The sequence below is a fragment of the Hoplias malabaricus genome, chromosome 7 (assembly GCF_029633855.1).
Source record: "Hoplias malabaricus isolate fHopMal1 chromosome 7, fHopMal1.hap1, whole genome shotgun sequence".
In the NCBI taxonomy this organism is placed as follows: domain Eukaryota; kingdom Metazoa; phylum Chordata; class Actinopteri; order Characiformes; family Erythrinidae; genus Hoplias; species Hoplias malabaricus.
Genome location: NC_089806.1, coordinates 914,980 through 1,039,196, shown reverse-complemented (window position 1 = coordinate 1,039,196; position 124,217 = coordinate 914,980). Strand labels below are relative to the sequence as shown.

The 124,217-nt window shown below is 42.6% G+C and overlaps 2 protein-coding genes and 2 long non-coding RNA genes across 7 annotated transcripts in view; 1 reads left to right on the top strand and 3 right to left on the bottom strand.

The window, feature by feature from the left end:
• Window positions 1-7,033: 7,033 nt before the first annotated feature.
• On the bottom strand, window positions 7,034-47,014 carry LOC136701586 (NACHT, LRR and PYD domains-containing protein 12-like). 4 transcript variants are annotated; one of them, XM_066676193.1, is made up of 13 exons: window positions 46,869-47,014; window positions 46,605-46,786; window positions 39,675-39,760; window positions 36,723-36,863; window positions 34,047-35,972; window positions 22,847-23,020; window positions 22,500-22,673; window positions 18,410-18,583; window positions 18,062-18,235; window positions 16,461-16,634; window positions 11,011-11,057; window positions 8,055-8,688; window positions 7,034-7,826 (listed from the first exon to the last, which is right to left on the bottom strand). In XM_066676193.1, exons 3-12 carry the CDS (start codon window positions 39,719-39,721, stop codon window positions 8,147-8,149), a joined length of 3,573 nt encoding a protein of 1,190 aa, XP_066532290.1. In that variant the 5' UTR covers window positions 39,722-39,760; window positions 46,605-46,786; window positions 46,869-47,014; the 3' UTR covers window positions 7,034-7,826; window positions 8,055-8,146. The 4 variants fall into 4 exon arrangements, with proteins under 4 accessions (XP_066532290.1, XP_066532291.1, XP_066532289.1 ...); XM_066676194.1 differs by lacking the exon at window positions 46,869-47,014 and having other exon boundaries at window positions 46,392-46,853; XM_066676192.1 differs by lacking the exon at window positions 46,869-47,014 and having other exon boundaries at window positions 46,605-46,853.
• A 19,445-nt stretch (window positions 47,015-66,459) lies between these two features.
• On the bottom strand, window positions 66,460-91,524 carry LOC136701584 (NACHT, LRR and PYD domains-containing protein 12-like). The gene is made up of 10 exons (XM_066676191.1): window positions 91,432-91,524; window positions 88,873-88,958; window positions 87,956-88,393; window positions 83,140-85,041; window positions 77,828-78,001; window positions 77,480-77,653; window positions 73,100-73,273; window positions 71,606-71,779; window positions 68,062-68,108; window positions 66,460-67,785 (listed from the first exon to the last, which is right to left on the bottom strand). Exons 2-10 carry the CDS (start codon window positions 88,917-88,919, stop codon window positions 67,241-67,243), a joined length of 3,675 nt encoding a protein of 1,224 aa, XP_066532288.1. The 5' UTR covers window positions 88,920-88,958; window positions 91,432-91,524; the 3' UTR covers window positions 66,460-67,240.
• A 13,473-nt stretch (window positions 91,525-104,997) lies between these two features.
• Window positions 104,998-124,217, bottom strand: part of LOC136701670 (uncharacterized) — a 19,694-nt gene continuing 474 nt past the window's right edge. Inside the window, exons 1-4 of the long non-coding RNA XR_010803837.1 lie at window positions 123,737-124,217; window positions 122,123-122,299; window positions 120,840-120,957; window positions 104,998-105,823 (exon numbers count right to left, since the gene is read on the bottom strand). The exon at window positions 123,737-124,217 is cut by the window's right edge and continues 474 nt beyond it. This is a non-coding gene — a long non-coding RNA (uncharacterized lncRNA). The remainder of the gene's footprint in view (window positions 105,824-120,839; window positions 120,958-122,122; window positions 122,300-123,736) is intronic.
• LOC136701668 (uncharacterized) lies at window positions 116,206-120,444 on the top strand. The gene is made up of 3 exons (XR_010803835.1): window positions 116,206-117,291; window positions 118,095-118,441; window positions 119,705-120,444. It is a non-coding gene; the product is annotated as an uncharacterized lncRNA (long non-coding RNA).

Sequence of the window (124,217 nt, the reverse complement as noted above, 5' to 3'; positions counted from 1 at the left end):
AGCGTCAGCGTGGGCGTGGGAAGCCGAGGTCGTCTCCCCCTCTACCGCAGCCAGTCTTCACCTCTACTAACCGGTTTGAGGTGCTCAGCTCCTGGCCCTCACCTGCACCGAGAACTAAACAGGGCGGTATTCTTATCATCGGCGACTCTATAGTCAGACATTTAAGAGTCTCCGGCACAAAGAGTAACGCTACTGTGTCCTGTCTTCCAGGTGCTCGTGTCCTGGATGTTGCCAGGCGACTTCCCTCGGCGCTGCGGCAGCGTGAGGATCTCGGCACCGTCGTTCTCCACGTGGGGACGAACGACACTTCCGCCCGCCGCAGCGAGGTCCTGAAGGAGCACTACCGTTCGCTTCTGGATACCGCTCGGAAGAAGACGGAGGCCAGGATCGTCGTCTCCGGCCCCTACCCACCTACAGACGAGGATGTGAGGCGTACAGCAGGCTCTTCGCACTCCACTCCTGGCTCCGGGTTTGGTGTGGCACTGTTGGCGTGGACTACGTCGACCACTGGGAGTGTTTTCGGGAACGTCCTGCCCTCTACCGCCGGGATGGGCTTCACCCTAGTCGTCTAGGTTCTGCAGTTCTCTCTGGGAACATCGAGGATGTTCTTCGCCAGGCTTGACTAACCCCACCCACCAGCACAAACCAGGCAAGTAGATTACACAGCGCACAGGTAAGTGATTTTAAGGATACACTTACAGATAATGGCCATTTGTTCGCCCATAGTAAGGGTATATCTACAAAGCTTGCTTTAAGAAATATAAAAATTTGTTACAGTATCAAGACTGTGTCTGTCCCCCGAATCAAACTTAAACCCAGAAAATATCAAACAGCGTGCCCCAATAACCTAATCACTATTAAACCATCAGAAACAGAGGGTAGTATCATCCCCACAGACCTAAAGTTTGGCCTACTCAATATAAGAGCACTTAACTCTAAAGCAGTCATTATACATGAAATAATAATGGATCAGAAACTTGATGTTTTATGCCTTAGTGAAACTTGGGTCAGAAATGATGAATATTTATCACTAAATCAAGCCACTCCTACAGGCTATAAATATGTACACAGCCCCAGACTGACAGGCAAAGGGGGTGGATTATGTATAATTTACAAAAATAATTTAATTATTAACCAAAAACATGGTTACAGCTGTACTTCCTTCAAAATTATGTACATTAACATAATTAACCCCGCCACAAATAAGAACACTATCTCCTTATTAAACATTTATAGACCACCAGGGCCCTATTCAGAATTTATAAAAGAATTTGGTGAACTAGCTGCTAATTTAGCAGTGTCCTGTGATAAGTTAATAATTGTAGGAGACTTTAACATTCATTTTGAGAAAAGTGATGATCCCCTAAAAAAGGCGTTCACATCAATTATAGATTCTGTTGGGTTCACACAAAATGTATCAGGTCCTACTCATAATTGTAATCACACACTAGACTTGGTTTTGACCCTGGGCACGAACATAAAAAACCTAAATATTCTCCCTCAGTCTTCCACGGTCTCAGACCACTACCTAATTTCATATGAACTGAGTTTATATATTAAAAAATGTACATGCCCACATTATTATCTAAAGCGCTCACTAACCCCATCTACAGCCCCTAAATTTACTGAAAACATCACTGATTTATTGACCTCAGTCAGTAGTCCAGCAGACCCACTGGAGCTGGACAGACTAACGGACAACTTAGATAACACTTTTCGATCAACTTTAGATAGTGTAGCACCGCTTAAGCGTAAAATGCTACAACAGAAAAAACTCGCTCCCTGGTATAATGAAGAAACGCTCACCCTAAAACAAACCGTAAGGAAATTAGAGCGGAAATGGCGGTCGACTAAACTGGAAGTATTTCACTGTGCCTGGAAAGACAGCCTTATCCAATATAGAAGGGCACTCGTCAATGCACGTTCAGCACATCTGTCCTCACTGATTGAAAATAATAAACACAATCCTAGAGCACTCTTTAATGTAATCTCTAAACTTACAAACAATCGGGCAGCTACTGATCCACAGATCCCAGCCATTCACACCAGCAATGCTTTTATGGACTTTTTTAACAATAAGATTGAAAATATTAGACAAACAATAAATACCATATTACTAAATCCAGCCTGTCTGTCATCTGGTGTGGATGATATAGAACAAAACATAGAAGAAAGATTAGAGGACTTTAACCCACTACCACAGCTAGAACTGGAGAAAATCATCTACTCGTCAAATTGTACGACCTGCACACTTGATGCAATACCAACAAAACTATTTAAAGAAGTATTACCAGTCATAATCAATCCCATCTTAACAATCATAAATTCGTCCCTTAGACTAGGTCACATACCCAAAGCATTTAAACTAGCAGTTATTAAGCCCCTGATCAAAAAACCGAATCTTGATCCTAGTGTACTATCCAATTACAGACCCATCTCTAACCTTCCCTTCATATCTAAGATCTTAGAAAAAGTTGTGGCCCAACAACTTAGGTCATACTTGCATAAGAATAACATATATGAAAAATTTCAATCTGGATTTAGGCCACACCATAGCACCGAAACAGCTTTAGTTAAGATAACAAACGACCTTCTTCTCGCCTCTGATCGAGGCTGTGTATCCATGCTAGTTCTACTAGACCTCAGTGCAGCTTTCAATACAATTGATCATACTATTCTGCTAGAAAGATTAAAAAACATGGTTGGAATAACAGGAACGGCCCTATCATGGTTTAAGTCTTACCTCACAGATCGCTATCAGTTTGTAAACGTAAATAATGTTTCTTCTACTCATACAAAAATGAGATTTGGAGTTCCCCAAGTCTCCATTTTAGACCTTTACTATTCATATTATACATGCTGCCACTGGGCAGAGTTATTAGCAGGCATGGCATTACCTTCCACAGTTATGCAGATGACACACAGTTATACATATCAGCCAAACCAGATGACAAACCAACATTAAAGAAAATGGAGGACTGTGTTAAAGAATTGAAGCATTGGATGTCATACAATTTCCTTCTGCTAAACAGCGACAAAACCGAGGTTCTCCTTCTAGGTCCAAAACCTGCTATAAATAAGGTATCAGACTTAATACATAATTCTGACTTCCCTGTTCTCCCGAGGTCATCAGCTAAAAATCTGGGTGTTATAATTGATTCAGATCTATCATTTGATCAGCATACAGGTAACATTACAAGAATAGCTTTCCTACATCTTCGGAACCTCGCTAAGTTAAGAAATTCCTTATCCCTCCCAGATGCGGAAAAATTAGTTCACGCTTTTATTACATCAAGATTAGATTATTGCAATGCACTTTTATCAGGATGCTCCAGCAGAAACTTGAGTAAACTCCAGTTAATTCAAAATGCTGCAGCCAGGGTCCTCACTAAAACTAGAAAATTTTATCATATCAGTCCAGTCTTATCGGCCCTTCACTGGCATCCAGTTAAATTCCGTATTGATTACAAAATTCTTTTACTCACGTATAAATCCTTACATGGTCTCGCCCCTGAATACTTGCAAGACCTCATCACACACTATGAACCACCAAGATTACTCAGATCTCAGGGCGCCGGCCTCTTACTAGTACCCAGAATTTATAAGACGTCAGCGGGGGGGAAAGCCTTCTCCTACAGAGCCCCTCAGCTCTGGAACAATCTTCCAGCTAGTGTTCGGGACGCAGACACAGTCACTATGTTTAAGTCTAGGCTCAAAACACACTTGTTCAGTTTAGCCTTTGGCAACTAACCTCTGTCTAGTTTAAGGTTGTCATTTCAGGAACTCATGGACATGGAGAATCAGGGTAAACCTGGATGATGTGCTCACAATTTCTCTTGCTTGGAATGAAAGGATGTCTTTGCCTGAGCTCCTTCTGGTTTCCCTACTCCCAGTCTGTTACAGTCAGATCCGTCACCACACTAAAGAAAATATTCACATGCTCTTATTCTCTGCTGCACTCAACTAAACTAACTGCTTCCCTTTTACTGTTTTACTGTTTTCTGAGAGAATGGTGGCCCACTGATGGAAGATTGTTTGCTGGATTCTCCTGCAGACCAGACCAGACCAGCTGCTCACCTTATTATTATTATTATTATGTAGCATAATGACACTTCATTGGTGATCATTTAAAATTCAATCTATAGTTTGATCAGAGGAGGATGGGTCCCCTTTGTGAGTCTTGGTTCCTCCCAAGGTTTCTTCCTCCAGCCTCGAAGGAGTTTTTCCTTGCCACTGTCGCCTTCGGCTTGCTTGCATTGGGCTTTGATTTAAATGTTCTGTTTTGAAACTGTGAAGCTGCTTTGTGACAACGTCAGTTGTAAAAAGCGCTATACAAATAAATTTGATTTGATTTGATTTGATTTAGTCTCAACATTAATGTGTGAGCAGCCACAACAAACACAACCCTCCCATCTCCCCAGTCACCCCCCACTTCTGTCTGCATGACGCTGCTTATGAAGAGAAAGTCCCGCCTCCAGTCCTCAATCAGCGTTTCCCATTGGTGGAGCAGGAGAAAACATCACACGCAGGGAACACTTCCATTGGTGGAGACCACTCCCACCTGCAGCAGGAGAGATTAGAGGAATAAAAAAGAAAAGAAAAGAAGGAGAAACAGACGTGTGTCTGTCACCAAACACAGAACAACAACAGATTCCACCTTAGACTCCTTCGACATCCAGAGTTACCAGTGAGGTCCCTACTTTACTAATCCCACAGTTCTATTCATCCCCTCCTCACTCTTTACTACCACTACCATGTTGTACTCATTAACATCTCCACACAGCAATAAACACACCACTGGAATGTGTCGTCTCTTCACATTTTCCACCACAGATCTGAGTAAATCCTGCTGTAATAGCTCTCACTCTTCAGTCCCTTTTTAACAGCATCTCTTTTCTAAAGCACACAGATTATTCACACCATACGCTCCACTCCTTCTTCCATCTGGAGTCATTTTAAATGGTAGTTAATGACAGATTCTCCCCAGTGATGGTTGTAGACTGTTCCCAGCCCCACTACAGGTCTCCTCAGTGTCAGGAGAGATATGAACCTGAAAGACTGGGAGAATAATGTCCTTCCTCTGAGCTCCATGAAGACTCTGCATCAGGAATGACGGGCATCAACAGGACAGTGGCCTAGGAGCACAGGAGGGTTCAGCACCTGGGAACTGTAGGTGTAGGAACACCACACACACACACACACACACACACACACAGAGCCCAGTTCTCTTTGTATATAGACACAGTTTGATCCAGCGATACACAGCGCTCTAGAAATCCCTAATATTGTCTTATTACTGTGTGTGATAATATCTGTGTGTGTTTCTGGACTGGTCTGTAACGTAATGATTTCTATAATGTAATGGACCTTGTGTCTGAGCTCATTAGAGCTGCACTTTATGATCATTTTAATAACTATTAGTCTGCTCATGTGTTTTATATCAATTACAAAAGACTGATTATTCTACAGAGCGCTGGAGTCCTGCAGTGTGTTCAGTTGGATTGGGATTATTGTTGAAACTGAAACTGAGGCACAAACAGCGCCACCTAGAGTATTTTTCAGCAGCTGCCACTGGTTCAGATGAAGGTGAAAGTAATAGAAATCTTTCTGTAAATACAGTTTCTACCAAACACCGTCTGGAATAAGAAAAATAATCCTAAATCCATGTGTAGAAGGATGTTGTAGATATTCTCTCTGACGCTGTAGAAGCTGCTCACTCTGAGAGTCTTCTGCTTGAATGTAGAGTCTGATCTCACTGGGATCAGCTTTGGGAGATGGGAACACACACATCTGGCTGTAGAGCCTCTGTGAATCAAACTGAGGGTCCACACCACCATGCACAAGGTCCACTGAGATCATTCTGAACACACTCCTGTGTACAGCGCTAACACACAGCAACACACACGTTCCAATCTGTTGATGACACACACACTTTTCCAGAATAAATAAAGAAGAGAGAACATAGTCCAAATATAAAATGTACACAGGGGGAACTCAGCTTGTGAATGGAAATAAACAAATGAACAAATAAAATATATCCATTTCTGTTCTTCAGTTTATTATTGAACAAATACATTAAAATGTCAGATTTAAGGAGAAGAGAGTCTCAGATCACTCCATGTTCCCTACATAGTGCACTACATTTAATACACACACTACACATTTAAATTATATTATGAACAGTTTGTGTGGAGGTGCTTCCAGTTCATGACCCACAACATTCACTATGAAGGGAAGAGGGAGTGGTTTGAGACGGAGCCTCAGTAAACACTCCACTGTAACTGACATGTTCACACTAACAACTAATGAATCCAGTGGCAGCACAATAAAAAACAGAGAATCTAAAGGTCCGGTAAATCTTACAACTCTGAGAAAAACAAACAACAGATAATTACATCACAACAAACAAACATTATTTAAACAGCCATTGCCCTGAAGAGTGTGTTTGGTGTTAGTCAAAGTAAAGAAGTTACTGAAGATCACTGTAAAGACATTAGTAAGTAGTGGTAATAGAAAATGTTCTGCTCTGTGTCTAATGTTACACATCTCTTCTAGATTTTTATACATTCCCTCAACTCTGTCCTCCTGAGCACACACACCAACAGCATTCTAATCCAGTGACACACACACACACACACACACACCAACAACAGCATTCTAATCCAGTGAAGAGGATCTGTCCCTGAACCTGCCGACACACACACACACACACACACACACACACACACACACACACCAACAACAGCATTCTAATCCAGTGAAGACGATATGTCCCTGAACCTGCCGACACACACACACACCAACAACAGCATTCTAAACCAGTGAAGAGGATCTGTCCCTGAACCTGCCGACACACACACACACACACACACACACACCAACAACAGCATTCTAATCCAGTGAAGAGGATCTGTCCCTGGACCTGCCGACACACACACACACACACACACCAACAACAGCATTCTAATCCAGTGAAGAGGATCTGTCCCTGAACCTGCCGACACACACACACACACACACACACACACACACACACACACCAACAACAGCATTCTAATCCAGTGAAGAGGATCTGTCCCTGAACCTGCCGACACACACACACACACACACACACACACACACACACACACACACACACACCAACAACAGCATTCTAATCCAGTGAAGAGGATCTGTCCCTGGACCTGCCGACACACACACACACACACACACACACACACCAGTCAAAGTCTTCCTCTCTGTGAGCCGGAGCCGCACTGAGGCGACCCTCTCTTACTGGAACAAACTCCAGCCGTACAGCCACCAGCCGGGGACTTGTGAGTATCCCCCACCCGCCCGGCGCCTCTCACACTAAAACAACAACACTTTATTCTTATTTACATTTCTATAAATGGACATACACAAGTACATATGAACACACAGAAACATTCTCCGTCCGTCTGTTAGTGTTTAATAGTGAGTGTTACTGAGTGAACACAGCAGACGAAGCTAAAATCACACCTCATTCTTCAGTAAAGTATTCAGTACAAATCCAACTGATCTGTTGTTGTTATAATGTTATATTCTAGAGGAAATGTTTAAAAATGAAGAAGATGTTAAAGATGCATAGTGTGTACAGAATTACAGCTGTGGCTCCACTGCTGAACACTTGATGATGAACTGCTCTTTAAAGTCTGTCTCTAATGAGACTCAGTTACACACTCCTTCAGTTCAGAACACTGCTTTATAAACCAGGAACGTTCTGGATTACTGCACAGGTCTGAGACGGACTGGAGATATATCTAATACCAGACCTGCTCTGTGTGTGTGTGTGTGTGATATCAGACCTGCTCTGTGTGTGTGTGTGTGTGTGTGTGTGTGTGATATCAGACCTGCTCTGTGTGTGTGTGTGTGTGTGTGATATCAGACCTGCTCTGTGTGTGTGTGTGTGTCTAATATCAGACCTGCTCTGTGTGTGTGTGTGTGTCTAATATCAGACCTGCTCTGTGTGTGTGTGTGTGTGTGTGTCTAATATCAGACCTGCTCTGTGTGTGTGTGTGTGTCTAATATCAGACCTGCTCTGTGTGTGTGTGTGTGTGTGTGTCTAATATCAGACCTGCTCTCTGTGTGTGTGTAGAAGAGAGAGGGTAAGAGAGAGTTTGTGTGTCTATTCTCTCTCACACAGACGCACTGAGGAGCCATAACCCCAGACCCCAAACCCAGCGTAGAGGGGTTCAGTGAATGTGGAGGTGAGTGTGTGTAAGTGTGTAAGTGTGTGTGTGTGAGGTGAGATGGTGTAGAAGGACAGAGTGCCGGACCCCCAGTCCAGATACACTCCGACTCTGTTAGAGAGAGAGGGGGGGTGTATCTCAGTTTCCTGATTGTTGTGACTGACCAAGTAACTGTTCTCAGAGAAGATCAGACTCCAGGAGAATTTATTGAATCCAAACAGACTCTCAGCTCCTCCTCCTTTCCTCCTGATTCCTCTGTACGACACAGAGATATAAACACATCCCCTGCTCTTCTCCACCTCCCAGTAACAGCGTCCAGTTAAACTCTCCACACTCAGAACCTGAGGATGATGATCAAATCTCTCCGGATGATCTGGATACGACTGAGTCTCCTCCACACGCTCCACCTTCCTGTTTCCCTCAGACAGAGAGAGAGCAGTGTGTGCTGTGTTTGGATCCAGAGTCAGATCACAGTAATCTGTAAACACACACACACCATACACACCCACATCATACACACCCCAAAAATAGTTAAGTTTTTTTTTTTGTGTGTGTTGGTGTATTATGTGTGTGTGTGTGTATGTTGTGCATGTAGTCTGTGTATAGTGTGTGAGTGTGTAGTGTGTGTTAGTGTATATTGTGTGTGTGTGTGTTAGTGTATATTGTGTTTATGTGTGTTAGTGTATAGTGTGTTTATGTGTGTTAGTGTATATTGTGTGTGTGTGTGTTAGTGTATATTGTGTTTATGTGTGTTAGTGTATATTGTGTGTGTGTGTGTTAGTGTATATTGTGTTTATGTGTGTTAGTGTATAGTGTGTTTATGTGTGTTAGTGTATATTGTGTGTGTGTGTGTTAGTGTATATTGTGTGTGTGTGTGTTAGTGTATATTGTGTTTATGTGTGTTAGTGTATAGTGTGTTTATGTGTGTTAGTGTATATTGTGTGTGTGTGTGTTAGTGTATATTGTGTTTATGTGTGTTAGTGTATATTGTGTGTGTGTGTGTTAGTGTATATTGTGTTTATGTGTGTTAGTGTATAGTGTGTTTATGTGTGTTAGTGTATATTGTGTGTGTGTGTGTTAGTGTATATTGTGTTTATGTGTGTTAGTGTATATTGTGTGTGTGTGTGTTAGTGTATATTGTGTTTATGTGTGTTAGTGTATATTGTGTGTGTGTGTTAGTGTATATTGTGTGTGTTAGTGTATATTGTGTGTGTGTGTGTTAGTGTATATTGTGTTTATGTGTGTTAGTGTATATTGTGTGTGTGTGTGTTAGTGTATATTGTGTGTGTGTGTTAGTGTATATTGTGTTTGTGTGTTAGTGTATATTGTGTGTGTGTGTGTGTTAGTGTATATTGTGTTTATGTGTGTTAGTGTATATTGTGTGTGTGTGTTAGTGTATATTGTGTGTGTTAGTGTATATTGTGTGTGTGTGTGTTAGTGTATATTGTGTTTATGTGTGTTAGTGTATATTGTGTGTGTGTGTGTTAGTGTATATTGTGTGTGTGTGTTAGTGTATATTGTGTTTGTGTGTTAGTGTATATTGTGTGTGTGTGTGTGTTAGTGTATATTGTGTTTATGTGTGTTAGTGTATATTGTGTGTGTGTGTGTGTTAGTGTATATTGTGTTTATGTGTGTTAGTGTATATTGTGTTTATGTGTGTTAGTGTATATTGTGTGTGTGTTAGTGTATATTGTGTTTATGTGTGTTAGTGTATAGTGTGTTTATGTGTGTTAGTGTATATTGTGTGTGTGTGTGTGTGTGTTTTAGTGTATATTGTGTTTATGTGTGTTAGTGTATATTGTGTGTGTGCGTTAGTGTATATTGTGTGTGTGTGTGTTAGTGTATAGTGTGATGGGAAAATGCAGATTAACACTAATGAGTAATGGTTAATAATAACTAATGACATAATATATTCAGGGAGTAGTGGTTTTAATTAATATTGATTAATTCTTACTAAATTATGTAGGCCTTAGTGCTTGAAGGGACTTATTGCATTGTGTGGTTACTGTGACCTGTGGGAGGAAGGCGCTGAGAAGATTAGATGGAGGACAGTCAACAACTGAAGGACATCTCTCACCATTTTTCCTGGCAGCTATAAAGTTGGAGATAATGAGGCACCAATAAGAGAATGTTTGGGTTGATGGACCGAGACATGATGATGGTGTACGTGACTGGGGTTCTATATATGACTTGGGTTTGTTCAATAAACTCAAGAGATAAGAGAAAATAATTGACTGCGTGTCTTATTACTCTCTTCTCCCCAAAGAATTCTTTGAGCATTGATCTTCCTTCCTGGTGATATTAAAAAGAGTGAGATTAATTTTAGATTTGCCATAACATATAGTGTGTGTGTATGTTCGTGTTAGTGTGTGTGTTAGTGTATAGTGTGTGTGTTAGTGTACAGTGTGTGTGTGTGTGTGTGTGTTAGTGTATAGTGTGTGTGTGTTAGTGTACAGTGTGTAGTGTATAGTGTGTGTTAGTGTACAGTGTGTGTGTGTGTGTGTGTGTTAGTATAGTGTGTGTGTGTTAGTGTATTGTGTGTGTGTTAGTGTACAGTGTGTGTGTGTTAGTGTACAGTGTGTAGTGTATAGTGTGTGTGTGTGTGTGTTAGTGTACAGTGTGTAGTGTGTGTGTGTTAGTGTATAGTGTGTGTGTGTTAGTGTACAGTGTGTAGTGTGTGTTAGTGTACAGTGTGTATAGTGTGTGTTAGTGTATTGTGTGTGTGTATGTGTGAATACAGTATGTGTGTGTTAGTGTACAGTGTGTGTGTGTGAGCGTACAGTGTGTGTGTGTATCTTACATTTCTTCAGTCCTGGTCTCATTCTTCTGATTCCTCCGTGTTGGACTCTAAAGATCAAACACACACATTTATAAACTCATTAAACTCCACATCAACCTGAAAGTAGGGCTGTGACCATAAGAGAATTCCCCCAACACCGGGGTCATGTGATGCCCCCTGCGGGGTTCAGCTCCTCCCCCTCATCACCTCACAGTGACCCTTGTTTTTTAATTCCCTTGAATTTTTATTTAAAAACAAAAATCACAAAGTATTTCCAATGTTCTACCAGTCCGGCTCTGTAACTGTAACTGTGTAAATATAACTCCACAGAGTGGGGCAGAGGTGAGTTTACCACTGGATCATCTTTCCCTCTTGTTAATCTCACTGTTTGATCAGTTAGGAACTCAGGACCCTCTTAAAATTGATCAAGTGTAGTTCAGCTGCTCCACAGTCCGTGGTCACAATCGACTGATTTAGAGCTCTGCATTCCCTCAGGACTCACGGGTCCCATCACAATATCTTACAGAGCAGGACTAAATAACAGTGTCCTGTGTGGGAGTGGGTGTTTGACCAGTCCAGTGACTGTGGGACAACATTAACATGTAGAAAAATCCCTCAAATTAATAAACTGTCTAAAGAGATAATCACACAATAATCACCATTCACAATCAACACAAGAGAAAAGAGCTAATGATCAATAAGAAAGGAATTAACTAAACATATGTGAAGATACCAATAATGTGTGTGTGTGTGCTCACTTGCCCCCACCTCCATGAAACATTTACAATGCAGTGCAATGTCTGATATTTTGCCCCGTTACAGGTGCAGGGTGGTGGATCAAAGTGCAGGGCAGAATGAGATTTTTACTTATTTATTTTAGTTGATCAGAACAGAACCGGTGTTTAGTGACTCATGTTGTGATTATGAAACTGGTGAAGAATGTGTCATATAGGATTTAAACCATAACCCTGTACTCAGCAGAGAGAGTGGAAAAGTTTCCTGAAAAAAGGTGAGAGAAAAAAGGCATATAAAAATAAAGGTAATTCAAAACATCCACAAATCAAAATCAACTGGACACAGCTCAGCCCTTTTCTCCTTTCTTTAATTTCTGTTTCACTTTAAGGTTTTTCTTATTTTTGCTTTTCTTTTTTTTTTTTTGTCTTTTTACTTCTGCTTTATTTATTTATTTATTTTTTTGAAAGCTGAATGCCCAACTTTACCAGTCACCCCTCCACAAAGCTGTGACAAAGAGTGAAGCTTCAGGCTGTTTTTTTAGAGTGACACACAGCTGTAGCTGGTTGGCACTGATCACTACCAAAAGTTCTCATCTGTCCACAAGAGGTCTTCCCAGAAGGATTACTGCTTACTAATGTACACTAATGTACAAACTGCAGTCTAGGTTTTTATATCTCTGTGTCAGCAGTGGGGTCCTCCTGGGTCTCCTGCTCTAGTGTTTCATTTGATACGCCCTGAGCCTGTAGGACAGCTTGAATTTTTTTGGAACTTGATTGGGGCTGCTTATCCACTATCTTGGACTTTCCCACACTGCAAAGTTTCATCAGTTTTTCTCTTCCGTCCATGTACAGGAGACTAGCTACAGTGCCATGGGTGATTAACATCTTGATTAAGTTGCGCACCGCGGACAAAGGAACATCAGGATCTCTGGAGATGGATTGGTAACCTTGAGATTGTTTATATTTTTCCACATTTTTGGTTCTCAGTTCCTCAGACAGTTCTCTTCTCCTCTTTATGTTCTCCATGATTAGTGTGGCACACACAGACACACACTGCACAGAGTGAATCACCTTCTCTCCTTTTTACCTGGTTTCAGGTGTGATGTTTATATTGCCCCACACTTGTTACCTGCCACAGGTTTAAACCAGCATCACATGATTGAAACGCAGTTTACCTGCAGTTTTGAAAAGGTGAAAATTTGTCCATTTTAATTAGAGTTCTGTCTGAAATTATATAAATTTTGGTGTTGTTCTTGTGTTGTTCCAATAAAGACAAAGAAAATATAGATGTGTAATTGCAATCAATTCTAATGTAATTGCCAATATTTTCAGCCATGACTGTAGGCCCAGCCTGTAGTTATTTTATTTGATTAATTGTATTCATCAATTTATTTACAGTACATTTTATTGCATTTACTTTTTGATTTCTTTATTCAATGTATTTGAATTATTAAAAATGTAAAACATACAAGTTTAATTTTGTGTTGTGATTAGTAGTATTTTAGTAGACATATTAGTAGTATTTAGCAGAAATATTAGTAGTAGTAGTTCAGTAATATTAGCAGTATTTTAGTAATAATACTAGTAGCAGTAGGTCAATAATAATATTAGTAGAATTTTTGTAGAAATATTAGTATTAGTAGTTCAGTAATAATATTAGTAGTATTTTAAGAGAAATAAAATTAATAAAAAATTTAACACAAAAGGAAATTTACAATATGTACACATCTATAATAATAAATACAGATATACTGTATACTGTAAGAGTATTGCACATTTGAGTTGTTACACTCATAATTAAAAAATTTGTTCTATTGTTATTACTGTACATGTGAAAGGTGTCGTGCTTTAAGTGTGGAGTTATAAAGTCTGGTAGCCACTGGTAGGAATGACCTCCTGTGGCGCTCTGTAGTGCATTTTGGCTGAATGAGTCTTGCACTGAACGTGCTCCTGTGTCTCATTACCATGTGATAAAGAGGGTGGGAGCCATTATCCATAATAGCCTGCAGTTTAGACAGCATCCTCCTCTCAGACACTGCCATCAGCGAGTCCAGCTCTACACCCACAACCTCACTGGCTCTACGGATCAATTTATTAAGTCTGTTGGCATCTGCCACCCTCAACCCGCTGCCCCAACATGCAACAGCATATAGGATGGCACTGGCCACAACTGACTCATAAAAAATCCTCAGCATAGTTCTGCAGATGTTGAAGGACCTCAGACGCCTCAGAAAATAGAGACGACTTTGGCCCTTCTTGTAAAGGGCGTCAGTGTTTTTAGCCCAGTCCAGTTTATTGTCAATGTGTACGCCCAGATATTTATAGTCCTCCACAATGTCCACACTGACCCCCCTGATGGACACAGGGGTCACCGGCGTTTTGTCCCTCCTCAGGTCCACCACCAGCTCCTTTGTCTTTGTCACGTTGAGCTGCAGATGGTTCAGCTCACACCACGCAACAAAGTCGTTCACCGTCTCCCTGTACTCATCCTCATCACCCCTGCTGATACATCCAACAAGTGCAGAGTCATCAGAAAACTTCTGGAGGTGGCAAGTCTCTGTGCAGTAGTTGAAATCAGTGGTGTAGAGGGTGAAGAGGAAGGGAGAGAGGACAGTTCCCTGCGGGGCTCCAGTATTGCTGACCACTCTGTCTGACACACAGTGCTGCAGACGTACATACTGTGGTCTGCCAGTCAGGTAGTCAACAATCCAGGACACAAGGGGGGCATCTACCTGCATCGCGTTCATCTTGTCACACAGAAGAGCAGGCTGAATGGTGTTAAACGCACTGGAGAAGTCAAAAAACATGACACTCACAGTGCCGCCTGGCTTATCCAGGTGAGCATACGCTCGGTTCAGCAGGTAGATGATGGCATCCTCAACCCCCAGACGAGGCTGGTAGGCAAACTGGAGGGGGTCTAGAAGTGGCTGGACTATGGGCCGGAGGTGATCCAGGACAAGTCTCTCCATGGTCTTCATGATGTGGGACGACAGTGCCACCGGCCTGTAGTCCTTGATGTCACTGGGCTGCGGAGTCTTTGGCACAGGAACAATGCAGGACATCACCGGGACCCTGTGGAGACTCAGGCTCATGTTGAAGACATGTTGCAGGACTCCACAAAGTTGGGTGGCACAGGCTTTAAGCACCCTGGGGGGAACACCATCAGGGCCTGCAGCCTTGTTTGTGTGGAGTCTCTGTAGCTGTCTTCTCACCTGGTCAGCTGTGAGATTCACTGTAGAGGTCCCTGGTGGGGGAGGAGAGGAGGTGTGACGTGGACTATCACAGGAGGGGGGGAGGCCATCAGGAAGGGGAGGGAGGGGGAGTGGAGTGGGCTGTTGAGGCCCTACAGCAGAGGATTCAGGGCTCACAGTGTCAAATCTGTTAAAAAACAAATTTAACTCGTTGGCCCTGTCCACACTGCCCTCTACTCCCCTGTTGTTGCTGGACCTTAAGCCAGAGATGTTCCTCATACCACTCCAGACCTCCCTCATGTTGTTCTGCTGGAGTTTCCACTCCAGCTTCCTCCTGTATCTTTCCTTAGCCTCCCTGATGGTTCTCTTCAGTTCCCTCTGAATCGTTCAATATTATTAGTAGTAGTTCAGTAATAATATTAGTAGTATTTTAGTAGAAATATTAGTTGTAGTAGTTCAGTAATAATATCAGTAGTATTTTAGTAGAAATATTAGTAGTAGTAGTTCAGTAATAATATTAGTAGTATTTAGTAGAAATATTAGTAGTTGTAGTTCAGTAATAATATTAGTAGTATTTTAGTAGAAATATTAGTAGTAGTAGTTCAGTAATAATGTTAGTAGTATTTAGTAGAAATATTAGTAGTAGTAGTTCAGTAATAATATTAATAGTAGCCTTGAACCCAAAATAAAATAAAGTTCTTTGAAGAACCTAAGAGTTTAAAATGGTTCCCTGAAGAACCTAAAAATGTTTCAGATCATGTTAAATAAACCAGATCTTCTAAGAACCCTGTAAAATATCTTAGGTTCCTCAGAGAACCACCTTTTTCAAAAAGGTTCCTTAAGGCTCCTCAAGGGGATCCGCTGTTGTGGCAAGATGAGGAACCCCAAAAGGTGCCTCAAGTATCCTTTAGATTTTAGAGTGTAGAAGCCCCAAGAGCCGGTCGTGTTTACAATGTATTCCTATAAGGGCCATTGAAAGAGGTTCCAACCCCACAGTGTGTGTGTGTGTGTATGTGTGTAACTCACTCTAGTTTCTCTAGTGCACAGTGTAGATCCTGCAGTAGATCAGAAAGCATTGTGTGTGTGTGTGTGTGTGTGTGACTCACTGTAGTTTCTCTAGTGCACAGTGTAGATCCTGCAGTACATCAGAGAGCAGTGTGTGTGTGTGTGTGTGTGTAACTCACTGTACTTTCTCTAGTGCACAGTGTGCATCCTGCAGTAGATCAGAGAGCAGTGTGTGTGTGTGTGTGTAACTCACTGTACTTTCTCTAGTGCACAGTGTGGATCCTGCAGTAGATCAGAGAGCAGTGTGTGTGTGTGTGTAACTCACTGTACTTTCCCTAGTGCAGTGTGGATCATCCTGCAGTAGATCAGAGAGCAGTGTGTGTGTGTGTGTGTGAGATAGAGAGAGAGAGAGAGAGAGAGAAAGAGCACTGTGTGGATTTTCTCTAGTGCACTGTGTGGATCCTGCAGTAGATCAGAGAGCAGGGTGTGTGTGTGTGTGTGTGTGTGAGAGAGAGAGAGAGTTTGTGTGTGTGTGACTCACTGTAGTTTCTCCAGTGCACAGTGTGGATCCTGCAGTAGATCAGAGAGCAGCTTCGCTCCGGACTCTCCTGGGTGATTGTAGCTCAGATCCAGTTCTCTCAGGTGGGAGGGGTTTGATTTCAGAGCTAAAGCCATAGAAGAACAACCTTCATCTGTAATCATACACCCAGATAATCTGCAGAAAGGAGGGCAAGAGTGGAAAAGGTTCATTTAACACAGAGAAAAATACAGCAGCTCTATTGTAAAAACAGTAGTCAGTTTATAACCAACATATAAAGCTGTTAACAAATTAATAAATAAAACATTAGCATAAGCCCCTGGTCGGCCTGAACTGATACCTCTGCAAGAGAAAAACACAGTTAAGAAGGTCTCACACAATGTCCAAAAGCAAGTGAACATATGCAAAAAATCACATTTCGAGTGCATTAGCACATTAATTTGTGTATCTGGAGTTCAGGTGAAATATAACCATGCAGTTTGTTGTGGTCTGTCTAAGAATATAATGAGTTTTTTTTCTTATTTGGTGCTGCTTCTTACTTAGATAACAGGCAGAGAACTGTCCCACCCCCTCATCTGAGTCTGTCCAATCACAGCACTGGACCCGTGTTTAAGTGAGAGCGCAAAGACGGTGTTAAACCCAGCAAAACAGACAAAACGAGTGTGGAGAAATAAGAGCACTGAGTAAAAATGGAGAAAAAAGAATTGAGAGGAAAGAGAACTGAGTAAAACGGCTAAAAACCAGAGCTTCTGCTCCTCGCTCCTCACTGCTGTGAGCTCAGGGTCAGGGTGAACAGCGAGCGGCTCATTATCATATAAAGGAACAGGTGCTGAAAGCGGGCGTTCTGAACAGGGCTGTTTACACAGGGGGAGAACACTGCTGTGGGGCTCATGGGGTTTGGCCAAAGCAGGTCACAGACATTTCATTAAGAACCAGAACTGTATGGAAAAAGGAAAGAATACTCCCCCATTTAAAGAAACGAGACAGAGGTGTGTAGATTTGTCCTATTTCTGTCTTATTCAGAATTTGTTCTCTTAAATTCACCTGCAGCTGACTAAAAGGCAGGCCACACAATCAGAAAAACCCTCCACGGTTAACAGCATTTTTACTAGTAAATTCTTTAAAATACATATTTGAAACCTGATGACCAATAAAAACACATTTCTAATCTTAAAATCTAAATGTATTGTTTTATAGCACATGCACTTTTGTGTTTATTGATGTTGTTTTTTATTGTGGCTGTGTAATTACACCAATGAATATTAGAACAAATGTTTTACCATAAAATCTATAATAAAAAGAAGCACATTAAACAACTGGAGAGAGACAGCAAGTTAATAATTATAAAATTAATAATAAATTACAGTAATTTACTCTCTGAAGTACAGCCTCTATTCCTAAATATAAAGAAGTTATAATTATTTTGTTACACTGAAAGTAATTATACTTACAATCAAAATAATAATAATTACTGGATTAAGAGACTATATTCATTGTTGCAGAGAATAAAATGTTTTATATCCAGTCCACTAAAACATTTTAAACATAAACCATGTTTAGAGGATTAACCAAAAGAATTTGTGCCATTTCAGAATGTGTTTTACCTGAGAGTCTCCAGTTTACAGAGTGAACCCTTCAGTCCATCAGAGAGCAGCTCCACTCCTGAATCCTGCAGGTCACTGTTACTGAGGTCCAGCTCTTTCAGGGAGGAGTTTACTGACTGTAGAACTGATCCCAGGGTTTCACAGGAGTCCTTGGTGAGATTACACACAGCAAGTCTGTAAAAACAGAGTAAACACAGCACATAGTGTGATGATGTGTAGTGATGATACTGTCCATATGCTTCTTTTTTCATTTAGAATAAGTTCACTGGATTGATATATTGTTTGTAACTTGAGTTAAAGTTTCTAATCTACTTGTTTATTCAGGATTGACTCTACAGAAAGTTTTACCGGAGAGTCTCCAGTTTACAGAGTGGACTCTTCAGTCCAGCAGAGAGCAGCTCCACTCCTGAATCCTGCAGGTCATTGTGACTGAGGTCCAGCTCTTTCAGGGAGGATTTTACTGACTGTAGAGCTGATCCCAGAGTTTCACAGGAGTCCTTGGTGAGATTACTCACAGCAAGTCTGTAAAAACAGAGTAAATACAGCACATAGTGTGATGATGTTTAGTGATGATACTGCCCATATGTTTCTTTTTTCATTTATAATAAGTTCACTGGACTGATATATTGTTTGTAACTTGAGTTAAAGTCTCTAATCTACTTGTCCTATGTCCTGCGTCAGTTCTGGGTGAGAGTATTGCTAGGATCAGCCTGTGACTGCTGCTTCTCCCCGCCTGTGTAACTTCAGTATTGTTCCATGTGACTATTTTTGTTAACACAATTGTACGACTGTGGTCACCGCTGTTGCTCTGCAGTGCTGCCGATGGACTTTGGCACTCATAATCCTTGCTGCGCTGCTGTGCTGCTAGCCGAGTGTGGCTATTGTACCCATTGCTGCTCTGCTGTGCAAGCCGGCCCAGTGTGGCCATTTGCCGTTGCTTCTCTGCTGTGCACGCCGGACCGGTGTGGCCTCTGTCTCTGCTGTGCTGCTAGCTGATTGTGGTTATCATCTCCAGAGCTGCTTTGCTGTGCATGCCACTGTTTTCCACTTTGCTAATCCTCTTTCTTCTTTAATAATGAAGTTGTTAATTGCTCTGGTTATTGTTTGTACCGGTCCTTCCTAAGATTCAGTTCTGCCCACAGCTCCTATTACATCCACATTACATGATGTACAGCGCTGCTGAACTGAAGAAATGCAATAATATTTTTTATTGCCTTCCTAAACCCACTGCTACAACTGCCAGTAAAGCTGGCATACTGTCTCAACGCCGCTATGTTCACCGGGTTTCCAAACAACTACGCAACAGAACTTTCAGTTTTTCTGGTGGAACAAATATATGCTCATTCTGGACTACATCTCGTCCAGCTGTACATTCTGTATAACGTACCCCTATTCTTTCTAACTTGTGCTCTCTTACCCCCTCTCCTCCTCTGACTTCTTTTGCATTGTTGAATGTTCGGTCTCTTTTTAACAAATCATCTGTACTCCTGGAATTTCCACCCATCCATCCATTATCTGTAACCGCTTATCCAATTTAGGGTCGCGGGGGGTCCAGAGCCTACCTGGAATCATCGGGCGCAAGGCGGGAATACACCCTGGAGGGGACGCCAGTCCTTCACAGGGCAACACAGACACACACACACATTCACTCACACACTCACACCTACGGACACTTTCGAGTCACCAATCCACCTGCAACGTGTGTTTTTGGACTGTGGGAGGAAACCGGAGCACCCGGAGGAAACCCACGCGGACACGGGGAGAACACACCAACTCCTCACAGACAGTCACCGGGAGCGGGAATCGAACCCACAACCTCCAGGCCCCTGGAGCTGTGTGACTGCGACACTACCTGCTGCGCTTCTAACTGAAACCTTGCAACAAACAGGTGATTTTTATGCCCTTAATCAGCCAACCCCTAATTTCAAGTTTATATGCAGACCTCGCCCTTCTGAGCACGGAGGTGGTGTGGCTGTAATTTTCAATAACAAGTTCAGTGCCTGGCTCTATAACCACAGTCCTACTTTATCATCCACCAAAACCTAATGCAATATTCCTCTCTGAATTATCTGAACGTCTCACACTTGTGTGTTCATTTTCACCTCACTTGCTGCTAGTTTGTGACATTAAAATTCATATAAATAATCTAGACCTTAATCTTACTAATGATTTTCTCTCACTTCTTGAATGTTTTCAATTCATACGACATATACATTTTCACCCACATGACAAAGGTCATACTCTTGACCTTGTCTGTTCATCTTCCTTATCTGTTTTGAATCTTTGTCCTCATCAATTTCCACTATCTGATCACAGGCTTATTCTGTTCACAGTGCCGATGGCTGTCCCTCGTTGTTCCAATCAAAGACGTAACAACATACTGTAGATCCTCTTATTCTTAACCATTCTATTGCCAGTACTTTTCCTATTGATTCTGCCTCCCCTTCACCTGAGGAACATGCCACACTTAATAGACTAGCCCCTGTGAAATCTAGAATGAAGACTTTTATTTCTTCTTCTCCCTGGAACTAATGAATTACACACTATGAAGCAGACTGGGAGAGACTCTGAAGGAAGTCAAAACTTTCGGTTCATGCTGAGGCCTATAAGCAGCATCTAGCTGCCTACAGAGATGCCTTACATGCTGCCAGATCATCCTATCTGTCCAGCCTTATTAACAATGCTAATACAAATACTCTGCATCTCTTTTCAACAGTCACCAAACTATTTAAACCTCCTGACAGTGCTATAGCTGCTTCTCCGGCTCTTTGTGATTCATTTCTTTGAATCTAAAGTTTTGAAAATGAACAGTGAGCTTGTGTCTTCCGCTGCTAATGACTCTTCACTTTCCACCTCAACCTTCCATTCTCCAGGTGTTAACACATCCTCCTTTTCTCTTTCTGCTTTTCATACTGCTGACTCCTTTTTCACTGCTAACATTTTAATGAAATCTAAAGCTACAACTTGTTCACTAGATCCTCTCCCTTCATCTTTAACTAAAGCCTGTCACTCTGCCCTGGTCCCACATCTCACAACTCTTATTAATCAATCACTGCTTACTGGTCTGGTTCCATCTATCTACAAAATCGCTGCAGTCACTCCTCTACTTAAAAAACCTGGCTTGGATTCTCTGGTTCTAGTTAACTTCTGTCCCATCTCTAACCTTCCTTTTCTGGCCAAAGTCCTCGAATGTACTGTTGCTAGTCAACTTCAAAACTATCTTGAAACTAACAATCTCTTCAAACCATTCCAGTCCGAATTTCGTTCCTTCCACAGCACTGAAACTGCCTTAACAAAAATATTGAATGATCTTCTTTTAGCTGTAGATTCTGGCTGTCTCTGTATCCTATTACTATTAGATCTGAGTGCAGCTTTTGACACAGTAAGTCACTCCATTCTTCTATCCAGACTGCGGGAGCTGGGCATTGATTGTTCCACCCTGGATTGGGTCACATCTTATCTAACTGACAGAAAACAGTTCATTACTCTTTCTGGTCACATTTCTTACACCTCTCCTGTTACTCAGGGGGTACCTCAAGGATCAGTCCTTGGGCCCCTTCTTTTCATCGTATGCATGCTTCCACTTGGACATATCTTGCGTTATTTTAATCTTTCACTGTTATGTGGATGACATCCCGATTTATTTTAGTACTAAATCCATTAATAACCCACCTCTTGACCAGTTAGAAACATGTCTATCAGAAATCAGGAAATGGATGAATCACAACTTTCTCATGTTAAATAGTGACAAGACTGAACTCTTGCTAATCGGTTCCAAATCAATTCTCAAAAAAGTAGGTTCCCTTTCTCTCTATTGATAATTCAAGTGTATCTCCTTCTTCCCCGGTTCGTAATCTGGGTGTCATCCTCAACTCAACTCTTTCACTTGGTGCCCACATCAGTTCTATAATCAAAGCGTTACATTTTCATCTGCGTAATATCGCCAAAATCAGGCCATCTCTTTCACAATCTGCTGCTGAAATCCTTATTCATGCCTTCATCTCGACCCGTTTACTTACAAAGCTCTAAATAACCTTGCTCCTTCACATCTGTCTGCTCTTCTCCATCCCTACAAACCCATCCCTCTCAGGTCTCCCTTAGCCGAGCTGCTCCCTCCTTCCAGCCTCAGCCAGTGATCTGCTCCGCGACTCTGTAACTCTCTTCCCCCTTCAGTCCAACATTTTCCAACTCTCTCTATATTCAAATCAAACCTCAAAAAATATCTTTTATCCCTTAATAATACTCCTCAAACTTAATCTGTTCATGCTTGTTCTGTTTGTTAATGTTTTGTATTCTGTATTTGACCTGTTTTGTTTGTCTTTGAATGTGTTCTATGTATTAACTATTGTAAGTGTCTTTGAGTTCTTGAAAAGCGATATATAAATATAATGTATTATTATTGTTATTCATTCAGGATTGACTCCACAGAAAGTTTTACCTGAGAGTCTCCAGTTTACAGAGTGGACTCTTCAGTCCAGCAGAGAGCATCTCCACTCCTAAATCCTGCAGGTCATTGTTACTGAGGTCCAGCTCTTTCAGGGAGGAGTTTACTGACTGTAGAGCTGATCCCAGTGTTTCACAGGAGTCCTTGGTGAGATTACACAAAGCAAGTCTGTAAAAACAGGGTAAATACAGCATGTGGTGTGATGATGTGGAGTGATGATACTGTCTATATGCTTCTTTTTCATTTAGAATAAGTTCACTGGATTGATATATTGTTTGTAACTTGAGTTAAAGTCTCTAATCTACTTGTTCATTCAGGACTGACTTTACAGAAAGTTTTACTTGAGAGTCTCCAGTTTACAGAGTGGACTCTTCAGTCCAGCAGAGAGCATCTCCACTCCCGAATCCTGCAGGTCATTGTAACTGAGGTCCAGCTCTTTCAGGGAGGAGTTTACTGACTGTAGAGCTGATCCCAGAGTATCACAGGAGTCCTTGGTGAGTTTACACCCAGTGAGTCTGAAAAGAAATAATAGTCACTGAATATTGATGATTTAACACATTCTCAGTTTTCCTCTTGCACTAATGAATTAGTTATCACTGAAGAGGCATTGAAATTATGATACGATTTATTATATTTGTGTAATGAGTCACATAACATTAATTATCTCTGTCACTGAGTGTGGGCAAGAAATACCAGACTAAACTAGAGGGTGAAAGATCAAGAACTTTCATGAATTTTGTGAATTACATATTGCTAGCAACATTAGCTTTTTGCAGTCTAATAGCTATTATTTTAAATTTATAGAACAATCTATCCAATATCCACCTTAAAAATCAGCTATTAGAAAGGTGAAATTTAAAACATTCCACTTTAAAAAATGGCTATTTAAGTTAGACTTCCACCTTAAATAAATGACCACATCAAAAAACCCTTAAAAAAACTAAAAAAATCCCTTTAAAGACCGCCAGTACATTTTGATTGCCACCTTTAACAAAATCCACTTTAAGAAACCCACAGTTTTATTAAGACATCCACCTTAAAAACAACATTAAAGTAAAAAAAAAACACCTTAAAGATGATCTTTAAAATCTTAGATACTGCCTGTATATTTCTTAGTCCCTCACACCCCCCCCCCCTCCCCCTCACTTTCACTCTCTTTCTGCTCATGCTTTTACACAAAAAATAATTTTATAAGAGTCCTTCATAATTAAAACAAGGGCAGAGATTCTCTAACTGTACATTTCTCTGTAAACTCTGCTGGCAAACACTATTTCTGATGAAGACCTGTTTTATTGTCCTGATTTTTGCTGAATTGCACATTATCATGTGATACATTTAACCTTTTATTTAACGCCTTATTCATGTGTAATGGATTACTTACTACTTTACTACATTATTTTGTAATAATTTATCACTGTAGAACATACAGAGAAATGTGTCTTCACTATTTAACCCACCTGTGGCAGTGAATTTTTCACAAAGGACCAATAATTACACACCTAGTGAGTACATGAGAGACTAATATTCCTCAGTATGGTTTTCATCGCTCAAACATAAACCATGCAGTGTATAATTTTAGTATTTCATAAAACAAACAGTAGTTTCTACCAAAAAACGATAGTCGATGCCCAAAAGAACACAGACACCGCATGATCCTCTGTTTAGACTTGAATTAATATAAAATAAATAACTCAGAACCTTTTCTATTGAAGTTCTACATATAACTCCACACCTGTAGATATCAGATGATGTCTCTACACTCATATAAAGTGTAATAAAAAAAAACTTAAAAACTGTGAGTGTCTACATTTTGTGGCATACAGGAGTCAATTAGAGCACATTTAAACTCTCTTAGGGTCAAAATACACATATTTTTCTACTTTAAACGATTTGATTTTCATTATTCCAGGTGTTTAAAAAGTAGTAATCATTCAAATTTGGCAGTGTAATTTCAACTTTGACCAAATGAAACATTAATAACACTTACTTTACTGTGTAAAAGGTCATTGTCTGTCCATACGTATAGGCTTCACTGTGTAAAAGCTATAACCAGCTATAACTTTGTTTTCCCCTTCATCATGTGAATAAAACCCCTCAGTTTCTGAAGCTCCGTTCTCCTCGTCACTGTTTTTCAAATGCGCTGCACCAACTTCAGCTATTTCTCCGACGTCGACTGAATAAAACATGGAGGGTAACTGAAGGGATGGGTAAGTCCTTAGTTATTTCTTGATCGTCCATTGGTCAGTTTCAAACAAAAACACTGATGGAGGCATGAATTCACCACTTATAAGAGAGATGCAGATGACGGACAAGTGAATCCACCATTTAGACATGGCCAGAGGCAGAGGAGGCGTGTCTCAAGCTTTTTCATAGCTTGGGATGCAAGTCCCGTAGAGTCTCGCGATCAGATGCAATCGAAAGAGCAGTTTCTACAGATTCAGAAAGTGTTTGAAGTGTGCTGTGTTATTGCTAAGATATTAATAGAAACATCATGTTTGTTCATGAGTGTTCTTCATCCCCAGAGAGTTAAACAATGTCTACCGTGCCTGTGTTTGTATAATTGTTATAGCCACATCTCTCTCTCTGGTGTTTGTCTCTGTCTCTTTCTCTCTGGTCTCTCTCTCTCTGGTGTCTGTCTCTCTCTCTCTCGCTCTCTGGTGTTTGTCTCTGTCTCTTTCTCTTGGATGTCTGTCTCTCTTTTTCGCCCCTGTCTCACTCTCCTTAATGTATTCAGTTTGTAGTAAAAGTCAGTAGATTCTGACCTATGCCCCATGTCTTTATCAAACTAAAAATAACAAAGATATTATAATAAATGCATCTCCTGCCTCATTCTAATTTACATAAATCACAAAGCCTGTGTTCAACTACATTGATTGTTATTTCAGCTGAACCAACAATGTTTAACTGCATCACAACACACACTAGTGCACTAGGGGCTGTGAACACCCACACACACACACACTAGTGCACTAGGGGCTATGAACACACACACACTAGTGCACTAGGGGCTGTGATCACACACACACACACACACACACACACTAGTGCACTGGGGGCTGTGAGCACACACACACACACACACACACACACACTAGTGAACTAGGGACTGTGAACACACACACACACACTAGTGAACCAGGGGCTGTGAACACACACACACAAACACACTAGTGTACCAGGGGCTGTGAACACACAAACACACACTGGAGCACTAGGGACTGTGAACTCACACACACACACACTGGAGCACTAGGGACTGTGAACTCACACACACACACACACACAAGTGCACTAGGGCTTGTGAACACACACACACACACTAGTGCACTACGCAGCTTAGAAGGGGGAATGGTGAGTAAACCAGCTGAGGAAGATCTGAGAATTCGATTACATGTGTATGGTTGAAGAAGGTCCGATAAGTAAGAGGGAGCTAGGTTATTGAGAGCTTTGTAGGTGAGAAGAGGATTTTGAACTGAATACGATATTTAACAGGAAGCTAGTGGAGGTTGTGGAGAACTGAGGTGATGTGGTGGTGGGACGGGGTGTGGGTGAGGAGACGGGCAGCAGAGATCTGGACCACTGGGAGTTTTACGTAGTAGTGAGGAGCTAATGCCAGAAAGAAGAGAGTTACAATAGTCAAGAGGCTGGAGATGAATGCATGGTTGAGGCGTTCAGAAGCAGACTGGGAAAGAGAAGGATGGATTTTAGCAATGTTGCGAAGGTGGAAGAATGAAGTTTTTATGATGGAACTAACATGGGAACTAACATGAGTGAAAAGTCAAGGGTGACACCAAGATTTCGGACCACAGTGGAGGAGGACAGGGTGACATCATCAACTGAGAGTGTGAGGGAGCCAGTTTTATTGAGGGTAGATTTGGAGCCAATGAGGATTAGGTCAGTTTTATTACTATTCAGCATCAGTGAATTTTGTGTCATCCAGTGCCTGATTTTTGAGAGACATAGTTCAGATTTGGAGAGTGGTGGGTCATTGAAGGAATTGGTCTGGAGGTAAATCTGTGTGTCATCAGCACACAGTGAAACAGTGAAAATCAAGATTGAAATGATGTATAATATGGCCGAGGGGAAGTATATAGACAATAAATAGTAATGGGCCAAGGACAGAGCCTTGTGGGACCCCTTGTGAGATGGATAAAATGGTTGAACTCTGTCCTGAATGCGTGACAAATTGTTTTCGATCTGTTAGGTAAGATATAAACCAGTCAAGGGCAGGACCAGTGACACCCAGCTCACGCAGTCTTGAAACGAGGATGGCATGATTCACTGTGTCAAAGGCAGAACTTAAGTCAAGGAGGACCAGAATACTTAGAGCTCCCATGTCTGCAGCCACCAGCAGATCATTGATAACTTTGACCAAGGCAGTTTGGGTACTATGGTGAGGGCGAAAACCAGACTGAAATGAGTCGAGTAGGTTATTGGATTCTAGGTTTGTTGTCAGCTGTGGAAGATTTGCAATCGGACGGAAATTATTTAGATTTGCTGGGTCAAGACCAGGTTTTTTAAGGATAGGTGTAACTGCAGCTAATTTGTAAACTAAGGGGAGATGGCCAGAAAACAGTGACTGGTTAATAATAGAGGTTAGATGAGGGACCAAAGCAGTCATGCAGGCTTTCGTTAGTGAGGTAGGGAGGGGATCAAGAGAGAATGTGGTACTTTTAGAATGGTTAATGATATCACTGGTAAGAGAAGGAGTAACCGGGCTGAAATCAGAAAAACAGGGCGTGGATATAGAACAGACTGAGGGCTGTGGAGACAGTGAGGGAGGAAAGGTGGATTTAGATGAGGTGATCGTAAGAGAGTTATTAATGATGGAAATTTTATCTTCAAAGAAGTGTAAGAAGGAGTTACAGAGTTCAGAGGAGGGTGTCATGTTGCTGCCAGGGGCTTTGAAATGTTTAGAGATTGTTGTAAAGAGATTACGGGGGTTAGCATTAGGCCCATTAATAAGACCTGAGAGATACCTGGACTTGGCGGTGTGTAAGGAATCTCTGTATTTGCACATGTGTTGCAGATGAGCATCAGCATGCACCGTTAATTTGTTTTTTTTGTACAGTCTTTCAAGCTGATGTCCGGCTTGTTTCACAGTGCGCAGCTCAGTGGTGAACCAGGGAGCAGAAGTGGTGAAAGAGACCAATTTGATTTTCACAGGAGCAGATGCACTGAGGGACGCGGAAAGAGCAGAGTTAAGCATTGTGGCATGTACCTCAGGAGAGGATGGAGCAGTGAGAACAGGAAAGCTCATATTGATGGACTGAGCGAAGGAACAGGGATCAACAGATTTAATATTACGGAAAGAGATAAGTCTTTTAACAGATTAGTGAGCTACATTCATAGGGACAGAGAATAGAAGGAGCTTATGGTCAGAGAGTGGGAACAGGAGAGGATGAAGGTTGTGAACCAGGACAGAAGAAGAACAGACTCGGTCAAGTGTGTGACCTTTGTCATGAGTAGGAAAATCTACATGTTGAGTGAAGGAAAAGCAGTCAATGAGAGCTAAAAAATCAGTCACAAACTTGTTGTCAGGAGTGTTAACATGTATATTGAAGTCACCTAGTAACAACAGTCGAGAAGAAGTTCAGAGTAAAAGGATGAATTCAATTTGGGGGGCGATAGATGAAGAGTGCAGTAATAGAGCCAGGTGTTTTGACTGCAAGATACTCAAAAGATGATGGTGATGAGAAAACAAGTTCAGTAATTCTGAGATTGTTTTTAAAGATCACTGCCAGACCGCCCCCACACCCTGAGGAACGTGGTTTTTGCACATAATTAAAGTTGGGTGGGGTTGCTTGGTTGAGAGAATAGTAATCACCTGGTTGTTGCCATGTTTCTGTTAGGAAAAGGAGATCAAGTGAATTGTCCAATATTAATTCTTGCAACAGATAAGATTTGTTAGTGAGTGAGCGAATATTAAGGAGGGCAAATGAGTAACTAGGGAGAACGGGGGTAAGAGGGCATAAATTAGACAGATTAGAAAAACGTTTTGTAGAATGAGAAGGTGAGCGAGACAGAGTCCAGAAAGAGCAAATGTTACTACCATTGGAATAGTGTACAGATTTGTTGTGATTTAGCCTTGAGCCACGATGAAGATAGCGGCGCCGGTTGAGTATACCAGCTCTGCAGGCAGCAACAACAGAATGTTTGGAAAGACAGTGAGAATACCTATATTTACGTAGTTCATCAGCCGTATAACTAACAAACAGTGAGTTGAACGGGGGTCTGGGTTCATGTGGGGGCAATCAAGGACAGGAAAAAGTGGAATAGCAAGCAATAGAGTCATAGCAGACAGCAGGTGCATTGTCAGTGGGTTGGAACAAAGTAATTGCATAGCCGCAGTACTAGCAGACACTGTAGGTGGGAACCGCAGATTTGGGGCAGGGCAGCAACGAAGCTAACCGGGACAGTAGCCGGGATCAGAAAAATTGGAGCAGGACAACAGTGAAGCCGGAACAGCAGCCGGGATCCGTGAAGTTGGAGCAGGACAGCGGCGAGGCCAACTGGAACAGAAGCAGAGATCCGCGAAGTTGGAGCAGGACAGCGGCGAGGCCAACTGGAACAGAAGCAGAGATCCGCGAAGTTGGAGCAGGACAGCAGCAAAGCTAACCAGCCGGAATCCACAGAGCTAGGGCAGGACAGCCTCGGTGCAAACCGGCCTGAATCCGCAGGGTTGGGGAAGACAGTCGGATAACCGCGAAGATTACAACCGGGAATCCACAAAGTCAGCACGAACGGGGATCAAACAAAACAAAACATACAGGGAGAAGTGGCAGTCAACAGAGCGACGCCAGCGTCTAGGGGCTGTGAACACACACACAAATACACACTAGTGCACTAGGGGCTGTGAACACACACACACACACACTAGTGCACTAGGGGCTGTGAACACACAAACACACACAGTAGTGCACTAGGGGCTGTAAACACACACACACACACACACACACACTAGTGCACTAGGAGCTGTGAACACACACACACACTAGTGCACTAGGGGCTGTGAACTCCCAGAGCGGGAAGCAGTTGCGTGTTCAGTGCCTTGCTCAATGGCCCCTCAGCCATGGATTGAGGAGGAGGAGGAGGTCAGTGCTGTTCCTTCACTCCCACTGCCCCCAGTTTTCCTGCTGCTCATGGAAATAGAACCAATGACCTTTTAGCCCTAAGCCCTCTGCTCTGTCACAGCTAACTTTGTTTTATTCCACTTTACACATGTTCAGTTTAATTTCTCAGTGAAAAGGGGACCTCATTCTGAAAGGGTTTTGATTTTCTGCTGAATTTCATCTGACATTTTCACACAGCAATCACTCAGTCTTCTGTTCTCCTGCTGTGAAACAGACCTCCAATAAGGTGAGTAATCTGGTACAGAGCGGCTGTGAGTGCAGACAACAGCAGAACACCACAGGACTGTCAACACGTCTGAATTTAACAGTTATAATAAATGATCAATAACAGCGTGATTAACTAGAGCTGTCTGACAGCTCCACTACAACTCGGCTCCTCCATGTAATGGAGAGGAACTGCAGACAGAAGAACCCGAGTAAGTGCATGCTTGTGCATTCTGTATTTATTTACCAACTTAACTGATCTTGTGGACTTCCTGTGTTGTGGCTCCAGTCACCTGACTGTAAGTCTCAACTAAAACCCATTCTAAAGGTGTTAAGTACCACTACTGATTCAATTAGGGAAACAATCAGCTCGAGGGAGTTTCAGCTGTGACCACTCCCTCAGGCCTTTTGTTCTCTACCAAACTGTCAGTGGACGGTCTCAGCTGAGACAATCAATCACCAACACAGAACAGCTGTGTGAGATCTCCATTACAAAAAGAATGATCCCTCTGAAGTGTCAGCCTTTGTGTTCAGCCTTTCTGGTGTGAAGACATTCTGGGGTAAAGACATAAGGTGTCTCCCAATCGTGTCCCCCAAGTGAGGCCACCAAACAAAGCCTAATTTTCTCTTTCCACAATGTGTCTCTATCCCATCTCTGCTCTCTCTGGAACTCGCAGGCGCTTTTACTTCCATAGATGGAAACAAAATCTCGATAACCTTCGCTTTCTATATCACACATCCACACCCATAACCAATTCCTTCTCAATAGGTCTATGGAACTGTCAGTTTCCGCCTATGCAAACCATCTTTCGCTAGACATCCTAGCCCTCACTGAGATTTGGATCAAACCGAAAAACAGCGCTACCCCCACTGCTCTCTCCATCAACTACAGATTCTCCCATCCCCCACGGCCTGGTAAACATGGTGGTGGTACGGGGCTGTTGATTTCCAACACATGGAAATATACCCAGTTCGACTCATCAGGCTCATACAGCTCCTTCGAATTCCATGACATCCTGATGACTGCACCTGTAAAAATGTATGTGGTCATTGTATATCGTCTCCCAGGGCAACTGGGTGATTTCCTAGAAGAACTAGACAACCTGCTTTCATCCATCCCTGAACATGACTGTCCCATGCTCATTCTTGGTGACATGAACATCCACCTAGACACTCCGGCCGCTGCTGATTTCTTCTCTCTGACCCACTCCTTTGAGCTACAGCAGGTATGCACCCCTTCAACTCACAAAGCAGGTAATGCACTTGATCTCATTCTCACCAAACACTGCTTAATTAAATCTTAATTAATTAAAAAGTTACTCCTCTTCATCTCTCTGACCATTACTTTATTCAGCTCAATGCTTGTCTCCCTCAGCAACCCACGGTGTCCACTCCCTCTGTCCCCTTCCGGTGTAATATCCGCAAACCTATCTCCCACCCACTTCTCTGCCCTTGTGACTTCTGCTCTCCCACCCCCCAGCACCTTCTCATCTCTTGAGGTCAATGACGCCACAGAGTCACTCTGCACAACACTGAGCTCCTGCTTGGATCGCCTGTGCCCTCTGACTACCAGATCCGCAAGACCCATGCAGCCCCACCTGTGGCTTACTGACTCCCTTCGATCAATGCGAACTAACCTCCGAGCTGCTGAGAGGAGATGGCGAAAAACAAAAGACCCATCACACCTGACACAACTGCAATCTCTGCTCTCAGCCTTCTCACCTCTGCAAAATAGAAATTCTACCAAGACAAAATCAACAACGCTACTGGCACCCGGAAGCTATTTTCAACCTTCAGGTCTCTACTGAACCCTCCACCTCCACCCCCTGCAACCAACCTCACTGCTGATGCATTTGCTGACTTCTTCACCAGCAAAGTTGCTGCAATTAGCAACCGGTTTTCTGACCCTTCTACACAGCCTCCAGCTCCCCCTTTGAATCCTACTAAACCTACTGCTTCCTTCCCTTCTTTCACTCCTCTCACAGAAGACGAGGTATCAAATATTCTTAGAGGCGGCCGTCCTACATCCTGTCCACTGGATCCCATTCCTTCCACCCTACTGCAAACCATAGCTCTGTCCATTGTGTCCACATCCACTCATGTAATCAATTCTTCACTAACCTCAGGAATATTTTCAAACACCTTCAAGCAATCTTGTTCCTTCTATAGTAGAGAACTACTGACCAGTCTCTCTCCTCCCCTTCCTGTCTAAAATTATTGAAGGAGCTGTCTTTAAGCAGGCAACAAAATTCCTCTCCCAACATAACCTTCTTGACTCTAACCAATCCGGCTTCAAGAGCGGCCACTCGACATAAACTGCACTTCTGTCAGTAATGGAAGCTCTTAAAGATGCCAAAGCAACAGGTCAGTCCCCAGTTCTCATCCTGCTCGACCTATCAGCAGCATTTGATACGGTCAACCATCACATCTTACTAAACAAACTTACTGACATGGGCTTCAAGAACAATGCACTCTCCTGGTTTGAGTCTTATCTCACTGGACAATCCTTCAATGTTTCATGGCTTGGACAAACATCAGCGCGACACCACCTCACCACAGGTGTGTCCCAAGGCTCAGTGCTGGGTCCCCTCCTCTTTGACTTGTACACCACCTCTCTAAGCCAAATCATACATTCACACGGCTTCTCCTATCACTGCTATGCAGATGACACACAGCTCTATTTATGCTTTCCTCCAGGAGACACTTCAGTGGCAACTCAAATCTCTGCATGTCTCTCTGACATATCTACATGGATGAAGGAACATCACCTCCAATTGAATTTATCCAAAACTGCTGGTCCTCCCAGCCAAACAAGCTATTCTCCACAACATCAGCATCAACCTAGAGTCCCTATCAGTGGCTCCCACCAAGGTTGTAAGAAACCTGGGTGTCATGGTTGATGTCCAGCTGACCTTCGCAGATCACGTTACTGCTGTAGCTCGATTGTGCCGCTTCTCCCTATTCAACATAAGGAAGATTAGGCCATACCTAACTCAACATGCAACACAGCTCCTTGTTCAGACGTTAGTAATCTCCCGTCTTGACTTTTGCAACGCCCTTCTGACAGGTCTTCCGGTCTGTGCTAGAGATGATCCAGAATGCTGCAGCACGCCTGCTTTTCAACCAACCAAAAAGAGCACATGTCACACCCCTATTAGTTGAGCTACATCGGCTACCCTTAGCTGCTCGCATCAAATTTAAATCACTAATGATGGCCTTCAGAGTATTCACTGGTTCTGCTCTCATTTTCCTCAATAGACTCTTAAAACCATACGTTAGTGCCTGCCCTCTGCGTTCCTCAAAGGAGCGCCAACTAACACGGCCAACCCCCCGTACAGGTCAGTCGAGGCTATTCTCATCTCTGGTACCACGCTGGTGGAACGAGCTTCCAAGCACTGTCAGAGCAACAGAAACCCTCTCCGCATTCAAGAAATCCTTGAAAACCCAGCTCTTCCGAGAGTATCTCTTGCACTGAAAGTCTTTCTTTAATGCACTTATTTCTTACTGGCATATTGCACTCAATGTAAGGTATTTTGCATAAATTGTGCTGTAGTTTGAATGTTAGATCCTCTTTTGTAAGTTGCTTTGGATAAAAGCGTCTGCCAAATGCATAAATATAAATATAAAATATAAATATAAATGTAATGAACAGAAAGGTCTGGGAGAAGGGGGCGAGGCCTGCAGATGGTCTCAGACCAGCCAAGGCTGTCAATCACTTCATTCCTAAGTGTAGCCCCGCCTTCTTCTGATTCAGCAGAATAAACTTTTAAAACATCATTTCTGGAGGAAAATAAATGTTCCAGTCTCAGCTCAGGGACTCACTGCTGGAACTAGACTCTGGGGATAGACATTCAGTTTAGAGAAAAATGACACTGAAAATGGGCTGCTTTTCCACAGAAAACATACAGAGGAAGGAGGAGCTACACGTCATACTGCCTCCAGCCAGTAGAGGCACTAGACCTGTACTGACTTCACTTTTCAGAGACACTGTGCTGTCCATGTTTTCTACAGTCATTGACATAAACACACAACATAACACCCCCAAACACACACATTAACACCAAACACAACCTCAGAACAACAAGTGGGGGAGCTGCAGTGCATGCTGGGAGTGCCCACAATGAGTCTTAGCCCCGCCCAGTCTCTGGCCACACCCACAATATGAATATAAACATAACAGACCTGATGTAGCTGTAATACTCACCGTGCTTTTCTGCAGACAGTCACAGCTGGGATCAGTCTCCTATAACCCTCCTCTGATGTTCTGTATTTACTCAGGTCCAGTTCCTCCAGCTCCTCCTCTGAGGTCAGGAGAATATAGGCTACAGCTGAACACTGTCCAGGAGAGAGCTTCACTACTGAGGGTTTCTCTGAGTTTAGATACTCTTCAATCTCTCTGGAGAGGGACTGGTCCTTCATCTCAGACAGACACAGGAACAGGTTTATGGAGCGCTCTGTGGAGATGGGTATATCTTCTTTGATTAACTCCTTGATGTACTCTGTGGTTCTCTCTGGTCTCCTGTGTGTGTGGGTGAGTAGACCATGTAGGAGACTCTGATTAGACTCCAGGGAGAGTCCCAGGAGGAACCGGAGGAACAGATCCAGGTGTCCATTCTGACTCTCTACAGCTTCATTCACTACTCCCCACAGAAGATCATCCAGAGAAACCTCCTCAGACTCCTCTCTATGTCGTGGTATAAAACACTGCAGTGGCTCCATGATGTTGTTCTCATAGCAGTGAAACACAAAGACAGCAGCCAGGAACTCCTGAAAACTCAGATGAACAAAACAGTAGACCTTCCTCTGGTGGATCACACACTCCTCCCTAAAGATCTCAGTGAAGATCCCAGAATACACTGAGGCCTCAGTGACATCAATGCTGCTCTCTCTCAGGTCCTCCTCATAGAACATCACATTGCCCTTCAGCAGCTGTGTGAAAGCCAGTTCAGCCAGATTCAGAACCTCAGTTTTGTTGGACTCCAGAAGTTTCTTTGGGTCTCTCTCGTGTTTCTCCTCATACTTCTCCTTCTTCATGTTTGTCTGAGTGCGCAGGAAGTGTGAGCACATTTCAGTCAGAGTTTTAGGGATCTCTGTGTGACTCTGTGTGATGATTCTCTGAAGAACAGTGGCTGAGATCCAGCAGATGACCGGAATGTGGCACATGATGTGGAGGCTCCTCACTGTCTTAATGTGGGAGATGATCTTCTGGGCTTGGTCTTGGTCCCTGATTCTCTTCCTGAAGTACTCCTCCTTCTGGGGGTCGGTGAATCCCTGAATTTCTGTCACACGGTGGATGAACCGAGGAGGGATCTGATTGGCTGCTGCTGGTCGGGAGGTGATCCAGATTAGAGCAGAGGGAAGCAGATCTCCTCTGATGAGGTTTGTCATTAACACACTCACTGATGATGTCATGGTGATGCCAGACACTTTCTCACACTGTTTAAAGTCCAGTGGAACTCTGCTTTCATCCAGACCATCAAATATAAACACAGCTCTGAGCTGGTCATATATCTCTGGGTCCAGATCTCTGAGCTCAGGATGGAAGGCACACAGAAGTCCATGAAGACTGTACTGATCATCTTTAATCAAGTTCAGCTCCCGGAACGGAAGCACAAACATGAGATCTACCTCCTGATTGGCTGCTCCTTCAGCCCAGTCCAGAATGAACTTCTGCACAGAGACAGTTTTTCCAATTCCAGCGATGCCTTTAGTCAGAACTCTTCTGATCTCCTGCTCTTCTGCTCCTTTATCCTCTTTTCTGTCTCTGAGTCTGAGATCTTCAGCTTTCACCCCTCCATCACGACTTTGTAGAGGTTTAAAGATGTCTGAGCAGTGGATTGGAGCGCCCTGCTGGTGTCTCCTGGGTGTTTTCTTCATCGGTAAAACCTCATGTTCTTCATTCACTCCTTCTCTCTCTCCCTCGATGATGTAGAGCTGAGTGTAAACACTGTTCAGGAGGGTTTTATTCTCTGGGGTTCTGATTCCCTCAAATAAGTTCTCGTACCTGTTCTTCAGGATGGTTCTGTGTGTGTGTAAAACCTCCTCCACTGCTGGGTAAGAACCCTGCTGCAGATCTCCAGGTCCCTCCTCCAGAGTGAGAGTCTGTAGAGCTTTTACTGAGAAGTGTTTCCTGGTGAAGATCAAACACAGAAACACCATCAGACAATGACCACAGGACGTTTTATAACAGTGAACCTGAGCTTAATAACAAAACACATAAATGTATTATATTGTCAGACAGCCACGATGGAAATCACTGTCTTGAAAACACATTGTGTCCCAAACAGTGAAGCGTATGGTATTTTTGCTCCTGGGCTCCCTCTACAGCTGCAGAGTGTAGTACACTTTTACAGCACTGTACTGAAATCATGGGGGAGGGGGAGTGAAGGGGTGGATCCCAGCTCTCGTACAGAAGTTACATAGTGCAGTTTCTGCTGTGCTGAACCTGGAGAAGCAAAAACAGATTCTCTATTCTCCCTATTACCTCTCTGTAGAGCATCACAATGACTTTGAAGCTGTAAATTTAAGATAATCCTTCTGTTTATATTCTACCTCGCCTGTGGTCCCTTCTTTTTATTCTCAGTCCATCCTGGTGTTTTTCTGAGCAGGGACCCAACACAACTGTGGTCACTATCTAGGGACAATTTCCTCCTCCCTCTATAAAGACTGCTGACCTGTTTCACACAGTCTTAGACATGTGGATCCTCTTCTACAGATCAGTGGTAAATTGTGCTGGACATTCTGGAGTGTGACACTGTGCTGTGATCTAAACTCATGGAGGAGGAGGAAGAGAACTGAAGAACAGGAGCTGAGCTGTGACTTATTTTAACATTTTAACTGTTATTACTCATCAATTTAAAACTCAAGAATCAAAACTCACAGTCTGGACCCTTCACTCTTCACAGACACACAGTTGGGTTCTCCTCCTTCTTTACTGAGTCCAGGAGGATCACCAATGGACCGGTCACTCTTCATAGACACACAGCTGGGTTCTGGAAAGTTTGATCTGTGTTTCTTTGATCTGAAAAAAAACCACACGCACACACAAACATAAACACATTTCTACTACAGATCATTTGTTTTAATAATCACTTAATTCTGGGATAAGTTTCTAATATGTGAAGAAATCTGAAAACAAAAACAAGGCTTGTGGAAAAACTGATACTGTTCCATTGATGGACACTTATGATTATAGAATCATAAGTTACTCACATTTTCACAGTAATGAATGTCCATTACTTAGTGTAACACATTCATTAAAATATTATTAATATTAATTATTAATACAATGAGGTAAATGATCCCACTGTGTATTATAATGAGAAAAGTTCCAATCTATTAGCTACGTTAGCATATTCCTCATAGGATCTTATGTAAACATTAGAGTCTCTCTGCTCTTCAGTCTGAATCTGAGTGAATTATTCACACACAGATCATACACAAGCTTCAGTCAACCTCTTATTTCACTGCTGTGTTGTTGTAGTGTGTAAGAGATGACAGACACAAGCCCCGTATTCCTCCGTCTCAGTCCTTTCCCCCTGTTTAGATGTAAATAATCAGACCCCGCTGTCTCTGCGCTCTGAGAGTGAACAGATTCTTACAGGATAATGTTTTATAATGACTCTCTGTCTAAAGTGTTCCTCTGGTTTGGGTTAAAGTTTAATAAAGTAGTTCTTGTCTGAAAGTGTGAGTGATCAGTGAGTGGTGTGAGTGAAGCTGAGGCTGAATCCCAAACACCTCCCTTCACCCTCCATAGGGCACAGTGTCAGTCATAAAATAAGGGTTCTGCATCACAAACTAAAAAAATATTTAGACAGCTATAAAATGTACTTTTCCCCAGTGAATAAGCATCTAACTACAGTCAGTAAAATTAGTTTTTTGTCAGTGATGTGCACTATGTAGGGAGTATGGTGCTATTTGACTGACACAGAGGAACAGAGCTCTGTTTACAAACGTGACGAGGATAAATGGGTCAGAGATCCACACTTATATCTCCCTCATTTTAATGTTTAAATGAAAACTATAAGCATTGACAGAAAATATAAAACATTTTAAATATCAGTTTTTATCTGAGTCGTGTGTTTGAATAATGAGGAGTTCCCCAGTGCAGTGGCTTCTCTACACTGTGACGTCAGCTGCAGCCCAGGGACATCAGCTAATTCATGTTAGAGAATGACTTCTACCAGGGGCTAGGTTCAGGTGAGAGAATGAGGTCATTGCCCACAGCTGAGTGAGCAGATGTGTTTATTTATTGTTTATCCCTCATGTTTAATTTTTAATACAATTTCTTTCATAAACCACCTCTAGGCTCAGAATTAAAGGAAGTTTTTCTCAGACTTGTTTTGTCCACTCCATCCTTCCTTCTGTATGACACTGACTGTTCAAATCTGAATTCAAATGTATGGTGTTTTTTTTTAAACTGTTTGTTTGTTTAAAAAAGGCTGGACTCTCGTCTGAGTTAGGGATCAAGTGGAGCTCCAGTTAATTCACCAAAGTCCCGAACAACACCTGCACTGTGCAGGGCCTACACCCTGGTCTTTCCTCTGCCAGCCGTGTTCTGTGAGTTAAACACTGAGGAAAAACTGTCCTTTCCAATTCCTCTTTCTTGTGATTCAGCCAATGTACACCAGGCTGTAATCCCAATGAACACATTCTTATTCAGTCCAATAATTCCCGGATTAATAAAGTCATGTTGGGAGTGGGATGTTATCCCTATTAACCTACAATACATTTTCTACCCTACTATAACACACTGGAAGTGCTGCCATATGGCGGCACGGTGGCTTAGTGGTGAGCACGTTCGCCTCCCAGTGCTGGGATCTTGGGTTCAAGTCCCATCTGGGTGGAGTTTCCATGTTCTCCCCGTGTCCGTGTGGGTTTCCTCTGGGGGCTCCGGTTTCCTCCCACAGTCCAAAAACATGGAGGGTAGGTGAATTGGCTTTTCTAATAACTGTCCTGGTGTGTGTGTGAGTGAATGAGTGTATGTGTGAATGAATGTCTGTATGTGTGAGTGAATGTGTGTGAGCCCAGATATGGATTGGCGCTCTATCCTGGGTTAAACCCTAGAGACCGATGCAGTCCTCCATGTGGACGGTCATTCCTGGTCGAGAGTACGCTGTGTGCGTTTGGCTGCCGCTTCTCACCAGTGTATCTGTGGATTGAGTGTTCTGAGCAGTGTGGATTGTAAAGCGTCCTTGGGTGTCTAGAAAGGTGCTATATAAGTGTAAAGATACATACATATGTTCAGCAGTAGTTACTAATATGAGTAACTTTCCATATGATCTTTAAAACATGTGGCAAATGTGATCCAGTATTTCAGTATATTCTCATAATTAAACAATACTGGAATATTGGATCCCATTAGAAACAAAGTATGACATCCCACTTCCAACATGTAGTGATTATTAAAATATACTGGAACTACTGCCACCGCGACCCTGAATTGGATAAGCGGTTACAGATAATGAATGAATGAATGAATGAATGGAACTACTGCCAAATACAGGAAGAGTCTGTGTCTCTAATGTGGGGGTTATTTAGGGGACATACATTTAGCAGAAAAATATCAAAAATATAAAAGAATATAAACAACCAGTAACACATTTATTAATGGTCAAGGAATATTTTATAATCTTTTAAGTATTAGAAATGTTTTTTGTAATTGCTACATCAAATGTTGTTTAATGACAGGAAATCATTTTCAGTTCTGCTTTAAATTAATCATAAACATCATTGTATAAGTATTAACAATAACCTGAAATGAACTGAACTGTGAATGAGGTGAAGACCAAAGAGCCTCACTCCTAATAATCTCTGATTTAAAGTTACTCACTGTGGGTCAGAGGCTCCTCCTCCAGCGCTGGAGTCCTGAATCTCCATCGTAGAGTATTTACTGTTCACACACAGCAGGACCCCTCCCTGTGTTCAGAACAGGACATTACACACTCACATTTAATAACGAATCCACTAAATCCCACACATGTACCACAGAGGACCTAGCCCTAGCCCACACCAACCTCTGCACATGCACCACCAAGAGTATCTGACACGATGTGGGGTGTAGGGGAGTGTCAACGTGGTCAGAAATATAAAATGGAACGGAGGTAATTGCAGGAGACTTTTAATTAACACAACAAGGAAACTAAACAGAGAGGATCGAGAACTAGAGAAAGGGAATAAACACAAGGGCTAGAACGCTAAGCACAAAACACAAGGGCTAAACGCAGAGGCTAAACACCTGGGACAGATAACGAGGGGGCAGGAACACATAGGAGGCACAAGAGGGAGGAGCAAAGGTGGAGTGCTTATACACACACATGACAACCAGAGGAAACAATGAGACAGAAAGCAGGAACACACTAGACAGGGCTATACATGACAGAAGCCCCTTCCTAAATGCGCAACTCCTGGGGCACATAGACCCAGGAACTGGTGAAGGAGAGGAGCCTGGAAAACAAGACAAATGAGACAGGAAAGAAGCTCAGACAAGGGACTGAAAAAGTGACTGGACTAGAGACAGGACTAGACTAGGTAGGGAAACAGGAAATGGGACATTTACAGGGACCGGGACAGAGACAAGGGCAGACATAGGCACAGGGACATGAACAGAAACAGGGATAAAAGCAAACATAGGGTAGTTCCCAGGACTGGCATAAGTCTGTTGTAATGTCTTGGCCACAGTCATAGGAACAGAAGCGGCAGAAGCTACAGTCATGGGAGCGGTGGATGTCGCCGCCATCATGGGAACAGGAGCGGCAGGTTTCGCCACCTTCACGGGAACAGGAGCGGCGAGTTTTGCCGTCATCTCAGGAACAAGAGCGTCCTTGATCGCCGCATTCGCAGGAACAGGAGCGGCGGGGGAACCCACCTTCGCATAAACAGAAGTGGCGGGAGACGCCGCCTTCGCAGGAACAAGAGCGGCTGGATTCGCCGCCATCACAGGGACAGGAGCGGCTGGGTTTGCCGACATCACAGGGACAGGAGCGGCTGGGTTCACCGCCTTTGCAGAAACAGGAGCAGCGAGGGAACAGTGGACCCTGCGGAGACACCCTTGGAAGCAGGGGGCCTTGAATCCTCTGGATCAGCCAGGGGCTCTGGATAATCTGGCTTAGTACCTGGGAGCTCTTCATCAAACAGATTCACTAAGATAGTTAGTTTAAAAATGTCTGAGTTCTCCATTGCTGCTGGCTCTGAACTCAGGCAATGTTTGTTTTATGGACCCAACCAGTTCAGCTAATTTTGCCCTTAGAGATCGGGCATATGCCTGCATTACAATATCCAAAGTACCTGAACTCATGGCTGGCTTTCAAGGAGTGGGACTGGAGACAGGGACGGGACTGGAAGCTGGAACGGGACTGGAGACAGGGGCAGGACTCTTGGACTTCTTTTTGTTTTTTTTTCTGAACTCTAGAACAGTCCACTAGAGAGTCCCTGTACTGATCCCCAGCAGTTGTCAGTTCCATCAGTCGCCCAGACAATCCAAATCTTCGGCTACCTCTTTGATTTGGTGGGTCATTCTGTCACGATGTGGGGTGTAGGGGAGTGTCAGGGTGGTCAGAAATATAAAAGGGAACGGAGGTAATTGCAGGAGACTTTTAATTAACACAACCTTGACCTAAGTGCAGCCTTCGATACAATAGACCACAATATTCTCATAGAAAGGTTAGAAAACATGGTTGGAATCACAGGGACAGCCCTATTATGGTTCAAATCTTACTTAACGGAACGTTATCAATTTGTAAAAGTAAACAATCTAAATTCAAATTATTCTAAAGTAAGATTTGGAATTCCACAAGGCTCTATTTTAGGACCATTATTATTTACATTATACATGTTACCGCTAGGCACAGTTATAAGAAACCATGACATTAACTTTCACTGTTACGCAGACGACACACAATTGTATATTTCAGCCAAAGCCCGATGACAAACACAGATTAAAGAAAATAGAGGACTGTGTAAAAGACGTGAAAGGCTGGATGTTGCGTAACTTCCTCCTTCTAAACAGCAACAAAACAGAGGTCCTGCTTTTGGGTCCAAAAGTGGCAAGAAATAAATTATCAGATTTAATTTTAAATCTAGCTGACTTTCCAGTTAAACCTGGTTCAGCAGCAAAAAATCTTGGTGTCATAATTGACCCGGATTTATCATTTGATCAACACATAGGTAGTATCACTAGGACAGCTTTTTTACATCTTCGCAATATTGCTAAGATTAGAAATGCCTTATCCCTTCAGGACGCAGAAACATTAGTACATGCCTTTATTACTTCAAGGCTTGACTACTGTAACGCACTACTGTCAGGATGCACCAGCAGCAATTTAAGAAAACTTCAACTAAAATGCTGCAGCTAGGGTCCTCACTAAAACTTGAAAATTTGAACATATCAGCCCAGTTTTATCATCACTCCATTGGCTGCCTGTTAAATTCCGCATTGACTACAAAATTTTGTTATTAACATATAAAGCTCTACATGGGCTTGCTCCTGAATATCTTCAAGATACAATTTCCTATTATGAGCCTCCACGTTTACTCAGATCACAGAATACTGGATTTTTAATTGTTCCCAGAATTCAGGGAACAATGAGGGCTTGCTCACTTGAGGGTTTTACATTTATCTTTACATTTCATGTCAAATCTTGTCTTACTGGAATTCTGTGAAGCTGCTTTGTGACAACATCAGTTGTGAAAAGCGCTATATAAATAAATTTGATTTGATTTGATTCAGAAGGCCTCAGCTGGGGGAAGAGCCTTTTCTTATAAAGCCCCCCAACTCTGGAATGATCTTCCAGAAAATGTTCGGGACTCAGACACAGTCGCAATCTTCAAATCTAGGCTAAAAACACATCTGTTTAGTTTATCTTTTGGTAGCTAATGCTCCCCCATAGATAAAGGCGGCAGATCCGGGGGGTCCATGGACACAGGGAATTATAGTAAACTGAGACGCTGGTGCTGTCGTCCCGCCGCTTCTCGCGATCACTCAGGTCCCACCTGTCTGTCTGGACACTGATGGATGACTGTCGAGATCCTCCTCCACGCTTCAGACCAGCTGCCCACGCTCCAGCAACCACCAAGTGCATGAAGCTGTCCCTACACTGAAGTTCACATGGACTACTAACTATCATCACCAGTAGATTGACCAGAGGAGGATGGGTCACCCCTTGTGAGCCTTGGTTCCTCCCAAGGTTTCTTCCTCAGCTGGGGGAGTTTTTCCTTGCCACTGTCGCCCCTGGCTTGCTCACTTGAGGGTTTTACATTTGTTTTTACATTTCATGTCAAATCTTTGTCTTACTGGAATTCTGTGAAGCTGCTTTGTGACAACATCAGTTGTGAAAAGCGCTATATAAATAAAATTGATTTGATTTGATTTGATTTGATTTGACAACAAGGGAACTAAACAGAGAGACTCGGGAACTAGAGAAAGGGACTAAACACAAGAGCTAAACACAAGGGCTAAACACAGAGGCTAAACACAAAACACAAGGGCTAAACACAGAGGCTAAACACTAAACACAAGGGCTAAACAAGATGGCTAAATAGAGCAGAACACAAAAGAGGATAAACACAAAACACTGGGGCTAAACACTAAACAATAAGAGATCTAAAGGGGCAAGACACTAAACCGTAAGATGAACATTAAACAAGGCTAAACAAGAAGGCTAAACAGTGCAGAACACAGAGAAAATAAACATAGCAAGAATCTTAAGCAAGGACATGAATTACAAACACACATACAACCACAATAACCCACAAACAGGAAACACTGACGTGGACTTTAATAAGAAAACACAAACAAGAAACACCTGGGACAGATAACAAGGGAGCAGCAACACAAAGGAGGCACAAAAGTGAGGAGCAAAAGTGGAGACAAGGAAGACAGAAACAAAACAAAGAGCCATGTGCTTATACACACACATGACAACCAGAGGAAACAATGAGACAGACAGCAGGAACACACTAGACAGGGCTATACATAACAGTGTCCACTAAATCCCACTAAACAGAGTATCCACTAAATCCCACTACAGAGAGTATCCACTAAATCCCACTCCAGAGAGTATCCACTAAATCCCACTACGTTTGCTACTAGATTCGAATGGGGAGCTGGAGGCACTGAACACTGTCTCTCTGTAAATCCCTGCTCTGCTCTGTCTTTCTGTAAATGGTGTGTATTTATTTCTCTTCCTGATGTTGTAAACCAACACTGAGTTTATGAAATGCACCGTGTAAGTGTTATATACTGAAAATAACAATAAAACCTCACAGTATGTTGTTTAACTTAGAGCTGGGAGACATGGACCAAAAATAATATCTCAATATTTTTTTAGCTGACTGGCGATATACGATATATATCTCAATATTTTTCTTCTCATGAGATAATAACAAAAAGGTACTTCTGAGTCAAAGCTACATGTCGTAAATGTCACACAGGAACTTTTATTAACATTCAGCTGTAGATGTCCACGAGACATTGCTCAAAAATAAACTATTGGCACATATTAAATAATACTGCTCCTTAAATAAAATAACAAAAGACTCATAGCTGTGCTATTAAACTGTAAACAGAAAACAAACAGAGCAAAAATAGCAAACAGTTGATTCGTTTTTTTTAAAATAGTTTCCTTTGAAGCAGACTTCACCAAAGTGCTTCCTCCTGTGTGTGCTCCTGTGTGTCTAGTACTTTGTGCAAATAACAAAACATGTAAACAGACTGAATGAAATAAAAAAAAAAAAAATCAGCACGGCTGGGCGAAATGGACAAAAAACATATCTCAATATATTTTAGTTGAATGGTGATATATGTGGTGAAATAATATTTTATGAACATTTTATAAACAGAACATTCAGTTTTTAGTGTTGGCTTCACCTCATCTCTCAATATTCAAATGTCAATGTTTAAATATGTTTAAGACAAAGGTTTTCACTGGGTGTCCCCGTAATTTCACTTTCCCACATTATTGTACATTCAACAGAATTCAGTTGTAAAGCAAAATAAAACAAGATTATTATTTATCAAAATAACGAGTGAAGTACATGTGAAATGACTTTATTACTTTACAGACCTACAGCGTCTGTAGTAGAGTGCTTTTAAGAACAGTGTAAAGGCTTCGGCTGTGTGCTCCCAGTGTGGACTTCTGGGAAATAGCAGAGAGTCTGCAGAGACACACTTCAATCTCTCAATCTTCAATAAAGAGGATAGTGATGCTCAAATATGTCTCACAGGTGCGACTTTACCATGTGTCTGTCGTCAAGACAAGTGTTTTACTCTCGAGAGCCGGTTGGAAAGGGTCTGTCGGAATTAAATGTAAATGTTAGGCAGCGCTTCTCGTGCAAAGAAATTGTGGCTGGACCATTGTTATCATGGGTCAGGAGTTTAATCAGTCTTTTGGAGCCCTTTACTGTTGAGACAGGGATCATACCCTTTACTCTGTAGTAAACTACCGCTTTAGTACCATGCCATTTCGTACTTTTCTGTTCCTAAGGCACAGCGTTAGTTAACGAAGCTTGTAGTGCCATCTGAACTGGTTTAAGGAACTGTAGAGTTTAACAGCTTCATACAGAAGTGCGTGCTGCTGTTGTAAGTGGTGAGAGGCTGGGAGTATTTCCACATTTGGATACTACCTCCTTACCTCCCTTCAGCATTCACTGCAGATACACCGTCTCTGCTCCTCATCTGACCGTCAAATCTGAACCATTTACATATAACTGAACCACTGTTCTTTTTCACACTCTATGTTACTCAGCTCCAGTGTGTGTGTGTGTGTGTGTGTGTGTGTGTGTGTGTGAGAGAGAGAGAGAGAGAGAGAAAGAGAGAGAGAGAGAGAGGTGGAGGGCGAGGCTGTGAGCAGGGCACAGAATGGTCCTGTACAAGATTTAGACTTTTAAAAACTTAAAATATCGATATAAGCGATGTAGCCTCACTCCATATCCTGCTCTGTCCTATCCCGGCATATTTTAATATATCGATACGTCGCCCAGCCCTTGTTTAACCCTTAACAGAGTAATCTGTAAAGTACAGACTCTGCCTGATGTCTGTTCTGTGACAGACTTTCACTGCTCTTTCAGATAAAGCTCTTATTCAGCAGCAGCCTCCTTTTGGAAGAAGTGTTAAGACCGTGGCTGCAGTAAAAAGTAACAGACAGACAGCTCTGGCTGGTGATTGGCTTCAGAAAAAAGATTGACAAAAAAACCCACTACAGTCTGGTATCTGATTGGCTGCAGTCAAATATATTTATCATATACCCCGCCCACTGGCCCCGCCCACCTTCCTCACCTCAGTCCGACCGACGTCAGAGCTCCCCGTATATAACCCCCCTCTGACTCCACGGTGAAGACCCTCAGTGAGAGATTTTTAGTTTTATTCTGCTCTAAATCATTAAACACAGTGGAGGAGGGTTCACTGCTGGAGCCTCAAACTCTTCTTCTCTTCACACACCCTCCGCTGTTTATAACTGTCCCCCCGCCATTTTGTCTCCGTTCAGCGGGAGACCCTCAGCGTCATGTTCTTTATTTAATCTACACTCTACACTTCACTCAGGAGTAAACTCACCGTGTGGAGGAACAGCAGTGTTTTAGTGTTGTTTCTCCTTCAGATACGTTTCTTCTCTCCACACACTTCCGCTATTTCTCCCTCCGCTTTATAACGGTCCTCCGCCATTTCCCCCTGATCTGAGTTCCACTGAACTCCTGGAGACTCTCAGAGTCCTGTTCTGTCTCTAATAACCCCTCCACTCTTCTACACTTCACTCAGGAATAAACTCACCGTGTGGAGGAACAGCGCTGTTTGGGTGAAACCTCTCTGTTCGTCTCCTACAGCTCCGTCTCTTTATTCCTCCTCTCCGCTCCGTCTCTCTGTTTACTTTCACTGTTTCACTTTTGCCCCTCCAGGGTGTATTCCCGCCTTGCGCCCAATGATTCCAGGTGGGCTCTGGACCCCCCGCGACCCTAAATTGGATAAGCGGTTACAGATAATGGATAGATGGATGTTTCACTTTTGATTCAGGAAGTAGACTCAGGAGTGACGCACTCTAATTTCTCCCACAGACAGAGGGCGCTGTAGTGCAGTTCTCTCTTCTGCTTCTTGAGGCTGAGTAACTGGGTTTAATCTCTACATCAGCAGGAGCAGGGAGGGCAGTGATCCAGCGAGGGCTCACAGAGTGTGGAGGTATGGAGGACCACAGCTGACAGAAGGAAAGATAAATACACTTTAAAAGTAAAGAATGAATGAGTGAATCAACAAATAATATCACATGAAGATATGTGAAGGTGTGAGATCTTTCAGCGTCACTGCCCCCAGACACTGGAACTGTCCTCCTCCTGTTCTCCCCAACTGTCCAACCCTGTCTCACTTCAGATCTCTGCTCAAAACTTTCTTTTCTTCTCTGTGTCTGTAGAATTCTCTATTTATTTTCTCTCCTCTCTCTCCCCTGTGATTGTAAAGTGTCCTTGGATTTGTAAAAGGCAAATAATTACAATTATTATTAGTAGTAGTAGTACTATTATTATATATAAATAAATTAACACATAAATACAAATATTTTGTCATGAAAAAGTGCATCATTAATGAAATGTCTCACATTTCTACATTTTATTTATTCATTTATTTTCACATTTCTACATTGTTTAAAGGAACAGTCTGTTGGATATGTACTGTACTTAGTCATAAAATGTCCAAGGGTGTGTGATCATAGCTTAAGGAAACAGAAGTTGAAGCACTGGCATCCCCAAGAGCAGTGCTGGAGCAGTATATTTTCTTTGAGAAGTGTCCAGTCTGGAGTGGAGCTCTACTGTAATTTCAGCCTGAGATCCTCTGTCCAATCACAGTACAGTCCGAACCCACTGTATCACAGCCATGAAATGACTATGTGAACAGAGTTAATGTTATATTTTACTGGACCCCAAAAGCCCCACTGCCCTTCTACAACTCTCCACGACCAGAGACGGAGTAAAATGAGAGGAAATATTGGCCTTGAGTCTGAAAAGTGGAGGCTGTTTACAAGCAGCAACACAACACTACAGACCAGAGACAGAGCTAATTTCCTCCTGAACAAGTAACAGCTAAACATTTCTGAAAATATATAGAAGTACAGACGCCTGTGTGTAGATTAAAAGAAGTAAAGGCCATAGTGTGTGTGTTTTATATAAAGTGAGGAATAACGACGTTTGAAAACCGGACTGTGTTTTGTGTGTTTTATATAAAGCAGCTGGAGTTTGTGCTAGGCTAATAACAAAGCTAACTCAGCCTGCTCTCCCGTCTATCCTGTTTTCAAATGTCTGCTCCCTGGAGAATAAACTAGACTGCATTTGACTTCAGAGAACTACACGAAGAGAATCTAGAGACTGCTGTGTCCTTGTTTTTACAGAGACGTGTCTGAGTGACAGAGTTCCAGATGCCACCATTCTGCTAGACGGACTAGACTCATTTTGTGCAGACAGGAACTTAGCCCTGTGCTGTAAGACTAATGGCGGAGGACTGTGTGTTTACATCAAAACAGAATGGTGCAAGAACTCTGTACTACTCTCTAGTTATTGCTCACCTCCAGTGGAGTTTATGATCATCTGATGCAGACCTTTTTATTTACCAGAGGAAATCACCACAGAACTGATCATCAGTGTTTACCTTCCACCAGCCGCTAATGCTAAAGATACGCTCTGTGAACTGTACAGTGCTATCAGTGGACTACAGAACACACCCTGATGACTGTTTATTGTTAATGGAGATTTCAACCATGTGAATCTCATGTCAGTTCTCCCTAAATTCCACCATCATGTGAACTTTGTTACGAGAGGGGAGAATACGCTGGACCTTTTTTACATGAACATTCCCAGCACATACCGAGCTGAGCCATGCCTCCACCTCGGATACTCAGATCACATCTCTGTTATGCTAATCCCTTTGTTGTAATGTGAAGTTTGTTGTTCTGTGTAGCACTTTGGACGTTGTTTTGTTTCACTGTGTACTGTGCACCACTTTATATGGTTGAAATGACAATAAAAAACATTGAACTTGTACATACCACTGTTTGTATTTTTTAAGGAAATAAGGCATATTTGTGTGTGTTTCTCCAAGGTCTGTGAGTTTTAAACAACTTAAGGAGTAAGAATTGTGTTTGAAAAGCCTTGTATATTCACCTATTTAAGGTGGAACGGAGAAATCAATCTTGGTAGTACACAGTAAATATAAGTGTTTCACTGGTAGGTAGATGTTTTAGTGACATGGTGTGAGCTTCACATAGCTGTTTAATATGGAAATGAGTATTCAGTAAGAATCTGGAGAACAAGGCAAATAAGACTCTTAAACTGACCCATTTAAGGTGGAACAAAATGCTTGAATACGACAATTGTGAATAAGAAGCAAAGATCTGCCCTAAAATGACAATTAGTGTTAAAGGGATAATATCACCACCCTCGTGAGAGGCCAGCCTAAATTTTAATGTGGTTTAAACAGTACATTCTTGTAAATGCAGGGAGCATGGTGGCTCTTTGTATCTTTGCCCTCCACTTAAGTAGGTCAATGTTTTGTGACATCACATACACAATACACAATACACAATGTTTGTGTGTTTTAAATGGATAAAGTGGAAAAACAGTTGCTTCAAAAATGTTCAAAATCTATAGCATTAGCTTTGGCTCTTAAGGTGGAACTGAGAATTCAAGAAGCTGGCGGATAACGCCGTTAGGACTCAGAAACAGACACATGTAAGATGAAGCGAAATGTTTGACGAAAACTGGATAAGATCTGCCTCCTAAACCACATTTATGGTGGAAGGGAAACTCAATATGTAACACCAGCCTTGTCTAGTCTAATTTTTTAATGTGGATCTGAACAGAAAAGACTTGTAAATTCAGAGAAATGACGGCTGGATGTTCACTTTTTTGTGTAGATAGATGTTTTAGTGAAATGATGAACACTTTTTTGTGTAAATTTGCTGATTATGACACACTCTTCTTAGCTACGGCCCAAGTTCTTAAACTTGTCTCTTGTACATTGAGTTTTCCTCAAACTGACTAAGAAGCGACTATCTTTTAAAGTGGAGCAGTGTGTGTGAGTAAGAAGCGACTATCTTTTAAGGTGGAGCAGTGTGTGTGAGTAAGAAGCGACTCTTTTAAGGTGGAGCGGTGTGTGTGAGTAAGAAGCGACTATCTTTTAAGGTGGAGCGGTGTGTGTAAGTAAGAAGCGACTGTATCTTTTAAGGTGGAGCGGTGTGTGTGAGTAAGAAGCGACTGTCTTAAGGTGGAGCGGTGTGTGTAAGTAAGAAGCGACTGTATCTTTTAAGGTGGAGGGGTGTGTGTGAGTAAGAAGCGACTGTATCTTTTAATGTGGAGCGGTGTGTGTGAGTAAGAAGCGACTGTATCTTTTAATGTGGAGCGGTGTGTGTGAGTAAGAAGCGACTATCTTTTAAGGTGGAGCAGTGTGTGTGAGTAAGAAGCGACTACCTTTTAAGGTGGAGCAGTGTGTGTGAGTAAGAAGCGACTACCTTTTAAGGTGGAGCAGTGTGTGTGAGTAAAAAGCGACTACCTTTTAAGGTGGAGCGGTGTGTGTGAGTAAGAAGCGACTGTATCTTTTAAGGTGGAGGGGTGTGTGTGAGTAAGAAGCGACTGTATCTTTTAAGGTGGAGGGGTGTGTGTGAGTAAGAAGCGACTATCTTTTAAGGTGGAGCGGTGTGTGTGAGTAAGAAGCGACTATCTTTTAAGGTGGAGCAGTGTGTGAGTAAGATGCTACTACCTTTTAAGGTGGAGCGGTGTGTGAGTAAGAAGCGACTATCTTTTAATGTGGAGCGGTGTGTGTGAGTAAGAAGCGACTATCTTTTAAGGTGGAGGGGTGTGTGTGAGTAAGAAGCGACTATCTTTTAATGTGGAGCGGTGTGTGTGAGTAAGAAGTGACTGTATCTCTTAAGGTGGAGCAGTGTGTGAGTAAGAAGCGACTATCTTTTAAGGTGGAGCAGTGTGTGTGAGTAAGAAGCGACTACCTTTTAAGGTGGAGCGGTGTGTGTGAGTAAGTAGCGACTCTTAAGGTGGAGGGGTGTGTGTGAGTAAGAAGCGACTGTATCTTTTAAGGTGGAGGGGTGTGTGTGAGTAAGAAGCAACTATCTTTTAAGGTGGAGCGGTGTGTGTGAGTAAGTAGCGACTCTTTTAAGGTGGAGGGGTGTGTGTGAGTAAGAATCGACTATCTTTTAAGGTGGAGCGGTGTGTGTAAGCAAGAAGCGACTGTATCTTTTAAGGTGGAGGGGTGTGTGTGAGTAAGAAGCGACTGTATCTTTTAAGGTGGAGCGGTGTGTGTGAGTAAGAAGCGACTGTCTTTTAAGGTGGAGCGGTGTGTGTGAGTAAGAAGCGACTGTATCTTTTAAGGTGGAGGGGTGTGTGTGAGTAAGAAGCGACTACCTTTTAATGTGGAGCGGTGTGTGTGAGTAAGAAGCGACTGTATCTTTTAAGGTGGAGCGGTGTGTGTGAGTAAGAAGCGACTGTATCTTTTAAGGTGGAGCGGTGTGTGTGAGTAAGAAGCGACTATCTTTTAAGGTGGAGCGGTGTGTGAGTAAGAAGAGACTATCTTTTAATGTGGAGCGGTGTGTGTAAGTAAGAAGCGACTGTCTTTTAAGGTGGAGCGGTGTGTGTGAGTAAGCGACTATCTTTTAAGGTGGAGTGGTGTGTGAGTAAGAAGAGACTATCTTTTAATGTGGAGCAGTGTGTGTAAGTAAGAAGCGACTGTCTTTTAAGGTGGAGGGGTGTGTGTGAGTAAGAAGCGACTGTATCTTTTAAGGTGGAGGGGTGTGTGTGAGTAAGAAGCGACTGTATCTTTTAAGGTGGAGGGGTGTGTGTGAGTAAGAAGCGACTGTATCTTTTAAGGTGGAGCGTTGTGTGTGAGTAAGAAGCGACTATCTTTTAATGTGGAGCGGTGTGTGTGAGTAAGAAGCGACTGTCTTTTAAGGTGGAGCGGTGTGTGTGAGTAAGAAGCGACTATCTTTTAAGGTGGAGCGGTGTGTGTGAGTAAGTAGCGACTCTTTTAAGGTGGAGGGGTGTGTGTGAGTAAGAATCGACTATCTTTTAAGGTGAAGCGGTGTGTGTAAGTAAGAAGCGACTGTATCTTTTAAGGTGGAGGGGTGTGTGTGAGTAAGAAGCAACTGTATCTTTTAAGGTGGAGCGGTGTGTGTGAGTAAGAAGCGACTATCTTTTAAGGTGGAGCGGTGTGTGTGAGTAAGAAGCGACTGTATCTTTTAAGGTGGAGGGGTGTGTGTGAGTAAGAAGCAACTGTATCTTTTAAGGTGGAGCGGTGTGTGTGAGTAAGAAGCGACTGTATGTTTTAAGGTGGAGGGGTGTGTGTGAGTAAGAAGAGACTGTATCTTTTAATGTGGAGCGGTGTGTGTAAGTAAGAAGCGACTGTCTTTTAAGGTGGAGCGGTGTGTGTGAGTAAGAAGCGACTATCTTTTAAGGTGGAGCGGTGTGTGTGAGTAAGAAGCAACTGTATCTTTTAAGGTGGAGCGGTGTGTGTGAGTAAGAAGCAACTGTATCTTTTAAGGTGGAGCGGTGTGTGTGAGTAAGAAGCAACTGTATCTTTTAAGGTGGAGGGGTGTGTGTGAGTAAGAAGCGACTATCTTTTAATGTGGAGCGGTGTGTGTGAGTAAGAAGTGACTGTATCTCTTAAGGTGGAGCAGTGTGTGAGTAAGAAGCGACTATCTTTTAAGGTGGAGCAGTGTGTGTGAGTAAGAAGCGACTACCTTTTAAGGTGGAGCAGTGTGTGTGAGTAAGAAGCGACTACCTTTTAAGGTGGAGCAGTGTGTGTGAGTAAGAAGCGACTGTATCTTTTAAGGTGGAGGGGTGTGTGTGAGTAAGAAGCGACTATCTTTTAAGGTGGAGCGGTGTGTGTGAGTAAGTAGCGACTCTTAAGGTGGAGGGGTGTGTGTGAGTAAGAAGCGACTGTATCTTTTAAGGTGGAGGGGTGTGTGTGAGTAAGAATCGACTATCTTTTAAGGTGGAGCGGTGTGTGTAAGTAAGAAGCGACTGTATCTTTTAAGGTGGAGGGGTGTGTGTGAGTAAGAAGCGACTGTATCTTTTAAGGTGGAGCGGTGTGTGTGAGTAAGAAGCGACTGTCTTTTAAGGTGGAGCGGTGTGTGTGAGTAAGAAGCGACTGTATCTTTTAAGGTGGAGGGGTGTGTGTGAGTAAGAAGCGACTACCTTTTAATGTGGAGCGGTGTGTGTGAGTAAGAAGCGACTGTATCTTTTAAGGTGGAGCGGTGTGTGTGAGTAAGAAGTGACTGTATCTTTTAAGGTGGAGCGGTGTGTGTGAGTAAGAAGCGACTGTATCTTTTAAGGTGGAGCGGTGTGTGTGAGTAAGAAGCGACTATCTTTTAAGGTGGAGCGGTGTGTGAGTAAGAAGAGACTATCTTTTAAGGTGGAGCGGTGTGTGTGAGTAAGAAGCGACTGTATCTTTTAATGTGGAGCGGTGTGTGTGAGTAAGAAGTGACTGTATCTTTTAAGGTGGAGCGGTGTGTGTGAGTAAGAAGCGACTGTATCTTTTAAGGTGGAGCGGTGTGTGTGAGTAAGAAGCGACTATCTTTTAAGGTGGAGCGGTGTGTGAGTAAGAAGAGACTATCTTTTAATGTGGAGCGGTGTGTGTAAGTAAGAAGCGACTGTCTTTTAAGGTGGAGCGGTGTGTGTGAGTAAGAAGCGACTATCTTTTAAGGTGGAGCGGTGTGTGTGAGTAAGAAGCGACTGTATCTTTTAATGTGGAGCGGTGTGTGTGAGTAAGAAGTGACTGTATCTTTTAAGGTGGAGCGGTGTGTGTGAGTAAGAAGCGACTGTATCTTTTAAGGTGGAGCGGTGTGTGTGAGTAAGAAGCGACTATCTTTTAAGGTGGAGCGGTGTGTGAGTAAGAAGAGACTATCTTTTAATGTGGAGCGGTGTGTGTAAGTAAGAAGCGACTGTCTTTTAAGGTGGAGCGGTGTGTGTGAGTAAGAAGCGACTGTATCTTTTAAGGTGGAGCGGTGTGTGTGAGTAAGAAGCGACTGTATCTTTTAATGTGGAGCGGTGTGTGTGAGTAAGAAGTGACTGTATCTTTTAAGGTGGAGCGGTGTGTGTGAGTAAGAAGCGACTGTATCTTTTAAGGTGGAGCGGTGTGTGTGAGTAAGAAGCGACTATCTTTTAAGGTGGAGCGGTGTGTGTGAGTAAGAAGCGACTGTATCTTTTAAGGTGGAGGGGTGTGTGTGAGTAAGAAGCGACTGTATCTTTTAAGGTGGAGCGGTGTGTGTGAGTAAGAAGCGACTGTATGTTTTAAGGTAGAGCGGTGTGTGAGTAAGAAGCGACTGTATCTTTTAAGGTGGAGCGGTGTGTGTGAGTAAGAAGAGACTATCTTTTAATGTGGAGCAGTGTGTGTAAGTAAGAAGCGACTGTCTTTTAAGGTGGAGGGGTGTGTGTGAGTAAGAAGCGACTGTATCTTTTAAGGTGGAGGGGTGTGTGTGAGTAAGAAGCGACTGTATCTTTTAAGGTGGAGGGGTGTGTGTGAGTAAGAAGCGACTGTATCTTTTAAGGTGGAGCGTTGTGTGTGAGTAAGAAGCGACTATCTTTTAATGTGGAGCGGTGTGTGTGAGTAAGAAGCAACTATCTTTTAAGGTGGAGCGGTGTGTGTGAGTAAGTAGCGACTCTTAAGGTGGAGGGGTGTGTGTGAGTAAGAATCGACTATCTTTTAAGGTGGAGCGGTGTGTGTAAGTAAGAAGCGACTGTATCTTTTAAGGTGGAGGGGTGTGTGTGAGTAAGAAGCGACTGTATCTTTTAAGGTGGAGCGGTGTGTGTGAGTAAGAAGCGACTATCTTTTAAGGTGGAGCGGTGTGTGTGAGTAAGAAGCGACTGTATCTTTTAAGGTGGAGGGGTGTGTGTGAGTAAGAAGCAACTGTATCTTTTAAGGTGGAGCGGTGTGTGTGAGTAAGAAGCGACTGTATGTTTTAAGGTGGAGGGGTGTGTGTGAGTAAGAAGAGACTGTATCTTTTAATGTGGAGCGGTGTGTGTAAGTAAGAAGCGACTGTCTTTTAAGGTGGAGCGGTGTGTGTGAGTAAGAAGCGACTATCTTTTAAGGTGGAGCGGTGTGTGTGAGTAAGAAGCAACTGTATCTTTTAAGGTGGAGCGGTGTGTGTGAGTAAGAAGCGACTGTATGTTTTAAGGTGGAGGGGTGTGTGTGAGTAAGAAGCGACTGTCTTTTAAGGTGGAGCGGTGTGTGAGTAAGAAGCGACTGTATCTTTTAAGGTGGAGCGGTGTGTGTGAGTAAGAAGCGACTATCTTTTAAGATGGAGTGGTGTGTGAGTAAGAAGAGACTATCTTTTAATGTGGAGCAGTGTGTGTAAGTAAGAAGCGACTGTCTTTTAAGGTGGAGGGGTGTGTGTGAGTAAGAAGCGACTATCTTTTAAGGTGGAGGGGTGTGTGTGAGTAAGAAGCGACTGTATCTTTTAAGGTGGAGGGGTGTGTGTGAGTAAGAAGCAACTGTATCTTTTAAGGTGGAGCGGTGTGTGTGAGTAAGAAGCGACTGTATGTTTTAAGGTGGAGGGGTGTGTGTGAGTAAGAAGCGACTGTCTTTTAAGGTGGAGCGGTGTGTGTGAGTAAGAAGCGACTGTCTTTTAAGGTGGAGCGGTGTGTGAGTAAGAAGCGACTGTATCTTTTAAGGTGGAGCGGTGTGTGTGAGTAAGAAGCGACTATCTTTTAAGGTGGAGTGGTGTGTGAGTAAGAAGAGACTATCTTTTAATGTGGAGCAGTGTGTGTAAGTAAGAAGCGACTGTCTTTTAAGGTGGAGGGGTGTGTGTGAGTAAGAAGCGACTATCTTTTAAGGTGGAGGGGTGTGTGTGAGTAAGAAGCGACTGTATCTTTTAATGTGGAGCGGTGTGTGTGAGTAAGAAGCGACTGTATATTTTAATGTGGAGCGGTGTGTGTGAGTAAGAAGCGACTGTATCTTTTAAGGTGGAGGGGTGTGTGTGAGTAAGAAGCGACTATCTTTTAAAGTGGAGCGGTGTGTGTGAGTAAGAAGCGACTATCTTTTAAGGTGGAGCGGTGTGTGTGAGTAAGAAGCGACTGTATCTTTTAAGGTGGAGCGGTGTGTGTGAGTAAGAAGCAACTATCTTTTAAGGTGGAGCGGTGTGTGTGAGTAAGAAGCGACTATCTTTTAAGGTGGAGCGGTGTATGTGAGTAAGAAGCGACTATCTTTTAATGTGGAGCGGTGTGTGTGAGTAAGAAGCGACTATCTTTTAAGGTGGAGCGGTGTGTGTGAGTAAGAAGCGACTATCTTTTAATGTGGAGCGGTGTGTGTGAGTAAGAAGCGACTATCTTTTAAGGTGGAGGGGTGTGTGTGAGTAAGAAGCGACTATCTTTTAAGGTGGAGCGGAGTGTGTGAGTAAGAAGCGACTGTCTTTTAAGGTGGAGCGGTGTGTGTGAGTAAGAAGCAACTATCTTTTAAGGTGGAGCGGTGTGTGTGAGTAAGAAGCGACTGTATCTTTTAAGGTGGAGCAGTGTGTGTGAGTAAGAAGCGACTACCTTTTAAGGTGGAGCAGTGTGTGTGAGTAAGAAGCGACTATCTTTTAAGGTGGAGCGGTGTGTGTGAGTAAGTAGCGACTCTTTTAAGGTGGAGGGGTGTGTGTGAGTAAGAATCGACTATCTTTTAAGGTGGAGCGGTGTGTGTAAGTAAGAAGCGACTGTATCTTTTAAGGTGGAGGGGTGTGTGTGAGTAAGAAGCGACTGTATCTTTTAAGGTGGAGCGGTGTGTGTGAGTAAGTAGCGACTCTTTTAAGGTGGAGGGGTGTGTGTGAGTAAGAAGCGACTATCTTTTAAGGTGGAGCGGTGTGTGTAAGTAAGAAGCGACTGTATCTTTTAAGGTGGAGGGGTGTGTGTGAGTAAGAAGCGACTGTATCTTTTAAGGTGGAGCGGTGTGTGTGAGTAAGAAGCGACTGTCTTTTAAGGTGGAGCGGTGTGTGTGAGTAAGAAGCGACTGTATCTTTTAAGGTGGAGGGGTGTGTGTGAGTAAGAAGCGACTACCTTTTAATGTGGAGTGGTGTGTGTGAGTAAGAAGCGACTATCTTTTAAGGTGGAGCGGTGTGTGAGTAAGAAGAGACTGTATCTTTTAATGTGGAGCGGTGTGTGTAAGTAAGAAGCGACTGTCTTTTAAGGTGGAGCGGTGTGTGTGAGTAAGAAGCGACTGTATCTTTTAAGGTGGAGGGGTGTGTGTGAGTAAGAAGCGACTGTATCTTTTAAGGTGGAGCGTTGTGTGTGAGTAAGAAGCGACTGTATGTTTTAAGGTGGAGGGGTGTGTGTGAGTAAGAAGCGACTGTCTTTTAAGGTGGAGCGGTGTGTGAGTAAGAAGCGACTGTATCTTTTAAGGTGGAGCGGTGTGTGTGAGTAAGAAGCGACTATCTTTTAAGGTGGAGTGGTGTGTGAGTAAGAAGAGACTATCTTTTAATGTGGAGGGGTGTGTGTGAGTAAGAAGCGACTGTCTTTTAAGGTGGAGCGGTGTGTGTGAGTAAGAAGCGACTGTCTTTTAAGGTGGAGGGGTGTGTGTGAGTAAGAAGCGACTGTCTTTTAAGGTGGAGCGGTGTGTGAGTAAGAAGCGACTGTATCTTTTAATGTGGAGCAGTGTGTGTAAGTAAGAAGCGACTGTCTTTTAAGGTGGAGGGGTGTGTGTGAGTAAGAAGCGACTGTCTTTTAAGGTGGAGGGGTGTGTGTGAGTAAGAAGCGACTGTCTTTTAAGGTGGAGCGGTGTGTGAGTAAGAAGCGACTGTATCTTTTAATGTGGAGCAGTGTGTGTAAGTAAGAAGCGACTGTCTTTTAAGGTGGAGGGGTGTGTGTGAGTAAGAAGCGACTATCTTTTAAGGTGGAGGGGTGTGTGTGAGTAAGAAGCGACTGTATCTTTTAATGTGGAGCGGTGTGTGTGAGTAAGAAGCGACTGTATCTTTTAAGGTGGAGGGGTGTGTGTGAGTAAGAAGCGACTATCTTTTAAGGTGGAGCGGTGTGTGTGAGTAAGAAGCGACTACCTTTTAATGTGGAGCGGTGTGTGTGAGTAAGAAGCGACTGTATCTTTTAAGGTGGAGGGGTGTGTGTGAGTAAGAAGCGACTATCTTTTAAGGTGGAGCGGTGTGTGTGAGTAAGAAGCGACTATCTTTTAATGTGGAGCGGTGTGTGTGAGTAAGAAGCGACTATCTTTTAAGGTGGAGCGGTGTGTGTGAGTAAGAAGCAACTATCTTTTAAGGTGGAGCGGTGTGTGTGAGTAAGAAGCAACTATCTTTTAAGGTGGAGCGGTGTGTGTGAGTAAGAAGCGACTGTATCTTTTAAGGTGGAGCGGTGTGTGTGAGTAAGAAGCGACTATCTTTTAATGTGGAGCGGTGTGTGTGAGTAAGAAGCGACTATCTTTTAAGGTGGAGCGGTGTGTGTGAGTAAGAAGCAACTATCTTTTAAGGTGGAGCGGTGTGTGTGAGTAAGAAGCAACTATCTTTTAAGGTGGAGCGGTGTGTGTGAGTAAGAAGCGACTGTATCTTTTAAGGTGGAGCGGTGTGTGTGAGTAAGAAGCGACTATCTTTTAATGTGGAGCGGTGTGTGTGAGTAAGAAGCGACTATCTTTTAAGGTGGAGCGGTGTGTGTGAGTAAGAAGCGACTATCTTTTAAGGTGGAGGGGTGTGTGTGAGTAAGAAGCAACTATCTTTTAAGGTGGAGCGGTGTGTGTGAGTAAGAAGCAACTATCTTTTAAGGTGGAGCGGTGTGTGTGAGTAAGAAGCGACTGTATCTTTTAAGGTGGAGCGGTGTGTGTGAGTAAGAAGCGACTATCTTTTAATGTGGAGCGGTGTGTGTGAGTAAGAAGCGACTATCTTTTAAGGTGGAGCGGTGTGTGTGAGTAAGAAGCGACTATCTTTTAAGGTGGAGGGGTGTGTGTGAGTAAGAAGCGACTATCTTTTAAGGTGGAGGGGTGTGTGTGAGTAAGAAGCGACTGTATCTTTTAATGTGGAGCGGTGTGTGTGAGTAAGAAGCGACTGTATCTTTTAATGTGGAGCGGTGTGTGTGAGTAAGAAGCGACTGTATCTTTTAAGGTGGAGCGGTGTGTGTGAGTAAGAAGCGACTACCTTTTAATGTGGAGCGGTGTGTGTGAGTAAGTAGCGACTATCTTTTAAGGTGGAGCGGTGTGTGTGAGTAAGAAGCGACTGTATCTTTTAAGGTGGAGCGGTGTGTGTGAGTAAGAAGCGACTATCTTTTAATGTGGAGCGGTGTGTGTGAGTAAGAAGCGACTATCTTTTAATGTGGAGCGGTGTGTGTGAGTAAGAAGCGACTATCTTTTAAGGTGGAGGGGTGTGTGTGAGTAAGAAGCGACTATCTTTTAAGGTGGAGCGGTGTGTGAGTAAGAAGCGACTGTCTTTTAAGGTGGAGCGGTGTGTGTGAGTAAGAAGCGACTGTCTTTTTGAGGTGGAGCGGTGTGTGTGAGTAAGAAGCGACTTTCTTAAGGTGGAGCGGTGTGTGTGAGTAAGAAGCGACTGTATCTTTTAAGGTGGAGTGTTGTGTGTGAGTAAGAAGCGACTGTATCTTTTAAGGTGGAGCGGTGTGTGTGAGTTAGAAGCGACTATCTTTTAAGGTGGAGCGGTGTGTGTGAGTAAGAAGCGACTATCTTTTAAGGTGGAGCGGTGTGTGTGAGTAAGAAGCGACTGTATCTTGTTGGTGTCTGAAGTGTAAATTGTCTGTAAGTGTTTATTAACTGTTTGAATTCCCACAGAAACTCATGTGTAACTCGAATGGTGAACATCACCTCTAAGGAAACATGGTGTTAATAGGAGATCTACACTCTTCTCAAAGGCAGCTGCACCTAGAGAGACAGTGAGGAAGATAGTCATCTTCACTAAAACTGCACCTCATTATACCTTCACACCGAAGCTGTGTTTTTCTGACTGGACTTTATGCTGGAGGATGTCCTGGATTTGGTTAGACACTGATCTTCAGCCGTCTTCTCTGGCGTGGTGGAGGATGAGGTGGACCAGTACATAGTGGTGACTGGGCTCTCTCTCCATGGACCAACATCATCAATCTTCTTTAGAGAAATGACCCAGGTTTGTAGAGGGGGAGGGAATTTCACAGAATTACACAAAGTTAAAGTTACCCAACATCTCATTCGCATTTCCCACTCCACCTTCAATCTGTTCCATGTTCCTCCTGCTTCATTTAAGACTTAATTCATCACCTCCCAAGTACAAAAAATGTACAGGTGCTGGTCATAAAATTATATAGAATTATATAAGTAAAGTCTGGGGCACTGATGAACTGAAGGAAATCTCCAGCTCGTTTCCATGTTTCAGTGAGAAGGAGCATGTCCAGGTTCTCATCAGTGATTAAGTCATTTATTAGTGATGCCTTGTGAGAAACAGAGTGAGAGTTCAGGAGAACTATATTCGATGGGAAAGCTCCAGTGGAGAAGTCAGAGCTGAACTCAGTGAGAGAGCGGAGGTGAACTGTATTAATGCCACGTGACTGTTTATGATTTTTAATAATCCGTCTGTGACCAAATAACTGGAATGTGTTCATCAGAAGCACGGCAGGAAAAGTGAGAGCGCGGGGACCAGTGAATACACCAGGGACGACACATAAACCCAAGACTCAGACATAAGTTAAACATCAGAGAACTCAAATGAGCAGGAGTACTGACACTTTTTAGTTCAGATGCAGAGTCTGATCATCTCAGGAAAACAGTACACACAAGTAGTCCACAATTATCCAGCAAACCACAGCCAAATCACCATCACTAAAACCACTAAAGCACGTTATCCAGACCATCAGCACCATCCACAGACTGAGTACAAGGAAGTGACCGACGACTCTGAGGGGGAACACACTCACCGCAGCTGTAGTCGAGGAGGGAAGGAGAGCGAAGTGAGAGGGCTTGTGTGTGGCTGGCAGCAGTGAGAATGAAGCTGGGTACACAGCCATGGGAGAATGGTCCAAAGTGAACCGGAGAACAGGAGCAGGGAAGTCCAGCATGAGGTCCAGTTCGAAAAGAAGCCAAAGGTCAAAAGACTGTTGAGAAAAAAACAAAACAAAAGAAGCTGGTGAAAAGAGGCAGCAACAGACGCACACTTCTGCTCTAAACCAGAAGTGAAGTGAAGTGTCAGATGGAATGAAGCTGAGGAGAGTTTACAGGATCCATGTGCAGGCTTTATTCTGACAGAGACAAGGAGGTACACAGTGCAGTTCAGAAGAGCAGAGTCAGGGGCAGAGCATTAAGTCATCAACCAGAATCACACACAGGAACAAGGCAAACAGTCCAATAAACCAACCCCAAAATCCAGAGTCAAGGGGCAGGCAGAGATCAATCAGCAGGAAGATACAGTTCAGAGAAGACTTAGGAAGCAGAAACTACTGGCAGTGCTTCACAAAGAGTGTGTGAGTGAGGGGAAGTGGAAGTAGTGGAGCTGATGAGACTAATGGACTGTTAGTTGGACTGTGTGTGTGATTCTGGTTGATGACATTAGTGCTCTGCCCCTGACTCTGCTCTTCTGAACTGCACTATGTAACTGTTAAACAAATATTGTACTGTGATATTTCCACAGATGCTCTGCTCTACTCATCTTTTCCCTGTAGATCTGCAGGTGAAGATGCTGCTGGGTTTGTGACAGCGCTGCTCCACGAAGGCCTCTCTTCCCTCTCAGCTCCATGTGCTCTTCATAACGATATTCACACCAGAAAACCTCCTCACACACACACACACTAACGTCACCAGAAATGTTTAGAAATGTGTGTGTGTGTGTGTGTGTGTGTGAGTCAGTCGTCATGAAGAGCTCATGTAGGAGTGATGTAGCCTCTAAACAGTGTCCTACAGTAAAGAGTTCTCCACCGTTCTCCTACATCACTCATAAACCCAACACTAACAGCCTACACCCTCACCACCGCAGCAGTTCACACACACATCACATTCACCACTTCACCTCCTCTCTAGGATTATTTTATCTTTCTGTTTTCAAAAGACCACAATGTTGATGTGTGGGATTAGTTCATCCCCATCTTCCCATAAGAACTCTGTCAGTTTTACATCTGTTTCTAAACCTCATCATTCACTTCAACATTTCTCCACTTCACTGTGTTCTTTATTCTTCTGTTCTTTAAAACTGCTTTTATTCACAGTGTCACTTTGTGGAGGTCAGTGGAACAGTGTGCGTCTTTGAACAGAGAGAAAGCAGCTGTGAACACATGAAATGTGTGTGGTCCTTCACACAGAGGCAGGTGACCCATGCCATGGACACTGATGTCTCCCCCATACTGCTGTGAGTGGATCAGACACAGCAGTGCTGCTAGAGTTTATAAACCCTCAGTATCACTGCTGGACTGAGACTACTCCACCAACCAGAGACATCCAGACAACAGTGTGTGTGTGTTTGAATATTCCCCAGTGAATGTGGAGAGACACGTCCCAAGACTCTGTCAGGAACTACCCTTGGAGAACATGTGTCCACCTTATGGAATGTTCTTCATCTAAAAGAAACAGAGATGATCCACAGCTGATTTCCTTGGACACGACATTAGGGATCAGTGGAGATCTTCCCGGTGCCTGAAGGTACATTACAACTGGAAAAGATCAGCAAACTGCTCCTGGCCCTGGATCAGGGAAGAGTTTCAGAGTTCAGGAGCAGAACCCTTGAAAACAAACACTGCCCCTAATGGTAAAGTCATTAGTGAACATTACTGGTGAATATGAAGGGGTTCAGTCAGTGTAGGAACATGAAGGTCCAGTGTTTACTGTGTGTTCAGAGAAGGTGAACTTGGACAGTGATCTGTCTGAAAGGGAGGATGAGGATGAGGCCCAATGTTACATTCTCCTTAAAAGATGGCAGCTCGGGGTCAGAGAGGATGCACCATGGGGTGTGTGGGAATCTGAAGACAGGGAAGACACCACCAACAAAAGTGATCCAACTGTCATTTACTAAGAACAGAACCAGAAAGCACACACACACAGTAAGTTCTAGAAAAAGAAGAGAATAACAGTAAAGAGAAGTCAATAACAGTGAGAGTGTCTAATGTAAGACACGGTTTACACTCTGCGTTAATCAGGAGGTTAAACCAAGCTCGGGGTGGACACTGGACTCTGCCAAAGGAAAGAAACAAATAAAGCCACTTACCCACTGAACAGACAAATCTCTCCTCACTAAAGGTACACAGTGGCACTCGCCCCTTACCTAGTGTGTCTCTACAGAAGTGATCTACCGTCTTCATGAGAAGCCCCTTTTCTCACCTGTCCACACCGAGCTGGAAGAGGTGGGAGCAATAAAACAACAGGAGGTGTAGTGTAGCAAAACTAAGACTAAAAACTCTTAAAACAACTCAAAACAGTCGTCTGAACGCTTCACAGCAACATTAACATTTTAGCAGCAACAACCTTAGAGCTTTAGCCACAAACAGCACTTTAGTCTCAACATTAATGTGTGAGCAGCCACAACAAACACAACCCTCCCATCTCCCCAGTCACCCCCCACTTCTGTCTGCATGACGCTGCTTATGAAGAGAAAGTCCCGCCTCCAGTCCTCAAGCAGCGTTTCCCATTGGTGGAGCAGGAGAAAACATCACACGCAGGGAACACTTCCATTGGTGGAGACCACTCCCACCTGCAGCAGGAGAGATTAGAGGAATAAAAAAGAAAAGAAAAGAAGGAGAAACAGACATGTGTCTGTCAACAAACACAGAACAACAACAGATTCCACCTTAGTCTCCTTCAACATCCAGAGTTACCAGTGAGGTCCCTACTTTACTAATCCCACAGTTCTATTCATCCCCTCCTCACTCTTTACTACCACTACCATGTTGTACTCATTAACATCTCCACACAGCAGTAAACACACCACTGGAATGTGTCGTCTCTTCACATTTTCCACCACAGATCTGAGTAAATCCTGCTGTAATAGCTCTCACTCTTCAGTCCCTTTTTAACAGCATCTCTTCTCTAAAGCACACGGATTATTCACACCATACGCTCCACTCCTACTTCCATCTGGAGCCATTTTAAATGGTAGTTAATGACAGATTCTCCCCAGTGATGGTTGTAGACTGTTCCCAGCCCCACTACAGGTCTCCTCAGTGTCAGGAGAGATATGAACCTGAAAGACTGGGAGAATAATGTCCTTCCTCTGAGCTCCATGAAGACTCTGCATCAGGAATGACAGGGATCATCAGGACGGTGGCCTTGGAGCACAGGAGGGTTCAGCACCTGGGAACAGTAGGTGTAGGAACACCACACACACACACACACACACACACACACACACACACACACACACACACACAGAGCCCAGTTCTCTTTGTATATAGACACAGTTTGATCCAGTGATACACAGCGCTCTAGAAATCCCTAATATTGTCTTATTAATGTGTGTGATAATATCTGTGTGTGTTTCTGGACTGGTCTGTAACGGAATGATTTCTATAATGTAATGGACCTTGTGTCTGAGCTCATTAGAGCTGCACTTTATGATCATTTTAATAACTATTAGTCTGCTGATGTGTTTTCTATCAATTACAAAAGACTGATTATTCTACAGAGCGCTGGAGTCCTGCAGTGTGTTCAGTTGGATTGGGATTATTGTTGAAACTGACACTGAGGCACAAACAGCGCCACCTAGAGTATTTTTCAGCAGCTGCCACTGGTTCAGATGAAGGTGAAAGTAATAGAAATCCTTCTGTAAATACAGTTTCTACCAAACACTGTCTGGAATAAGAAAAATAATCCTAAATCCATGTGTAGAAGGGTGTTGTAGATATTCTCTCTGACGCTGTAGAAGCTGCTCACTCTGAGAGTCTTCTGCTTGAATGTAGAGTCTGCTCTCACTGGGATCAGCTTTGGGAGATGGGAACACACACATCTGGCTGTAGAGCCTCTGTGAATCAAACTGAGGGTCCACACCACCATGCACAAGGTCCACTGAGATCATTCTGAACACACTCCTGTGTACAGCGCTAACACACAGCAACACACACGTTCCAATCTGTTGATGACACACACACTTTTCCAGAATAAATAAAGAAGAGAGAACATAGTCCAAATATAAAATGTACACAGGGGGAACTCAGCTTGTGAATGGAAATAAACAAATGAACAAATAAAATATATCCATTTCTGTTCTTCAGTTTATTATTGAACAAATACATTAAAATGTCAGATTTAAGGAGAAGAGAGTCTCAGATCACTCCATGTTCCCTACATAGTGCACTACATTTAATACACACACTACACATTTCAATTATATTATGAACAGTTTGTGTGGAGGTGCTTCCAGTTCATGACCCACAACATTCACTATGAAGGGAAGAGGGAGTGGTTTGAGACGGAGCCTCAGTAAACACTCCACCGTAACTGACATGTTCACACTAACAACTAATGAATCCAGTGGCAGCACAATAAAAAACAGGGAATCTAAAGGTCCGGTAAATCTTAGAACACTGAGAAAAACAAACAACAGATAATTACATCACAACAAACAAACATTATTTAAACAGCCATTGCCCTGAAGAGTGTGTTTGGTGTTAGTCAAAGTAAAGAAGTTACTGAAGATCACTGTAAAGACATTAGTAAGTAGTGGTAATAGAAAATGTTCTGCTCTGTGTCTAATGTTACACATCTCTTCTAGATTTTTATACATTCCCTCAACTCTGTCCTCCTGAGCACACACACCAACAGCAGCATTCTAATCCAGTGACTGACACACACACACACACACACACACACACACACACACACACCAACAACAGCATTCTAATCCAGTGAAGAGGATCTGTCCCTGGACCTGCCGACACACACACACACACACACCAACAACAGCATTCTAATCCAGTGACACACACACACACACCAACAACAGCATTCTAATCCAGTGAAGAGGATCTGTCCCTGAACCTGCCGACACACACACACACACACACACACACACACCAACAACAGCATTCTAATCCAGTGAAGAGTATCTGTCCCTGGACCTGCCGACACACACACACACACACCAACAACAGCATTCTAATCCAGTGAAGAGGATCTGTCCCTGAACCTGCCGACACACACACACACACACACACACACACACACACCAACAACAGCATTCTAATCCAGTGAAGAGGATCTGTCCCTGGACCTGCCGACACACACACACACACACACACACACACACACACACACACACACACACCAACAACAGCATTCTAATCCAGTGAAGAGGATCTGTCCCTGAACCTGCCGACACACACACACACACACACACACACACACACATACACACACACACACCAACAACAGCATTCTAATCCAGTGAAGAGGATATGTCCCTGAACCTGCCGACACACACACACACACACACACACACACACACACACCAACAACAGCATTCTAATCCAGTGAAGAGGATCTGTCCCTGGACCTGCCAAAACACACACACACACACACACACACACACACACCAACAACAGCATTCTAATCCAGTGAAGAGGATCTGTCCCTGAACCTGCCGACACACACACACACCAACAACAGCATTCTAATCCAGTGAAGAGGATCTGTCCCTGGACCTGCCAACACACACACACACACACACACACACACACACACACACCAACAACAGCATTCTAATCCAGTGAAGAGGATCTGTCCCTGGACCTGCCGACACACACACACACACACACACCAACAACAGCATTCTAATCCAGTGAAGAGGATCTGTCCCTGGACCTGCCGACACACACACACACACACACACACACACACACACCAGTCAAAGTCTTCCTCTCTGTGAGCCGGAGCCGCACTGAGGCGACCCTCTCGTTTACTGGAACAAACTCCAGCCGTACAGCCACCAGCCGGGGACTTGTGAGTATCCCCCACCCGCCCGGCGCCTCTCACCCTGTGCAGCTCCTGAGTAGGAGAGAGACCAAGCTCCATGACACCAGTGGCCCCTTCACACCACACACCTGCTCGGGATCTCGCGGGTGGTGATCTCCCCACATTAAACGTCTGTTAGTGTTTAATAGTGAGTGTTACTGAGTGAACACAGCAGACGAAGCTAAAATCACACCTCATTCTTCAGTAAAGTATTCAGTACAAATCCAACTGATCTGTTGTTGTTATAATGTTATATTCTAGAGGAAATGTTTAAAAATGAAGAAGATGATAAAAATGCACAGTGTGTACAGAACTACAGCTGTGGCTCCACTGCTGAACACTTGTTGATGAACTGCTCTTTAAAGTCTGTCTCTAATGAGACTCAGTTACACACTCCTTCAGTTCAGAACACTGCTTTATAAACCAGGAACGTTCTGGATTACTGCACAGGTCTGAGACGGACTGGAGATATATCTAACATCAGACCTGCTCTGTGTGTGTGTATGTCTTTGTGGGTAATTGTGATTGTGTGTGTGTGTGTGTGTGAGTGTGTGTGTCTATACTGTCTCACACAGACGCACTGAGGAGTCGGGACCCCAGACCCCAAACCCAGCGTAGAGGGGCTCAGTGAATGTGGAGGTGAATGTGTGTAAGTGTGTGAGTGTGTGTGTGTGAGGTGAGATGGTGTAGAAGGACAGAGTGCCAGACCCCCAGTCCAGATACACTCCGACTCTGTTAGAGTGAGAGGGGGGGTGTATCTCAGTTTCCTGATCATTGTGTCTGACCCTGTATCTGTTCCCAGAGTAGAACAGACTCCAGGAGAATTTATTGTCTCCAAACATACACTCAGCTTCTTCTCCTTTCCTCCTGATTCCTCTGTACGACACCGAGATATCAACCCTCCACCCTCCGCTCCACTCCACCTCCCAGTAACAGCGTCCAGTTAAACTCTCCACACTCAGAACCTGAGGATGATGATCAAATCTCTCCGGATGATCTGGATACGACTGAGTCTTCCACACACTCTCCACCTTCCGGTTTCCCTCAGACAGAGAGAGAGCAGTGTGTGCTGTGTTTGGATCCAGAGTCAGATCACAGTAATCTGTACACACACACACACACACACACCAAAAATAGTTAAGTGGTTTTTGTGTGTTAGTGTATTGTGTGTGTGTGTGTGTGTATGATGTGTGTGTGTGTGTGTGTGTGTGTGTGTGTGTTAGTGTATAGCATGTGTGTGTGTGTGTGTTGGTGTATAGTGTGTGTGTGTAATAGTGTATAGTGTGTGTGTTAGTGTTTTGTATGTGTGTGTGTAGTGTGTTTGTTAGTGTATAGTGTGTGTGTGTGTGTGTGTGTTAATGTAGTGTGTGTATCTTACATTTCTTCATTCCTGGTCTCATTCTGCTGATTCCTCCGTGTTGGACTCTAAAGATCAAACACACACATTTATAAACGCATTAAACTCCACATCAACCTGAAACTAGGGCTGTGACCATAAGCTCATTCCCCCAACACCGGGGTCATGTGATACCCCCTGCGTGGGTTCAGCTCCTTCCCCTCATCACCTCACAGTGACCCCTGTTTTTTAATTCCCTTGAATCTTTATTTAAAAACAAAAATTACAGTGAAGTATTTCCACTGTTCTACCAGTCCGTCTCTGTAACTGTAACTGTGTAAATATAACTCCACAGAGTGGGGCAGAGGTGAGTTTACCACTGGATCATCTTTCCCTCTTGTTAATCTCACTGTTTGATCAGTTGGGAAGTCAGGACCCTCTTAAAATGTATCAAATGTAATTCAGCTGCTCCACAGTCCATGGTCACAAAAAATCCCTCAAATTAATAAACTGTCTAAAGAGATAATCACACAGTAATCACCATTCACAATCAGCACAAGAGAAAAGAGCTAATGACCAATAAGAAAGTAATTCACTAAATATATGTGAAGATTGTGATGGAAAAATGCATTAACACTAATGAGTAATGGTTAATAATAACTAATGATTTATATTAATTCACCTTGACTCTGTTCTTATTGCATTATGTAGGCCTTAGTGAGCTTGTGTGACCTGAAGGAATATCGTGTTGTGCTACTGTGACCCAGGAGATAGCGGAGACTGTGGGAAAGGGTGTCACGCCTTCGTCTCGTCATGTCTGTTGTCCCCGGTCATGTGCTCTTTTTAGCACATGGCTATGTTTTGTTTATGTTCGAGTCTCCGCCTTTGTTCCGCCTCCTCGTCCGTGTCATGTGTTAACCCGTCCTCGTTATCTGTCCAGGTGTTTCTCATTTGTGTCTGTATTTAAGCCCTCTTGTGTCACGTCCTGTTTGTCGTACATTTCACCTTTGTTCAGTCGCGTTGGTTCACCTTTCACATTTCTCCTATGTCTAGTCAGTCGTGTTTTCTGTCTGTCTCCGAAGTTTCCTCTGTCGTCGTTTCGCTTCGTTGTCCGTCTGTCCCCGTTTACCCTGTTTATTTCTTAGTGTGTAGTTTAGTCTGTTTTCCTTATGTTCAAAGTCTGTTTTGTTATTTTCAGTTAAAATAAACGTTTACTGTGTTTTAGCGAGTGCGTCCGCCTCTCTCAATCCACCCCTCGTTCCTGACAAAGGGCTGAAAGAGCAATTCTGAGGGAGTAGGGGAAACTAAATAGAGTGGAAGAAGGGAGTCAACAAACTGAAAGACACCTGCAACCTTTTCTCCTGACAGTAATAAACTAGAATCCACCAATAAGGGAATGTTTGGGTTGATGTAATAACGCATGATGATGTACGTGACTGGGGTCATATATATATACTGTATGTTTTTGTTCAATAAATGAGAGATAAGAGAGAATTTTTGACTGCAAGTTTTATTCCTCTGTTCTCCCCAAAGTATTCTTTGAGCATCAATCTTCCTTCCTGGTGATACTTAGAGATTAATTTTAGATTTTGCCATAACAAAGATACCAATAACGTTTGTGTGTGTGTGTGTGTGTGTGTGTGTGTGTGTGTGCGTGTGTGTTAGTGTATTGTGTGTGTGTGTGTGTGTGATAGTGTATAGTGTGTGTGTGTGTGTGTGTTAGTGTATAGTGTGTGTGTGTGTGCTCACTTGCCCCCACCTCCATGAAACATTTACAATGCAGTGCAATGTGTGATCTTTTGCCCCGTTACAGAGGTGGAGGTGGTACAGGTGGTGGATCAGAGTGCAGGGCAGAATGAGATTTATAATTATTTATTTTAGTTGATCAGAACAGAACGGGTGTTTAGTGACTCATGTTGTGATTATGAAACTTGTGAAGAATGTGTCATATAGGATTTAAACCCTAATCCTGTACACAGCAGAGAGAGTGGAAAAATTTCCTCAAAAACGGTGTGAGAAAAAAAGTGGGAAAATAACAAAGGAAACACCACTCCTGGGGTGAACAAACAGAACTTTCTGAAATTAAATAAAAGGCCATTCAAAACGTCCAAAAAACAAAATGGACTGGGCACAGCTCCGCCCTCTTCTCCTTTCTTTAATTTCTGTTTTACTTTAAGGTTTTTCTTATTTTTGCTTTTCTTCTTTTTGTCTTTTTACTTCTGTTTTTTTTTTTGAAAGCTGAATCACCAACTTTTCCAGTTACCCCTCCACAAAGGTGTGACAAAGAGTGACGCTTCAGGCTGTTTTTTAGAGTGACACACAGCTGTAGCTGATTGGCACTGATCACACTAACAAAAGTTCTTATCTGTCCACAAGAGGTCTTCCCAGAAGGATTATGGCTTACTAATGTACATTTTGGCAAACTGCAGTCTAGGTTTTTATATCTATGTGTCAGCAGTGGGGTCCTCCTGGGTCTCCTGCTCTAGAATTTCATTTGATACACCCTGAGCCTGTAGGACAGCTTGAATTTTTTTGGGACTTGATTGGGGCTGCTTATCCACCATCTTGGACAATCCGGCATTGCAAACTTTCATCAATCTTTCTCTCCCATCCAAGAGATTAGCTAAAGTGTCATGGGTGGTTAACGTCTTGATTATGTTGCACACCGTGGACAAAGGAATATCAGGATCTCTGGAGATGGAATTGTAACCTTGAGATTGTTGATATTTTTCCATATTTTTTGTTCTCAGGTCCTCAGACAGTTCTATTCTCCTCTTTCTGTTCTCCATGATTAGTGTGGCACACACAGACCCACAATGCACAGAGTGAATCACCTTCTCTCCTTTTTATCTGGTTTCAAGTGTGATGTTTATATTGCCCCACACTTGTTACCTGCCACAGGTTTAAACCAGCATCACATGTTTGAAACACAGTTATTTAACCACAATGTCTGAAAATATATAAAGTTTGGCTTTTTTCTTGTGTTGTTCCAATAAACACAGAAAATAAACATGTGTAATTGAAATCAATTTCCAACATAATTGCCAATATTTCTGGCCATGACTGTAGGCCCAGCCTGTAGTTATTTCAATTGTTTAATTGTATTCATCAATTCATTTACAGTATTCAATGTATTTGAATTATTAAAAATGTAACACATACAAGTTTAATAAAGTTATTGAACTAATTGATTAGTAGTATTTTAGTAGTAATATTAGTAGTAGTAGTTCAGTAATAATATTAGTAGTAGCCTTGAATCCAAAATAAGATAAAGTTCTTTGAAGAAACTAAGAGTTTAAAAATGGTTCCCTGAAGAACCTAAAAAGGTTCCAGATCATGTTAAATAAAACAGTTCCTCAAAGAACCCTGTAAATTATCTTAGGTTCCTTAGAGAACCAACTTTTTCAAAATGGCTCCTTAAGGGGTTCCGCTGGTGTGGCAAGATGAGGAACCCCAAAAGGTGCCTCAAGTATCCTTTAGATTTTAGAGTGCTGAAGCTCCAAAAGCCGGTCGTGTTTACACTGTATTCCTATAAGGACAATTGAAAGTGGTTCTAAGGCCACAGTGTGTGTGTGTGTGAACTCACTCTAGTATCTCCAGTGCACATTGTGGATCCTGCAGTAGATCAGAGAGCAGCTTCACTCCAGACTCTTCTGGGTGATTGTAGCTCAGATCCAGTTCTCTAAGGTGGGAGGGGATTGATTTCAGAGCTGAAGCCAGAGAAGAACAGCCGTCATCTGTAATCATACATCCAGATAATCTGCAGAAAGGAGGGCAAGAGTGGAACAGGTGCAAGTAATACAGAGAATAATACAGCAGCTCTAATGTAAAAACAGTAGTCAGTTTATAACCAACATATAAACGTGTTACCAAATTAATAAATAAAATAGCAGGCCCCTGGTCAGCCTGGGCTGAAACCTCTGCAAGAGAAACACACAATTAAGAAGATTTCACACAATGTCCAAAAGCAAGTGAACATATGTAAAAAATCACATTTTGACTGCATTGGCACATTCATTTGTGTATCTGGAGTTCAGGTGAAATATAACCAAGCAGTTTGTTGTTGTCTGTCTAAGAATATAATGAGTTTATTCAGATTGGGTCCTGCTTCTTACTTATATAACAGGCAGTGAACGGTCCCACCCTCTCATCTCAGTCTGTCTAATCACAGCGCTGGACCAGTGCTTATGTGAGAGTGTAAAGACAAGGTTAAACACAGCAAAACAGACACAACAAGCGCGGAGAAATAAGAGCTCTGAGTAAAAACGGAGAAAGAGAGAAAGGAGAGGAAAAAGAACCGCACGAAAACAGCTAACAGCTATCGGTAAGATATTAATAGAAACATAGCCTTTTTGACATATTTGACATGCTGGCACGTTCTTCGACCCCAGAGGGTTAAAGAAACGAGACAGAGGTGTGTAGATTTTTCCTATTTCTGTCCTATTCAGAATATCTTCTAAATTTACCTGCAGCCGACTAAAAGGCAGGCCACACAATCAGAAAAACCCTCCATGGTTAACTGTATTTTTCAAAATAATGTTGTTGTGGAAAGTCTCTCGACTGGAATTTTGTTAAAATCTTAAGTTTACTAGTAAATTCTTTGAAATCTGATGACCTGATATATCTTTGAAACTTGAAGACCAATAAAAACACATTTTTAATCTTAAAATCTAAATGCACATGCACTTTTGTGTTTATTGATGTTGTTTTTCATTGTGGCTGTGTAATTAGACCAATTAATATTAGAACAAATGTTTTACCATAATATCCATAATAAAAAGAAGCACATTAAACAACTGAAGAGAGACAGCAAGTTACTTATTATTACATTAATAATAAATTGCAGTAATTTACTCTCTGACGTACAGACTCTGTTCCTAAATATAAAGAAATTATAATTATTTTGTTACACTGAAAGTATGCTTACAGTCAAAATAATAATAATTACTGGATTTATAGACTGTATGCATTGTTGCAGAGAATAAAATGCTTTATCTCCAGTCCACTAACACATTTTAAACATAAACCATGTTTAGAGGATTGACCAAAAGAATTTGTGCCATTTCAGAATATGTTTTACCTGAGAGTCTCCAGTTTACAGAGTGAACTCTTCAGTCCAGCAGAGAGCAGCTCCACTCCTGAATCCTGTAGGTCATTGTTACTGAGGTCCAGCTCTTTCAGGGAGGAGTTTACTGACTGTAGAGCTGATCCCAGAGTTTCACAGGAGTCTTTGGTGAGATTACAGCCAGTGAGTCTGTAAAACAGAGTAAATACAGCATGAGGTGTGATTATGTGGAGTGATAATACTGTCTATATGCTTCTTTTTTCATTTAGAATAGGTTCACTGGACTGATATATTGTTTGTAACTTGAGTTAAAGTCTGTAATTTACTTTTCCTACGTCAGTTCCGGGTGAGAGTATCGCTGGCGTTGGCCTGTGACTGCCACTTCTCCCCGCCTGTGTTTTGTGTGTCTTCAGTATTGTTCCATGTGACACAATTGTACAACTGTGGTCACCGCTGTTGCTCTGCTGTTCTGCCGATTGACTGTGGCAGTCATCACCACTGCTGCTCTGCTGTGCTGCTAGTCGAGTGTGGCTATCATCCCTGGTGTTGCTCTGCTGTGCAAGCAGGCCCAGTGTGGCCATTTGCCACTGCTGCTCTGCTGTGCATGCCGGCCCGGTGTGGCCTCTGTCTCTGCTGTGCTGCTAGCCAATTGTGGTTATCATCTCCGGAGCTGCTTTGCTGTACATGCCACTGTTTTCCACTACTGTTCTGCTGTGCTACCCGCTGAGTGTGGCTGTCATTCCCTCTGCTGCTCTCCTGTCCACGCTGTACCAGTCTCTGCTGCTACCCTGTTGGGCACGCCGACCTCATGGGGCTGCTGTCTCCACTGCTTCTCTACCATGCCGCCGATCAAGTCTGGCTGTCATCCCCACGCTGCTCTGCTGTGCATGGTGGCCAAGTTTGGCTCCTGTCTCCACTTCTACTCTGCTGCACGCCGACCGAGTAACTATTTACTACCACTGTTCTTCTGATTCTTCATCTAAATCAAGTGTAACTGTGCCTACTGTTGTTGCCCTACTTTGTTAATCCTCTCTCTTCTCTAATAATGAAGTACTTAATTGCCCTGGCCCTGTTATTGTTTGTACCAGTCCTTCCTAAGATTCAGTTCTGCCCACAGCCCCCATTACATCCACATTACATGATGCAGTCATATGAAATGCAATCATAATTTTTATTCCTAAACCCGCTGCTACAACTGCCAGTAAAGCTGGCATACTGTCTAGATGTCGCTATGTTCACCAGGGTTCCAGACAACTACGCAACAGAACTTTCAGTTTTTCTTGAGGAACAAATATATGCTCATTCTGGTCTACATCTCGTCCAGCTGCACATTCTGTATATTGTACCCCTATTCTTTCTAACTTGCGCTCTCTTACCCCCTCTCAACCTCTGTCTTCTTTTGCATTGTTGAATGTTCGCTCTCTTTCTAACAAATCATCTGTACTCTAGGAATTTATACTAGATATTAATGTCGACATGTTTTTCCTAACCGAAATCTGGCAACAAGCAGGTGATTTTTATGCCCTTAATCAGGCAACCCCTCCTAATTTCAAGTTTATATGCAGACCTTGACCTTCTGGGCGCTGAGGTGGTGTGGCTGTAATTTTAAATAACAAGTTCAACATTACAGAACTCAGGCCTTTATCAGCCTCATCTTTTGAATATCTTGCTCTAAAACTGCCTGGTTCTACAACCACAGTCGTACTTTATCATCCACCAAAACCTAATGCAATATTCCTCTCTGAATTATCTGAACTTCTCACACTTGTGTGTTCATTTTCACCTCGATGCTGCTAGTTGGTGACTTTAATATTCATATAATTAATCTAAACCTTAACCTTACTAATGATTTTCTCTCACTTCTTGACTGTTTTCAATTCATACGACACATACATTTTCCCACACATGACAAAGGTCATACTCTAGCCCTTATCTGTTCGTCTTCCTTACCTGTTTTGAATCTTTGTCCTCATCACTTTCCACTATCTGATCACAGGCTTATTCTTTTCACAGTGCCGATGGCTGTCCCTCGTTGTTCCAATTAAAGACACGTTTTCTTGTGTAAGACACATTCTGTAGATCCTCTTATTCTTAACCATTATATTGCCAGTACTTTTCCTATTGATTCTGCCCCACCTTCTCCTGAAGAACATGCCACACTGTTAAATTCTGCACTCCTTGAGTCTCTTAATACACTAGACCCTGTGAAATATAGAATGGTGACTTTTATTTCTCCTTCTCCCTGGTACACTAATGAATTACGCACCATAAAGCAGACTGGCCATCAGCTGGAGAGACTCTGCAGGAAATCTAAGCTTTTGGTTCATGCTCAGACCTATAAGCAGCAACTAGATGCCCACAGAGATGCCTTACATGCTGCTAAATCATCCTATCTGTCCAAACTTATTAACAATGGTAATACAAATACTTCACATCTTTTTTCAACAATCACCAAACTATTAAAACATCCTGACAGTGCTATTGCTGCTTCTCCGGCTCTTTGTGATTCCTTTCTACATTTCTTTGAATCCAAAGGTGTGAAGATCAACAGTGATCTTGTGTCTTCCGCTGCTAATGACTCTTCACTTTCCACTTCAACCTTCCATTCTCCAGGTGATATCTCATCCTCCTTTTCTCTTTCTGCTTTTCATACTGTTGTCTCCTCTTTCATTGCTAATATTTTAATGAAATCTAAAGCTACAACTTGTTCACTAGATCCTCTCTCTTCATCTTTAACTAAAGCCCGTCACTCTGCCCTGGCCCTCATCTCACTCTTATTAATCAATCACTGCGTACTGGTCTGGTTCCATCTATCTACAAAATTGCTGCAGTCACTCCTCTATTTAAAAAAACCTGGCTTGGTTCCTCTGGCTCTAGTTAACTTCCGGCCCATCTCTAACATTCCTTTTCTGGCCAAAGTCCTGGAACTTACTGTTGCTAGTCAACTTCAAAACTATCTTGAAACTCACAATCTCTTTGAACCATTCGAGTCCAGATTCTGTCCCTTCCACAGCACTGAAACTGCCTTAATAAAAATTTTGAATGATCTTCGTTTAGCTGTGGATTCTGGCTCTCTCTGTATCCTATTACTATTAGATCTGAGTGCAGCTTTTGACACAGTAGGCCACTCCATTCTTCTATCCAGGCTGCGGGAGCTGGAAGTTGATGGTTCCACCCTGGATTGGTTCATATCCTATCTAACTGACAGAAAACAGTTCATTACTCTTTCTGGTCACACTTCTTACACTGCTCCTGTTACTCAAGGGGTACCTCAAGGATCAGTCCTTGGGCCCCTTCTTTTCATTGTATACATGCTTCCACTTGGACATATCTTGCATCATTTTAATCTTGACTTTCACTGCTATGTGGATGACATCCAGATTTATTTTAGTACTAAATCCATTAATAACTCACCTCTTGACCAGTTAGAAACCTGTCTATCAGAAATCAGGAAATGGATGAATCACAACTTTCTCATGTTAAATAGTAACAAGACTGAACTATTGCTAATCGGTTCCAAATCAATTCTCAAAAAAGTAGGTTCTCTTTCTCTCTATTGATAATTCATGTGTATCTCCTTCTTCCCCGGTTCATAATCTGGGTGTCATCCTCGACTCAACTCGTTCACTTGGTGCCCACATCAGTTCTATAATCAAACCTCTTGTTTTCATCTGCGTAATATTGCCAAAATCAGGCCATCTCTTTCTCAATCTGCTGCTGAAATCCTTATTCATGCCTTCATCTCCACCTGTTTAGACTACTGCACCTCTCTTCTCTTTGGCATCAGCTCTTCCTCTGTCCACAGACTTCAGATTGTTCAGAATTCTGCTGCCCGCCTTCTCACTCGCACTCGCTCTCACCAACACATCACACCTGTTCTCCAACATCTTCACTGGCTTCCCATAAAGTACCGTATTCAATTCAAAATACTTCTTCTCACTAACAAAGCTCTAAATAACCTTGCTCCTTCAAATCTGTCTGCTCTTCTCCATCCCTCATGCACTCACACTCTCAGGTCTTCCTCAGTCGAGCTGCTCACTGTCTCTCCTTCCAGCCTCCACAGCTACGGTGATCACTCTTTCTCTAGATCTGCTCCGTGACTCTGGAACTCTCTTCCCACTTCAGTCATTCTCCAACTCTCTCTATATTCAAATCAAACCTCAAAAAACATCTTTTTTTTTTGCAATCTGTTCATGCTTGTTCTGTTTGTTAATGTTTTGTATTCTGTATTTGCTCTGTTTTGTTTGTCTTTGAATGTGTTCTATGTATTAACTATTGTAAGTGTCTTTGAGTTCTTGAAAAGCACTATATAAATATAATGTATTATTATTATTATTATTATTATTATTATTATTATAGTTATTCATTCAGGATTGACTCCACAGAAAGTTTTACCTGAGAGTCTCCAGTTTACAGAGTGAACTCTTCAGTCCAGCAGAGAACAGCTCCACTCCTGAATCCTGCAGGTCATTGTTACTGATGTCCAGTTCTTTCAGGGAGGAGTTTACTGACTGTGGAACTGATCCCAGTGTTTCACAGGAGCCCTTGGTGAGATTACAGCCAGTGAGTCTGAAAAAACAGAGTAAATACAGCATGCAGTATGATGATGTGGAGTGATGATACTGTCCATATGCTTCTTTTTTCATTTAGAATATGTTCACTGGACTCATATATTGTTTGTAACTTGAGTTAAAGTCTCTAATCTACTTGTTCATTCAGGATTGCCTCTACAGAAAGGTTTACCTGAGAGTCTCCAGTTTACAGAGTGAACTCTTCAGTCCAGCAGAGAGCAGCTCCACTCCTGAATCCTGCAGGTCATTATGACTGAGGTCCAGCTCTTTCAGGGAGGAGTTTATTGACTGTAGAGCTGATCCCAGAGTTTCACATGAGTCCTTGGTGAGATTACACAGAGTGAGTCTGAAAAGAAATAATAATCACTGAATATTGATGATTTAACACATTCTGTTTTCCTCTTGCACGAATTAGTAATCACTGAAAGTGCAACCAACCTCACTGCTGACGCATTTGCTGACTTCTTCACCAGCAAAGTTGCTGCAATTAGCCGCCAGTTTTCTGACCTTTCTACACAGCCTCCAGCTCTCCCTTCGAATCCTCCTAAACCCACTGCTTCCTTCCTTTTTTCATCCCTCTCACAGAAGACGAGGTATCAAATCTTCTTAGAGGTGGCCGTCCTACATCCTCCAACTTGAAACCATAGCTCCGTCTATTGTGTCGCCAGCCACTCATGTAATCAATTCTTCACTAACCTCGGGAACATTTCCAAACACCTTCAAGCAAGCTCAGGTAAGACCTCTACTCAAATAACCTTCTCTTGCTCCTTCTATAGTAGAGAACTACCGACCAGTCTCTCTCCTCCCCTTCCTGTCTAAAATCATTGAAAGAGCTGTCTTTAAGCAGGCAACAAAATTCCTTTCCCAACATAACCTTCTTGACTCTAACCAATCCGGCTTCAAGAGCAGCCACTAGTCGGAAACTGCACTTCTGTCAGTAATGGAAGCTCTTAGAGATGCCAAAGCGACAGGTCAGTCCTCAGTTCTCATCCTTGCTGACCTTTCAGCAGCATTTGATATGGTCAACCATCACATCTTAGTAAAAAAAAACTTACTGACATGGGCTTCCAGAACAATGCACTCTCCTGGTTTGAGTCTTATCTCACTGGACGACCCTTCAATGTGTCATGGCTTGGACAAACATCAGCGCGACACCACCTCACCACAGATGTGCCCCAAGGCTCAGTGCTGGGACCCCTCCTCTTTGCCTTGTACACCACCTCTCTAGGCCCAATCATACATTCGCATGGCTCCTCCTTCCAGTGCTATGCAGATGACACACAGCTCTATTTATCCTTTCCTCCAGGTGACACTTCAGTGGCAACTCGAATCTCTGACTGTCTCTCTGACATATCTACATGGATGAAGGAACATCACCTCCAATTGAATTTATCCAAAACTGAACTGCTGGTCCTCCCAGCCAAGCAAGCTATTCTCCACAACATCAGCATCAAGCTAGAGTCCCTATCAGTGGCTCCCACCAAGGTTGTAAGAAACCCGGGTGTCATGGTTGATGACCAGCTGACCTTCGCAGATCACGTTACCGCTGACTTTAATGTTCTCTTTAACTCTCTGCTCAAGCTAAACATCCAGTCATTTATCAGTGGTCCGTTGCCTGCAAGGAGCACAAATATGTTTTCCAGGCTACTTGCACTAAACATATGGAAACAAAAAAGCTGCAGGGCAAATGGACTGAATTTTATTGACAATTTTAATCTGTTTTTTGGGACACCAACTGCACACCAACAAAAGAGGTGTCAGATTGCTAATAGAGAACTTTATCTTCTCTTTGAGCAACTTCTCTGCTCCCAGCAGTGAAGACGCATCAAAGTTAACAGCTAAGGACTCTGGCGTCACCTAGGAGACACAACATACTCCACCTTCTGAGAAGGCAGAGTCTTCACTATCACTCAGGGACTCTGAACAACAACATCATGCCCTTACTGATAGTGCAGCATCACTGGATGAGAGCCATGCTATACAGTATCAGCTTCCAGAGACACCGAAACTGTACAAGCAAGCTACACGATTCTCCATCTCCACCTCACCCTCACCCCACCTGAATCTTCCAGCAACAGTGGAGAACCTGGTATCTGCAGGAACAAAGCTGTCACTTTCCCTGTCACCTAGTCCTCAGGTACAGAGAAAAATCAGCCCAGATTCACCTCCACTACCATCTACTGCCCCAAGGACTCAGAAACCCTCCTCCTCCCCGCTACACTCATTGAAAGTGGCCTCAATGAAGCTCAGCCAGATGGATGATCTATTAAACAAAACTCCCCTACAGCCTACAACACCTCAAAGAAAAAGCTCCAAAACCATCAGATAGGCAACTTCGCTCTCTATGTCATTGTCAACAGGAGCTTCACCCACCTTCTTTCAATGAAAGGGATGAGGCCACCTCAAGTAATCAGAGAGACTGATACTTATTGGGTCCATGCTGCTACAGTGATAATGTCAGCAGTCCATGTTTTCGAAACAAGCTCCGACCCTGTGAGTCTGTAATGTCTCCCATTCCACTACTTATCAGAATCAGAAAAAAACAAATCATCTCCAAAAGAACCCAAGTCCTTTGTTTTAAAACTTGCTCTTATTAATATAAGGTCTCTTACAAATAAATCATGTATAGTCAGTGAACTTATCATCTTGCACAATTTAGACTTTTTGCTTTTAACAGAAACCTGGCAAGAAAACAGCACTAATGCTGTCCTTTTAGAATCCACTCCCCCAGACTATAGTTTTAATAGTGTATGAAGAAAAAACAGAAAAGGTGATGGAATAGCCACCCTGTCTAATCATATATTTCAATGCAAGCATGCAGCGTTTGGTGACTTCCTCTCTTTTGAGTTTCTAAGTACTCTGCTATTTTAATACTTACTATTTATATACCACCTAAAAACTCTGCAGATTTTATTGATGAATTTACTGAGCTGCTAACAGTCATTTCAACTGATTTTGATCACTTTGTCATCTCAGGAGACTTTAATGTGCACAATGATAATGCCTTGGACAAAAGTACTAAGGAACTTTATGCTCTACTTGATGTCTTAAAACAATGATGCCTCTGAAAACAAAAGCTGTATCTCGTAAGAAGAAAGCACCTTGGAGATGCAGCATGGGGTAAAATCCAAGAAATACAAGTGCAGAAAGACTGAGCGTAAACGGAGACACATTAAGCTTCACATTCACTTGGAAATTTATAAAGAGAAACTCCAAAAATACAATTTGGAAGTTAGAAAGACCAGACAAACCTACTTCTCTGAGATGATTAGTAAAAGTTCTAACGCCCGCTCATTATTCATAATATAATATAAACCCACCACCACAGGTTTAACCCAGAACTACTCTCTGTGGAAAAATGTAATGAATTTGCAGCATTTTTTAGCAATAAAATTCTAAACATCCGGCAGGTGGTCTTCAATATGTCTCTTGACAGCAGAGCTGTTCTGATACAGCCTCAAAAGCTGAAATGTGCCCTGTCTGAACTCACTGCTATTGATCTGAAACCTCTAGAGAAAACTGTCCAGCATCTGAAACCATCCACATGCATTAGACGTGTTTCCTGCACACTTTATGAAGGATGTCTTCAGTTGTCTGTCTGAGGACATACTGCAAATAGTAAATGGGTCTCTACTTTCAGGGATCTTCCCTCAATCATTTAAAACTGCAGTTACCAAACCTCTCTTAAAAAGAGCAGTTTAGACAGCACTCTCCTGAACAACTACAATCTCTAATCTTCCATTCACAGGCAAAATTACTGAGAAAGTTGTTTTTATTCAGCTCAGCAAATTTCTACATGAACACTGTTATTACGATGACTTCCAGTCAGGTTTCCATCCACATCACAGCACAGAAACTGCCCTCATAAAGATCCTAAATGACATCCGTCTGAACACAGACAGTGGTAAAATATCTGTGCTAGTGCTTCTCGAACTTAGGGCTGCATTTGATACTGTCGATCACAGCATCCTTTTAGACAGACTAGAGCTTTCAAACTGGGCGGGGCTTTCAGGAACAGTTCTTAGCTGGTTAAGCTCGTATCCAGCGGATAGAGACTACACTATTGCTATTGGTAATTATAAATCAAAACGAACATCATTGACCTGCGGTGTCCCACAAGGACCAATTCTTGGGCCTCTACTGTTTAACCTTTACATGTAACCACTTGGACAAATCCTTAAAAATAGTAAAATCGCCTTTCATAATTATGCAGATGACACTCAGATCTATTTAGCTCTGTCACCAGGTGACTATAGTCCCATTGACACTCTCTGCAATTGCGTAGAATCAGTAAATAACTGGATGAGGGACAGCTTCCTTCAACTAAACAAAGATAAGACAGAGGTGATTGTGTTTGGCATCAAGGAGTAAAGACTTGAGGTCACTACTCAGCTCAGAGCTCTAAAGACTAAAGGCCAGGTCAGAAATCTGGGCCTAATCCTGGACTCAGATCTCAACTTTAATAAAGGCAATAATAAAATCTGCATTTTATCACCTTAAGAACCAGACTCAGAAAAACTCATTCAGTCATTCATCTCCAGCAGCTGGACTACTGCAATGGTCTCCTTACTGGACTTCCCAAGTCCACAGTTAGGAAACTGCAGCTTATTCAAAATGCAGCAGCTAGAACTCTTACCAGAACCAAGAGCCACATCACTCCTGTCCTCAGGTCACTGCACTGGGCCCCGATTAAACACAGGATTGATTTTAAAGTGTTATTAATTGTTTATAAATCAATAAACTGCCTTGGACCAAAATATATTTTAGATCTGCTAGAAGTGTATGAACCCAGTGGCCCCTGTGATAATTCGGGACTGGTCAGTTCATAGTGCCCCGGGTCAGAACCACACAGGAGAAGGCAGCTTTCAGTCACTATGCTGCCTGCACCTGGAACAGACTCCCGAAAGAACATCAGATTTGCCCCAAATATTACTCTCTTCAAATCTAGACTAAAGACCTTCCTGTTCTCCTGTGCCTTTGAGTAGCACTGCAATTAGATTGAATTAAAAATATAGATCTATGTATTTTATTACTAGGACTATTTTAATAACTGTCCTTTTTTATTATTCTGTTTTTACTGTTTTAAATTTTACTGAATAGCTTTTAATAATTTTTATTTTATTTTTATTATATATTCTGTTTTAATTCTATTTTATACCTTCTAACCGTTTTTATTTTCTTTTACTTTTTAAGTTCTACAGTAATTTTTCTTTATCACTCTGTAAAGCACTTTGAATTGCCATTGTGTACGAAAGGTGCTCTATAAATAAACTTGCCTTGCCTTGCCTTAGTCACTGACATAAACACACAACATAACACAACTCAACACACACATTAACCCCAAACACCACCTCAGAACAACTAGTGGGGGAGCTGCAGTGCATCCTGGGAGTACCCACCATGAGTCTTAGCCCCACCCAGTCTCTGGCCACACCTAGTATATGAATATAAACATAACAGACCTAATGTAGCTGTAACACTCACCGAGCTTTTCTGCAGACAGTCACAGCTGGCATCAGTATCCTATAACCCTCCTCTGATGTTCTGTATTTACTCAGGTCCAGTTCCTCTAGCTCCTCCTCTGAGGTCAGGAGCATGCAGGCTACAGCTGAACACTGTCCAGGAGAGAGCCCCACTACTGAGTGTATCTCTGAGTTTAGATACTCCTCAATCTGTCTGGAGAGGGACTGGTCCTTCATCTCAGACAGACACAGGAACAGGTTGATGGATCTCTCTGTGGAGATGTGTTGATCTACTTTGATTAAGCACTTGATGTACTCTGTGGTTCTTGCTGGTCTCCTGTGTGTGTGGGTCAGTAGACCCTGTAGAAGACTCTGATTGGACTCCAGTGAGAGTCCCAGCAGGAACCGGAGGAACAGATCCAGGTGTCCATTCTGACTCTCTACAGCTTTATCCACTGCTCCCTTCAAAATATCCTCTCCATACTCTGGTATAAAACACTGCAGTGGCTCCATGATGTTGTTCTGAAAGCAGTGAAACACAAAGACAGCAGCCAGGAACTCCTGAAAACTCAGATGAACAAAGCAGTAGACCTTCCTCTGGTGGATCACACACTCCTCCCTAAAGATCTCAGTGAAGATCCCAGAATACACTGAGGCCTCAGTGACATCAATGCTGCTCTCTCTCAGGTCCTCTTCATAGAACATCACATTGCCCTTCAGCAGCTGTGTGAAAGACAGTTCAGCCAGTTTCAGAAGCTCGGTTCTGTTGGACTCCAGGAGTTTCTTTGGGTCTCTCTCCTCTTTCTCCTCATACTTCTCCTTCTTCATGTTTTTCTGAGTGAGCAGGAAGTGTGAGTACATTTCAGTCAGAGTTTTAGGGATCTCTGTGTGACTCTGTGTGATGATTCTCTGAAGAACAGTGGCTGAGATCCAGCAGAAGACGGGAATGTGGCACATGATGTAGAGGCTCCTCGCTGTCTTAATGTGGGAGATGATCTTCTGGGCTTGGTCTTGGTCCCTGATTCTCTTCCTGAAGTACTCCTCCTTCTGGGGGTCGGTGAATCCCTGAATTTCTGTCACACGGTGGATGTACCGAGGAGGGATCTGATTGGCTGCTGCTGGTCGGGAGGTGATCCAGATTAGAGCAGAGGGAAGCAGATCTCCTCTGATGAGGTTTGTCATTAACACACCCACTGATGATGTCATGGTGATGTCAGACACTTCGTCACACTGTTTAAAGTCCAGTGGAAGTCTGCTTTCATCCAGACCATCAAATATAAACACAGCTCTGAGCTGGTCATATTTCTCTGGGTCCAGATCTCTGAGCTCAGGATGGAAGGCACACAGAAGTCCATGAAGACTGTACTGATCATCTTTAATCAAGTTCAGCTCCCGGAACGAAAGCACAAACATGAGATCTACCTCCTGATTGGCTGCTCCTTCAGCCCAGTCCAGAATGAACTTCTGCACAGAGACAGTTTTTCCAATTCCAGCGATGCCTTTAGTCAGAACTCTTCTGATCTCCTGCTCTTCTGCTCCTTTCTCCTCTTTTCTGTCTCTGAGTCTGAGATCTTCAGCCTTCACTCCTCCATCAGGACCTTGTAGAGGTTTAAAGATGTCTGAGCAGTGGATTGGAGCGTCCTGCTGGTGTCTCCTGGGTGTTTTCTCCATCTGTAAAACCTCATGTTCTTCATTCACTCCTTCACTCTCTCCCTCGATGATGTAGAGCTGAGTGTAAACACTGTTCAGGAGGGTTTTATTCTCTGGGGTTCTGATTCCCTCAAATAAGTTCTCGTACCTGTTCTTCATCCTGGTTCTGTGTGTGTGTAACACCTCCTCCACTGCTGGGTAAGAACCCTGCTGCAGATCTCCAGGTCCCTCTTCCAGAGTGAGAGTCTGTAGAGCTTTTACTGAGGAGTGTTTCCTGGTGAAGATCAAACACAGAAACACCATCAGACAGTGACCACAGTGAGTTACTCAGAGTCTCACTCAACAATAAAAACTGCTGTCACCTGAAAATAATACATTAGATGGTGTCTTTATCACAGTGTATTTGACCCCATTGTAAATCAATAACTCCAGATAAATAGAGCATTACAGAATGGTTCTAACTTCACCTCATTTATTAAATATGTTCCTAAGCTCAGTGAGCCATAATGTCTGAGTCTAAGCCATCATCAAGGAAAGATACTTTATTACTTTCACATGATTGAGTGTCAGAACTCTCATCCTCTCCTCCCTGTGTGTGTTAATATCCATGAAGTGTGTACAGATAAAATCCTTTTATACCCCTCTGGTTTGAGTGCTCCTTGGTCTGGTGTTGTGTGTGTAACTCGGTTGCTTTGTCGCCCATGTCTACACTGGTTCATGGCTGTTTTCTGTTGGTCTGTGGTTAGTTCATAGTTTAGTCTTGTCTAGTTCCATGTATCTACCCGTGTTTATTTTGATTCTGTCTTTTGTGAATAAAATTTCTTGCGTTTACGCCCCCCTATTTTGTCCTCCCTGCGGAGCTGTGACAGTATGCAATAAGGAGTGAGAAAATGGAAGGGGAGGGGTGAAGAGAAAAAAAAAGGAGAGAGAGCATGGAGATGGCACGTCAGTAAAAAAACGGTAGAAGTTAAGCAAAAAAACTTAACACAGCTATCTTTTGTTCAGTTATTACATGAATTGCTCACTCAGTAATTATAGTTAGTATTGACGACCACGTTTGTGCCACATTTGTGAAGAGTTCCAAACGAGAATCTATTGGTTTATAGCCAGCCTTGCTAAGATGCTAAGTGTGTGTTTTTGTTTTTTTTGTTTTTTTTTTGTTAGTCGTTATTTGCTCTCTCTCCATTGCTCGAAAAGACTGTGGTGTTTGAAGAACGAGCATTGTTACACTTTTTTCATTACGCTGGACACAGAAACTCACTAATTCTGACCCAGATAGTGCTCTGAGTCCCCGTGTGGCTCAGAGTTCCTCTGGCTTCGAGGGAACACGCTCAGCCTCTCCATTACTGCCTGAAGAGGGTGGTCTACACTTGTCAACCACGACAGCACGATCGGCCTTGCCATTGTCGCTGGGAAACTTTGCTCTCATTTTTTCCTACTACATAGTTAAACCAAGGTACACCTTTCTGATATTTATTTTTGCTCTTTTGAGTGAAGCGACCACTTAAGGTTTGGGTCTTTACGTTCCTGAGCATCGTCTCAGGCCTGCAACGTTTTTATGTTTACTTAATTTTAGGTTTTAAGTATTTAAGAACCTGGGCCCACAAGAGTTAAGATACCTTTTAAGGTATCTTAGGTAGGTAAGGTATTCAGTGATCTTTTAAAGGTGTACTATATTATACCGTGTAACGTACACATAAACAAAGTGTTGTGGGTAATGGTGTGATTACGTAAAACTGAATTTGTTATTGGTTTATAAAGTGGAATTAGGCGATTGTTAGGTGGGTTTATTCAAAAGCATACTGTGTAAAAATCTGTAAATTTGGTATCTGATCATTTGTGTAATGTAAAATTTCTATGAAAAGATTAGAAAATTCATAACAAAAGGTGTGTGTGTGTGTGTGTGTGTGTGTGTGTATATATATATATCAATAATACATTGTTGAAACATCTAATTTTTCATACATGCGTATTTGAGTTATCACTTAAGTGTAGTGGAGGTGTTATTAATTTACATTGAGGAAGAGGGCATGTGGAATTCAGAGCCCTTATTTTTGCCTTAATTAATAGTATAGGGGTTACACATATAAGAAAATGCAGGACATTTTATTTTACTATTTACGTTTGACTTACTCCTCTGTATTATCTGATCCACCAATCAGAAAAAGACTCCCTGTTAACAGGAAGCGTCCATTGTGAAAAGAAATAAACTGTGATGATACGGGGACAGAGAAACACCCCCTGTTCACAATGACTGTGCCCTCCTGTAAGTCATTAACCCTTTAAACATTAACCCTTTAAGTGTAACTAGAATCTTTTCTCTTTATTAAGACCAGACCAAGTCATGTTTAAAAACACTGAAGTTAAGGGAAAAGCCCTGTGTAACCTGCTTTAGTGATATAAATGTATACATATCAGACAGTTCAATACAGCGCGTGCTCAGAAAAAGCCTTATTGTCTGTTCATAATAAACTACAAACCTGAAGACTACACTGAACTGAAATGACAACTAAGTAACAGTAATTTTAACCTATATACTAAAGGCATGTTCCTTTATATTTTATCAAACAGAAGGAATATAAACTTGATAAAGAAACAGGACGTCACTGGATCCCAGATATTTATGAAGAAACATTTACATTTCTGTGTAAAAGTCTGATTGATAAATGGTTGTGTTTGTAATGGAGGTCACAGATGTGTTTAATAAACACTGAACAACACACTCTCTGGTGTTGTAGCTTTAATATCTGGAGATATTGTGTAAGGTTTTACAGAAAAGCTGTGGTGAACCTCTGTAACACAGCCTCAGGAGACACAGCCTGCACACAGCTCCACTCAGTTTCAAATCTATGTCTATGACTGAGTCTCTGTGCTGGATTTAGAGAGATCTTCCTGTGAGATATAATTATAATTATCACTGAACTCACACAGAGCATCACGATCATTGTTATAGTGTCATTTGTGAATTTGTAAACCATGTGTGAATCAGTGTTAATGCACAGTCAACTGTAACTGATCACACTCTGTTGCTAGATTGTGTGATGAACTATATATAGATGAAATGTCCTGAGTGATCTAATATCACAGAAAACAGAAAGAGAACTGAAGTACAGAGTGAACTCTGCATTAAAGTTGTTTAACTATTATTTCTTTAATCATCTGTGTTACACTGAGGGTTTGTAACTCACTTTCTGTCAAAGGGGACGCCTCTCTTTCTGGACCCTTCACTCTTCTTAGACACACAGCTGGGTTCTCCTCCATCACTGAATACAGGAGGGTTCCCCATAGACACCTCACTCTTCATAGACACACAGCTGGGTTCTCCTCCATCTCTGAATATAGGAGGGTTCCCCATAGACGCATCACTCTTCATAGACACACAGCTGGGTTCTCCTCCATCTCTGAATACAGGAGGGTTCCCCATAGACGCTTCACTCTTCACAGACACACAGCTGGGTTCTCCTCCATCACTGAATACAGGAGGGTTCCCCATAGACGCTTCACTCTTCTTAGACACACAGCTGGGTTCTCCTCTATCACTGAATACAGGAGGTTTCCTCCTAGACTGGTCACTCTTCACAGACACACAGCTGGGTTCTGGAGAATGTGATGTGTGAGTCTGAAATCTGAAAACACCAAACACATTATCCAACACACTTCTATTACAGCTTATTAATTTTACTGTAAATAAAGCAGGGCATATAGAGCTATAAAAAAAATTATAAAGATCACAGAGTATATAAACCATAGGTCTGACGTCCCTAACATTTCACGTTCAAGCTCCACTTTGGACTGATTCAGTAAAAGCACAAGCACATTTATGGTTCTGTATAATCCAGTCATGAGGACTTCTCATTTTAACTTTATACACAGTACACAGTGATGTCTTTCCAGGACCAAGGTGATAAATAAAACAATTCACATTCATTCATCCATTCATTCATTCATTCATTCATTACCTGTAACAGTTTTTTCCTATAATAATTGTAGATGTTAAGGTGTTTTACATGAATAAATAAATAATAAACTGATATGAACAGAACTGTGAATGAGGTGAAGAGCAAAGAGCCTCACTCCTAATAATCTCTGATTTAAAGTTACTCACTGTGGGTCAGAGGCTCCTCCTCCAGCGCTGGAGTCCTGAATCTCCATCGTAGAGTATTTACTGTTCACACACAGCAGGACCCCTCCCTGTGTTCGGAACAGGACATTACATTCCATATCGATTACAAAATTCTGTTATTAACATATAAAGCTCTACATGGGCTCGCTCCTGAATACCTTCAAGATACTGTTTCCTATTATGAGCCTCCACCTTTACTCAGATCACAGAATACTGGATTTTTAATTGTTCCCAGAATTCAGAAGGCCTCAGCTGGGGGAAGAGCCTTTTCTTATAAAGCCCCCAGACTCTGGAATGATCTTCCAGATAATGTTCGGGACTCAGACACAGTCGCAATCTGCAAATCTAGGCTAAAAACTCATTTGTTTAGTTTATCATTTGGTAGCTAATGCTCCCCCATAGATAAAGGCGGCAGATCCAGGGGGTCCATGGACACAGGGAATTATAGTAAACTGAGACGCTGGTGTCGATCACTCAGGTTTGTTGACGGTGGAGCGGAGGGATGCCAGTGTTTCAGGATGCTCCCGCGTCTGTGTGTCCTTCTGGTTCTCTCCTTTTAGTTGAAGCTGTCATAGTCAGATCTGCCGGAGTCATTAGCCACACTCTGGAAATGTTCACATTCTCTGCTTTACATTCACCCAATCAGATTACAACTAACTCCATCCCTCTACCTTTTTCTGAGTAAAAGCCCCCCACCTGTCACTGGACACTGATGGATGACTGTCGAGCTCCTGCTCCACTCTTCAGACCAGCTGCCCACGCTCCAGCCACCACCACTGTCCTCAGAGCTGCCCCTACACTGAAATTTTCACAGACTCCTAACTATTACCAGTAGATTTACCAGAGGAGGATAGGTCCCCGATGTGAGCCCTGGTTTCTCCCAAGGGTTCTTCCTTAGCTGAGGGAGTTTCTCTGAGCCACTGTCGCTCCTGGCCTCGCTCTCCTGGAGATTTACATCTTTACATTCTTTTTTTTTGTCTTACTGGAATTCTGTGAAGCTGCTTTGTGACATCATCAGTTGTTAAAAGCGCTACACAAATAAATCTGAAATGAATTAAACACTCACATTTATTAATGAACTATTGATAAGTAATTTATAAATTATTTAATAATCTGATACTGTTACAGTGTAGAATCATCACTGTTATAGAGCCTCTGTGGCTTCTGGGCCAGGTCCTCTCCTGGTTACTGCACAAAGCAACTTCTGAATCACAGGGTGGAGGACTCTCGTGAGAAATGGGTAAGACTTAATTGCACATAGCTCACAGGTGGATGGTTGTCTCGCTACAAGAAGAATCTAGCTCAGTATTCCTGGTACGGACATTATAGGGCAGAGAGAGAGAGTGAGAGAGAGAAAGAGAAAGAGAGTTAATGCTGGACTGAATGTACACAGGAGAACTGAAACAGACCTGAGGACACAGGCTGGAGCAGTAAGTGTGTGTTGCTGTGTTAGTTAGTCGGGGTGTCACAATACACACAGTAATATTAGTTTTTTTGGATGTGGGGTTTCGATACGAGTTGTGATCAAATACATTAAGATTTTATTTAAAAAAAACATTCTGAGCAGTTTGTCAACCCGTGTTAAGGAGTCGCAGCCATCTGCAGAGCTGGACATAATTCTGAGCCGTGCTGTAGTTTAATGCGACATCTAGTGGCACGGTGTGTAATAGTAATGCTGTGTTACTATGACAACCCCAGAGAAGTGTTTAGAGCTACTGGGGAATCTACGCCATGCTACTGTTGTGTTTAGCCTGCCGGACGATTAGCTGGATGTGAAATGGCTAGCAGAGAGAGTAAGACTGGGCTGGAACTAGTGCTGCCAACCGTCCCGTACGATATGGGATTGTATTTGGACACTAAAAGATGCGTTGTTTTGAACTGATAGGGGGTTGTTTTGCTGCTGTGCTGAGAGCAGCAGGTCACTGCTGAGAAACAGGGAACTTAAAGCTCTGCTTATACAGAACTAATGTTAGCACCATGTCCCCATTTTTAATATATTTAAAGTTTCTGGTACCAGTCATCTTTCCAAATATACTGTTGTGTTTGTATTAGCCTCTTTGTCTTCTACATCAAAAATAAAAGGGATGTTCTTTCTCCATGTTGTATCGAAACTGTATCGTATGGTGAAGCCAAAACTGCAATATCACTGTAAGCCCGGAGTTTATATCTACTTAAATAATTTATGTACATTGAACTGAACAGTTTAAATTTTATTGCATTACTATCAAATGTAAGTATATTATACTCACATTAGTACACATTTAAATCTATTAAGAGTTTTAAGTTTAATGAACTAAAAGAAAGTGCAAATATACCAAAATGAATGGAATTAAAATAAAGGTTTTAGTGTTTATGTTCATTTCTCAATGTAATGTATTGTAATGTATATATAATCACTGATGGAGCTCCACTTTCAGCTTCTCTCTTTTCTTCTCCTCACTCCGCCGCCATTTCTCCCGCTGTTTAGTTTATCTCTCAGAGTCCTGTTCTGTCTCTAATAACCCCTCCACTCTTCTACACTTCACTCAGGAATAAACTCACCGTGTGGGTGAAACCTCTCTGTTCGTCTCCTACAGCTCCGTCTCTTTATTCCTCCTCTCTGCTCCGTCTTTTCTTCGCTCCGCTCCGTCTCTCTGTTTACTTTCTCTTTTGATTCAGGAAGTAGACTCAGTGGCGCACTTTAATCTCTCACAGACAGAGGGCGCTATAGTGCAGTTCGGACTGAGCCCGGTGTACACAGTGCTGACACTGATGATCAGATCAGGACTGGAGCACATAGTAAAAACGATCCTTTTCCCCAAACACTGAAACACGGTTTAAATCATAAACAAACACTTCTGTTTAAAGAGGAGCTGACCCTGATCTTTCAGAACTGTCTAATGAACATGTATCCACACGGTAAAAAGAGTTTGTTCAAGTAAAAAATCTGTTGATAGTTTTAAACTTGTTCTCGCTCTGTCAAATAAAACGGACTTTATTTTACTGGACTGTGGACTTTACAGAAAAGACACACACATTCCCCAGACAAAGGCTGGCCATGACTCTGCTAACAGTAAACATTAGCATTGTTCACCCGCTGGATAAATCTATATGTGATTATTACATATGTCTGAGTGGTCCTAATGTTTTGGCTTGTGTGTGTACTGGGTAAATCCCTGGTCTAATGATATATACAGACTCAAGAACAGTTTTCCCAAAAGTCATAACCACTCTGAACTCACACATGCACTGACTTTTAAAGGCATTCATTCATTCATTCATTGACGTGGGGAGTCTCAGTATTGATGTTAACATCACAAACAGAGTTATATTAACAATTAAAACAATTATTAAAAATGAAGGTTAAATGTACTAATTGAAGTAAGAACACACAGCGTGGCTCATTCAACCCACTGTCTCTCTCTCTCTCTCATGACCAGGCTTTTAATGACAGGTCCTCACCCCGTGTAATTCTGAGTCTCGACAGCAGGTGGAGCTAATGCACTTTTATACAATCTGCGTAGATCTAGTAAAGCTGCACTGGACCGGAATGAGTTGAGGGATTACTTCCTTTTTAACCCTGCTACAGACCTGGAGGCCATTCCTGGGTCCGGAGTCTACCCGGATTCACTGGGCACAAGGCGGGAACACACCCTGGAGGGGGCGCCAGTCCTTCACAGGGCGACACACTGGAAAATTACTGTAAATGTAAAGATGATATTTTGAACCTGATTGCAGTAATATGCTGTAAAATTAAGAGCTATTTGTATTAACCTGTTTACGGTCAACAATTTAAAAAAACAACAGATTTACTGTAAAATATTACATCTCATTTCCATGATAAACACATTATTATAAAGACACGATTATTATACAGTGTTTTATTGTAAATTTCGACTTTACAGTAAATTACCAGCAGCTGTGGTTGCCAGAATATCCTTTCAAACAATACGCACTACACACTAGGATTTAGTTTTTTGTCATAGAATTTACAATAAATAATTGAAGATAGAATGGAAATAGAGTTAAATATAAACCAAGGGACAGACTATTATTGAGGCATTAGTCCATTCTCAGTGTAAAAAAGATGGAACAGATCCAATAACTTTCCCAGTACACTTCCACCGCAGTGGTGAGGTCACATGTGTCCAAACATGTGTGTGTCCACTAATCCATGGTGGAATGAAGAAACATTATGAAAAGTGGCCACTTGCCTTAGTTCATCAAAAGTAATGCCACCGAGTCCAAATGTGGCATTTAACAGAGTCTCACACAGACGTGATGTTCAAGAAACTGGAGACAAAAGAATGTATTGCCACCAGTTCTGCTTCAAGACTCACATCTCAGGCATTTAACACAATCCTCTCTTGAAGATTAAAATGTTCTTTTTTGGACCGTTTCTCAAGTAATTAAAGTTTAAAAAATATCCAAAAGGTCCAAAATACACCCTCCCTCTTCGGGGAGACGTGTTCGTTCCGAAGAGTTGCAGAAACCAGTCGAGTGAAGTTCAAAGCAAATCAAAGTATTTATTTAACAATACTGGATCCAGGAGAACTTAATACATGAGAAAGTGTAATGCCCTTTCCAAGTAAAGCTCTGACCTCTCCAAGATCTGACTCCACAGTTATACCCCATATGACGTGTCCCCCTGCTGGTGAGGCGTTTCTGGCTGATTAACATATATTACTATGCATAATTTCACATGTTAATACTCAGCTCTTCGGTGCCAGTTTCACATGCATCCCGTGACCCCAAAAACATTCATTATTAGCAAGGCTGACAATCGACGTTTTCTTTCCCATGCCTCCTTTCCCTGAACAAGATTTAGTGATTCAGTAATGCACTTTGTTGTAGAAAACAATTTTATTACTTTGTATTAGTGGACAAATATTCTTAAATGTTTAGTTAAAATTAGAAAGTATAATTACATATACATTGTATGAGAACTTGTATTTTATATGTACTCATATGAATGACTCAGTATTTACACATGCATTTAAACAATTTAGAATCTGCACTGGCATGATGACTCACCTTTCTAAATTCTTAGACCTCTAACATTGAACAGATCTGCACTTAGGCTTTTAGCATGCTGATATAAATTACAAGTGTTAGCCAAAAGGGGGGGTTGAACTTTAGGGCCATTTTGACCTGAAGTGCATTAGTGACTCCTCTAAATTTTGGTGACAGAAAAGGAGTGTGGGGAAGAAAGGTACTTGTCAGAAGGGCATGATGAGTGTTTTGGGGTCACAGGTGCATGGGAAACCTGCATGCGAGAAACATGAGTACTAACGTCTTATTATGCATATTAATATATGTTAATCAGCTAGAAACGCCTTGCCAGCAGGGTATACGTCATATGAGGTATAAGAGTGGGGTCAGATGGGGAAAGACGTCAGAACTCTACTGGGGAGGCCATTAGACTCTTTTCATGTATTAGTTCTCTTGGATCCAATAAATACTTTGATTTGCTTTGAACTTCACTCGACTGGTTTTTGCAAGGCTCCCGGACTGAGCACGTGTGTGGGGGGCCACATGTTTTTGGACCTTTTGGATATTTTAAAATTTTAATTACTTTTAGAACGGTCCAAAATAACATTTTAATCTTCAACTTCAAGGTCATCAAGATGCCCCAACAGTTCAGCCCTCCTGGCTAACACTTGTGATTAATGTGAGCATGCTAAAAGCCTGAAGTGCACATCTGTTCAAGGTTAAACGTTTAAGAAGGTGTAAATATCACGTGAGTCATCATGCCAGTCAGTCGTGCAGAATCTAAAATGTTTAACTACATGCGTAAATGCTACATGCTGATTAATCATTCATGCATATAAGGTACAAGATTTCACACAACGAGTATGTAATTATAAATCCTTAATTTTAACTAATCATCATTTAAGGGTATTTGTCCACAATCACAAAATAATAAAATTGTTTCCTACAACAATTCCCCCTTATGACGTGTCCCAAGACACGTCATCACACTCTAGGTCCTCCAAACATGTTTTTGACATGTGTTTAACCTGTGAGAGCGAAAACCTGTCGGGCAGCCAACCAACCAATTTTTTGACAGGAAACATTCTCCCACTTGCCCCTTCTGCCCCCAGGCGGCCAAAATTTTAACCATGTCAACAGGAGGAAGTAACATTATTTCCCTTTTTATTATCTCCCAGACTACTTATTCTACAACAGTAATGGTGTCTGTATTTTGTCCTATCGCACCCCCTTTTCCATACCAAGCCATTATTAAACAATCAATGTGTTTCCCCACTAAGTTTCCTTCTAATTAATAAAATATTGTCTGTACTCTATATGTGTAAGTGTTAAAGTTACAGGGTGCTTTTTTTTTTGTTTTGTTTTGTTGTTTTTTTTTACAATTTGTTTAGAAAGTTCAACCTGCAAGGAAAGAGGAAGGAAAAAATTAAAAGTCCAAGCAACCTGTAAAGAAAATAATAATGTGTTCTGGATCTTCAACAGCTTCAGACAGCTCTCCGGTGACACCTGTCGTTCACAGAGTGTCCAGCTGGCACTTGTTACGACTTAGATGCTTGCTTCTGCATCTGGTGCTCCTCTGGTGGCAGTGCTGGCTTGCACTGAGACAGGTGGTACCATGAGCTGCCTTTACCCTGGAGTCGTACCGCGTGGCTGGTTCTCTCTGTCACCCGGAATGGGCCTGTCCAGCGAGGTTCTGACCACTTTCGCTTGATGGCTCTCAGATACACCCATGGAGCGACGGCCACCTCAGGAGGTATCTCATGCTCCTCGTCTCCTCCTCTGTTTCTCCGTACCTACACAGATAGTTCCTCACACACTGATTTTAGTTTCAAAAACAGTTGACGATACTCATCTGTGTTCGTCCCAGGCGAGCCCGCTTCAGGACTCAGTCTTGTTTTTGGGCCTGGGAATGCTACGCCTCTGACCAGTTCAAATGGGGAGAAGCCTGTGCTTCTATTAATAGAACTCCGAATACTGATCAGGGCAATTGGGAGGGCATCCAGCCAATTCATGCCCGTGGTCAGTGTAATCTTAGCTAATTTGGATTTCAAATTTTGATTCATCCTCTCCACCTGACCTTGTGAGGCAGGATGATACACACAACCATAGCTATGGCGCAGCCCCAACGACTGCTCCACCCACTGCAGTGTTTTGCTCGTGAAATGACTCCCGTTATCTGAAAAAATTTTCCTAGGAAACCCATGGTTCAGAATCCAACAATTAATCAGAAACTTACAGACTGATTTTGCATCTTCCCTCAGAGTGGGGACTGCCTCTACCCACCCCGAGAATCGATCTACAATGACCAGGAGATATCTATATCTCCTAATGGGGTCAATCATATCTGTGTAATCCATTTGAATCTCGTGTCCATGAGAATCTGGCAATGGAAACCTTCCTGGAGCTAGTTTAAATGCTTTTGCTACGTTCTGAGTGTTACAAATCTGACATTTGGTGATGTAATCAACCACTGATGCTGACATGTATGGGTGCCACCATTGTTTTAGATTTTCCAGTGTCTGTCGTCTTCCTACGTGCGCCACGGTGTGTGCTTCCTCTAAAACTGCTTCTGCTAGTGACATTGGTAAAACTACTTGTCCTTCTTGTGACGTCCACATCTGACTGTTTGGGCTAGCCCCCTTTGCTAGCCATACTGACTTTTCTTCTGGACTTGCCTGATCCTGTATGTGTCTAAGCTCTTGTCCTGTGGGAATCGGTTCCCAGGGTACACTGGAGTCCAACACAAGCATGTTGTTGGGTTCCGTGTATCCTGCTGCTCTTTTTGCTGCCTCATCTGCAGCTTCATTCCCTCTGTTTATTATTGTGTCTCCCTTTTGATGTCCTTTACACTTCACAATCGCTACCTTATTTGGCTTGTGTATAGCTGCTTCTAATCGCATCAGTTCTGTCTTGTGTTTGACTGGTTTCCCTGTGCTTGTGACATATCCAACCTGCTTCCAGTGTGGAATGTCTACGTGCGCAGCTGTCACTACGTACGCTGAGTCACTATAAATAGTGATGTCCCTTCCTTCTGCCAGTTCTAATGCTGAAATTACTGCTAGTAGTTCTGCCTTCTGTGCTGATGGATTCTGTTTCACCTGCTATAATTGTCTGAAAGTCATGCGTTTCCCCCTTTGCTTCCTGAATTACTGTGTATCCTGCTCTGACTTCACCTGTATCTGCCCTGTATCCACACCCATCCGTCCATAAATTCCATGACCCTGGAATGGGTGTGGCTTGTAAGTCTGGTCTTACTTTTCCTTGCCTTTTTACCTGTTCCTCACACTCATGTGGTGGACCTTCCAGCATCCCATCTGCCATGTTGACTCCTTCGTGTGTGTAGGTGATGTTGGGTGCAGTCAATGCTTTGTGAATGCGTCTCTGTTGCAATGGAGTGAGTGTAAACATCTGTGAGTTTATGTACGCTACTACTCCGTGTGTGGTTAGAATGCGCAATGGATATCCTACTACCAGATGTGCTGTTTTCTGGACTAATTTGGTCAGTCCTGCTACATGTCTTGTGCACTGTGGTTGTCTCCTCTCTATAATGTCCAATGGGACACTTAAATACATTAGTACTGCTCTACCTTCCCCCTTTTTCTGAAACAGTACACCATTAATCACAGTGTCTGTTTCAGAAACATCCATGTAAAAAGATAGTGAATAGTCAGGTCTGGCTAAGTCAACTGCAGCGGATAAGGCTTGTTTAACATCTATAAACGCCTGTTCTAACTCCACCGTCTAAGTGAGCTTACCAGACAAATTTCTCATCCCTAGAGATTTCACCATGTCCCTAAGAGGTTGTGTTCGTCCGACAAAGTCAGGAATGTATTGTCTGCTGTAGCCAGTCAGTCCTAAAAATGCTAACATGTCTTTCACCGTTTCTGGTCTTGTGTGTGACAGTATAGCGGACCGGTGTGTGGCGGACAATCCCGTGGAACCCTGTGTTACTACTCTCCCTAAGAAAGTAACCCTAGATCTGCAGCACTGTAATTTCTGTTTGGACACTTTGTACCCCGCGTCTGCTAAGCATTGAAGAACCGCCTTGGTGGCCTCAAGGCAGATTTACGGTGTTTTAGCCACCAAAGCAAGATCATCAACATATTGTATCAATAAGGAGCCTTCTGGCAGTTGGCATGAGTCCAGACTCCGCCTCAGGGCCTGATTAAACAATCCTGGAGACAGAGCAAAACCTTGAGGTAATCTAGTGTATCTGTATTGTATGCCTTTGTGTGTAAATGCACATATATCTCTGCAGTGTTCTGCCAGCGGAATACAGAAAAACGCGTTAGCCAAATCAATGCTAGTGAACCATTTCATGTCTGGAACTAGTTCCGACAGAGCGGTGTTAGGGTTAGGAACCGGAACAGTGGAAGTAGCTAAGGCTGCATTCACGGCTCTTAAATCATGGGCCATCCGATATTGGCCAGGCTCCTTTTTCGGAACCAGCAGAATCGGTGTGTTCCATTCTGATTGGCACGGTTCCAGGACTCCGGCCTCCACCAAAGCCTGGACCGTTTTATCCAAGGATTCAACAGCATCTGGCTTGTGTTTATATTGGGGAATCCAAATTGGTTGTGTAATATTCATACAAAAAGAGACAGGTGTTTGATTAGTGTATCCTACATCATCTGGGCCAGTGGACCACAATGTGTCAGGCAGTGATGCCAATAATGCCTCCGTGTGTGGATGATCAGTGTCCTCACAACCATGGTGTCTAGGCAGCAATTGATGGTAAAATGTGACTTGAATGGGAGAGTTATCAGTGATGTGATATGTCTGTGTTGACTGTGAAGACATGACACCAGGCAGCTGGGTCCGGACCCAATCCGTGGCCTCATTTGCTCTTTTTACCATAGGGCCCAACTGCTTGGCCTCATGTCTTGGATGTAGAGCTAGTGAAATGTGTGGTGCCGCCGTGTCAGACAGTTTGTACCAATTATATTGTTGTGGTGTTAGTGAGACAGGAGATGCCACCCCTTCAGGACCCACATAAATCCCTGTGGTGTCAACCGACCACTGTGTACCCTTTAATTCTGTTTGAAAAGTTTCATAGTAAGTTAAATCTCCCCCTACATCATAGAACAGGGTGACATGGAATGGGTCGGGCGGAGGGACGTAGGGAGCCATTGCTGTAATCCAAGGCGACCACTGGTGGAACAAGGCAAGTAATGGTGGTGACGGGTCCGTCTGTCCAGTCACTAAACCCCAGTAAATGTCTACCGACTCATCCTGCTGAGGTCTCATCAGGTACATACCATCAGTGTACCCCACCACCGTCACAGTTTTGTGTCCGTCCAACCACGTAAGTGTAATTCCATCTGGTTGACATAAAATAGAGACTCCCATTTTCCTCAACAAGTCTCTACCACAAATGTTCAAGGGTGCTTGTGGTGCAATTAAAAATGAATGTGACACAGTCTGTGTACCAGTACTGACTGGCAAATGTCTTGTTTTTGGCAGTGATGTAGATGTCCCCGAGAAACCCCTTACTTGCACAGTGTGTTCGCTCATCAGATGTACAGGTAATACTATGTTGATGGCTGACCATGTGGCTCCCGTGTCTACCAGAAAAAGGATTTCGGAGGCCCCCACAGTTAATGACAGCATGGGTTCTGCCCTGGCCCTGCTGTCCTGGTGCTCCTCTGGGCCCCGTCAATGTCCACCCCACGGCTCCATGCTGTATTGGCCAGCAGGGAGATGTGATGGCTCCGGTTTTGGTGCCGCCTGTGGGTGTGGTGCCTGGTGTGGATAGCTGGTGTAGGTAAAAAGTGGTGCTCTACATTGTACTGCCCAGTGGTCCAAGGCTCCACATCTTAAGCACGCCCCGGTCCGGCGGCGGACCCTGCCCCTCCACCTGTCCCCTGAGTAGGGCTGATATGGGAAATATGGACTTGGTCCATAATTATACGGTGGGTTTTGTGGTGGCCCTGATTGGGTCGGCATATATGTCTGTGTGTTCATGTATGTTGGTGGTGGCATATTTGGTTGTGGTCGTGCAGTCATAGGCATCATGGTGTCAGACTTTGTTTGCTTTTTGTGATCATTTATAGATTTCCTGGCTTCTGCTAGTTGAGCAGTTAGTAGGTCTCTTTCTAACTTAACTGTCTCCTTGTCTTTATTATCTAATTTTCCTTATATTTGTTCATATGGAACAAAACGTGTCTAACCCACAGGTCATGTGGTGCGTCAGGGCCCATATTAGGATCGTCCTCAATTTTGTCCTTTATGAGGGCTGGCAAGCCTTTCAAAACTGCAGTTCTAAACCAAACCACCTGCTGTCCCCTAGCAGGGTGAACCCCTGTAGTGTTAGTCCAATCCTCAACTACTTTACCCATATAGTCCCCTGGGCTGACTTTTTCATCCCAGGCATATGATGGGATTGTGGATGCTGCTCTGGTAGGCCACATTTCTCTCATAGCGTCAGTGAGGCGCTGCGAGTGAGCGTGGAAAAGATCATAGTTAGGTTGAGTAGATGTCTGAGCCTGTCTCTCCATTTCAGCTGCTTCCATGGAAGTAGTAGATCTTTTAATAATGTTTCTAAAATCCCCAAGTGCTAAAGTCAGACTGTCCAGCTTTCTAATCCAAGCAGCCGCTCCACTACATAGAGGCGGAAGCTGGTCAGTCAAAGTCTGTGCATCAGTCAGTGATAATGGTACATATTTATATGTTCCTGTGCTAGTGGCCACTAATGGAAGCATAGTGCCGACGTTAGTGTCAGTCCTATACCTGTCAGGCGGGTGTCGGGGTCTGGTGCTTCGTCTCAAAATGTCCATTTTGTCTGAGGTGTGCATGTCGCATTCTAAAGTCTGTTGTTGTAGTTCCAATTGTCTCTTTTCTTCTAGTATGAGGTTTTCCATGGCACGCAATGTATGGTTCAAATCAGTCATCCGTCTACCACCACGTCGTCCGTTCGCACTGTCCTCATCATCTGCTATATGTCCCTCATCATGGTGAGATTCATCAGTTATGACATGGCCCTCTAAATCTGCTTTAATCCTGATGTTTTGTTTAGTTTTTTGTGGCATCGGGTTCTTATATGGTGTTGTCAGTGTTTGTTTATAGTCAAAGCGCGGCTTATCCAGTTCTATATAATTTCTCGTAGTATCTATAAGGTCAGAACAGTCGGTGTTCATATTTGTGTGTGGAATTGAAATTGACTCATGTGGCCTTCGCAATTGAAATGGATCTTCTGTGTGTGCGTTTGTGTGTGTGAGGCTGTGGGCTGCCTGCTGACAAGCAGAGCCCCTCCCTTCTGTGTCTGTCAGGACGCTCACTTTGCCTGAGTCTACACTAAAAACAGGCAGTATAGTGTCAGCTGGTGTGACGTGGCCTAGGTTGTATGGCAGAGGCGGAGCTGTAGGCTCCTCCCCCTTGTGTTTTGTATACTCACTTTCCACTTCCGCCTTTCCAGCAGTACGTGAAACAGCCTTCGGCTGTGATGGACCTGGTGTTCTGAGTATAACAAGCTGTGGGGTCATGCTCAAGAATACCATTTTAATACCTGCAAGCTCCGCAATGTCTGTTTTAGCTGTTTTTAAACTTTTCTTTGCCTTAGCTCTTTGGAAAAGGCTAGCCTTACTAACCTCTGCTTCAGCCTGACGTAATATTTCCTCCAATTCTCTTTTCAACTGATTAATACAGGTGATCAAAGAAGTATTATCCCCTGTGTGTGTTTTAGCCCACGTTTCAAATCTCTTGAGCACACTTTTGTGCACGATATCCCGCTTTTTCAAATCTATCACTCCCTGTTTCACTCCCTCAGCTATTATTTCAATTTGCTGAACAAACGGTTTCCATTCCCAATTCCCCACGCCGTAAATGGCATTTAATTCATTATGCAAATCTCTAGGAGTTGCCATGTTGTCTGTAAGTTTCTAATAAAAAATTGGATCTCACCTGAATGGGTCTTCGTTCTAGTTCACTCTTTAATTGCAAATCAATTAACACTGCAAGGTTTCATCGCAATTAAGAGTTTACAGAACAGCTTCCCAGGGTCTCCCCCACAGAGCGCCCACGGCAACCGCTGCACTTAACGCTCTCTGGACGGTAAATAAAAAAGAAAAAAGTCCAAGTTTTAGAGTTAAGTTTAAACTCAGCCAAGAAAAGCAGGACCACCTCAGCCCTGTGAAGAATTTCACAGGTGGATAAAAAACACAATACGTTTCTTCAAACACAGTATGTAATTTAAAGTAAGCTAAGCCTAATTTACATTAAGTATCAAACCTGCCCACGGACCAAAAAAACACTTTAGTCAGAAACAAATAACACACCAATATATGAAATAGAGTTTGTAGTAAATAGAAAAAGCTATGAAGGCAAGACAATAAGCTCACAACACAGAATTAAACCAGAGACTACATTTTAGGTACGAAAACTAGTTACCAGACAACAGTTATCAACAGTCAACAAGCCACAAACGTGCCTAATATGTGGAGGAAGAGTTCCAACCGAACAGAACAAACATCATCAGCACACCATTAAAAGGCAGTCAAATTACAAGATATATTATAAAAAGTGAAAACAAAATTTTGAGAACTACTGAAATAGCAAGCAAGTTACAAAATATGTTATGATGAACGAAAAATTGAAACCGAGGCAGAAAATGAATTTTTAACACGAACTACCACAATCAAAAAATGCAAACTGAACCGGAAAAATAAGATTCTTAGTACAATAAGCAGTAAGCGAAGTACAAAATATATTTTTATCCACAAAAGTCCAAATGAACCCCAAGAACAAAGAAACAAGATTCAAAATTACAGCAGGTGGTCTAGTAGATGGACCAGTTTATGCAATCCTCTATCACCCTCTAGCGAGCAGAAACGTACACAACAGTCATGTAAACAACCCCAAAGAAATAGCACAGCCTCTAAAACAAACAAATCATGAAATACACAATCAAGTTTCATAAAAATACACAACGAAACACTGGTGGGAACAGCTTCCGCGACTGAATATACTTAAGGGGGGACCACACCCACGGACGGACTGCCGACCGGGCAATTAACTCGGTACCTCGTCAGGTTCCGAGTGGAGCACGCCACCTCTCAGTCTCAGATGGGAACAGCTTCCATCTTAATATATTTTTTTTTAATTTATTTTGTTATTCTTATCTTTATTTTTATTTATTTATTTATTTTTTTTTTCAAACAAACAACCCCAAATATATAAGCAAATTGATTTGCTCAATACGCCACTCCGGACCGCCGTCAGGCCTCCGCACCACTTCAATTTAGAGAATTCAATATGCAGAATTTGAATATAACGGGGTCTGCGCACCCACCTCAGTAAATTGCGGCCGCGAGTGGAACGGAGTCCAAAGTCGTCCGCCGTCTGGACCTTCCGCACGTCGGGGTCACCAATTGAAGATAAATATGTTCTTTTGGACCGTTCCCAAAGTAATTAAAATTTAAAAAATATCCAAAAGGTCCAAAATACACCCTCCCTCTTCGGGGAGACGTGTTCGTTCCGGAAGAGTTGCAGAAACCAGTCGAGTGAAGTTCAAAGCAAATCAAAGTATTTATTTAACAATACTGGATCCAGGAGAACTTAATACATGAGAAAGTGTAATGCCCTTTCCAAGTAAAGCTCTGACCTCTCCAAGATCTGACTCCACAGTTATACCCCATATGACGTGTCCCCCTGCTGGTGAGGCGTTTCTGGCTGATTAACATATATTACTATGCATAATTTCACATGTTAATACTCAGCTCTTCGGTGCCAGTTTCACATGCATCCCGTGACCCCAAAAACATTCATTATTAGCAAGGCTGACAATCGACGTTTTCTTTCCCATGCCTCCTTTCCCTGAACAAGATTTAGTGATTCAGTAATGCACTTCAAGGTCATCAAGATGCCCCAACAGTTCAGCCCTCCTGGCTAACACTTGTGATTAATGTGAGCATGCTAAAAGCCTGAAGTGCACATCTGTTCAAGGTTAAACGTTTAAGAAGGTGTAAATATCACGTGAGTCATCATGCCAGTCAGTCGTGCAGAATCTTAAATGTTTAACTACATGCGTAAATGCTACATGCTGATTAATCATTCATGCATATAAGGTACAAGATTTCACACAATGAGTATGTAATTATAAATGCTTAATTTTAACTAATCATCATTTAAGGATATTTGTCCACAATCACAAAATAATAAAATTGTTTCCTACAACACTCTGCAGCACAAAAGAAAAAGAAAACCAGAAAAAAACAACATTAATAATATTATAGGATATTATAAGATTACCGGAACAGAACGTACAAAAATCACGCACAGCTGCACAAGTTTGTGACTAAGCCAAAGTCTCCAGACCTGCTCCCAGTCTGCTGTGACAGCAATCACTCTGTGTCCAAAAGGAATACAATAACTACATCCTGATCATTAATAAAGTCACTACGAATAACAGATTTATTAAACAGTTCTCAGAACATCTGAAGAAAGGGACTAGGATGGGTGAAATCATGAGGTTATATAATGTGACAGAGCTTAGCATCAGCAATTACACACACTGTTTGAACATGAAATGGCTACACAGTCTACAAAAAGAGACTAACCTAAAGCCTTCTGTCATTAAATCAATGTACACCGAACTGCACAATCAACTACCACTTTTATCCTTGACTTAACTGCTGTCTGATCAGAAGACTAGACTAGTAAGACAGGTTCTGGCATGGGCCCTTTGTATATCATCCCCTCTCTTCACCATGTTTATCTCTACCACAGCTGTCAAAAGTGATAAAAAATCATCTTCCAAAAGATCAAACAATAAAAGCTTGATTTTAAATGGATTAGAATATCACATATTTACATATTAGAATAAACATATTTTCCTGAGTGTCACAAAGGTCAGCACATTCTTCCTTCCACAACCACTCACAGGAGTAGGAATGCAATGCCTGAAAGGTGGCAGGAGTGAATACACTTTATAAAACTGAACTGTTTACAGATACATATGACAATGCACTCATGACACAATTAAACATTTGTTAGATGTATGTACCATTTTCTTACCTTGAAGATGCCTTCATCCTCACTCTGAAGATTCATTAAAGCAATCAAATAAAGGATCAAATGTTCTCCAACAGCATTTTTATTAACTCAAATGTGAACAGCCAACAAACTCTACTCTCCCTGCTAGTAACACGCATATATATATATATATATATATATATATATATACACAGTTTAATGAATAAATGGCCAAATCGTCTTAAAAGCAGGACCCAACATTAGAATACCTTTATTATGTGATGCAGGGTGTTGAAGAAGTACATTGCTGTTTGTCATTTCCAAAATTATACGACTGAAGAATAAAAAAATAAATAATGTTGCCTTGACCTTACTATTCAAGTAATCATTAGGCATCAGTAACTGTACAAAAATGTACAATAATAATCTTCACATACATTTAACAGAACCAAACACTGCTTGTTAAATTACTAAAGTGAACTGAAAACATCAGAATAACACTGTTCTGAATGTCAGTAGTTAACAGCTAAAGTACAGTAAAGTGTGAACTATTCCATAGAACTAGTGCTGTGTGACGTTCAGTCTTCACAGTTGAGTTGGGTGAGTCCATCTTTAACCTGTCTCTCTCTGATCAGAGAGATCTGCAATGAGGGAGAGAACTCTTGGGTTCACTGTGAGCTGCTTCTTATTTTTCTTTGTTTCAGCCTTTGTTCCCTTCTCTGGATTGATGTTGGAGAAACCCCTTTGTGAACACAAGAGTTCATAATCAACTATGACACACAGTGATTAGTTCTTAAAGAGGAATCATTAAAGGCGTGTCTTTGCCTCTGAAGGAGCTCATGTCTGGAGGCCGAATCCATGGGATAGTGGATGTTGAGACAGTAATAGCTTCCAAAGATCAAACAGATGGCAGAGATGAAGGTAGGGATTTGGTCATTCACAATCCTGCGGTCTGTACTTATCATGAACAGCCTTGAGGTATAGCAAGAAGATGCTGAAAAAAAGAGATCAAAACTGAGTGGCAGCACAAGTCATTAACATCTGAAGGTGGCCTTAAAAAGTGGTGGTTCTTCCCTATCCAATGGAATGTTCTCCTCCATACAAATTTCCTTTGCCAAACTAAGCTGTGGCTAGCTAATGTTCAACTAGCTCTACTGAGCAGGAGGATCTCTGTCCATTTCGAGTGTGAAATCAATAAGAACCAAAGGCAGGACGTGATGTTGTAAGTCCATTAAAAACAAACAAGGAACCGAGGCCAAACCCTCTCCTGACGTCTTTGACACAGACCCACTTTGGTTTGGGCAGTGGAGGAATTTCTGCCTCTGTTATGACTCTCGTCAAAAAATGTGTAGTGGGAACGTCAACCAATCCCAGACTAAATTTAACAATCTATGTAGCTACCAAGGGAACCGACACACAAGTTTGAACACATACTTAATGTTAGTTAATAAGTAGTGCTGCCATCCTGACCTAGTTATCCTGGCTAAACAAACTTAAAGTAAAGTTAATTCACACCCAAACGAGTCTTAAACAAAGACTTTATTCTCACATTGTGACCATTTTATGTCAAATGCTTACCTCCAGAAGATTTTTCCTGTCACCAGGAGTCAGACTAAACCCCACAGATAGGTAGTGTTTTGGGCAGAATTGGTGTTATTTGGTTTACACGGGGTCAAAGGTTCAGTGTCCGTTATTGAACAGTCTGTCGCCTCGCTCTTCCTTTACATTCCAACATTATCTACTCAGAAGTTATTTTAAAGTGGACAATACTTTAGCGCAATTGGTGATGCATGTTTTATTTATTTATTTATTTATTAATTATTAAATGTATTATTTTACTCTTTCCCAGGCTGTAGGGTTAACATATATAAACTCATGATTTTGGAAGTATTTGTCAGGAAATATGATATTACTATTAATTATAATGCAGAGAAAAATTTTATATTGTGTACAAACATTTTATTAATCTAATGAGAGCATGATTATAGCCTTTTTTTTTGGGGGGGGGGGGGTGAATTTGCACATTTTTTCTTTTAAATTGTCCTTTGTTCTAACAGTTGTGATGTATTTCATATTCTTTTTTTATTTAATATACAAAAGGCCAAGCCTATATTAATATTGCATTCAAATTTTCTCTGTATTCCTATCCTAACACCTGGTAAAAGAAAACAACAACCAACAAAAACATCCTTTGGCACCCACATTATTCACCTAGTAACTACCTATAAGCACTGTTGTGACCACCTACAGATCAATCTAGAAACGCTGACAACCACCAAGTACACCCTAACAACCACTTGGTGCACTGTAGCAAACTTTGCAACAATCTAACATTCACTTGTAGAAATGAACCCAGAGCAACCTATAAACACCCGGACAGTTTTAACATCGTAGCTTATATCATTAAACAGCCTAAAAACCCCCGTTCTCCCCGTGTCTGTGTGGGTTTCCTCCAGGTGACGGTCTGTGAGGAGTGTGATGTGTTCTCCCTGTGTCTGCGTGGGTTTCCTCCGGGTGACTGTCTGCGAGGAGTGTGGTGTTTTCTCCCTGTGTCTGTGTGGGTTTCCTCCGGGTGACTGTGAGGAGTGTGGTGTGTTCTCCCTGTGTCTGCGTGGGTTTCCTCCGGGTGACTGTCTGTGAGGAGTGTGGTATGTTCTCCCTGTGTCTGCGTGGGTTTCCTCCGGGTGACTGTCTGTGAGAAGTGTGGTGTGTTCTCCCTGTGTCTGCGTGGGTTACCTCCGGGTGACTGTCTGTGAGGAGTGTGGTGTGTTCTCCCTGTGTCTGCGTGGGTTTCCTCCGGGTGACTGTCTGTGAGGAGTGTGGTGTTCTCCCTGTGTCTGCGTGGGTTTCCTCCGGGTGACTGTCTGTGAGGAGTGTGGTGTTCTCCCTGTGTCTGTGTGGGTTTCCTCCGGGTGACTGTCTGTGAGGAGTGTGGTGTTCTCCCTGTGTCTGTGTGGGTTTCCTCCGGGTGACTGTCTGTGAGGAGTGTGGTGTTCTCCCTGTGTCTGTGTGGGTTTCCTCCGGGTGACTGTCTGTGAGGAGTGTGGTCTGTTCTCCCTGTGACTGTCTGTGAGGAGTGTGGTGTTCTCCCTGTGTCTGCGTGGGTTTCCTCCGGGTGTCTGTCTGTGAGGAGTGTGGTGTGTTCTCTCTGTGTCTGCGTGGGTTTCCTCCGGGTGTCTGTCTGTGAGGAGTGTGGTGTGTTCTCCCTGTGTCTGTGTGGGTTTCCTCCGGGTGACTGTCTGTGAGAAGTGCGGTGTGTTCTCCTTGTGTTTGTGTGGGTTTCCTCCGGGTGACTGTCAGAGGAGTGTGGTGTGTTCTCCCTGTGTCTGTGTGGGTTTCTTCCAGGATACTGTCTGTGAGGAGTGTGGTGTTCTCCCTGTGTCTGCGTGGGTTTCCTCTGGGTGCCTGTCTGTGAGGAGTGTGGTGTGTTCTCCCTGTGTCTGCGTGGGTTTCCTCCAGGTGATTGTCTGAGGAGTGTGGTGTGTTCTCCCTGTGTCTGTGTGGGTTTCTTCCAGGATACTGTCTGTGAGGAGTGTGGTGTTCTCCCTGTGTCTGCGTGGGTTTCCTCCGGGTGACTGTGAGGAGTGTGGTGTGTTCTCTCTGTGTCTGCGTGGGTTTCCTCCAGGTGATTGTCTGAGGAGTGTGGTGTGTTCTCCCTGTGTCTGCATGGGTTTCCGCCGGGTGACTGTCTGTGGGGAGTGTGGTGTGTTCTCCCCATGTCCGCGTGTATTTCCTCAGGGTGCTCCACATTCCTCCCACACTCCAGGTTTGTGGAAGGTTGGTAGGTGGATTGGTGACTCAAGTGTCCATAGGTGTGAGTGTGTCGCCTTGTGAAAAACTGGTGCCCCTCCAGGATGTGTTCACACCTTGTGCCCAGTGATTGTGGGTAGGCTCCAGACTCACTGCCACCCTGAACTGGATAAGGGTTACAGACAATGAATGAATATTATTACATGTACATGTCATTGGCTTTTGCGTGTACTTCCTTTCTTCAGATACAGACACAGTTAGATTTGATGTTGTAAAATGTGTGAAACAAATTATTTCTACAGTGTAATATTTCTAAGTACGGTGATGGTAAAAGTGTGGTAAATGGGACAGTGACACATTGCTTTGTTGTTTAAAGCGAGGATCAGCTGCATGTGCTGATACCTTCATTATGCTCTAACTCCTTTGTGAAGACATCACCCAAATGAGTCAGTCACAGAGTGAGAAGGAAAACACAAAGGTAAAATTACCCAACATCTCATTCGTATTTCCTGCTCCACCTTCAATTAGTTCCATGTCACTCCTGCTTCATTTAAGACTTAATTCATCACCTCCCCAAGTACAAAAAGGGAAAAAAAGGAAAGCTGCTAGTCATAAAGTTAGAATGTCATTAAAATTAATTTTTTGAAATATTTATTTCAGTAATTCAATTCAAAATGTGAAACTTGTATATTATATTCATTCATTACTGAATATGTTTACTGAGTTTATTAGTTGTCAGTTATAATCATTAAATTAAAAGAAAAACACTTGAAATATCAGTCTGTGTGTAATGAATGAGTATAATATACAAGTTTCACTTTTAAATGGAATTACTGAAATAAATCAGCTTTTTCATGAGATTCTAATTTTATCACCAGCACCTGTGTTTGTGGAGTAATGTGTTTGATGTTAATTGTGTGATGAATAATTATTAATATTTAATTAGTGATTAAAGAAATGCAGTGTGGTAGAGTCCTGTTTAATGGCTATTAAAGCTTTTACTACGTGACTAATGTTTATTTAGATCTGATTTACTGAGACTGAAGAGAAGTCAGTGCAGGTGTCTTGTGGAGAAAAGAATGGATGAGTGTGAAATAATGTTCTTATTAAAGTCATTGCTGAATGAATACATTGCTGATCAGTGCATGGTTATGGTCAGTGTGTTTATTTAATGCCCAAAAGGAAATGGTAAATAATGAAAGTACTATATCACCCCCTAAAGTAACGACATGGCTTTGTCTCTGTGGTGGTCCCTAATCAGTCAAAACTGTGAGGGGTACATTTCTAGTGTCTTGTGCAGTGCCCAACCAGGCCACCAGAGGTCATCCTCTGAGTATTAACTGTTGCCCCTACCGTCAGCCTACACACACACACACAATAATAATAATAATAATAGTAAGTTCAACTTATAGAGTGCATTTCCCAAACCCAAGGATGCTTTACATAAAAAAGAAAAACAAAAGAAAAAAGTTACTGGGAGTAAAATTTGGGAAACAATGTCTTTAGCAGTGATTTGAAGGAAGATAAAGTTAAACAGTTGTGAAGAAGAGGAGGAGGAAGAGAGGTCCAAGGTTTAGGGGCAGCACTGATAGATCTGCCACCTGGGTTAGAACGTTTAGTTGAGGGGACAGTAAGGAGACCAGAGTTGGAGGAGCAGAGACAGAGGGAAGGACAGTAAAAATAAATGAGTTCAGACAGAAATGAAGGAGCCAGACCATAGAGAGCCTTGAAGTTGTGAAGAAGGATTTTGTATTTAATCCTAAACTCAACAGGAAAGCAGTGCAGCTGCTGGAGAACAGGTGTGATGTAATGAAAAAATGCAGATTAACACTAATGAGTAGTTTTGTAATATCTAATCTAATCTAATGACAAAAGATATGGGGTTTTGATTAATCTTGGTTAATTCTTAGTCATATAGTAGGCCTTAGTGCTTGAAGTTGTGGTTACGGTGACCTGTGGACAATTACAGGTCTGAGCTGTTATGTGTTGTCTGAATGTCTGAAGGACATTCTCACCATTTTTCCACCAATAAGGGAATGTTTGGGTTAAAACGTTGCTGGTGTACATGACTGGGACTTTATATGTATGACTTGATTTGTTCAATAAACTCGTGAGATTAGAGAGAATCTTTGACCGTGTGTCTTATTCCTCTGTTCTCCCCAAAGAATTCTTTGAGAAATTGATCTTTCGATTTTCCTTCCTGGTTTCACATAGATTAATTGAAAATTTCCATAACAGCCCCAAAGCTGCTGGCCGCAATTGGTGGACCAACATTATATAAGTGTGTATTTTATAATTCTGAATATATGTATACAGATTCAATACATATCATAAATATTGGCTTTGTAGTTCACACATATTTTGCTATATGACCTTTATTCATATTCTTTGTCCTATTTCAGCTTTTTACTCTTCATTATTGTCTTTATCAATACACTACTGTAATGGTATAATGAAACATTTGTCTTTTGTGTGTTTTTTGCTTTGTTCTTACAGGTGTATGATGAGGTTGATGGAACCTCTTCTATGTTCACTTTAATAGATAACATATAAGGGATTTACAGGTGTATTTCCTAAAACCGAGGTCCTTCCAGGTTTCAAATCTGACCTGTAAATATTAATTATAGGTGCTGGTCATAAAATTAGAATATCATGAAAAAGTTGATTTATTTCAGTAATTCCATTAAAAAAGTGAAACCTGTATATTATATTCATTCATTACACACAGACTGATATATTTTAAGTGTTTATTTCTTTTAATTTGATGATTATAACTATATTATCACTGAATCACTGTGGCGTCTGTGATTTTAAATGTATATTACTGGCGTATGGGATTGTTATTAAAGCAGTTTTCTTCATGATTCATAGGATTTGAATTCAAAGATAATCTTGTTTGTTAACATCCCACTTGATCAATATTTTAATGAGGCAGGAGGTACAACAATGTTTTATCAAACCAGACATTTATAGCTATAGAGAAAAGTAATTATTTCTGTATAAACAAGGTCTAGTCACAGACTTGTATTAAATATTGAGCAAACCAGATCTTATGTGACTTTAATAATCCAGAGATTTGGCCTGTTTCGGTGTAAAGTTAAACAGAGAAACTGTGCAGAAGAAAGCAGGAATGGTCAGATTTGTCCAGTTAAATGCTGCATTAAATCAATTCTTGGAAGTTTGCTTTTCCTCTGAAGCCTTGAAGGTTCATCTCTGGCCTAGATTTGAAATGTAGAGTAGTGTATCTGAATTTGATAGATATTAATTTTTGGAATTTTCTCTATTTTTAGATTCCTGTCTTTTTCCAGGACTGGACTGGAGTTATCGGTTTCAGGTGTGAGGTTAATTTATCTCTTGGTTTTAGTTGGGAATATAAATAAATGATCTATATAGCCTTAAAGTAAAGAATTTTTGAGTAATTATACACAATCCTGTTGATTTAACAACCACAAATTAATAAAATATCACCAAAAAATATTTTTATAATTTTTGTAAGGCACATACTACTGTTGATGTTATGTTTCCAGAGCTGACGAGCTCCTAGGGCAGGACATTCTAATGAGTAAGGTACCTTTAGAAAAAGTCCGCTAGAGAGGGACATACAGGTGACGTCACAGTAATCTCTAAGAGAGAGATTGAGAAAAAAAATAAAAAAAATGTGTATGTGTGTTGGGTTTTCCCTTCAATTTTGATCAATTTATTTAATTAACTTGAGGTTTATTTTAAAATAAAATTATGGGGTGTTGTTACAGCAAAACAGCACAGAACCAGGCTGAGGAGAAAGAAAGTTAATAAGGCTGCATCACAATACAGGTACATGCTGAAGGAGTATGGCCCGAGCAGTGTGAGGCAGATGGAGGAATGGGTTGAACTGGGTTTCCCTGAGGGAGGGAGCTTCAGTCCAAACCAGTTGGAACGGTTGACAGATAAATTAATACATAAAGAGCAGGAGACTGAAACACTCAGACAGAATATTCAGCTTAGTGGGTGTGGGGGTTGTAAAAAACTTCCAGAGCCGTTTGTAGCGGACCGTAAGGCGCTACAAATGTGGAGGGGAGAAGCAGATAAAAGTATTCAGAAAAAGAACAGAAACGCAAAGAAGAGAGAAGTTAATGAGGATGTTAAATCAAATGTTTGTGTTACTTCACCAATATCTAACCATTGTGCAAATGTTTGTACTGTTCTTCCATGTACTCCCGTGCCTGTTCTGGCCCGTCCACCCCCTCCTGAGTACGGCCTTTATCCGAAGATCAACTGGGGCCTGGACGTGAATCCACATCGCCCCGCGCAGGCCTCAGGACCGCCTCTCTCCCATCGCAGTCACCTGCATTTCCTCCACCCGCCGAGACGCAACCAACCTCAGCCTCAGAACCTCCGCTTTCATGGCAGTCACCTGCATTTCCTCCACCCGCTGAAACGCAATTAACCGCTCAACAGTTGCAGACTCCGCCAAGGGACCCACCCTTTCAGGCAGCACGAGAGATAATGGTGAAGGAGGACGAGACTGAGGAGGGAGAAGAGCCTCTCCCCCTCCAGACACGCCTGAGAGCCTCACAGAGCCAAGCGTAAAGCCCAAAGCCAGAAAAAAGGAGATTGCTCCACTAAGCATGAAACTCCGCTCCAGGGACAATGATGAAGAGGACGAGATTCCCGGCCTAGTCCAGGCCATGAACCAGTTTAGCATGCCGATGCTTGAGGTTCCGATGGGTGAGACCATCGGACAGGTGTTCAGACCATGGACTTTTGCTGAGATCAAAGAGGTGGCCGCTTCTCTCCCCGAGGTTACAGATGGGGGAGAGGAATTCTGCAAACGCTTAAAACAATTCTGTGAGACTTTTCATCCGAGCCTGCATGAGCTGGGAAGATTGCTGGCCGTACGGATGGGAGTTGACTGGACGAGAGTGCAAGGAGATCTCTTGACTGGAGTGGACATTAACCCAGCAGGACAGAGTTGGGTCAGGCGTATCTCACCAAATTTGATGCATTGTGTGGACGCATCAAAGGGAGGTATCCGCACCAACACGACCCGCGAAAAATTGCAGAGTCTATTTAGTCTAACTCTGCAACACTAAACAGCCAGACGAATCCGCGCGGTCCTTCCTTTCCCGCCTCCTGAAAGTGACAAGGAAACATGGAGGCGGCGGACCACCAACGGAGGACTGGGAGACTGCGGACATAACTGCCTGGGAAAGCCAGCTGAAATATCACTTCGTGTGCGAATTACGCCCAGATCTACGCGCCTGTGTTGAAACCAACTGTTTAGATGTGGACGTGGGCCGACTGAAAGAGGTGGAAAAGTATGCAGCGCATGCTGAAAAAGTTCTGAACGCCAAGAGAGAAAAACAACGAGAAAAGGAGGAGCGCAGACTGGTTTATGCACAGCTGGCATTGTGGAAGCAGGTATTGGACCACAATCAAAGAGGTGGGGGACGGTGCGGAGGCCGAGGCAGGGGGAGAGGAAGAGGCTATGGCAGGACTGGGGCAGGTGCAGGGTGTTTCGCCTGCGGAAGTCCTGAGCACCTCATAAGAGACTGTCCCAACAGACATGGAGATGAGAGACAAGCCCTGCAAGCAATGGAGCCTTCCGACTGAGAGGAGGCCTTGGGGGTGGAGGAGCTGAACGGGGATGGAGTGCCTGGACGAACATCAGAAACGATAAGTGAACAACTTTTATTATTAACACAAACTAATGCTTACACAGCCATGCCTAGAATAACCATGACAGAGGCAGGGAGAGAGCTTAGTTTTTTAGTTGATTCAGGGGCCACTACATCCACTCTTAGAGCTTCACACTTCCCTGAAAAGCCTCAGCTTACACGGAAAGCCATAACATCAATAGGTGTATCAGGTACCCAAACCACAAAACCACAGAACCTTTAAAGTGTTCTTTACAAACAGGGGAAACTTTCTCACATGCATTTTTGTTTTCAGAAGTGTGTCCAATTAATCTCTTGGGAAGGGATTTAATGTGTAAACTGAAAATTTCTTTAAAGGCATCCTCTAACGGCATCGAGGTTTCTGCGGAGGACTCAGTGGATTATGCAATGGTAAAGCAGGCATGTGGCCAGCCTTTGTATAATTATGAGTGGAAACTAGCTAATTTAATATTAGCTGATGATTTATTAACCACTGTACAAGCTAAATTTCCAATATCCACTGACCGCCTCACAAACATCGATGTGATGTTAGCAGAGGACCTTCACTGTACAGCTTCTGTGCATGAAGGCCCTGACAGTGAGTTTGAATCAAAATGGGACATGTGGGTTTTAAATGAGAAACTGACTTTGAATTACATTTACTGGGAAAATGGACGTTCTGCAGCACAGGTCCTTCTCTCACCCTCACAGAGGCATTTGTTTGACTCAGTAATTGAAAAAAAGCGCAGATTTGAGCGCACTATAGCACATGTTTCACTGACAAAGCCCTGTGAGGATGAGTGGGAGGATTTGGGTCCATGGTTGTATAGATGTACCCTTTTGGGAAATTGGGAAAATACTGATGGTGGGGAACAGAGAAGCAGGGGGACGGGTTTTCCGAATCCCATACACAGCTATGGTCTCTGTCTTTCGCACTGTTCAGCTCGTCGATCCGCAGACGCACACTGGCCAGAGCTGTGTAGGGGTTTCAGTTCCTACTGGGGAGTTGACAATGATTCCTGTGTGTCTATGGGCAAAAAACAAATACGACGTCGGATTAATAAAATCTGCCCAACCAGTCGTGGTCACTCCAAAAAGCGATTACCGACCAAAAAAATGTCAGTATCCTCTAAAACGCGACGCTGTAGAGGGTATCACCCGGTATTTGACTCGCTCGTTGAGGCTGGGGTGATCGTTCCGTGTCGTGAATCTCCGGTCCGAACTCCAATATTTCTGGTGAAAAAAATCCGCGGTCCGGGGGAGCCTGAGGAATGGAGGTTTGTACAGGATTTACAAACTGTAAACTCCGCCATTCACCCGCGTGCACCAGAGGTTCCAAATCCACACACAATCCTATCACAGGTACCTGCAAATAGCACTTATTTTTCTGTAATTGATCTAGCAAATGCATTTTTCAGCATTCCGGTTCATCCGGAAAGCCAGTACTGGTTTGCTTTTTCATTCAAGGGTAAAATGTGGACGTGGACACGCCTGCCCCAGGGGTACGCGGAGTCCCCAACCATTTTTAATGCGGCCCTTAAGGCTGATTTGGAAGATTTTGTTTTCCCAGGGGGAAGTGCACTTGTACAATATGTTGATGGTTTGTTGGTTTGTTCACCTAATGCAGAGACATGCAAAGAAGACACAATAGCACTGTTGTGTTTCTTAGCAGAGAGGGGACACTAAGTCAGTCAGAAAAAACTCCAATTTGTCCAACAACAGGTGTCTTATTTAGGACATGACATATCTGCAGGGGGGAAAATCACTGTCCTCCTCACATGTGCAGGCAGTTTGCCAAATTCCGAAACCTGTGACTAAAAGGCAGCTGAGGAGTTTTCTGGGTATGACGTCTTACTGTAGACAGTGGATTCTAAATTATGCAGAGCGAGAGGCACCATTATCTGCTCTAATTCATGGGAAAGGATTATCCACTCATGACAAATTTGAATGGACTCGGAGCTGATTTTGCTTTCACAGATTTGAAAACTGCTTTAACACAAACACCTACTTTGGGTTTACCAGATCCTGACAAACCTTTCTTTCAGACAGTGGATGAGAAAAATGGATTCATGACTTCTGTGTTGCTGCAAGAGCATGGGGGTCGTAAGCGCCCAGTGGCGTATTTCTCTAGTAAACTTGATTCTGTAGCTCAAGGGTTGCCAAAGTGTCTGCGTGCAGCAGCAGCAGCAGAGAGAGCAGTTTTAGCTTCCCGAGATCTTGTGTGTTACAACCCTCTGACATTATTGGTTCCATATGCAGTTTCAATGATTTTGTTGGAGCAGAAAACATCTCATTTGTCAGCAGCGAGATGGTTGCGGTATCATGTTATGCTGCTCGATTCACCAAATGTCACTATTCAGCGTTGTACCATTTTAAATCCAGCAACTCCCTACATCAGATGATGGAGAACCTCATGACTGTTTAGCAGCCATTTCACAGGTGTGTTCTCCGAGGCCTGATTTAACTGATGTTCCAATTCATAACGCTGATCTCAATTTGTATGTAGACGGATCCGCGTCTCGCGATGACTGTGGATGAGTGGGATTTGCAGTTGTGACCTTGTATGAGTGTTTGTGTTCTGGCAGGCTTTCGAGTTCTCTATCAGCGCAGGCAGCAGAATTGGTGGCTCTCACAGAAGCATGCAAACTGGCTGAGGGTAAGACTGTGAATATTTGGACTGACTCCAAATATGCATATTCCTGTGTGTTTGATTTTGGAATGATATGGTCCTACAGGAATTTTCTGACATCCACAGGGAAACACATTACACATCACACATTGGTGGCAGCATTATTAAAAGCACTCCTGTTACCAAAAGCTGTTGCTGTGATTAAATGCCAGGCTCACACAAAAGACACTTCAGAAGTGGCACGAGGAAATGCTTTTGCAGATGAAGCAGCGAAGAAAGCAGCTGATAATGACCTAATGTTTTCTCTTTTTCAGGAATCCTGTGTTCCGGAGCCCCACCCTCTCACACTCACACACAGAACTAACCTCACAGGCCTCAGAGGCAGAGCGTTTGCTTGGCGCAAAGCAGGCTGTGTTTTCAAGGACGGAATGTGGCAAGCTTTAGATGGTAGGCCTTTCCTACCCTCTGCTAATTTTCCCTATTTTGCAAAATTGTCTCATGGGAGAGATCATGCATCCAAAGGGGCTATGGTATCTGCAGTACAACAAATCTAGTACACAAAAGGGTTCACTATTTTTGCACAAAGATTTTGTGAAAAATGTCTTATATGCACCCAGCACAATGCAGCTCAAGGCATTAAAATAATACCAGGGGCACATCCTCCACCCAATGAGCCATTTGAACATTTGCAGATGGATTTCATTGAACTCAACCAGTGCGAGGGGAAAAGGTATTGTCTGGTGGTAGTGGATGTGTTTTATAAATGGGTTGAATGCTTCTTTACCAGCAAACAAGACGCTCAGGCAGTGGCCAAAGTTTTGATTCAGCACATTATTCCCTGTTGGGGTATTCCTCGACGCATTGGGAGTGACAATGGGCCAGTTTTTATCAGCACAGCACTCACTCAGCTAAAAGAGAAATTGGGCATTGATGTGAAACTACACTGTGCATATCATCCACGGAGTGCAGGAGCAGTCGAGAGAGAAAATGCAACAATCAAAAGCAAGCTTCAGAAATGTTGTGTAGAAACAGGGCTCAATTGGGTGCAGGTACTACCACTGTTTTTGATGTATATACGTATGCGAACCAGAACCAAAACTGGTTTAACACCTTTTGAAATTTTGTTTGGCAGGCCACCGAGATGGGGTTTGGATCCAGCAGACCACGTGGACGACATGGGACTCTTGGAAGACCACATGTCGTCCTATTGTAAGAAATTGCTAACAATCTTGCGTTCTGTTCACTCACAGGCAGCAGCAGCTTCACCTAAACCACTGGAGGGGAAGCTACACTCTCTAGAACAAGGAGATTGGGTGGTGATAAAGGATCACAGGCGTAAGCACTGGAGGAATCAACAGTGGTTGGGGCCTTTCAAGTCCTGCTCACTACTGAAACTGCGGTGAAGGTCGAGGGACGCGCACCCTGGATCCACGTGTCGCACTGCAAAAAGGCACCAACCTTACAGAGGGATGACAGCGACACCGCGAAGCAAGAATGAAAGATTACCAACTGTTAATCATGTGGGTGATGTTGTTGGCACCGGCATTGGCTGGGTCATTTCCAGGTTCAGGCTACCCCAGCTGCACCATACGTTCAGGTACAAGTCTTTGGTATCAAAAAGCTAAATACGCTGTCACAACAGCCACAAATTCATCATGTTATGTCTGTATGGGGGCACGGGACGTTCCAATTATCATGCCGTTTCCTTACAATGTTTCCACTTGTGCCAAATACATGAGAAAAAATGCATCCAGATCCAGAATGCTTACTGCAGGGGAATAAAGGTAAAATGTTTCAACTACTCAGTTATACATCGTGAATGTCCCACATGGCTTAAGTCCTTCTTGTCCCCTACTGGGATGATCGAAAACCCAGATGATTATGTTGACAATTTGAACGCTCCCTATGAGTGTTACACTAGAAACTTGTCAAAAGATGTAATGTGTGTCGTAGCAGACCACTTGCGCCCCTGCGCGATAGAAGTGGGATATTTTCCAGGGCATTGTTCCATCATGTGGGTGGTTGATCAAATTCAAAGGGTGTTTCAACTGGGGTCTGATCACACAACTACATTTCAGAACATGTATACTCTCTATCCCCCAAGCTACACGCTCCTGGTGACTCAACGGAGACCAAGGGCTGACATATTTTGGCGGTGTGGTAACGGAGGTCGTCTTAGATCGACCCTTCCTTCAAACTGGACAGGTACATGTGCTCTGGTTATTTTGGCAGAGCCAACACTTATTTTCCCTGGATCCAAATTCTCTAACCTTCCGACTAAAAAGGTGATTCGCAGGGCGAAGAGAGATTTCTTGGGGGACCGTTTGATCTACTTAGATGCAATAGGCATTCCACGTGGGGTTCCCGATGAATTTAAAGCACGGAACCCTATAGCAGCAGGGTTTGAGTCTATTTTCATATGGGTAACGATGAACAAAAATGTGGATTGGATAAATTTCATATGGTATAATCAACAGCGTCTGGCTAATATGACTCGTGACACACTGAAAATTCTGGGGGAGCAGTTGCATTACACTTCACAAATGACGTATCAGAACCGAATTGCCCTAGATATGATTTTGGCTGAAAAGGGAGGTGTATGTCACATGTTTGGTGATCGCTGCTGCACTTTCATTCCTAATCACACAGCAGCAAACGGGTCATTCACTGAGGCAATGAAGGAGTTAACAACTTTTACTGAGGAGTTGTATGAATTTTCAGGTATAAATAATGACTGGATGGCATGGTTTGATTCCTATTTTGGCAAATGGGGAGCATTGGGGCTGAAGCTGGCTGTCACGGTAATCATTTCTCTATCAGTATTTGCACTAATCGGATGTTGTATTATTCCCTGTGCCAGAAGCCTGATCATCAAAATTACTGAACGAGCTGTTGGTATACAATTCAGTATGGTGAGTGCAGATGTGTACATGGAGCTTGACCCTGCAGCCAAGAAAAATCCGCTGGATGAGATGCCTCTTGAAATGCCCCAGCCACTCCATGCCTCATTTGATGAGGAGTAAATTTTTATTTCATTTTCATTCATTTTTCATTTATTCACTTTTCATTTATTGATGCTGATTTCAGGTTGATTTTATGATTTTATAAGTTTACATAATCATTCAACATGTAATCATATCACGTGTAATCATTTAATGTTTTTTTTTTTTTAAATGCATGAGTTATGATGCCTAGACTGAAAGCTTAGCTAGTCTATGGTTGATGTTATCTTTTGCATTTTCTTTTTGCAATATTATGATTAAAGATTTTAAATCATAAAAAGGGAGGAATGTAATGGAAAAATGCAGATTAACACTAATGAGTAATGTTTTGTAATATCTAATCTAATCTAATGACAAAAGATATGGGGTTTTGATTAATCTTGGTTAATTCTTAGTCATATAGTAGGCCTTAGTGCTTGAAGTTGTGGTTACGGTGACCTGTGGACAATTACAGGTCTGAGCTGTTATGTGTTGTCTGAATGTCTGAAGGACATTCTCACCATTTTTCCACCAATAAGGGAATGTTTGGGTTAAAACGTTGCTGGTGTACGTGACTGGGGCTCTATATGTATGACTTGATTTGTTCAATAAACTCGTGAGATTAGAGAGAATCTTTGACTGTGTGTCTTATTCCTCTGGTCTCCCCAAAGAATTCTTTGAGAAATTGATCTTTCGATTTTCCTTCCTGGTTTCACATAGATTAATTAAAAATTTCCATAACACTGTTCACTTGGTGGAGGTAAGGACCCTAGCTGCAGAACTCTGGCTGTATTGAAAACAGTTTAATAGTTTGACTGAAAGTCCATAGAACAGTGAACTGCAATAATCAAAAAATAATATTCAATACGAGAAAAAAAAACATGGCCAAATAAGATTTATGAGAACCATAGTGACACACTGATGTCTCTCAGTGAGGAATGAATGAAAGCACTGAGGGGCAAGGCCAGAAACACCAACAGATGATAGTCTTGATATAAGTAGGTTGTGACTGACCTCATCAAAAGCTGGTGTTAAATCCAAGAGAACCAGGATATAAAGGAATCCAGCATCAAAAGACAGCAGTAAGTCATTCACAGCCTTAACCAGAGCAGACTCTACTGTGAAACTGAAACTGAAAATATAACATTTACAATTAAAATATAAAACATCAACTGTCAAAATACATAGGAAAATAAAAATGAAACTAAATTTATAAAAAATAAAATAGAAATGAATCCAAATTCTATTTAAACTGAAAAACATCTTCCTACACTTATTTTAATTTTGAAAACATTGTATTTTTCAAAGTTCAGTCTCAAGATTTGATTTTTCAGTTTGATTTTATTTGAAATGAACAAAACTTTTGACCCTAATACAGCTCCATACACATGCTGAGTCCATTCAGAACATTCAAAAACACTGCAGTTCAGTGGAGAACACAGTTTGAATCAACATGAATATAGAAATCACCCAACAAAATAATAACAGATGACACAGATAAAGCAACAGTGAGGAGCTCAAATCAGAGAAAGGTGTTGGGAGGAGGATAAATCAACAGCAGTGAAATAGATGAGAGGACTTTCAGAGCTAGGTGTTCAAAGGTAGTGACATCATGGAAGTCCAACTGTTTAACGTTCAGGACCGAGTGGATTACTGCGGCCGAACCACCTTTACTTATGAGACGAGGTTTGGTTATATGAGTAAAGTCTGGGGCACTGATGAACTGAAGGAAATCTCCAGCTCGTTTCCATGTTTCAGTGAGAAGGAGCATGTCCAGGCTCTCATCAGTGATTAAGTCATTTATTAGTGATGTCTTGTGAGAAACAGAGTGAGAGTTCAGGAGAACTATATTCGATGGGAAAGCTCCAGTGGAGAAGTCAGAGCTGAACTCAGTGAGAGAGCGGAGGTGAACAGTATTAATGCCACGTGACTGTTTATGATTTTTAATAATCCGTCTGTGACCAAATAACTAGAATGTGTTCATCAGAAGCACGGCAGGAAAAGTGAGAGCGCGGGGACCAGTGAATACACCAGGGACGACACATAAACCCAAGACTCAGACATAAGTTAAACATCAGAGGACTCAAACGAGCAGGAGTACTGACACTTTTTAGTTCAGATGCAGAGTCTGATCATCTCAGGAAAACAGTACACACAAGTAGTCCACAATCATCCAGCAAACCACAGCCAAATCACTATCACTAAAACCACTAAAGCACGTCATCCAGACCATCAGCACCATCCACAGACTGAGTACAGGGAAGTGACCGACGACTCAGCGAGGGGGGAACACTCACCACAGCTGTAGTCGAGGAGGGAAGGAGAGCGAAGTGAGAGGGCTTGTGTGTGGCTGGCAGGGGTGAGAATGAAGCTGGGTACACAGCCATGGGAGAATGGTCCAAAGTGAACCGGAGAACAGGAGCAGGGAAGTCCAGCATGAGGTCCAGTTCGAAAAGAAGCCAAAGGTCAAAAAACTGTTGAGAAAAATCAGCAGAAAAAAGAAAAAGAAGCCGGTGAGAAGAAGCGACAACAGACGCACACTTCTGCTCTAAACCAGAAGTGAAGTGAAGTGTCAGATGGAATGAAGCTGAGGAGAGTTTACAGGATCCATGTGCAGGCTTTATTCTGACAGAGACAAGGAGGTACACAGTGCAGTTCAGAAAAGCAGTCAGGGGCAGAGCAATAAGGTCATCAACCAGAATCACACACAGGAACAAGGCAAACAGTCCAATAAACCAACCCCAAAATCCAGAGTCAAGGGGCAGGCAGAGACCAATCAGCAGGAAGACAGTTCAGAGAAGACTTAGGAAGCAGAAACTACTGGCAGTGCTTCACAAAGAGTGTGTGAGTGAGGGGAAGTGGAAGTAGTGGAGCTGATGAGACTAATGGACTGTTAGTTGGACTGTGTGTGTGATTCTGGTTGATGACATTAGTGCTCTGCCCCTGACTCTGCTCTTCTGAACTGCACTATGTAACTGTTAAACTAATATTGTACTGTGATATTTCCACAGATGCTGTGCTCTACTCGTCTTTTCCCTGTAGATCTGCAGGTGAAGATGCTGCTGGGTTTGTGACAGCGCTGCTCCACGAAGGCCTCTCTCCCCTCTCAGCTCCATGTGCTCTTCATAACGATATTCACACCAGAAAACCTCCTCACACACACACACACACACACACTAACATCACCAGAAATGTTTAGAAATGTGTGTGTGTTTGAGTCAGTCGTCATGAAGAGCTCATGTAGGAGTGATGTAGCCTCTAAACAGTGTCCTACAGTAAAGAGTTCTCCACCGTTCTCCTACATCACTCATAAACCCAACACTAACAGCCTACACCCTCACCACCGCAGCAGTTCACACACACATCACATTCACCACTTCACCTCCTCTCTAGGATTATTTTATCTTTCTGTTTTCAAAAGACCACAATGTTGATGTGTGGAATTAGTTCATCTCCATCTTCCCATAAGAACTCTGTCAGTTTTACAGTGTTTTACATCCGTTTCTAAACCTCATCATTCACTTCAACATTTCTCCACTTCACTGTGTTCTTTATTCTTCTGTTCTTTAAAACTGCTTTTATTCACTGTGTCACTTTGTGGAGGTCAGTGGAACAGTGTGTGTCTTTGAACAGAGAGAAAGCAGCTGTGAACACGTGAAATGTGTGTGTGGTACCTTCACACAGAGGCAGGTGACCCATGCCATGGACACTGATGTCCCCCCCATACTGCTGTGAGTGGATCAGACACAGCAGTGCTGCTAGAGTTTATAAACCCTCAGTGTCACTGCAGGACTGAGACTAGTCCACCAACCAGAGACATCCAGACAACTGTGTCCTCTGTGTGTGTCTGTGTGTGTGTATTTCCCAGTGAATGTGGAGAGACACGTCCCAAGACTTTGTCAGGAACTAACCTTGGAGAACATGTGTCCACCTTATGGAAGGTTCTCCATCTCAAAGACACAGAGATGATCAACAGCTGATTTCCTTGGACACGACATTAGGGATCAGTGGAGATCTTCCCGGCGCCTGAAGGTACATTACAACTGGAAAAGATCAGCAAACTGCTCCTGTGTCACGCCTTCGTCCTGTCATGTCTGTTGTCCCCGGCCATGTGCTTTTAGCACATGGCTATATTTTGTTTATGTCCTTGTCTCCGCCCTCGTCCCGCCTCCTCGTCCGTGTCATGTGTTAACCCGTCCTCGTTATCTGTCCAGGTGTTTCTCGTTTGTGTCTGTATTTAAGCCCTCTTGTCCCTCATCCGTTTGTCGTACATTTCCCCTTTATCCTTTGTTTAGTAGGTCACATTATTTAGTCTGTCCGTCTGTCTCTAGCGTTTCCCCGTTTCTTCTCCTTTGTCATCGTGTCGCTTTTCGTCCGTCTGTCCTGTTTACC

What these genes read in the sequence shown, in the direction of transcription:
- LOC136701586 (XM_066676193.1), bottom strand. Translation starts at nt 39,721, where the DNA reads ATGGAGATTCAGGACTCCAGCGCTGGAGGAGGAGCCTCTGACCCACA. An exon ending in ACTGTCTGCAGAAAAGCACG is followed by an intron (nt 23,021 to 34,046) that starts GTGAGTATTACA and finishes ATTTCTTTTCAG; the next exon opens with ACTCACTGGGTGTAAACTCA. An exon ending in TGTAAACTGGAGACTCTCAG is followed by an intron (nt 16,635 to 18,061) that starts GTAAAACACATT and finishes TCCTTTCTGCAG; the next exon opens with ATTATCTGGGTGTATGATTA.
- LOC136701584 (XM_066676191.1), bottom strand. Translation starts at nt 88,919, where the DNA reads ATGGAGATTCAGGACTCCAGCGCTGGAGGAGGAGCCTCTGACCCACA. An exon ending in ACTGTCTGCAGAAAAGCTCG is followed by an intron (nt 78,002 to 83,139) that starts GTGAGTGTTACA and finishes ATTTCTTTTCAG; the next exon opens with ACTCACTCTGTGTAATCTCA. An exon ending in TGTGCACTGGAGATACTAGA is followed by an intron (nt 68,109 to 71,605) that starts GTGAGTTCACAC and finishes TTTGATCTTTAG; the next exon opens with AGTCCAACACGGAGGAATCA.